This window comes from Eleutherodactylus coqui, chromosome 6, assembly GCF_035609145.1.
Source record: "Eleutherodactylus coqui strain aEleCoq1 chromosome 6, aEleCoq1.hap1, whole genome shotgun sequence".
NCBI classification, from domain to species: domain Eukaryota; kingdom Metazoa; phylum Chordata; class Amphibia; order Anura; family Eleutherodactylidae; genus Eleutherodactylus; species Eleutherodactylus coqui.
The window spans coordinates 158,182,885-158,327,063 of NC_089842.1; the positions used below are offsets into that span (position 1 = coordinate 158,182,885).

The 144,179-nt window shown below is 45.0% G+C and overlaps 2 protein-coding genes and 1 pseudogene across 2 annotated transcripts; 2 read left to right on the forward strand and 1 right to left on the reverse strand.

Moving 5' to 3' along the window:
• Positions 1-43,243: 43,243 nt before the first annotated feature.
• On the reverse strand, positions 43,244-81,911 carry LOC136632836 (cholesterol 24-hydroxylase-like). Its single transcript, XM_066608061.1, has 15 exons — positions 81,775-81,911; positions 76,805-76,882; positions 59,808-59,889; positions 58,327-58,397; positions 55,507-55,593; positions 52,980-53,118; positions 49,690-49,800; positions 48,932-49,088; positions 48,670-48,732; positions 48,477-48,549; positions 48,306-48,390; positions 45,352-45,462; positions 44,672-44,760; positions 44,520-44,586; positions 43,244-43,402 (listed from the first exon to the last, which is right to left on the reverse strand). Exons 1-15 carry the CDS (start codon positions 81,909-81,911, stop codon positions 43,244-43,246), a joined length of 1,509 nt encoding a protein of 502 aa, XP_066464158.1.
• Positions 81,912-83,472: 1,561 nt separating this feature from the next.
• LOC136571782 (serine/threonine-protein kinase 33-like) lies at positions 83,473-86,921 on the forward strand (annotated as a pseudogene).
• Positions 86,922-104,801: 17,880 nt separating this feature from the next.
• On the forward strand, positions 104,802-107,155 carry ARF6 (ADP ribosylation factor 6). Its single transcript, XM_066608062.1, has one exon. It carries the CDS (start codon positions 105,623-105,625, stop codon positions 106,148-106,150), a length of 528 nt encoding a protein of 175 aa, XP_066464159.1. The 5' UTR covers positions 104,802-105,622; the 3' UTR covers positions 106,151-107,155.
• The last annotated feature ends 37,024 nt before the right edge of the window (positions 107,156-144,179 follow it).

Here is a 144,179-nt window from a genome sequence, read left to right on the forward strand (position 1 = left end):
GGGCCATCCATCCGGTCCAGGCTCGGGCGGGCCCTCTGGCGGGGGCCATCCATCCGGTCCACGCGCGGCTCTGGCGGGGGCTATCCGGTCCAGGCGCGGCTCGGGTGGGCCCTCTGGCGGGAGCCATCCGGTCCAGGCGCGGCTCAGGCGGGCCCTCTGGCGGGGGCCATCCATCCACTCCAGGCACGGCTCAGGCGGGCCCTCTGGCGGGGGCCATCCATCCGGTCCAGGCACGGCTCAGGCGGGCCCTCTGGCGGGGGCCATCCATCCGGTCCAGGCGCGGCTCGAGCGGGCCCTCTGGTGGGGGCCATCAATCCTGTCCAGGCGCCTCAGGCGGGCCCTCTGGCGGGGGCTATCCGCTCCAGGCGCGGCTCTGGCGGGGGCCATCTATCCGGTCCAGGCGCGGCTCGGGCGGGTCCTCTGGCGGGGGCCATCCGCTCCAGGCGCGGCTCTGGCGGGGGCCATCTATCCGGTCCAGGCGCGGCTCGGGCGGGCCCTCTGGCGGGGGCCGTCCGTACGGTCCAGGCGCGGCTCGGGCGGGCCCTCTGGCGGGGGCCGTCCGTCCGGTCCAGGCGCGGCTCGGGCGGGCCCACTGGCGGGGGCCATCCGTCCGGTCCAGGCGCGGCTCGGGCGGGCCCACTGGCGGGGGCTATCCGGTCCAGGCGCGGCTCGGGTGGGCCCTCTGGCGGGGGCCATCCGGTCCAGGCGTGGCTCGGGCGGGCCCTCTGGCGGGGGCCATCCGTCCGGTCCAGGCGCGGCTCGGGCGGGCCCTCTGGCGGGGGCCATCCTGTCCAGGCGCCTCTCGGGCGGGCCCTCTGGCGGGGGCCATCCATCTGGTTCAGGCGCGGCTCGGGTGGGCCCTCTGGCGGGGGCCATCCATCCTGTCCAGGCGCGGCTCGGGCGGGCCCTCATCCATCCTGTCCAGGCGCGGCTCGGGCGGGCCCTCATCCATCCTGTCCAGGCGCGGCTCGGGCGGGCCCTCATCCATCCGGTCCAGGCGCGGCTCGGGCGGGCCCTCATCCATCCGGTCCAGGCGCGGCTCGGGCGGGCCCTCATCCATCCGGTCCAGGCGCGGCTCGGGCGGGCCCTCATCCATCCGGTCCAGGCGCGGCTCGGGCGGGCCCTCATCCATCCGGTCCAGGCGCGGCTCGGGCGGGCCCTCATCCATCCGGTCCAGGCGCGGCTCGGGCGGGCCCTCATCCATCCGGTCCAGGCGCGGCTCGGGCGGGCCCTCATCCATCCGATCCAGGCGCGGCTCGGGCGGGCCCTCATCCATCCGGTCCAGGCGCGGCTCGGGCGGGCCCTCATGCATCCGGTCCAGGCGCGGCTCGGGCGGGCCCTCTGATTTTGTGCTCTAAATAAGCACTACGTGGTGCACCAGTAAATTTATAATAATTAACATTGTGATTTGTTTTGTATAGCTAGTGTGAGCTTTTTTACACGGCTGCAGCTTGGGTGGTGCTTGAATTTTTGGTGTTACAGATGTATCGCTATAAATACAGTTTTCTGAGACTTTCGCCCAAGACACAGAGGGAGCAGGACATGTCCTACAGAGCTCCTGCCAACACAGCCTCCCAGAACCATCGGGACCCTCTGGTGCCTCACAAAAGCAGCTGTGGGGGACGAACATCTCCCCCGCTTGCTAGGCAGAAGCCCCCCACATCTTAAAGACACCCGGGAAGCCACCGGGAAACCCCACAACACGACCAGCGGAACCGACAAACCGGGACACAGGCAGGGGGAGAAGGAGGACGTGGAGCCCACAGCACACCGGGACCTTACCTAATCGGAGACCCCTGGTAAGACCTGCCGGACTGCCGACCTCTGCCCGAGACGCGCCGGGGATTCCCGAGGTGCTGCGGCCTAGGAGACGCCCGAAACCGCGGCCTAGATTTCCGGCCGCGAAGGCCGCGATAACCCCCGGTTGGAGAGGACCCCGAGAGACTGCAGAAGGGGCCCAGAAGACCCGCTGGGAGCCACGAGCCCACCGGGAGATAGCTGGAAAGCGGAGGCCAAACAGCGGCGGGAACCGCGATCCAGCCCCCCAGCCACGACAGCCTCCACACAGCGCAGCACGAGGGGAGCGACCCCCGCAAGACATCCAGACGACCCGAGGGGCCTCTCCGGAGCGTCGCTACCCCCCGCGGAGCGGCCGGAACGCCGCGGCCTAGCAGCCCTAGAAGCCGCGGCCTAGATTCCTGGCCGCGACACCCGCGGCAAGCCCCGCCCACCATAACAGCCGCCGGAGCGGCTCTTAGGAGACCGGCTTCTCCAGCAGAAGCGCGCCGCTGCCCAGCGGCACCCAAATCACTGCCCCCCGCGGAGAGGAGGCTGTCGGCGGGCTGCGACCCAATAAGGCCCAGGGGCTGCGGCCTGAGGCCCTGGCGGCGGTGCTGGTGAGACCCGCAGCGTGATCCTGTGAGTAAGGGGAAGGGCATAGAAATCCCCCCAGAGGACTGGAAAGCCCCCACCCACAAGTCACCCCAGAAAGAGGCCACAGGGAAAGCAGCAGGGGGAAAGAAACAGACACCCCACACAAAAGCCCCCATAATCACACAAAGGAACAGTAAACAAACCCCACCCGGCCACAGCCCTGGGCAGGGCCCCAACAAAACAACAAAAATATAAACAAAGGGGGAGGGGAAGGGGGAGAGAGGAAAGAGAAACAGAAGGATAACACAGCTAAAAACAAAGTACCATAAGGAAGAGAGAGGGAAGAAAAGGGGAAGGAAACGAATTGGAGGAGAAAACACCCACAAAACATAAACCCTCAACCCCTTTGGAATAGAGTGGAGGTGAGAAAAGGGGGTAGAAGCAAACATAACAGGAACAACAACTACCAGTAAAACCCAATAAAACCCCACAAGCAAAAATGCAAGAATAATTACTAAACGAGAAGCCACTTGCGCACTAAAAAAACAGCAACAAAGCAAAAGAGATCTTGGATACAGGGAAAAAGCAGCTCCTTGTACACAGTCTGCATACTCACCAGAACTGAAAACTAAAATATGGACAAATATCTAAACGAACGTAACTCAAACACCTCAACACGAGCAACGCGCCAGATAGATATACAAAACAAATACAGGAGGAAAGCAGAAAAGCAGACCGATCAAAAGTACAAAAGAAAAAGAGAGCAAGAACATACAACAACCCATACCCTCCCTAAAAAATACCCCACCCCGAGCCACAATAACCCCGAAACCCCACCTCCGCAAACCACTGACTCATCGATGGACAACAGCGCAGAAATGACGCAGGCCACAATGGTGGCGCAAGAGGTCTCAAAAATACTACTACCACTATTTGACAACAGACTAGAGACACTGCACAAATCCATAAACTCAGCTCTATCGCAAATCACAGACAACACCCAAAGACTGACAGAGCTAGAAGCAAAGACCCAAAATACAGATCACTTCATAGCAACCTTAGAAGCCTCATTACAAAGAAGCCGATTAGAAACCAAAGCACTCCGGGAAAAAATAGACGACCTAGAGAACAGACACCGACCTAATAATCTACGCTTTGTGGGAATTCCGGAATCTATAACCAACGCCCAACTTTTAACATATCTAACCACAGACCTGCCACAAGCCCTTCAACTCAACATGCCAAATGACCCCTTAACAATTGAAAGGGCCCACAGAATTGGCCCACCAGGAGACGGACGCAACAACAGAACCCGACCTCGCCCAGTGATAGCCAAGTACATGCACTGGGCAATGAAAGAAAGTATTTTACAGACTTACAGACGACGAGAAGAACTAATAATCCAAGGAACAAAAATCCTTATATTCCAGGACTTCTCAGCTGCAGTTTCTCAAAAACGCAAACTATTCACTCCAATCTGTCAAGCCCTGCATGAGCAAAACACACGTTTCCAATTGCTATACCCTGCAAAACTTCGGATCCAAGAAGGCAACAGATCCCTGATATTTAACACTCCGGAAGACGCAAGAAGACCCCTACGACTGGAAGAAGAAGATGGACAAGGGTGAGACAGAAAGAAAGAGGGAACTAGATCCCTGATCCCCAACACGACCCTGATCCAAATAACGCGGATGTGGCAGCACTAATGCAAAAGAAAAGACTACATTCATGTTTTATGTTTGTGGTTTTATTTCATGTTTTTCACTATGACCCATTTGATTTCTAGGAAAAAACCTAACAAGGAGATCAGAGGACCCCACCGACACGGCACGACCACCATTCAGTTGCACCCACGGCTCGCTGGGACCGGGGGACGCGACAACAACAAAAAGGCAAACATAGCGGTAAATATAACCAAAACACACACATCAACATGCCTATAGACTCAGAGACAACAGAATACCACACACCCAAAACACTACAAATTCTATCTTGGAATGTAGATGGACTTAACACACCTATTAAACGAAAAAAAGTACTAACACACTTGAAGCGACACAAGCCAGACATTGTGTTTCTGCAGGAAACACACTGGAAAAAAGAGGGGAAAGGTGAGCTGAGAGCACCGTGGATAGAAACATGTTACACAGCCTCACATGCATCAGCATCTCGAGAAGTAGCCATCCTAATCAGGAAAAACATACCATACACGACGAAGCAAACCATAGCAGACCCACAAGGGAGATACCTGGTGCTGAGGGTCAGCATAGACTCACAAACATACTGCTTGGTGAATATATACGCCCCCAACACAGGCCAACCAAAATTCTATGCTACATTAACAGAACAACTACAACCTTATCTAAATGACCACATAATCCTGGGGGGAGACTTTAATGGCATACAAGACGACTCACTAGACAGAACAGGACCTTCCACTCAACCAACCCCAACCACACATGCGCTAATCACATTAATAGACCAACTCCACATGTGCGACCCGTGGCGACTCTCAAACCCAACTAGCAGAGAATATACATGTTGCTCCAATGCCCATCACTCGTTCTCTCGAATAGACTTCTTCTTAATATCGAATAAAATACTTGATTGCCACCAGCAATCTATAATTCAGCCGATATCCCTAAGCGACCACGCACCGATTGCAACAACACTACAAATGGTCCCTTCTCGGAAGCTATCACGGTTATGGCGTTTCCCTTCATATCTACGGGAATCGGAAGACTTCGGAGAGTACATAAAATTACACTGGAACAATTACGCAGATGATAACAGAGAACACATAGACAACATAACACTTTTCTGGCAAGCCTCAAAGGCAGTGATGAGAGGCCACATATTAAGGTACGTATCCCACAAAAGGAAAAAATTTCAAACTGAATTTGAGGCCTTACATAGCTCCCACTTGGCAGCACAAAAAGAACACATAGACTCTCAAGATGATAACTCATATCAAATATTTCTCACAGCAAAACACCTGCTGAACGAATTCGTACACACACATGCACACTGGCAAACACAATTAACAAAAAACAAATTTTATAGGTGGGGCAGTAAGACGGGGCGATTGTTAGCAAATCTAGCTAAACAAAGACAGCCACACAAACCAATACAAACCCTAAGGCACACTAACGACAACACCTTTACGACAAAACAGGAAGAGATAACCCAAATATTGTACGAATATTTTGAAAATCTATACCGGGCAGAGCCAGCCAACATACAAGACATTCACAATTTTTTTTAGAAACAATGAGTCTGCCAAGACTTACAGAGCAACAAAAAACAGTACTGAACGCCGACATACGAGAGGAGGAGGTCCGGGGAGTAATCGCGACAGCAGCGGGGGGAAAACGCCGGGACGGGGCAGTTTCACGACAGAATATTACAAAATACTAACAACGGACATAGTACCAGTGCTGACCCAATTATACAATGCAATATACACGGAAGATACCCAAATGGAGGACTTTGGCACTTCCAGAACAATCTTACTCCCCAAACAAAATAAAGACCCGACAGACCCACGATCATACAGACCGATCGCACTACTAAATTGTGACTATAAATTTTTATCCAAAATACTAGCCGACAGACTTCAAACCATTTTACCGTCCATACTAGACACATTGCAAAAAGGCTTCACGCAAGGACGTAGTGCCCTAAAAAACATCAGACCCGCCATAGCAGCGACCGTGGTAGCGCAAAACCCTGAGAATCCCATAACAATGCTTCTCAGCTTAGACGCTGAGAAAGCATTTGACAAAATGGCCTGGCCTTTCCTAAACATACTACTGAAAAAAGAGACTTCGGACAGACCTTTACAAACTATATTAACACAACACAAACAAACGCCACCACAATCCTCACAGTAAGCATGAAAGGTTGCACATAAGTGCAAAAAAGAATATCAGCGCTGCTTACAGGGGACTGTAATAGCACAAAGAATCCACCGAATGGTAATAACAAAAAGAAGATTCTTTATTGGGACGCACAGGTCCTAAGCGCAACGCGTTTCGTCTAACAAGACTTTATCAAGCACAAAAACATAGTATAGAATACACACAGTAACATCACCTTATATATATATGTAACTATGAAGAGTAATGGAAAATGAAAATGAAAGTACCTGCCCATACTGCTACGTGGCGGCCGCCATGATGGAGAGGTCACCTGACAATGTGAGGGGTCACGTGGTTGCGACGTGATGACGAGGTGGAGTGTCATCGGGGAGGGGGCGGGGTTATCGTATTACGCTGCCCAATGGTATCTATAACATAAATTACTGATGTCCCAACATGGGTGTATCTATAATATGGACAGATCAGGTATGTCCCTCAGTGGTTATATGTCCGTACGCGGTAGCGGTAATAACGCTGACCGGAACGGTCGTGACATAGGAGTCACGTGTGGAAGATGGAGGCGCGGCCGGTTGATTAAGTGACGTCATGGTCACATGTATGGGGCGGGGGCGTAAGTAGTGGAACGCGCCGTCCCATAATGAAGATGGGTGACGTGGTCGTCACATGTTTGGGATGGGGGCGGGGCCAAAGGGCACAACCCGTCCCGGGATCCCTGTTCTAGAGGCTCAACAGATAGGAATAATGCACGGGCTTCATTACATATAGCGGGGTATATTGTTTGCGCATTAATATGTGAACCCAGATGTGATTGGATTAGAATGAGAGGGTACCCTGCCGTTTATATCGATATCATGGTGCTTTACCTATTTTTGAATTGCTTATTATAATGCATGAATAGGGGATTTTTTGGGAATAATTATATAAATATAAATATAAACAGGGCTTGTAGAACATAATTGTGGTAGTAAAGGCTGCAATAAGCAATATAAGTCTAACATAAACGCCTTATAGTAAATGGTTTATGAGCTATTTTGGTAAAGGAATTAATAAATAAACTTATATATTTATAAAACGAGGTGATGTACTGTGGTATGTGTATTACATATCAAAGAATATATATATATATATATATATATATATATATATACACATACTCATATACATACGTATACATGAGAAATGCTCGTGCAAATGGTGACCGAGCTATAGCCCTTTAGCTCAGTCACACAATATGCGTGGATATCACGTGTGCTAAAATAGTGCATCATATGTGTATAATACATGTATAAGAGTCCACGGGTGTGGTAATGCATAGGACAATAATAATAATAATAAAAATAATCCATATAATCATAATGATAATAAAGATATTATAAGTGTATGTGTGAAACCTACCTATGCATAAATAATGTACTATAAACCACCATAATTCTATACAAGAGGTACATCGATGACCTCTTAATAATCTGGGACGGCAATCAAGATGAACTTTTAGTGTTCCTCAAGGACCTCAAGGTCAATGAGTATAATTTCGTGTTTACTCACAATATAGATAATACCCGTATAGTCTACGTGGATCTAGAATTAGAGGCAGACGGTAACACGGTAGCTACACGCACCCATTTCAAAAAAGTCGATACCAACAGCTATCTGAACTTCAACAGTTGCCATCTCAAAAAATGGAAAATGAATATACCCTATGGCCAGTTCTCACGCATTCGGAGAAACTGTACGAGAGATATGGATTTTGTAAAGCAAGCCAAGGTTGTTAAAAATAGATTCATTTCCAAAGGATACCCTAAGAACATTATTGACGCTGCATATAAGAAGACTATGCAGGGCAAAGTAACCATAGGACACCCTACAAAAAAACCTGATGATCCTATGCTGAAATCATCCTTCATCAGGGGACCCTCTCATTCTAATCCAATCACATCTGGGTTCACATAATAATGCGCAAACAATATACCCCGCTATATGTAATGAAGCCCGTGCATTATTCCTATCTGTTGAGCCTCTAGAACAGGGATCCCGGGACGGGTTGTGCCCTTTGGCCCCGCCCCCATCCCAAACATGTGACGACCACATCACCCATCTTCATTATGGGACGGCGCGTTCCACTAGTTACGCCCCCCGCCCCATACATGTGACCATGACATCACTTAATCAACCGGCCGCGCCTCCATCTTCCACACGTGACTCCTATGTCACGACCGTTCCGGTCAGCGTTATTACCGCTACCGCATACGGACATATAACCACTGAGGGACATACCTGATCTGTCTATATTATAGATACACCCATGTTGGGACATCAGTAATTTATGTTATAGATACCATTGGGCAGCGTAATACGATAACCCCGCCCCCTCCCCGATGACACTCCACCTCGTCATCACGTCGCAACCACGTGACCCCTCACGTTGTCAGGTGACCTCTCTATCATGGCGGCCGCCACGTAGCAGTATGGGCAGGTACTTTCATTTTCATTTTCCATTACTCTTCATAGTTACATATATATATAAGGTGATGTTACTGTGTGTATTCTATACTATGTTTTTGTGCTTGATAAAGTCTTGTTAGACGAAACGCGTTGCACTTAGGACCTGTGCATCCCAATAAAGAATCCTCTTTTTGTTATTACCATTCGGTGGATTCTTTGTGCTATTACAGTCCCCTGTAAGCAGCGCTGATATTCTTTTTTGCACTTATGTGCAACCTTTCATGCTTATCCACAGTGGCTACTATTAGACAATAGTACCCACCATTATCAGCAGCTCTCCGGACCTAGCCCCCCTGGATTGGCGCAATAGATCCCTACCACCTATTTATATATATATATATACAGGAGTATATATAAATTACTACAGGCCCACTTGGATTTGGAGGTGAAAGTGAGGCTATCTCAGACCTCACTTGTCACCGGGTAAGTAACATTCATTTACCGGTTCACCTACCCTTCTTTTTGTGCATTGGCTTCCGGCTGGAGCGCCTTCCTAATCTTCATTTTCTACAATCCTCACAGTCAACGGCCTTAACACCTCCCACATTGACTTATTTAGAGGAGCACGACAGGGCTGCTCTTTATCGCCATTATTCTTTAACATATCAATTGATCCGCTACTTAGATTCCTAACGCACACAACGCTCTTTACAGGGGCGTGCTATGGAGAAATAAAGATAAAGGCAGAAGCATTTGCCGATGACCTCTTACTCATAGTTAACAACCCCAGGGAAACACTAACACCCCTACTACTGGAAATAGAGAAAATAGGCAAACTCTCAGGCTACACCCTGAATTTGGATAAAACAGAAGCACTGCTACTTAGAGGGCCAGCTAAACCCACATGGGCAAACCAATACCCATTCAAATGGGAAAAACATTCCATACAATACCTGGGAATTCAAATCACAAAAAACCCTTCTGCACTCTACAATACAAACATTGAACCATATGTCAAATAACTAGAAACGACCCTAAATGTATGGAAGAACTTCACTGTCTCCGTTTTGGGGAGAATTAACCTCTTAAAAATGGTAGAATTCCCACGATTGCTATATATCCTGCACTCACTCCCCATATTCTTAAAATTGAAAGACATAAAGAAGGATCAATTATCTATATAGAAACTTTATCTGGGGGGGGGACGACCACGCATTGCCCTTAAAACCCTACACAAGCACAAAGACAACGGCGGCGCTAATCTACCAAATATACGGGACTACAACCTAGCGGCACAAGCGCGAATTATCCACGACTGGATTTACGCTAAGTCACACTTCACAAATGCACCACTCGAACAAATAATGGCTAAGCCAACACAACTACAAAACATACTTCACCACTAGAGATGAGCGAGCACCAAAATGCTCGGGTGCTTGTTACTCGGGACGAACTTTTCGCGATGCTCGAGGGTTCGTTTCGAGTAACGAACCCCATTGAAGTCAATGGGCGACCCGAGCATTTTTGTATATCGCCGATGCTCGCTAAGGTTTTCGTTTGTGAAAATCGGGGCAATTCAAGAAAGTGATGGGAACGACACAGCAACAGATAGGGCAGGCGAGGGGCTACATGTTCGGCTGCATCTCAAGTTCCCAGGTCCCACTATTAAGCCACAATAGCGGCAAGAGTGCCCCCCCCCCGCACTGTCAGCATAAAGATCGTTCTCCTCTGCCATAGCTGTAACAGCTGCGGCAGAAAAGAACGATGTTTGCCCATTGAATTCAATGGAGCCAGCAATACAGCAGGTTCCACTGAAAGCAATGGGCTGCCGGCGATCGCGGGATGAATTGTCGGGAAGGGCTTAAATATATAAGCCCTTCCCTGCAATTCATCCAGAAATGTGTTACAATAAAAATATATACCGGCGTATAAGGCGATGGGGCGTATAAGACGACCCCCCAACTGTCACCTTATACGCCGGGAATACAGCGGAGCAAAGAATAAAAATCATTACTCAGTTCACCGGCATTCTGCGGTGCTCCTGCAGGCTGTCGCTCCCTCCTGGTCCCCGGCAGAGCATTGCTTTCTCTACGAAGGGCTTTAAATCCCCGCCTCCAGAAACACACGTGCCTTCAGCCAATCACAGCCAATGACAATGATGTCATTGAATGGCTGTGATTGGCTGAAGGCACGTGTGTTTCTGGAGGTGGGGATTTCAACCACTGCGTCCAGAAAGCAATGCTCTGCCGGGGACCAGGAGGGAGCGACAGCCTGCAGGAGCACCGCAGAACGCCCGGTGAAGTGAGTAATGATTTTTATTCTTTGCTCCGCTGTATTCCCGGCGGGTAAGGTGACAGTTGGGGGGTCGTCTTATACGCCCCGTCGCCTTATACGCCGGTATATATTTTTATTGTAACACATTTCTGGATGAATTGCAGGGAAGGGCTTATATATTTAAGCCCTTCCCGACAATTCATCCCGCGATCGCCGGCAGCCCAGTGCTTTCAGTGGAACCTGCTGTATTGCTGGCTCCATTGAATTCAATGGGCAAACATCGTTCTTCTCTGCCACAGCTGTTACAGCTGTGGCAGAGAAGAATGATTTGTCTTCTATATGTTCTCAATGGGGTCGGCGCTGCTGCCGCCGGCCCCATTGAGCGCATATAGAGAAGAGAACAGAAATCGCAGATCGCACATAGGTGCGATCTGCGATTTCTATGGCCTAAGAAGGACCGATGGGGTTCTTGAAACCTAACATCACTCCTAACACTCTCCCTATAGCAGCTCCGGCATCAACAACACTTTCCCTGAACTATGTCAGAATGCATCTGTGGCGAGCCGCGGGAGGGGCAGATTTTAATACTCGGGTGACACCTAATCTCGCCAGCCACTCACTGCAGGGGGGTGGTATAGGGCTTGAACGTCGCAGGGGGAAGTTGTAATGCCTTCCCTGTCTTTCTATTGGCCAGAAAAGCGCGCAAATTTCTCAGGGAAGAAAATGAAAGTAACCCGAACATCGCGTGGTACTCGTCACGAGTAACGAGCATCTCGAACACCCTAATACTCGAACGAGTATCAAGCTCGGACGAGTATGCTCGCTCATCTCTATTCACCACCCATACTCAGAATTGCCAAGAAAAATCAAACACAACCCCTTGATACTAGCAGCATGGAAAGCATGGAGCAAACTACGTAGAGACAGTCAAACGTCACCACACATATCCCCACACTTGTCATTTATAAACAACCCTAACTTCCAGGACGGAAAACCCCACAACATTTTTTTTTGAATGGAAGGCACATGGGCTGGACTCAATAGATAAATTACTGCACAAAAGGGAAAGAAGAATTCTAACCCATGCAGGAATAAAACAAAAAATACCCCGAGCTCCCTATTCCACTATTCTCATACCTGCAGGCCAGACACTATATCACAGGACTCATACCACAGTTCCAAGAACATGACTGGACACAGACAGGAGACACTTGGATCTCCAAGAAAACAGGAACACGGGGAATGATATCTAAACTATACAGAGCAATAAGGAACATGAGGGAGGAAGAGGACATTGACCCAGAGGCCGAGAAATGGTCTCTGGACAACCCAGACCTCACATCCACACTAATTAAGGAATCTCTAGTGTCAGCTCATAAATACCTGCCATCGGCCAGGTTTCTGGAAATGAGGCTACAGATAGTCCACAGATCATACCTCACCCCAATCAAGGGATTTTACATGGGAATCTATGATACCCCAAACTGCTTCAAATGCCAGGAACCAAACACTAACCTATACCACAGCTTGTGGACATGTCCTCTGATAAAAAACTTCTGGTCCCAAATACGCGAATACACTATAACACACCTGACAAACTTCTGCCCACAAGAACCAGCCTGGGCAATATTTGGGTACCTAGACCCCAAGACATACCACTGTGCCAGAGGAGTAAGAAAGTTACTACACTTTATAGCAGCAGCAGGATTAAAAGCAATCTTACAGACCTGGGTGCAACCAACAGGTCCCCCATTCAGATTGTTCCTGGAAAAACTTGCATTCTTGCTTCAAATGGACTGGGCGGAAACATCATTATTCAAGGAGAAAATGGTACAAGCTTTCTTCGAAACATGGAGAAGTTTCATCCAATTAATGCCACAGAGAGTAAAAGAAAAACTAAAAAATTGCTTTCATCACACCTATTGGTTCCAGGAGCAAGCGGCAGTGGGGGATACACCAATATAGGGTAAATCACTGGTCGTGCCGTGGCCGTGCGGGGCCTCCATACTTTCTGAAGATCTCCAGCAGGAAGTTCAACAGACTAAGTATGTAAATATCAAAATGGGTCAAGAGTTTGGTTTAATGCAAATGTTCCCCTCCCCGTCCCTTCCTGCCTAACTGACACCCCCCCCCCTCCTTCCTTTTTTTTTTTTTTTCCCTTCTCCCCCCCTACCCCCGCCCCACTTCCCCTCCCCCCTCATTCCCCTCTCTAACCCTCCCAGTTATATATAAATGTTATGCAAAAGTGAATCAGGATGACTTACATACTCATGGCGCTAAGGGTGCGGGCAGATGAGCGTAGGCGTATTTACGTTCGCACGAGCGCAACGTATAATCGCCCGAGAGAACGTTTTTTACCGATCACGACCAGAGCTAGAAAGCGTATTTTCGTTTGTTCCTACTTTTCAAACGGTCTTTTCGGCCATCGAATATGCGTTGGCGCATATTTCGGTCGCATATGTTCCGTTTTTTTTCGGGTTGCCGTTTTTACGCGCCGTAAAATCGCCCATGTGAACGAATACATTCGAAACCATTGCCTCAGATGGTCACGTATATACGTTTGGTCGCAAAAACGCGCCGTTTATGCGCTCGTCTACCCGCACCCTAAAGCAGCAAATAACACTGCAATGTCAAGGTCTGTCCTGATTTAATCAATAAAAACAGTTTTTTTTTTAAAAATACAGTTTTCTGTGAAAATGGTAAAACTTGTTTTGTTTTTATTGCGCGTTCATGTAGCAAAAATCTTTATTTCAGCGGCTCAGCGTCTATTATATTATATATCTGCAATGTGGCTTGGAGCGAGGGGGTTCATATTGTATTTCGAGTGCTGATTGTTGTGCACCAGGACTGTCTTTTTTTAATCCCAGTCCGCTCCTGATTAGGGTACATTTCACATGGGGCAAAAATGCTACAGATATTTTGTGCAGACTTTCCACATGGAGAATTCGCAGCATTTACAATATAAGCCATATGGATGAGATTTAATAAATCCCAACTACATCTATGAGTATGTCTAAAAGAAAAGCTGTCTTAGTTGCCCCTGGCAACCAATCACAGTGCAGCTTTTGTTTTGTATTCTGTCCTGGTAAAATGAAAGCTGTGCTGTGATTGGTTGCTAGGGGCAACTAAGACTTTATCTTGTAGACAGTTTCTTAAATCTGCCACATAGTATGGGAAAAAATTGCGTGCAGGATATTTAAAATTGTAGCATGATGACTCTTTGCTGCAGATTTCACTGTTTACAAGCAAAAGGGTGAAATTTGCGACAAATACCAAACTTCAAGACAAAATCCACAACCTCAAACTCTGGTGTAAATGACTGATTACGTAAACATTTTCCATGAATTGATCACTTACGCTTCACGGTGGTCCCTCCCGCTGGTGGTAATACCCATAATGGTGCTGCTCCTTCAGTCCCCCAATCACAGCACACTTGGCCCTTGGATATGTCTGCGTTGTGGCTCTTCTGACTGCTGGATATATTTCCTTGTATCCTCTGAAGGACTTGCTGTTGCCTTTTCTTTCTTCATCTCTCTGGCACTATTCCTCCTCTTCTAGCTTTTCTGGCTGCTACTGCCAAAATCCAACCCAGTCAGGTTCCCTTCTTGTCAATGTCAGCAGCAGTTCTCATCAATGCTTCAAGATGGCGCCTGACTCACCAACTGTCACTTGTGTCCTTCAAGCATTATGATGTCAGGCTCTGCCCACTCTAAGCCCCGCCCACTCTAGGCTCCGCCCACTTCAGCCCTGCGCTGTTCAGAGGCCTATCATTATTATGTCTTGTCCCAGAAGCACTGAATAATAGGGCCCATATCACCCGCTTACCATAGTGATAAAGAATAAAAACCTGCATTCTATTGATATCCAAAGACTCTCGATAGTCCGTCCCCTCACAGTGTTTTTAATCATTTTTTAATAGGATCAGTAATAATCATCATTGCTTTTCCACCCGGTTTGTTCTCCACCTCCGGCCGCGTTCACGCTTGTTGCCTAAACTTGCTGACCTGCACTCCTGTGTGGTTTTCAGTTGTAGTTAATGGCTGCACGATTTTTTAGGTAAGCTGCTATATTGTTTAGCTTTAAAGGCTGTTTTTTAGGTAAACGGTAGTTTATCCACAAAAGTACCCGGTAATTATTTGCACCCCCCGCTGAACAGCGCGGCATGCGGATTTTAGCTGCAATTATCCAATGTGAATAATGTAACTGAGATGCGATGATCAATATGTAGCTGCAGTTATCTGTGCAAAACTGCAAGATGGAACTCCTATTGTTCCTTCTATATCCAAGCTGTAGGTTTTTTTTATTGGTACTATTTTGGGGCGGATACAGCTCTTTTGATCCCTTTTTTTTTTTTTTTTTTTTATTGTTTTTGAGTCAAAATTAATAAAATAAGCATTTTGGCTCTTTTTTTTTTGTTCTCCCTGCAGGTTAAACATTGCTCAATGTATTATACTGGTGGATACGCATGCAGTGATATCAAACATGTGGTTTAAGTCTTAGTCCTTAAGGGGTTAAAACAATAATTAAGACTTATTTTTCAAATCTGACATCTGTCACTTAATACGCTGATAACTTTTGAATGCTTTTACTTGTTAGTGGTAAATGTTCAACAATAAATTTTGCCTTTTATTAATAAAAATCTATATTTACTGAAAATTTAGAAAAATTTGCAATTTTCACATTTTGTTTTTATTTCCTTGTAAGGGCTTATTCACATGAACGATATTGTGTAAGTTTTGTGTCATCTACTCTTTTGAATGGGTTCATTTACACAAGTGATTTGCGGTTTTGTATTTTTTTTCTTCAGAGCCCGTTTTATCTCTAGGCGTTCAGAATGCCTCCCTCATTCTATTCAATGCAATGGGACCTTAAAATACATCATATGGCAATTGCAGGCAGCTTTTAGAAATGTCCCTTATGTGGACATAAATCGCTGTTTAGGCACATGGCCGGCTTAGAAGGGAAGGAGCTCTATTTTGCTGGAATTATTTTTTGCCCCTACGGTGTGTTGTGAATTGTTTTCAGATTTAAAATAACGTGTTACCCAATTTATCCCGAGCACGGAAATGCCTGTTAGATGGATATAAACTGCTGTTTGGGCACATGGTCAGGCTAACCAAATGGCTAGCAGGCCCAGAGTCCATATTCAAGTACCCAGGTGCCATAGCAACCCATTGGGACCCTGTGATCACATCAGAGGGGTCCGATGTGTGACAGAGGAAGGGCACTCCCTCTATCAGGCCTTTCATATGCTGTGATTGTTGACCGTGGCATGTGAAGTCTAAACAGCGGGGTTTGGAGGTCTCTCCAGTCCTCGCTGTTTGAGCAAGTTCCAGGCTATTATCCAACAGCAGAGCACCCGCTCCCTCTGGCAGCTTCTAATGCAGCGCTGTAAAAAGGCAATTGCATCACAATAAATCCCCTTAACAGGCGCTGGAAAAAGGTGTATGGGTGGTCGTTATGGGGTATTCCGGGACTTTTACTACTAATGACCTATTGTCAGGATAGATCACTAGTTGCTTGGTGGGGCTCTGCTGCTTGGGATCACCACTGGTCATCTGATCCTGTGGCCCTCTGTTAGTGCAGTGAGGCCAGTTGTCTGCATTGGTGGTCAGGGCTGCAACTAGAACAGACAGCTTCACTCCTATTGAAATCAATAGGAGTAACTTAGTAACATAGTATGGTAGGCTGAAAAAAGACAAAAGTTCATCCAGTTCAGCTTTTTTTTAAACCCCTCCCCCCCCCCCCCCCCACCATGTTGATCCAGAGGAAGGCAGAAGCCTTTTACTAGACTTTAGGCTCTGACTGCAATGAGGAGCTGGAAGGTGTAATAGAAGACATTGTTCCTATTTATTTCAATAGGAGTTACACTGTCTATTACACTTCCAGCCCTGATCTCTGATGTGAATATTCACCCCTGGTGCACTGACACTGGGCCAGAGGATCAGCTGATCAGCAGGGAGCCCCACCAAGCAACTATTCATGATCCATCCTCAAGGATAGGTCATCAGCAGTAAGTCCCAGAATACAGCTTTAGGGTGCGTTCACAAGAGCGTATATCGGCTCGGTTTTCATGCCGAGCCGATATACGTCCTCCTCATCTGCAGGGGGGGAAGCCTGAAAGAGCCAGAAGCAGGAACTGAGGCTCCCGCCCCCTCTCTGCCTCCTCTCTGCCCCTCTGCACTATTTTCAATGAGAGGAGGCGGGACGGGGGTGGGGCTAAGGTCCGTGAATTAGCCCTGCCCCCGCCCCACCTCTCTTCATTGCAAATAGTGCAGAGGGGTGGAGAGGAGGCAGAGAGGGGGCGGGAGCTCAGTTCCTGCTCCTGGGCTCTTCCAGCCTCCCCCCCCCCCTGCACATGAGCACAACGTATATCGGCTCGGCGTGAAAACCGAGCCGATATACGTTCGTGTGAATGCACCCTTAACATTGCCCTTCAAATAAACCCTTCAAATTACCCTAAAAAGCAGTGTGGCAGCGTTCAGCAACAGAAGCACAACAAAAAAAGCATTTAATAAAAAGCACATGTTTTTAAACAAAAAAATGCATATATTGCTAAAAACTGTGGGCAAAAAAAATAAATAAAATGTATGTATTTTTTTATGCTTATTTTTTTCAGAAATGCATAAGAACGCACAAAAAAGTGAAATATGGATGTAGCCTTATGTGTATTTCAGTGGTTTAAACCCTTTTTAGTGCTGGGTTTAGACTATTAGAATACACATTTACCATATAGTAGAAATTATCTTAGTGCTATACTTTTGCCTTGTAATTCTGCATTTTGAAGGGTGTTTACAAGGCAATTTTTATTCATCTGTCCTCCAGGATAGGTTATCAATAGCTGATCGGTTTCAATCTGCTGCTTGGAATCCCAAACAATCTACTGTTCAGACAGCCACTGTCGTTGGCAAAATACACAGGGTACAGAGCAGAAGCAGATACTGCCGACCCATGTGTAGTGGCCGACGCAGGTAAATGCAGGCACATCTCCCATTAAAATCAATGAGAGTTGTGAATGCAATTACCAGCACTGGCCACTGCACAAGGGTCGGAGTTGCATGCTTTCATTCTGTACCTTGTGTGTTTTGCTGGCAGCAGTGGGCACCCACACAGCTTCTCGGCTGAGGTCCGCCACTCAGGACTCTCACCAATCAGCTATTGGTGTCTTATCCTGAGGTTAGACAATAAAAATTGTCTTGGAGAACCCTTTTCAATGTGTTCATTGCTGATTCTCATGACACTGATATAACTCACATACTTGCAACTACATTGAATTCTTAAATGTGAATTAGAATACAATTGACCAGCTCTGATAATGTAGCACTCAGTTTATATGATACAGTATACAGGGGTAAGAAAGGATGAAGGACAGAAGACAAAAACTAAATGTTACAAGCGAATAACTGATTTTACACCAAATCTCCAGTGAATTTTGTCTTTCAATATGGTTCATTTTATACATGCGTAATAATAAATATGGTTTTGTTTGCGGAATGGTGTGAAGAGTCTGTTTGTCAATACATACTACTTTCACAAGTGTTCTTGTGCCGCTGTCAGGCTCTGGCGTGCGTCTCCTCTTCAGCCCCAGTCTTTAGTCTTCTGCCAGCCCTTCCTTGATTGAATGTTGAAATCCCCGCCTCCAAGAAGCACTTTTTGTGATTGGCTGAGCTAGCACTCGAGGACTAATCGCAGGCATTCATTCATTGAATAGCTGTGATTGGTTCATTGAGCACTGACTCACAGCCAATGCTTCCTGGAGGTAGGGATTTCAACTACAAATCCAGGAAGGTCTGACAGAAGACTGGGGCTGAAGAGCAGATGAGTGCTGGAGCATGACAGCAGGTGAGAGGTGATGTATTCTTCTTTTTTTATTTTTATGCACATAGGCCTTTGACAGCAGGATTTTCTACTGTGATGTAAAGCAAAGGAAGGGAGCATAGGGAAACGGGGGCTACAAAAAATTGTGGCTGTATAGAGCATGCTGTGATTTTGTAGTCTTGCAATGTCACAGGCTGCAAAACATCACTTGTGTGGAAAAACCCACATGCATGGGCTCTACATACGTGTGATTTGTTGCACTGCCACAAAATAGCCTGTAGGGAAGCAGCGTTGGGGTGCCTACCTACTAGCGATATATTTTTTTTTTGCGATGCGAGAATGAGCACCTCGCAGAGAAAACTCTGTGATATCGCTTAGTGCTTTCAACAGGGCTGGTGGCAGCAGCGCCAGCCCCAGTGAAAACATAGGGATTACATCGCGGACTTCTTGTGTTGTGATTAGATGAATGGTCTTGCCACCTGAGGCCCTAAAAGTGATTCCACCCTTGGCCGAGGCTACTTGTATGTAGTAGACCTCTTTTTCCGTTTGTGTAGAGCTTGATCGCCACTAGACTTGCCTATATTTTGCCCAGTTAACAGACTTTTAAGAGACGGCACGTTATTGGAACGCAAGAAGCTAGATGTTGTATAGAGGAATTGCCCGCCACCTGAGTCTCTCTGACCAGGCTTTTAGGAGATGTTGAGACCAGTGAATACAAGAGGACACACACAAGGCAACCGGGCTCAGGATGCCCTTGACATCCAGCAGCGAGGATTATCTGTTCATCACACAAGCAGCTTCAACTGTTTCCCTGTCTTCCATCCAGAGCCAGGAGGCACCAACGTTAAAGACCCTTGTGTCTTTCGGAACTATATCCAGGCACTTGACTGAAGGACATTTGGTCTCATGCTGTCCATTATGCATACTGCCTTTGACACCCATCTACCTTCCCCTCCGTTTGCAGTGGTGTCATAAATAGCGAAATTGCATTGCCATGGAGTGTACCGGTTTGTCTTCAGGGACTAATTCAGGTTTAGTTTGGGCACTGTCGATGGACGTGTTCAAGTCCCGTTTTATGTGGCCCACTGGCTGTGCATTAAACTTTTAAAGGGGGTTATCCAGGTAGCAACCACCTGGATAGATCAGAATTGGAGCAGAAACCACTGCTCCAACCCCAGTGTATACAGCCTGGCACTGCCAGGATAACCCCTTTACAGGAATTCTACACACCCTGCCTGTAGCTCCGGTCCGGCAATGCAGAGTCTGACAACTAACTTTTTGCGTTGAGATGAGAGGTTAGCGGTAAGACTCTGCTACGTCAGCCATGATGATTGGAAAGCCTGTAGGAATGCTGCCTGGTCAGAGGCCAATGGAGGGGGTTGTGTTTTTTTTTTATTATTTATTTACATTTTATACAGCATACCAACTGTTTTGGAAATGGGGTTATAGAAAAGGGAGCAGTAACTTTCCAGAGAGAAGCCCAGGATTCTTCTTCACTGGCACTGTAAATTACTTACAGATACAGCGGCCAAGTCCAGACCTTTTGTTGGGGAGACAGCAGGGCACACAATGGTGAGTCAAGATGGCTCTGTCTCCTCCTGGATCATTGAGATGTGACCTGACTCGACTGACGCAGGGGTAAAAGTTAGCAGCCGTGCTATTAGATATGATAACTTAACTGTTCATGTGACACCTGTGCCTGTTTCACGAAATGAATTACCAATACCAAGCAAGAGAGTCCATAGCCAAAGTGTAGTTTAAACCAGAGGCACACGGTTTTTACTCAACATTTCCAACTTAGATTTTTCAAGAATACACTGCAATGGTCTTAGGTACAATACTTCTGGCCCATTTTTCCCCTTACAGTCTCCGACACACTTGAGCTAGAAAAGACACTCGTTCCCCAAGATTTAATCGCCATCAGTCTTAGTCATCTGATGGGAATTTCTGTGGAGAGCGTCCCGGACATGGAGGGGAAAACACGGAGTCCTTCACTACTTATTGAGCCCTTTCCTTGCTGACCTAGCGGCATTTATTGGGCAGTCACTCACGCCAGACTTGTCCTCTGACTTGCAGCAGCGGAATCAGTCCTGTCCCTCCACTCAGTAGTTAAGCAGGCGAGTGAGTAACATTCACTGCCGACTTCTTCAGAAACTGATTCTGACTTCAGGTCCCTTGAGGGGTTGCATTCCATGGCTAAATGAGACGGGCTCAGGCAGAAGCGTCAGAGCCTCAGCCTCCCTTACAAACGTCCTCCTTCACCAACTACATTCTTCTCTCTCTCCCTCTACACCAACTAACCCCACCCCCAACCTATCTCTCCACCAACCACACCACGCAGAACAGTTTAGGGAGACCAACATGAAATCATGATCTCAGGACTATCCAAAGAGGTTACCACATACACAAAAAAAGACCAACAACAATATGGACACACAGACAATCCACACGGGGTAGACAAACACGTACTAGAGGTACCCTAACTTTGGGCCACTATACAGGTACATAAAGACTGTCTCACTGTGTTTTACAGGCTGCTTTACACTGGCTATTCACAGGCGCAATCCCACTACTGATCAGCACGGGGGTTTGACCTGCTCCGTTTCCGACCTGGGCCGTTTCACCACTCCTTAGGACAACCTGGTGGCTCCGAGTTCCCCCAGAGTCACCATATTGATACCGAACTTAGTGTGGACACCCAATCAACATAGCACAGAGCAGACCAGAACTCCTGGACTCAAGTGATCTACCAGCCTTCCAAGTAGTTGGGATTGCAGATGTGCCCCACAAAGCGTAGCAATTGCCTGACACTACTTTCTCTTACTGGAAGCTACAAATGTCTGACCTTAGCGGCAGCACCATAAATTGGCCTCATTATAGATGACGACATCTCTGATGCCTGCATGCACTCAGCTGCCCCATTAATTTCAATAAGGGTGACTACCCACTAGCGTTTGCGAATTTGCAGTGGTTTTTTTTCCAGGTGTCTATGGGGCTAATGTTAAAAACGCATCACGGCAAAATCACAATTTACCGCAAAATCGTGAATTTGCGCTATGCGATTTTAACATTAACAAGTCCCATAGACCCCTGGAGAAAAAAAAAACGCTGCGAATTTCGCAGTGAAAAAGAACTGTAGTGGGTAGTCACCCTAAGACTGGAGCTAGCTCCAGCAGTCCTAATGAAATGAATGTGTATAAGGGCACTTTTAGATGATTTGTTCATGCGCAGATATGCTTTGAAGCGGCAAGCATATTTTGACATCTGCTCGTCTAAAATTGCCCCTAGTCTGTATACCTTTAATTCTCTGCTGTGTAGGAAAGCAGAACATACTGCGTTTTTTCTATACATTCAAGCACTGCAAGAAAACGAACGATGCAATATGCATAGTATGCTTTGTTTTCCTAGTGGTGAACAATGGGGGCATACGGTACGGTGTAGCATACAGTTGCATATATTGGAGGCACCCATCAGAGCTACAGATTGAAGGCATTTTCAACATTTTATATATATATATATATATATATATATATATATATATATATATATACATATATATATATATGTATATATATATAACACATGCTTCCGATGTAACATAAACTGAGCCCAAGATCAGACAACTACAGAATGTCTGAAAAAAAAGTTAACCATGAGTTAGGTCTTTCTCCTTCTCCACGAGATGAGTGATGCAGGGTTAGTGCGGTGTGCAGTATGACCTCAGGAACAGAAATGACTACATGTGCCATGTGCACTCAGCGCGGACTACATTGTCTACAGCCCTGATCTGTGCACACAGACATGCAAAAAGTGAAGATAAGCAACAGCACCAAATATCAGATGCACTATAATAAGTGTGGAGAATCCTTAAATACTCGCCGTGCTCGCCTCCTGGATCCTGGACACACAAGGACCCACAAATGGGTAAATAGTAGATACTTCTTATAGATGACAGCACCGGCTCACGGGATAAAGTTGCGGTAGACGATCACTTAAATATCCATCACTTTATTGTACAAAGAAAAAGCCCAGTATGTACAACAGCATTGGCGACGTTTCGACAGCACCGCTGTCTTTGTCAAGCTCATATTGCAACAGTAAAATGCTTCCTTAAACAGTGAAACTCCCTGCCCGTAAAATTAACACACAATACAAATCACCTGATTCCTAGGTGGTGCGTCTCCACAGCGGCCTCCCACCGACTACCTGCATTTTCAGTCACTACGTGGAACAGGAAGTATGTCACACTTAGCCTCACAACAGGGTGGAAGTGACGTCTCGCGCATGCGCAGATCATTCGACACACTCAGCCTCATACCAAGGCGAAAGTGGCGTCGCGCGCTACACAGCGCTTGCGCAGAACATTCACATTCACAACACCGTGCCAGAAGAAAACCCGAGGTACATAAAACCGGAAATACGTCACTCTCGGCTTCATAACAGGGCGGAAGTGAAATCACGCACTGCACATCGTCTACACAGAACAATCCCATCAACAGCATCACGCCAGAGGGAAACCCGAGATGTGTAGAACCGGAAATACATCACACTCGGCCTCAATGCGCTGTAAATATGAAAAATCGCAAATATGAAAAATCGCAAAATGCATAATCAAAATCCACAGTAAATGACACAAATGGAAGAAATGAGCAGGTGCAGATGGAAAGCCATGTTGGAGCCGCCACACCAAGGACAACTAAAAACATAAAGAGAAAGAAAAAAACTGTTAAAAACATGGCAGCAGAACAATCAGTGCAATAACAATAATCATAAATACGGAAGAAAATAATATTCAAGATTAAGGCCCTTGGGTTGGAGCGTGTCTAGTTCGAATATCCATTTGAGTTCCAACAGCTTAAGTTTTTTATCTCTGTCCCCACCGCGAATATTTGGTGGTACCCAATCTATGACCCTATAGCGGAGTTGGGCGATGGTGTGGCCAGCATCATAAAAGTGCTTTGCTACTGGAAGGTGCTGTCGAAACATCGCCAATGCTGTTGTACATACTGGGCTTTTTCTTTGTACAATAAAGTGATGGATATTTAAGTGATCGTCTACTGCAACTTTATCCCGTGAGCCGATGCTGTCATCTATAAGAAGTGTGCACACAGACATCACCACCAACAGTGCCCTCATTGTCATCAGCCTGGAACATCCCTATATTCAGTAACACTGCATTCATCCTGATGAGTGCATACACTGTAAGGGAAATTCCACCTTACCTACAGCATATTATTTAACTGCAATTCTAGGACTCACCTGTACAGCTTATATTTTCATGCCCTGAGGACAAACATGATTCCCCCAAATTCTATTGTTATGTTCTTTAGTGGAATGGGGATAATTTTTCAGCTGAGTGCAATGTGAGTTTTGCAGATACTAGCTCTACAGACTGAAGTCAACCTAAATGTGGTCATAAACATAGAGGCATAGCTATAGAGGTCACAATTGTGACCAGGCCCATAAGCCAGGGGGCCCCGCTTAACATAGTCACTGAGATGTTGGGCCTCTGCCAGTCCATACACCCCAAAACTCCAAAGAAAGCAATGAAGCAGCCAAGAAAAAAGTACTATAGTTTGCCACTGACACTGCTGCCTGATGCCACTACATTGCCTGACTTATCCCCCTCTCTGACAGCTAGAGACTAGGGGCCGGGTTTGGGCCGTGCCCTCTATGCAGCAGCCCGGTGTCATCAAGCAACAGCATCAAAGTATGTTTTTTGTGACTCTGTATACTGTGTGAAAAACCTGCAGAGCCTTGTGTGACTCTGCAGGTTTTGCACACAGCATGTTCCACTTTGTACATTGTCTTTACACATGTGGGTTTGGTAAAATACCTCTGCAGCGCCACCTATTGGATGGCAGCATTCCTTGAAATCAATATGACTTTCTAACAAGTCTAACAATGATTGGGAATAAGACGCCAGAGAACCATGCACCGACAGCTGTTTCGGGGTGGATGGCCCTCATCAGTGTGCAGTAGGTTACTGGCTTAGCTCGTGAACAGAGGCGTTTGATCCTGTTCATGATTCCAAAAGAAGAGGGGGCTCCTGTGGAGACAGAGACCCAAGGCACACGCTGAGGAGCTGGTGGGATAGAGATGGCACTCGTACCAGACTTCTTCCCAGAGGGACGCATGCAACCTTGGCCAAGGTACCACTAGGCTTCTTCCAGGCAATGCTGGGACAGCGGTTACCTGTATAGATGTGTAGTGGACTGAAGAAATTGTCACTCGCGACCCCACCAGTCCTTCACACCGTTGTTTTTCCGGCAGTAGAAATAATACAGTCTACACACGATGAAAATTGAATAGCTCAATCACTGGGAACAGACAGAGACTGGAACTTTACTTCTACAGATATAACTTTCACACACCAGTGCAGGAATAACAGCTGAGCTAGGTCAGGGAGGAGAACTCAGGATGATACCGGACCTATAGTCCTAGTTAGCTACATAACACCACTCCTGGGCAGACACTCACACTCCGAGACACAGGATGATACCAGGCCTACAGGCTTGGTTAACTGTAAAGCTCCTGGACAGACACTATGGAGGTGGAAAGAACACTCCGCTGACACTCAATTGTAGGATAAACTTTGCAAGGCAGGCTCCTTTCTTCCACTCACTCAAGGTAGGGGTCCTGGGATGAAAACCTCTCCTCAACTTCTATCTCTTCACCACATGAGGGTTGAAGGTACCCCCATGTGGCCTGAATGCTCAATCCGCTCTCAACCATTGAGTGGCTTTTGCTTACACAGCCCAACATTCGCTTGGTTTTTAGTGATTCCGGCAAGTGAATTTATCATCCAGTGCCCTCTTGGCAGCCACTTGTATACTGGACAACTATTACTCGAATTCGGGTAATAATCACCCTGTGTAAAAGTGCCTTAACTCTGTGGCAAACTACTCCACCCAGTTTATCAGACCATTCAATCCTTAACTATACATGTGTCACTTTACTCCATTATTTATTCTGGTTTTCTCTGTGTCAGACTACCCCCTCCTCAAGAATGTAACTTAGAGGCCCCTGTTTCATATGGGTGGCTTTACAAGGGACCGCTATCAGCCAAAAAATCACTCAAATGAGCGATTTTCTGCAATAGACCCGAAAGGGCACTGATTGAGAAATCTCCCAGGAATTGCCAGTCATTTTCAGTTCTCTAGAACAATGTGACTAGTGAGTGACTTTTTGTGCAGATTAAAGAGGCAGTCTTTCATCTTTAAGCGACTGCCTGTTCACACTGAATCAGTGAGGGGAGGCATGGGGGCAGAAGACCTCTCCACCACATTTTGTCTCCATTCCCTGAATGATTATCACCCGTGTGTGAAAGAATGGGTGCAATAGCCATTGGGACCACTGTCAGTGCCGTGTAAAGTAAGCCTTGCTTGTTTTAATTTCAGCTTTGTCCTCTGAACTGAACAATGGAAGATCTTGGTATATGCTGGACAAGGTCAATTGATCCCATTGACTTTAGTAGGATCTGTATGGCTTTGGGGATGTGATCCTGCCTTTTCCTGAATGAAATAATGCAGCATGCTGCCCTATTTCATCTGAATTTTATGTGCAGAAGCTCCGAGCAAAGCTTCTAGCGCAGATATTTGCATGGCCTAACAGGTAGCAGAGTAAAGGACTAATATCTTGGTTCATGAAGTTTTGACACGGAGCTAAGCTGCACTAGCCTCTCCTCACCCACAGCATGCAAAGTCACTCTGTGACTTGGAGCTTGGCTCTGAGTCAAACTTCATCAACCTGATGACAGGATCCCTTTAAGGGCGGCCACCCACTGGCGATTTTTTTTCCCTGCGAAATTCGCAGCATTTTTTTCTCTGCAGGGGTCTATGGGACTTGTAATGTTAAAATCGCGATCGCGCAAAATCGCGATTTCGCGGTAAATTGCGATTTTGCGCGATCGCGATTTTAACATTACAAGTCCCATAGACCCCTGCAGAGAAAAAAATGCTGCGAATTTCACAGGGAAAAAAATCGCCAGTGGGTGGGCGCCCTAAAGAAGAAGCACAATTAGTAATCACTGTGGATGGTGGAAAAGGCAGTGGCAAATTTAACAGACGCTATACTAAGGAAAGGAGAAAAGAACACTTGAGACAGAATGGAGACTAAGATTATTTTAAGATTTTCTTACCAAGAACTGTCTCCTAGCTGAAGGTGGTTATAGCATAGCCATGCCGTGGGCCCTGACGACTTTTGCCCCGGCCCCACCATCAGACCTTAATGTGTTTGTTTCTGTTCTGTGAATACTAGAGATGAGCGAGCATACTCGTCCGAGTTTGATGCTCGTTCGAGTATTAGGTTGCTCGAGATGCTCATTATTCGAGACGAGCACTATGCGGTGCTCGTCTCGATTAAACGAGCACTGACCATTGAATTCAATGGAGCCGGCAATACAGCCGGCTCCATTGAAAGCAATGGGCTGCCGGCTAGCGCGGGATGAATTTTCGGGAAGGGCTTAAAAATATAAGCCCTTACCTGAAAATCATCCTAAAATATGTAAAAAAGGGAAAAAAAAAAAAAAACTCTCCTTGTCCCGGCAGAACGATGTTAGCCCATTGAATTCAATGGAGCCGGCAATACAGCCGGTTCCATTGAAAGCAATGGGCTGCCAGCGATCGCACAATGAATTCTCGGGAAGGGCTTAAATATATAAGCCCTTCCCTGCAATTCATCTAGAAATGTGTAAAAATAAAAAATATATATATACTCACCTGGTCCCGGCAGACGGAGTTCAGCTGCGGCCAGCTGGCAGTTCTCCTGAACTGCTCTGAACAGCTGTGAGTAGTATTCAGCAGCTGGGGATTTAAAATCCCCGCCTGCTGAATGAGCTGCCTCTAATTGGTCACAGCCTGACCAATCAGAGGCAGATCTCACTAACACCCATTCATGAATTCATGAATGGGTGAGTGAATGCTGCCTCTGATTGGCTCAGGGCAGCTCTCAGCTGAATGACAGCAGTTCAGCACCACAGTGCAGGGGACAGCAGGAGAAGACGCAGCTGTGCCCCGGCAGCTGAAGGGAGGTGAGTATCTGTTTTTTTTTGTTTTTTAAATCACTTTTAATTCATTTCCAGGGAATGGCTTATATGTAAAGCCCTTCCCTGAAAAAGAATTCAGGTGTGCCAGCAGACCATTGTCTTCAATGAAGTCGCCGGCAGCAGCAGCGGCTCCATTGAAGAGAATGCCTGCATTTTTATTCTTTTTTTACACTAAAATCTTTCTTTTTCAGGTAAGGGCTTATATTTTTAAGCCCTACCCGAAAATTCATCCCGCGCTCGCCGGCAGCCCATTGCTTTCAATGGAGCTGGCTGTATTGCCGGCTCCATTGAATTCAATGGTCTAACACCGTTCTTCTCTGCCACAGCTGTTACAGCTGTGGCAGAGGAGAACGATCTTAATGCTGACATAATTTTTTTTTTATTTTTAACACATTTTAGGATGATTTTCAGGTAAGGGCTTATATTTTTAAGCCCTTCCCGAAAATTCATCCCGCGCCTGCTGGCAGCCCATTGCTTTCAATGGAGCTGGCTGTATTGCCGGCTCCATTGAATTCAATGGGCTAACATCGTTCTTCTCTGCCACAGCCGTTACAGCTGTGGCAGAGGAGAACGATCGTTATGCTGACGGGGGGGTCTCACTCTTGCCACTATTGTGGCTTAATAGTGAGTCCTCGGAGCCCGAAATGCAGCCCTGCATGTTACTCCTCGCCTGCCCTATCCATTTCTGTGTTTTTTACATGACTTTGGTGATTTGCTAAGATTTTCACAAATGAAAACCTTAGCGGAGCACCAGTCATATACAAAAATGCTCGAGTCGCCCATTGACTTCAATGGGGTTTGTTACTCGAAACGAACTCTCGAGCATCACTGAAAGTTCGACTTGAGTAACGAGCACCCGAGCATTTTAGTGCTCGCTCATCTCTAGTGAATACCAATGACATTCACAAATATAACAGGTTATTTTTTTGCCATCCTTCTATAGGTAATATATGTCTAGATTGTTATAAAAATGCTCGATATTTCTAGGGATTTTAATTGTAATGAAGACCTTACCGTTTTGAGGAATCTTGGCAGTGAGGCAGCTATTACATAATTTATAGAACACCCTCAAACCAGGTGGATTTACCGTATTTTTCGTTCTATTAGACATGCCGGTCTATAGGACGCACACCCGTTTTAGAGCGGGAAAATAGGCGGCAAAAATTTAAACTCACCCAGGGACAGCGCAGGGTTAGTGCCGGGTGACGGAGCAGAGGGAGCAGCAGAGATCTGAAAAACCAGTGCTCCATATCACAGCGGTGCTTGTGTGCAGCAGGAGGAAGGAAGGAAGCCATTTGGTGGGGGCGGGGGAGCAGCAATAGTACCCGCCGGCGCTCACGACCAATCAGAGGTAAGTATGGGCGGCAGTGGGGAGGAGACTGGTCGCACATTTGTTTATGCGATCATGATTTTAACACGCAATTACGCTAACTAAATCGCGATCGCGCTAACAATTTTTGGCACATTCGCTCTATGAGACGCATCAACTCCCCCCCCCTCCCCGCTTTGGAGAGGGAAAAGTGCGTCTTATAAAGCGAAAAATACGGTAATATCTGGCAGTACTGCATTGTAAGAAAATACACAGAAGGTTCAGTATTTATTATACCTAGTTTTATTTTCCCTGTTTATTCCAGAGAATGGTACAAGAGGAATTTTAAGATCACATTTCTTATGGGACAAGTCACTTTACAGAGAGCATTGAAGAAGTTAAAGAAAACTGGATGGAAATAGACTAAATTGGGGGAAAAAAAGAGATTTTAATTTAAAAAAAATAAAAAATGTACAAAAATTCTGAAATCTGTTTGTTGTTATTATCTTGCTTGTTTGAAGAGTATTTTTATGTAGTGGTGCAGATTGCTACATTACAGCACACAGGCACGTTGTCTGCAGCGGTATGGTACCTCCTTGATGCACTGTATGTTCCACTAGAAAGAATGCAACTGGGCGTGGAGGGAGGGGCTGCGTGGTACATAATGATCAAGGCGGCAAATACAGCAGTCTTCGCACCTCACTCATATCTAGTCTAGCTTAGCTCTGTGCTTGTGAAGCAGCTGTTCAGGTGGGAGGGGTATAAGTCGTCCCACCAACACACAGGACTTCTCCATTAAAGGGGTGGTCTCGCGAAACCAAGTGGGGGTATACACTTCCGTATGGCCATATTAATGCACTTTGTAATATACATCGTGCATTAAATATGAGCCATACAGAAGTTATTCCACTTACCTGCTCCGTTGCTAGCGTCCTCGTCTCCATGGTTCCGTCTAAATTCGCTGGCAGCTTCCTTTTTTAGACGCGCATGCGCAGTCCGGTCTTCTCCTTTCAGCACGAGCCGCTTCAGTGTGCTCCCCGCTACAGCTCTTCTGCGCATGCGCAGATGAGCTGTCACTGCTCGGGAGCGCGCTGGAGCGGCCATTCTGTACCTTCCTCTGTTAGAGGAAGGTGCAGAAACTGGAGCTGCCGTCCGGAGAAGCCGCCCAGCTGTCCTGCCGTCCAGCTGTCCTGCCGTCCAGGTAAGTGATGGGCCGGGGGGGGCTGTCGTCGCTGCGCCGGGGGGGGGGGGCTGTCGTCGCTGTCGCTGTGATGCGCCGGGGGGGGGCTGCCGCTGCGATGGGGGGGCTGTCGCTAGGCCGGGGGGGGCTGTCGCTGCGATGGGGGGTCTGTCGCTAGGCTGGGGGGGCTGTCGCTGCGATGGGGGGGCTGTCGCTAGGCCGGGGGGGGCTGTCGCTGCGATGGGGGGTCTGTCGCTAGGACGGGGGGGGGCTGTCGCTGCGATGGGGGGGCTGTCGCTAGGCCGGGGGGGGCTGTCGCTGCGATGGGGGGGCTGTCGCTAGGCCGGGGGGAACTAGCGCTGGGCCAGGGGGGTAAGTGATGGGTCGGGGGTGATGTTCACTGACAGGTGAAGGCCCCGGAGCCCAGCGCTGGGCTCCGGGGCCTTCACCTGGGCTGAGGGTCTAGCGCTGGGGAGCCGGGGGCTAACGCCGGTTACCTGCTGCCTGGCGGTGGGTGACTGGTCGGCGGCTGCGGGGCGTCTGGTCGGCGGCGGCGGCTGCGGGGTGTCCGGTTGCCATGGAGACACAGCTGGCAGCGTCTCGGGAGCGCGCACGTCGGGCTGCAGCGAGCGACGGGGAAAGAGCCGGCGGCCATCTTGGGGAAACTTTTATAAGTTGCTGAAACGCTGGAACGGTAAGTACAAACCAGCTAGGAAAGTCATTTACAGGGGGGCTTAGTAATGTATGTTTAATTAGGGGGATTGGGCAAAAAAAAAAAATCACTGCTTCCTCGAGACATCTCCTTTAAGGCCTCCCTCACACAGGCGTTTTTGTGCAGTGTTTAGCTCTGCTTTTTCAGCACAGCGCTAAACACTGTACAACGCTCCCATTCATTTCAATGGGGCTGCTCACACAAGGCTGAAAATGCAGCATTGCTTTGACAGCGTTGCATGTTCTATTTTTGGCAGTTTTCAGCCCTGTGTTGCCCATTGAGAAGAATGGGCAGCGGTTTCAGCGCTGCCAAAAACGCGGCACAACTTGGTAAAAAAAAAATCTATACTCTCCTTACAGGTGATAACGCTGTCCCCAGCAGCTCTCTCTCGGGACTTGTCAGCTGGCAGGGGAACATTTTCTCTGGTGACGGGGATTTGAAATCCCTGATTCCAACGAGAGATTGCTCTGATTGGCTGAACGCCGCTGATTGACAGCCCACTCAGCCAATGATAGCCAGCACTGGATGCGTCCAATCAGAGCCATTCATTCATTAACCCCTTAACGACTGCCCCATCGGGAAACTACGTCCTCAGAAAGTGGGCTTTAATCCTAGAGGACGTAGTTTTATGCATCCTCTTTGGATTAATGCCCACTGGCCTGAGGACGTGACAGCTCCATGCTGTCGGTGCCCGCAGGTAGCCGACAGCATGGAGCTGTCATCCCAGGATGCGGGCAGTCCCCCCGGCATTGCGATCGGCGCTAGCCAATGGATAGCGCCGATCGCAAAAAAGTAAATAAAACTGTCAAAAAAGTTAGTTATTCAGCTGCCCTGCTGGATCGGCTCCACCAGGGCAGCTGAAATTACTTACCCGGCTTGTCGGCGGTGTCCCACGGAGATCTCATCCTCCCGGACCCGCCGGCGGCCTTCTGCGCATGCACGCCAGATGATGACGTCACGCGCATGCGCAGAAGCCCGGGAGCCCCCGGCAAATTTAAAATCTCCTAGCTCCCGGCTCCTGAAGGTAGCCGGGAGCCAGGAGGTGTTACCGGGGACCGCTGTGAGCGGTCCCCAGGCCCGCGATCGCCGCTATCGATTAGATAGTGGCGATCGCGAAAAAGTTGAAAAAGTAAAAAAAAAGTAAATTTCACCTCCCCTCATGGATCGGATCCATGAGGGGAGGTGAAAATACTCACTCCCGGTCCTCTGCGATATCCCGATGTCCCGGGACCCGAAATCCCCGTCTGCGCATGCGCGCCCGATGATTGACATCGGGCGCGTGCACAGAGGGGCTCGAGCCCCGGGAAATTCAAAATCCCTCTGCTCCTGGCTGCCATGTGTAGCCAAGAGCAGAGGGATGTCACCAGGGACATGATCACTGTCATCCAATGGATGACAGTGATCATGTAAAGTAAAAAAAAAAAGTGCAAAAAGTTAAAAAATAAAAATAAAAAAGGGGTAAAAAGTAAAAAAAAAAGTAAAAAAAAACCTTTAAAAAACTTTTAAAAAGTTTAAAAAACTTGCGTTTCATCTCCCCCCACGGATCATATCCGTGAGGGAGGATGAAATGACGTACCTAAGGCCCATGGATTTATCTGCGGACCTTACCCCAGCTTCTGCGCACGCGCCCGTCGCCAATATGGCAGGTGCATGCGCAAAAGCTAATTTAAGTGGTAATTTAAAATCTCCCTGCTCCTGGCTACAAAACTTAGCCAAGAGCCTGGAGATTTCACGGGGTGCCGCGGTGAGCGGTTCCTGATCACGTGTTCGCCGTTATCCAATGGATAATGGCGATCACGTAAAAGTAAAAAAAAGGTGAAGGTTCATCTCCCCTCACCGATGCGATCGGTGAGAGGAGATGAAACTTTTTACCGGAGGCCTCCGTATTTGCACCCCGACGCAATCTTCTTCCGTGAACGTTCCCGGATTCTGCGCATGCGACCGCCGGCAAAACACCGGACACATGCGCAGGAGACGGGGAGCACAGGAAATTTTAAATCTCGTTGCTTCCAGCGACCAATGGTCGCCGAGAGCCTGGAGCAGTGACGGGTGGCCTCGTTGGGCGGTCCCCGGTCACGTGAAAAAAAGGTAGCGATCTAACATAGGTCGGTCTCACAAGACCAGATAGGAATTACGGATTCCGCATGCTTCTGATCTGCGGTAATACGCAGATCAATCGCATTGGATTACACAATTCCGCTCACATTAGTGGGTTGGAATTGTGTAATCCACTCGCAGAAAAGAGAACGCAGCAGGTTCTATTTTACCGTGGATATCCGCAACATAGAGCCCATTGTGCTCCATGGTCGCAGATATACCCGCAGCCCATACACAACTACCTTGTATACGGGCTGCGGGTACCAGCGTCATCGCTAAGCGACGGTGCGGAAAATACAAACAAAAAAAAAAATACTGCGCATGACCGCCTGTGTGAGTAGGCAGTTATGCACAGTACATTACGTGGCCGTACGCAGGGTCACAGCCGGGCTCACAGCTGGGATCCACTGCGGGCCTCGGCAAGCGGATTCCACCTACAGCCATGTGAGCCCGGCGTTATTCAGACCGCTACCTGTAATACGCAATTTACAAGAAGCCCCGGGAACGCTCGCCTTCCTGCAGTTCCAGGAGCAGCTAGTTGAGCGCCTTCTGTGTGAGACCGCCGCATCTCATTAAGCTTACGGAGACTCACTGTCCGCCACTTTTTACACCCCATACCCGCCACTGAGGTCACGAAATACCCCCAAAAAGCATGAGAGGAGGGGGGATACCCGGGTTTATAGCCCCATGTACCCATCCCAACCAGCCTTCGTAATTACCCCTGTCTTTGGAAATATTACACAGTTCACATTATTACTTTTATCTAAGATTTGGGGAACGCCGACAAGGGCGCGGAGGGGTAGGGGTGTGTGTGTGGGGGGGGATATTTTTTTAAGGTGTCAATTTTTATTCTGTAAAAGTGGGCAATGGGGCCTGGGATGTATTCAGTTGTGCCCTGCAATCCAACGGGTGTTCCCTCCATTACAGGCCTTGCCATGTTTCCTGTAAGTAGATTAGGGCCACAATGGGTATGTTTCTGAACACAGGACAATTGGGGGTATCCATTTTGGGGTGAACGTCTTCATTCCTATGTACACTGTACAAAAAAAACAGTTTTTAAATTGACAAAATTGCCAAAAAAATGAAAATCGTAATTTTTTCCTTCTGCTTTGCTTAGATTTATTCAAATACTGTGGGGTCAAAATACGCAATACACTCCTAGATGAATTCGTTAAGGGGTCTAGTTTTTAAAATGGGGTCATTTGTGGGGTTTTTTTATCGTTTTGGTCGCTCAATGGCTCTATAAGTGGGCAATGGGGCCTGGAATTTATTCCATTGCACCCTGAAATCCAATGGGTGCTCCTTCTATTATAGGCCTAGCCATGTGTCCTTTAAGTAGATTAGGGCCACAAGGGGTATGGTTCTGAACACGGGACAAACGGGGTTATCTATTTTGTGGTGAAAGTCTTCATTCCTATGTGTGCTGTACAAAAAAACAGTTTTTAAATTGATACAACTGCCAAAAAAATGAAAATTGTAATTTTTTTCCTACTGCTTTGCTTAGATTTATTCAAAAATTGTAGTGTAAAAATACACAGTACACCCCTAGATAAATTCGTTAGGGGGTCTAGTTTTCAAAATGGGGTCATTTGTGGGGGTTCTCTGTCGTTTTGGCCGCTCAAGGGCTCTACAAGTAGGCAATGGGGCCTAAATCACCTTCATGCTAAATTTCTGTTCTGAAAGCCACCGACTACTCCTTTCATTTTGAGCCCCATTGTGCATCCAGACAAAAGAATTGGGCCACAATGGGTATGTTTCTGAACACGGGACAAACAGGGGTATCTATTTTGGGGTGCAAGTCTTCATTCATGTGTGTGCTGTACAAAAAAAGCTGTTTTTAAAATGACAGAATTGCCAAAAAAACGAAAATCACAACTTTTCCTTTTGCTTTGCTTCAATTCTTTCAAAAATTGTGGGGTCAAAATGGGCAGTACACCCCTAGATAAATTCGTTAAGGGGTCTAGTTTTCAAAATGGGGTCATTTGTGGGGGTTCTCTTTGGTTTTGGCCACTCAAGAGCTCTACAAATGTACTATGGGGTCTAAAACGCCTTCAAGCAAAATTTATGTTCTGAAAGACACCGACTACTCCTTTCATTTTGGGCCCCGTTGTGCATCCAAACATAAGATTAGGGCCACAATGGGTATGTCTCTGAACACGGGAGAAACGGGGGTATCCATTTTGCGGAGCAAGGCTTCATTCATGTGTGTGCTGTACAAAAAAAGCTATTTTTAAAATGACAGAATTGACAAAAAAACGAAAATCACAATTTTTTCCTTTTGCTTTGCTTGAATTTATTCAAAAACTGTGGGGTCAAAATGGGCAGTACAGCCCTAGATAAATTCGTTAAGGGGTCTAGTTTTCAAAATGGGGTCACTTGTGGGGGTTCTCTTTGATTTGGGCCGCTCAAGAGCTCTACAAGTGTGCTATGGGGCCTAAAACGCCTTCAAGGAAAATGTATGTTCTGAAAGACACCGACTACTCCTTTCGTTTTGGGCCCCGTTGTGCATCTAGACATAAGATTAGGGCCACAATGGGTATGTCTCTGAACACGGGAGAAACAGGGGTATCCATTTTGGCATGCAAGGCTTCATTCATGTGTGTGCTGTACAAAAAAAGCTGTTTTTAAAATGACAGAATTGACAAAAAAATGAAAATCACAATTTTTTCCTTTTGCTTCGCTTGAATTCATTCAAAAACTGTGGGGTCAAAATGGGCAGTACACCCCTAGATAAATTCGTTAAGGGGTCTAGTTTTCAAAATGGGGTCACTTGTGGGGGCTCTCTTTGGTTTTGGCTGCTCAAGAGCTCTAGAAAAGTGCTATGGGGCCTAAAACGCCTTCAAGCTAAATTTATGTTCTGAAAGACACCGACTACTCCTTTCATTTTGGGCCCCGTTGTGCATCCAGACATAAGATTAGGGCCACAATGGGTATGTTTCTGAACACGGGAGAAACGGGGGTATCCATTTTGGTGTGTAAATCCTCATTTTCATGTTAACTATAGGAAAAAAATATGTCTTTAAAATGACATATTTGCAAAAATATGAAATTTTATTTTTTCTCCTCTAAATTAAATTAATTCCTGAAAAAAACTGGTGGGGTCAAAATACTCATGACACCCCTCAGTGAATACATTAAGAGGTGTAGTTTTTAAAATGGGGTCACTTGGGGGGGTATCTATTATTCTGACACTTATGAGCCTTTGCAAACTTGGTTTGGTGCAGGAAAACAAAGTGTTCCTCAAAATGCTGAAAAGTAATGTTAAATTTGTACATCCTCTAAATGGTTAAAAAAAACACAAAAGTTTTTCAAGTGTGCATTCAGAATAAAGTAAACAGATGGAAATATGTATCTTATCAAAAATTTGTACAGTATGTTTGGACATATTTGAGCTATTACGGTTGAAAATGTGAAAAAATGACAATTTTTTCAAAATTTTTCCAATATTGGTACTTTTAATAAATATACACAAATTATATCGGTCTCTTTTTACAACCTAAATTAAGTACAACATGTGGCGAAAAAACAATGTCAGAATCACTTGGATATATAAAGCCTTTACGGAGTTATGCTACGTTGAACGACGCATGTCAGATTTCCAAAATTTGGCTCTGTCACTAAGACGCAAACAGGCTTCGTCACTAAGGGGTTAAAAGGCCACACCAGCGTAAATAAACTCACGGAGGCAGTAGTCTATTCTTAAAGTAAAGACCTTTCACAGTGTAGACTATTTTTACATTAAAACTAGATTTTATTTCCAAATATTAAAATACCGCCATGTGTGGGCACACCAACAAAAACAAACAACATATAAATAAAGCCCTTTATAGGGGACTAAATCAAGACCAGGTTACCCCTTTAATAAGGAAACAATGGGGGAACCTACCAGTAGTACTATTTGTTGTTGCGTTATAAACCAGATATGATTGTTAACGCAGTCCCACTGGTTGTAAAAAGATTTGGATGAGTATAAATCACACTTTTACTATTACTCAATGAGGCCTGATGGTGCCTGCATCATTTATAGCTTTCAGTTAGTGTGTTGATGCACTTGTCTCATGAGGATTAGTATCTGTACTTCATTTACGTTCGAACTTTTATTGAGTTATGAAGGTAAGTATATGTATATCTTATTCGGCTTTATGAAACTTCAAGGTAGGTACATGTGCATCCTATTCGGTTTTGTGAAACTTCGACACGTTTCCTCGCCAATTAGGCGGATCATCAGGAAGTGAAATTTATTACCTTGTATTGGAGTTAGAATGAGAAATCTAAATCAAGGTTTCATTTCTTGTATTATCACCAGTATGTTTGAATCATCTCACTCAATCAACCTTTTATGCTATTGAATTGTGCATCACAATATACTGAGTGTCATGTTGTCTTAATGACCAAGGGAGCTATAATTAAGATCTATCTGAACCTTAGGCTGCATTCCTACGAACGTATATCGGCTCGGTTTTCACGCCGAGCCGATATACGTTGTCCTCATGTGCAGGGGGGGGTGGAAGAGCCAGGAGCAGGAACTGAGCTCCCGACCCCGCCCCGCCTCTCCCCATTGCAAATAGTGCAGAGGGGCGGAGAGGAGGCAGAGAGGGGGCGGGAGCTCAGTTCCTGCTCCTGGCTCTTCCATCCTCCCCCCCCCCCTGCACATGAGGACAACGTATATCGGCTCGGCGTGAAAACCGAGCCGATATACATTCGTCTGAATGCAGCCTTAATATGGGGTTTACACTGGTTAACCACCACCTTGATTGCCTGTATGGCTAATCAATCCCTATAATGATCCTGCATAGACTGCTATGAGATCATGTTGTTTAACTGATCAAACTCAGTCAATTGACTGCCTGTGTGGCTAATTAGTCTCTATAATGATTGTGCATGGAATGCTATGAGATCATATTATTTAGCTGATAAATCTCCAGGTTAGTTGTGCTTGAGCTGATACCAGGTGTAACGACCAGATTTATACTAATAGTGGCCTGGTCCTAAAAGCCTTCAGGGTTCTGAGCTCTGCTTGTTTGCAATTATAGTGTGTACTAACTTATGGTTAGAGTGTGCTCAACGGCCCAGCAAGTAAGGTTATAAGCCTGCTATTTAAAGAGCAGGTTAGAAGTAAAGGTAACTCCTGTGTCTGATAGTCTCACACCAGGAATCCTCCACTATGGATAGTTTATGTGTCTGATAGTCTTAGACCAGGAATCCCCCACTAAGTAGTTCACACTGATACAGCAAGCACTCAAATCAATCTGTTATGGGAACGTACCCCATCTCAAGCATTCAATTGGAATTACAATGATATCAATCATACATTATGGGATCGTACCCCATCTCAAGCATTCAAGCAAGGTTTAGTCTAGATCACATAGAGAGACAGAAGCTACTGACCTCAGTGGTAGTACTCCAGCATAAATACATTTTTCCATCCCATGTATCCATCTTATATGCGTCAATCTGACATTTTATAAAACTTGTAATTTTCCATAACCAGAGCATTCCAGATATGCTATCTTAGCCTTGCTGAAGTGGTACAAGAAATCCAGACTGAGCGAACGTGCTCGTTTAGGACAATTACCGGATCGAGCATCGCTTTTTTCGAGTAACTGCCTACTCGGCGAAAAGATTCAGGCGGGGGAGCTCTCTCTCTCCCCCTGACTCCCCACCGCACCCCCTCCCCCCCAAAAAAAAAAAAAAAAGATTCATAAAAGTTATGCAATACATTGTATGAACCCAAAAAAAATCCCTTATATGGGTATGTCGACTGAAAAATTAAAATGTTATGGCTCCTGGAATGTGATGAATGATGAAAAAAAGCCTTAAAAATTTGTGGGTCATTAAGGCGCAAAAAGGTTTCATCACTAAGGGGTTAAGAAGGGGTTCTAATCTGTAACCATGGAATGCATAGTATGCATAGAAGCCGTAGAAATAAAATTATAGGAAATTTTAATTAACACCTATTGTAAAGTGACTTCATTTGATTTTGAAGACATGCATAGGCCTTAAGTGGGTGTTGTACATTTACAGTGACACACATGAAACTCTCAGGAGAACCACCCAATATTCACATGCAGGATAAAGAGATGGAGCATATGTTGCAGTAAACAATAACAGTCTTTACTTGACAGATGAATTAGCAGTCCAGTCGCTCTAACTTGGCACACTTGAACTTGGCTGACAGTATCAGAATGTTGTAACACAGATTCAAATACTTTGGCAATGCTGGCTCTACTACTTGGCAACACCACTGTCTTTGCTTCTCAGCCCTTATGCAATCGTCTCAGTCTCGTTATATATTCACAGGCTCTAATTTAGCAGGTCTGGCGTACCTCTGTGGACACTCAACTCGGCTCTCAGTCAGGGACACACACATTCTCTATGGTGTAAGGCTTTCTCTCTGAGGCCTCATTCAGACGAGCACGTGTTTTGCGCGTGTTTTACGCTTTTAACCCTTTGCAATCCAATTTTGGATTGAGGGTTCCCTAGGGGGCTTTCTCTTTCTGGCATTATACAATGGCGCAGTCTGCTGACTAGAGCCAGTACTGTGGTATTAGACATGCTGGAGAGGCCCCCGACAACAGAGTGGCCAGTAATATACAGTAAGAATACCCTGCCGGACGTCTTCCGACATCGGAGCTGTACAGCATTCAATCAGAATGTCTTCAGATGTCAGACAGTGGATTGGAAAGGGTTAAAAGAACCAATGGGTTCCTATAGAAGTGTTCATATGCACAGAATTTAAAGCTCAAAACAGCACGCACCTAAAAAAGATAGGACATAGCAGCGCGTTTTGCAGGAGTTTTCAATGACTTCTATAGGAGAAGGAGTTAATGGCAACTCCTGTGCACAGAACAGATTCCCCACTGCTTACAGCAGGCATTTAAAAGGTGCTTCTGGCCAGAACTTCTGCTGTTAACTCATTTCGCCCCCACAGGGATGAGGGGACTCCTGGAGGGTTCTGTTAATCCCCGCAGGGAGTCCCCTTATCACAGTGGTGTCACAATGTTCAGTGATGAGGAGACTGCAGCGGGGACAAAAGAATCCACTGTCACAGTTGCCACAGCTGCGGCAGAGGAGCGTGATACCATCCCATTGCTTTCAATTGGGATGGCGCTACTGCTGTGACAGTTATTGCTGTGGATTCCCCAGCTATTGAAGGAATCCCCTGTGATAGCTGTGGCACAGGAGCACGATGCCATCACATTGCTTTCAATGGGGCGGGCGCTGCTGCTGCCCCATTGAAAGCAATGGAATGAAGGCAACACCTGCAGCAATGATTGTCCTCCAGAAAGTGCTTCCTTTCATTGGCTGAGCGCTGTGACCAATCAGAGGCAGCGCTCAGCTGTCATTCAATGAATGGCTGAGCGCTGCCTCTGATTGGTCACAGCATTCAGCCAATCAGAGGCAGCACTTTCTGGAGTTGGGGATTTTTCAATCCCTGGCCACCAGGATACAGAAGACTACTGCCGGGGATGGGGAGAAGAGATGGACAGCGCTTCTAGGAGAGTTAATGGGTTTTTTTTACAACTAGGGATGATTTTCAGGGAAGGGCTTATATTTCAAGCCCTTCCCCGAAATCATTGTTGCAGTGGTTGTGTTCATCCCATTGCTTTCAATAGGGGGGCAGCAGGCCCCATTAAAAGCAATGGGATGGCATTGTGCTCCTCTGCCACAGCTGTGACAGCTGTAGCAGGGGATTCTTTTGTTCCGACTGCAGTCCCATCATCACTGAACACAGTTACAGTGCTCTCACAGTGTTCAGTGATGAGGGGACCTTCGTGGAGCAGCTGCTCCAGTGAACGGGCAAAGTTTCATGTGCAAGCAGCGGTTTTTTTTCACACACATAAGCACGCAAAAAAAACACACTCATGTGAATGAGGCCTGACTCAGCAATCCAGCAGGTCAAAAACCGAACCAAACTTTGGCTCTGATAAGAGATTATCTTGCAGCTGACATGTTCTGACTGCAACCAACCTCTCAGCAGGCCTTCAGGGTTTCTCTCATGGCTCACAACTTGGGCACACACAACTATGCACCGAATGCTCATGCTTTCTAGTGCACTTCACCACCGCAGCACCACAACAACAGCTTGCCTTTTATACCAAAACAGGCACAATCCTGTGGGACAAAACATGTCCTACTAATCATCCATTAGATGCGCGGTGACGTGCCGATGTACAGCTTCCAATGGTCACCGTGCCTGAGAAAGAGACCGGTCCTACAATGTCCACATGGGCCACAAAAGAGACTGTTAAACAAATCAGTTTTATAATACACAATGGCAATGCACAATAATCAGGGTCGGACTAGGATTAAAAAACAGGGCTGGCACATAAACCATATTGCAGAATAATAGTGGGGCGTAATGCAAGGTAACAAGAAATTGTGCTTTTGGCCGGATTCACAAGTCTGTATTTACACATGCATTTCCGCATAAAAATGTTGTGTGCGCGATATGCAGATAATAGAACCCATTGACTTTAATGGATTTATTCACATACGCGTATTTGTCCTGCGTATTTCGGTCCTGCAAAAAAAATATGCCGCATGCTCAATTTTTCTGAGGAAAGAACACATATTGAACTAATTACACTAGTTGGCAATTTCAATGGCTGAGAGCATTGGTGTGTGTTTTTTTGCGCATGCAAATATGCACGATTTGCACACGCAAAAAGTACAGTAAAAAACACACATGCATGCTCAAATACGCAATGCCCATTCCGCAAATGCACGTGTAAATATGCATACAACTGTGTGAAGCCGGCCTAAGACCAGTCTCAGATGAGTGTATTGTCTGTAATATGGACGAGTGTCTCAACATGAGGACCAAAAATCACAGCATCATGTGAATCAGTACACCTGCAGATAAACCAGGACATTAATCCACATTACAGGGGCATAAATGTGCCAATAGAAAGCTTGTCTGAAACTGATTTACTCAATAGGAGCTGAAAAGGAGGCCAGGAGCAAGAGCATTATTATCTGTTGTTAACTATTGGTTTAATCCAATAGATCGGGGCTTCTCAAACAGTTTCTATGAGCGTCTCAGCAACTAATTTTTGGTGATGACAGGACCTCACTAGTAAACAAATACTACCAAGTAGTGCCAGTATGTAGTGCCTATATTACTTCCACCAGTGCCAAACATTTGTCACCTTGCAGTGCACATATCACTAGCCCAGTGCAGTACAAAATATCACCACAGCAGCACCAAATACCACATTGCAGTATAAAATATCAGCCCAACAGCGCAAAATATCACCTCAGCAGCGCCACAACTACCACAGAGCAGCATAAAATATTGTCCCAATAGTGCAAAATGAGTACCACAGTGCAGCACAAAATATCAGCCAAACATCGCAAAATTCCACAGACCAGCACAAAATATCATCTCAACAGCGTCAGATAAGTACCAGAGTGCGGCCCAAAATATGGTCCAACAGCACCAAACAAGTATCACAAGGGAGCTGAAAGTATTGCCTCAAAAACGCCAGATAAATACCACAGCACAGCACAAATTATCCTTCCAGCTGCACCAAACATCACAAAATAGCTCAAATGGCAGCATTTTACACCCAACTTCCCCACTGGCAGCAGCACTTTAACCTCTAACCATCCATCCTCCACTGACACTGGCACTGTTCGCCTTACCTCTCCCCCCAGACTTGCATGTGATGTTGGGTGTGCAAGGAGAGCTCTATAGGCTCTTACGTCTGTAGATAGCTGTTCAACTACATGGTGAAGGACCTATGATGGTCATGCAGCACAAGTCCTTCATCCATTCTAGGCTCGGAAACTGTGAGTGCAGTTTGATCTTTGGCAGTGACAGCCGACACACTAGATTGACCAGCCCACATATACAATGCTTATATTCAGTATTTCTATAGACATAATAACCTGTACAACATAAACAATTTGCTGATTGCGTTTTGACACATATAAAAAAAACCACAAACACATTCATCCATGTGGTCCAACTAGTTGTGTAGACTCAGAAGGGAAACCCAAAATATCTACCCAAATTCATTCATTTGGTCCAAAATTACTGGGTTTATGTGGGAATATGGTGCAAATATGTCTGACTGCATCGATCTTAATTTTTTTGTTCCTTTGATTATTTTGCAGATTTGTGCTCCGCTCGAGATTTCAGTCTGCAGATCACACCATCCATAGGACGCAGACTCCCAGTATCCAAGATCCTGAAGCTCTGTCCTTCCACCAGCTCAAATTCAAATCTCTGCAGAAGCTTGGCCATGATGACCTTTGCTTCCATCTGTACAGAGGAAACACAGATATTACATGGGACAGGCTGTAACATTTGTACATCAGTAGATTACAAGAGATATTTCTTCCCTTTGGTGGCTGCCTTCTTTTAAGGTCCCAATCTAGATCAGGGGTACACAACCTGCAGCCTGGAGGCCATGAGGCCCACAAAGCCATTCTTTATGCCACCCAACTATGCAGACAGAGAAATGCTTGTCTTTGTAGCATCTGTGGACAGGCCATAAATATCTCAGTTGGTAATATCCCTTTAAGTATTTCTGTGGTCCTTGGGAGTGGTTCGAAATGACAATTCGGCCCTCGGACCAAAAAAGGTTGTGCACCTCTGATCTAGATCCTGCTCCATTTGTGGTACTTAGGATCTTGTCCTCACATGGTGAATGTTGGTGCTCTACTGTGAGCACCATATAGATTTTTACATGTATTGTATAAGGAACTTGGGTGCTCGATGGAGTAATGTGATCCCCACATTGGCAGGGATCAGTTCACGCTCATTTATCCTAATGTAAGACTAATCTAAGTCTCTGAGCCAAAAATATGCACCATTGGTGTAGGTTCAGGTACCACCTTATAATCATTACTAGAGATGAGCGAGTATACTCGCTAAAGGCAATTGCTCGAGCAAGCATTGCCTTTAGCAAGTACCTGCCCGCTCGCGACGAAAGGTTCGGCTGGCGGCGGGCAGGGAGCTGTGGGGGAGAGCGGGGCGGAACGGAGAGGAGATCTCTCTCTCCCCCTCCCCCCCCCCCCCCCCCGCTCCCTCCTGCTGACAGCCGCTACTCACCGCTCCCCCGCGCCGGCACCCGAACCTTTAGTCTCGAGCGGGCAGGTACTCGATAAAGGCAATGCTCGCTCGAGCAATTGCCTTTACCGAGTATACTCGCTCATCTCTAATCACTACAAAGGAATACACAGGCCCCAGAAATATTATTTTGTCCTTTATACTGGGCAGTGTGGTGGCTTAGTAGTTACCACTGTTGCTTTCCAACAGGGACTGATGGGAGTGATAACTGCTGTGGACGTTCATAAGCAACAAGAAATAATAAATAAATATACTAAAATAGCCTCTACCCTTTAATGTCTTTAATCAGTTATTATCATGCACCTACCTGAGCAAATACTTGACCGATACATGACCGTGGTCCGAGGGAAAATGGAAAGTAAGCATAGCCAGGCCTGTATGTGTAAAGCAAATAATTATATTCACTGTATAATGCACTGGGCAATATGTATTATATTACAGTATGAATACCACACTTACTTGGGAGCATCAGGATGAAATCTGTCTGGGTTGAAAACCAAGGGATCTGGGTAGAATTTCTCCATCCGACCCATGATGTAAGAATTAAACTAGGGAGAAGAAATCCCAGACAATCTGAGAAGCTATAATAGTTAGTATGATGTCACCACCTACCACCACCTTATTGTCCTTTTTCTTGAGTTTAGTTATAAAAAAGACCTATCACTGTAATTGGAAATGAATTTGCCCAGAGAAAATATCTGAGCTACAGTATCTCCACAATTTGTATTTACAATCTACTTAATTAGCACTTAATGAGCTGATTTCTAGTTAGCTCCCTAGACTTCCTGCAGTATTTATACCATAGGACCTTATTCTTGACTTGCCTGAGAGTCTGGGAGTGTCTATGCATTTACTCCTAGGTTTTAGCCTAGGAGCTGACAAGCCAAGTCCACTTTGCTATAACTTGCTTGGTCAGTCAAAGCCTGCTAAGCTCTGGTATACCGCCATCCCCGTCTGTTTGTCTGTGCTGCCAAGCTCTCTCGTGATTGCCAGTCAGATTGCGGCTTTAATGATCAATCAATAACACATATGGTAGGTGTCATTATAACTATGAAGAATTTCAATTAAATTTATTACATTCTGTGCAAAATTTTGTCTCTCCATAATTACAACATAGATCACCACAGTCTATCGCTTACCATGAGAGTTGTTCTAGGAGGAATCTTCACCCCTTCGATGACCATTTCCTCTGCTAGGGTTCTTGATGTCCCAGGAGCTGTTGGGTACAATCGTAAGGTTTCTTTTAAGACCTGGTAGGAAAAAGAAAATTCTTTTGTGTGTTCCACAATTCAACAGAAACAAATAATCCTTGCCAGCTAGAACTCCTGACAACAGTTACTTACTGGACAAAATTCCAGCATGATCTTTTGATCTTAGGCAACTTTAAGGTCCAATAGCTGTGGTGGCTCATACAGTACATTTCCTTCAATCTCCTTTGCTCCATGCTATGTAACGGGGAGCAACTTTCTACTACAGGGTGTCCCAATATGTATACACACTTTAACATGAAAAGAATCTTCATAAAAGCTTTATTAATAGATTTATATAAATATCAACGGATAGCTGTAAGTCAGGTTTGACTTCTGCAATCACATTAAGTGCTCAAAGTGGTCATCATTAACATCCAGACATTTCTGATTTTGGTGAACTATTGTACGAACACCACTGGTGCCTGAAAATCCACCATACCTCTACCATTTTACTTGACTCTCCACATGGAGGCTTTAGCAATCGTGTGACTACTGACATCTTTAGAGACAAGATATGACTACATATTGCCGCCATGTACTGCACTCAATTCAGACTTTGAAAAAGTGCATAGAAAAATACTATTGAAATGTGTATACATTTTTTGGAACATCCTGTATAAACCATTATTTTGATTCTCAAGCTTGTGTAAGAAAGGGGGTCTTATGTTTAGGCAGTTCTGAATCTAGAGGATCATCTTCTCTAAAATCCAGCCTTTGGACAGTTTGTAATAATGTAGGACTTCTTGAAATAAAATCATGATGCCAGGCAGCATAACTTAACTAGTCCTGGCTCAAGGGCTAAGCATCCAGCTAGCCTACATATTTCTACAAAAGATGAAGGGTTTTACAGTACCATTATGCCTTGCTGTATGTAGTCCAATACCTTAAACGCCTATGCCGATTATTGCGCTATGATAAATCCTAATGGTTATGTATTGTGGCATCCATTTGTAACAGAAGCCATGCCACATTGCCTTATCCAATACACAAAACGGATAGCACCAGTAACCAATGGACCCTTGTGGTTCCACTGTGGTGTTTGTTATTTTGATGTCAAGAATACTGCAAGATTTAAGTAATTTGCATTGAGTATGGTTGTTAATAAGTGAAAATTTCTTAATTTGAAATGCATGCTTGTTGGTCTTTGTACACTAGGAAGATAGATGGTATTATTCTATGTGGGGCAGCAAAGGTCCAAAGTGTCATTATACACTCTTTGTCAGAAAAAATCTAGCACCTAGAAGGAATTGTCATTTTACAGCAAAACTTAGCTTGCAGTTACATCTCAGGCAGATATACAAATGATTAGAGTTGTGGCGTGATTAAATGAACGGTCTTCCCACCTGAAGCCTTAAAAGTGGTCCCCCCCCCCCCCTTGACCTATAGAAAGGCTCTCAAAGTCTACTTGTGTGTAGTGACCTCTTTTTCCACTTGTGTAAAACTTGTTGACCCCTAGATATGCCTCTACAATGCAATTTCAAAGAGATTTCGCCCCAGTTAACAGACTTTGAGAGGAAACACATAATTGGAATGCAAGAAGCTGGATGGTCATATCAACGAATTGCCCGCCTCCTGGGCCGTTCTGACCAGAATGTTAGTAGGTGTTGGAACTAGTGGATAGATGAAGCTACGCACACAAGGTGACCGGCTCAGGACTTTCTTGACAAACCAGAAGTTAAGAGAATCACCTGACATGCACAAACAGCTCCAACTGTGCCATTGTCTGCCATCCAGAGACAGGTGGTACCATCGTTACAGGCCTTGGTGTCTGTTGGAACCATTTACAGTCACTTGGCTGAAGGACATTCTGTCTCATGCACCCATTATGTGTACTGTCTTTGACACCCACTGTTGCCTCAGTTTTCAGTGGTGTGGTGAATGATACAACTGGACTGCTACCGAGTGAACGACGAATCAAGGATTAGTTTTGGCACTAACAATGGTTGTGTTCATGTCTGGAAACCTAGAGTTGAGTACCTCAATCTTGCGTTTGTTGTGAAGCTGCACACTGCCCCACTGCTGGTGTGATGGTCTAAGGGGGCCATTGCATATCACAGTTAGTCACCCCTAGTAGTGGTACGAGGCACAATGACAGCTCAGCGATATGTTCAGGATATCTTGCAGCCATATGTGTTCTTCTCATGGCGGCTTCCAAGAGGCATTTTGCATTAGGATAATGCTCGGCCGCACACAGCCAGGGTAGTACAGGAATGGCTCCTCCAGATTACCACACTTATGTTGCCTGTCCAGACGCCAGATGTATTGCCAATAGTATTTGGGAAGCCATCTTCATAAGCCCTACAAGTTTGCAAAATCTAGAGGTTCAGTTACAGCAAATGTGAACAGGGTACTAGAGCCTCCATGCCTGCCCGTATCACATCTTGTATACAAGCTAGAGGCGGTACAACAGGGTACTAGAGCCTCCATGCCTGCCCGTATCACATCTTGTATACAAGCTAGAGGCGGTACAACAGGGTACTAGAGCCTCCATGCCTGCCCGTATCACATCTTGTATACAAGCTAGAGGCGGTACAACAGGGTACTAGAGCCTCCATGCCTGCCCGTATCACATCTTGTATACAAGCTAGAGGCGGTACAACAGGGTACTAGAGCCTCCATGCCTGCCCGTATCACATCTTGTATACAAGCTAGAGGCGGTACAACAGGGTACTAGAGCCTCCCTTCAAGTGTTCAGTTCTCCACAATAAATTATCCTTTTGATCTGATATTGCAATCACTTATTTATATCAATGTCACAATCACACAGAGAAAGTTCCATTGGATTCCGACAACTCCTTCTAGGTGCTTGATCTTTTTTTGACAATTATTGTATTTCTCAGTACCTGAGAAAGATATTTCAGTTTTCCAAGATCTTCATGTTCAATGTTTCTTTTAGAGCCAATAATGTCATCCACTTCAGATTGAACCCTGAGGAATCAAGAATATTATCAGAGGAGCTACTAATATGATGGTAAAACTACAAACTACTCAACTGATAAATGGAGTTGATTTACCTTGTCAGGATCTCTGGGTTTCGTGCTAATTCCATCAGAGTAAAAGCTAGCTGGTTAGCTGTTGTTTCTTGACCTGAAACCATTTGCAAATCAATCTTTTTGTAATAGATAGTTGTGATTAATAAACATAACAGAAAATAGACGCAAGATAAATTAATCTCACAAAATATTAATCTTATTCAGAATTACTGACCTGCAAGGAAGAACGTGACAAAGTTATCTATTAAATCCTCCAGACTGCAGCCATCTTCCAACTCTGAAAGGACGAATTGAAGGAGATTATTAGACACTAGAATGTATTTATGTCTCTATCTCTAACCACAGCCAGTTTTGTAATTCCCTGCCAGGAGTGTCATAAACTATCAATCACTGCAGTAAATGGATTATACTGTACATAAACCCAAGACAGTCAAAAACACCTTCATTTCTACACAATCACCATTCTTTGTACATACTTGCCCCTTTAATAATCTGTGTAAGGATATCCACAGGAGTGTCTTCTCCATCCTGAATTGCCTTCATTCTTCGCTCAATACATTCTTGGCCAGTTTTCCTGAGGAATTTGATATTCCTTTTGACATCTTTGATAAAGGCCTGTTTTCCTGGAGTATACTATAAAAAGAAACACCAATGGTTTTATCCTATAACCAAGCAGACAACATGCAAAACTGAATATCAGCTGGAGTAGAATCATCACATGTATTACTGTATATTGTCATGGATTATAACACCAAAAGGAGACATTTCCCATGTTATGCAATGTATTAACTCCGCTACAGCCCTTTTTTTGTTTTTTCTTTTTTATTATTTCCTCCCCACCTTCAAAAAGTCATAACTTTTAAATTTTTCTGATGACTTAGGTAAATGAGGGCTTGTGTTTGCAGGGTAAGTTGTATTTTCCAAAGTGCTTTGAGCACTGGAATAGGAAACAAAATTTCACAGCTGCACGTTGTTTGTATGAATCGGCCATCACAAAATAGGCGAAAAACTATACTTGTTGGAAAAAAAATCACTGTAGCCGAACACAGCTTTCCCCAACACCATCGGCTGGCATACCTCCTCAGAAGACTTCCACAGACATTCATATAGCAATTAAAGTCTGTACTATTAATGCCCCACCCACCAGAAGAAGATTTCTGTTTTTTCTAGGTACCTCCATGTATGTTGATTTTTTTCTCTGACCCTTGTGGCAGTAATACAGGCAAATACATACCTGGGTTAAGGGATTTCGTGTTTCAGTCATTCCTCTCATAACAGTTGAAATGGCTCTGGGAAATGGCGTGTGATCATCATGAAGAGAATTCAGCTCCATCCCAAAGGCAACCTGGAATAGATCCCGGTATATGCATATAATAACAAATTTGGGCTGCCTGTCCACGGGTGAGATGTCATAGCGAGATCCGCCACGATAAATTGCCAGCGGAGCTCGCATGATACGCTTTCCGTAGGATAACTATGGAAAGCGCAGCCCAACATCCACAAGCGGAGAATCATAGTGATCCTCCGCTTGTGTGATTAAAATCGCGCCATGTTGCGTTTCTTTGCGGTGAGCCTATCAATTAGAGGGGCAGAATATCTGACAAGATCATGCCCAACTTCCTGCTCCTATTCCCCTAGCACCCATTCCTTCCCCTCCTTTCTTCCCTCCCATGTGAAGCCTATTGGGCAAAACTGGTAATCAAATTTTCCTTTCATGTTCTTTCAGATGATTCTAAGTTCTTGTCGCAGGCAGAGATTAGTGATGATAGATATGGAGTTGCACGTGTTAATCCTCTATTTTATCTCCAGCTTTGGCATGCATTTCGGACTTAGTTTTGGTCCTTAAAAATTGTAGTTGCCCACTTTAAGCTTGAGAAACTGATTAGAAGCCGGGAGCTTTTGAAAACCCTTAATACAGTTATAAATAAATAAAAAATAAATCTTGTCATTATAGCGCCAACTTATTCTGCAGCGCTTTCAGGTACTTTATTTATTAATTACTCCCCACCAAGATCGGTACTCATTTTACTGACCTCAGTAGGATGGAAGGCTGAGTCAACCTTGAAAATGCTCTGCCACACATAATTCAGTCTTTCCCTTTCTAATTGTGTGGCAATGAGATCTTATCCTGGAATTGTATTGGGTAAAGAGGACAAAAACTAAGAGTCAGGCTGAGGTCTCATCGCCACACAATTAGAGGGAAAGACTGAATTACCTGTGGCAAAACATTTTTGAGGTCACAGACACAACATGAAGCAGAAGAGAGTTTTCATGCTGAATGAAAACTTCAAGTCACAGCATCACATAAGAATTTGGGAGTATAAATTTATCGCCAATTTTAATACCTTCATGAATGGAATGAACCTCGGAGAGGCGTTCTTGCATCAGTGGAGAATATGAAAGGTCTGAAGGAGATCAAGAGGTGTGTCCTTGAGGAGAGCACACAGGGGGTGTGCGAAGACACCTGTGGGGCGAGGGGGGGGGGCGAGGAATGGCATTGTCTCTCCCCAAGGAGAGCACCCAGAAGGGATGCTTCCATCCAATAGGTGGCGCTGCAGTGGTATTGTTCCATCTTCCTTGTTTGTAGGTCTGAAGGAGAGATCTCACAGTCCTTGTCGCTGGACTAATAACTTTTTACTGTTATGGTCATCCCTTCCTGCTATTTATCTAAATGCTATTAATCCCAACATGTCTGTGCCCTCTTACCCTCTGTCTCTGAAATTTATCTAGTGCAAATTAAGTTCACCATGTTTGTGCTCATGTGATCATGTGTATTTATTAAATATGTCTTTAGTTTTGTTCCATTATGCCTGAGGAAGGACCCCGAGAGGTCTGAAAGCTCACTATAACATCATGTCTTTTTGTTAGCCATTAAAAGGTATCATATCTACAAGATTACTTGATTTCTCTTACTGTGGAACAATCACATCTTGGATTTAATCAATAGTTTAGTCTAGGAAATAGAGATTAGCGAGCATGCTTGGATAAGGCAGTTACTCGAGCGAGCATCGCTCTTCTCAAGTAACTGCATTCTTGTCCGAGCGTGCTCGCTAGTGATGAGCGAGTATACTCGCTAAGGGCAATTCCTCGAGCGAGCATTGCCCTATAGCGAGTACCTGCCCACTTGAGACAAAAGGTTCGGGTGCCGGCGGCGGGCAGGGAGCGGCAGGGGAGAGCGGGGAGGAACGGAGGGGAGATCTCTCTCTCCCCCCCACCCCCCCTGCTGACTGCCGCTACTCACCGCTCCCCCGCGCCGGCACCCGAACCTTTTGTCTCGAGCGGGCAGGTACTCGCTAAGGGCAATGCTCGCTCGAGCAATTGCCCTTAGCGAGAATACTCGCTCATCTCTAGTGCTCGCTCATCTCTACTAGGGAACATATAATAAGATTTTTTTTCAGCTTTCTACTTTTTTGTGCCAGGAAAATAATTATTATTGCTTGGAAATCCCCTGATGTCCCTTTGGTCGCACACTGGATCCAACTTGTAAATAAATATGTTCCACTATACAAAATTTTATACCTCAATAGAGAGTGTTTACACAAATTTGAAAAAGTTTAGTATCGTTTGGTTTAGCGTTTTGGTTCCCATGACCATCTCGGAGTTTGATATTTTGATAGTAATCATATGGGATGCCAGGGTTGATGCTGGATATCTGTATGAATGACGGGTGTGTGTGACTGTATGTTGGTCAGTCGTCTCCTCTGTCATAGGTTCTATTAATGTTATCAGACTTTTTGGGACTGTGTCCTATTTATTAGCCTGTGACTTTATTTCAATATTATACCATATCTTTTATACGATCTCGTTATTTCTGATCTGATTTGCACTGTATAATCAACTACCTGTTTCTGATTTTATATATATGCAACATTACTGTGACAACTGAGCAACATGACTTGTTTGTTTTATGGTTATGCGTACCTTTATTGCAAATGAAAAAATGAAAAAAAAATAAAGCCTTTAAAAAGAAAAGGATCATGTCCAACTTACTGAGCTTTCTTCCTAATTTAATGTGTACTTTCTTCATCTATCTTTATTAATATTTGGCTTGCTATATTAGGTTATTGACTCTCCATTACTGTGTTCTGCTTTTGTGTGTGGCTACATGACCACATATGGCCTCTACTGGCATACAATCCAAATACCTATAAGATGAAGGGACTGAGTGACTATCTTATGTGTATGGGGGCCTCCCGACTCTCGCCTTACAAATGATGTTGTGGAGAAGAAGAATAAGGTATACTGAATTTCAACACCTGATCCGTTTGTTCTCTCTAGAGATGACCCACCACTAGAACTATCTGGAGGCAGCTTACTCCCCTCAGTCCATTGAAAAACACATGACTGTTCAGCCAAACCAATAATTAATGTGGGTGGGAGACTTCAGTGTAATGGTTGTTGCAAAGTGAGTGTTGTATGTAATTATTGTATGGAATTGTATGTTGTAAGAAATTAACAGATACATAATTTTTTTATCAGTTTACAAATTTTGAAGAAAATAATCTCCAGATCATTTAGAGTTACCTTGGCAATGACATCCAGTGTTACTCTACTCAACATATCATGCATCCCAACCTGACATTTTCCATCTGCCTTATCTTCCAGCATGTCCACCAGCTCCTCTGCTTTTTGATTGAAAGTACCCATTAATCCTATCAGGTAGCTGGAAAGGAAAGTAATACAATTGAATTCTGATACTGAAACTTTATAAACCAAGTCTTTCAATTTTTTAAAAGGGTCTGACTGGTTTAAAGAACCATTTGTTCAATACTCTATTAGGGAATTCTGAGTCAATAATAGCCATTCATTCACTCATGTATTAGCAAGAGTGAAGAATGGCTGCAAAGAGTCTTCCACTCTGGAGGACACAGCGCATCAATCACTTACATGAACAGCCTTGCTGATTTCAATGATAACTGTGTAATGCTTCCTTTCCCCTGTGGTGGCACTGCACAAAAGTCAAACACTTGATGCGGATTCCCACAGAAGCACTACACCGATGCCTCTACCTCGTGCCAGTCACTGCTCTGGTGGCCCGTACACTTTAGAATACAATTTAAAAATATTACTCTAAACCATAATGCTCTCCACATTGCTGCATTGCCATATATTTCCTCTCTCATCTCTGTCAATCATCCTGTATTCTATATTCTGCTCTCACACTAAAATCGCTCGCATTCTGAACCTCCCACTCCCGTCTTCAAGAGTTTTCTGAAGCTGTACCAGTTCTCTGGAATGTGCTACCCCAGACAATTAGGTTAATCACCAATATCTATTTTTTTAAACGTGTCCTAAAAACACATCGTTCTAGACAAGCCTATCACATTCCCTAATCTAACTCTTATTTGTTTACTGCTCCTCTACATACTTAATCCAATAGTAACCTACCTATACTCCATGCACCATACATATGTATGTACACAGATACCAGCTGGTGATTGTCTCATGTACTTATGTATACTACTGTACTTAATAAAATATGGCTGGTCCGTTGTACAGAACAAGCACTCGGAGCAACTTCAAATGAGGCATGATCATAAGTGATAGACGAGCTAGGGCAAATATTTCAAAAGGTGCTAATCTTGTGGGGTTTCCTTGTGCAATTTTGAGAGCATATCAAGAATACTGTCACCGAGGAAAAAGACCATCTGTGAACAACTGCCAGCAGCCACTGAACGACTATCGACGTGGGAAGAACGGTTAAAGGATCTGGGAATGTTTAGTTTGCAAAAAAGAACGCTGAGAGAAGACTTAATAGTGGTCTACAAATATCTGAAGGGTTGTCACACTGCAGAGGGATCAGCCCTATTCTCATTTGTACAAGGAAAGACTAGAAGCAATGGGATGAAACTAAAAGGGAGGAGACACAGATTAGGTATTAGAAAAAACTTTCTGACAGTGAGGGTGATCAATGAGTGGAACAGGTTACCACGGGAGGTGGTGAGTTGTCCTTCAATGGAAGTCTTCAAACAAAGGCTGGACAAATATCTGTCTGGGATGATTTAGTAAATCCTGCACTGAGCAGGGGGTTGGACCCGATGACCCTGGAGGTCCCTTCCAACTCTACCATTCTATGATCAAATCTGTGTGAAAGCACAGGAGCGATATCGTTAAGATGCTTAGGTGCTTAAGTGTCCAACAGTCATCCAGTGTAAAATTATCCTTACATGTACTGAAAAAAGAATGTGGTCACCAATACAGGAAATCATTGTCCACTGGGCAGAAGAAGAAATTGAATGGAGGACACATAGCAGTGCAAGGTATTTTATGGCTATTAGATTACAGAAATGTTGCTTTTTCTTGTGGAGTTAACCTTTTATAATGAATGCAATGGCAAACTATACTGCCACAGCACATTCCTTGTAATGTAAAAACACCTATTAAGTGCCTCAATTATTGAAATAGGTCACCAAGATGTATACAAAGTTTGTGTAGTGACACAATATTTATTCTTTCCATACTATGGCCCAATCTACACGGGCAGGTTTAATTTGCAGATCCCGCAAATCAAGCCACCCATAGGGAGCATAGGCATCCGCAAATTAATTTAAGCATGCAGATTTGTTTTGCGGACCTTTTAATCCGGAAAGCAAAGTGCAAGATGTTCCATTTTTCTGCGGATTCCGAAGGGACGGCTTTCATTGAAGTCAATGGAAGGCATACGATCCATGGGGACACACGCAGCTGACACTGCGGACATGCCGCGGATCCTGCGGGAAAGCAGGAAATAAAAAAAAACAAAAAAAAACTGTACTGTCCATGTCCGACAGCGAGCCATGAGGACCATGCACAGTACAGCGAACCCGGAAGTGGAGTAATCCGCACGGACACCGCTGCTGTGGAAAACAAGTAAATAGGACTCACTTGCTGTGGGCAGGGCTGGATTCCATGTGGAATTCCCTGCACGGAATCCGACCTGCCCGTGGATATTGGGCCTTTGGATAACTGAAAAGCTATATTCTGGGTGGGTGGGGTGGATTTTTTGAAAGAGCATGGTGTAGCAACAGTTTAGACACAATTTATACTTTAGGTGTCAAAGAGAGGTTCTTACGTTCTGCTGAATGCTGGATCCATAATCCTCCTCTGTTTGTGCCAGTGGTCATAATCTCGATCTGTCAGTAAACCTTGCCCCAAAAATCTGTAAAAAGGATAAAAAACAGTAACAGAAAACCTGTAAAACAAAGTACTAGATACTAAGAAATTTCAAAAACGATTGATAAAGTGAATTACATAATCTGCAAGATTCTCATGGACTGGACAATACACTGGTAGGACTTTTGCAAGAGGTCAATATGCCATGGGCACGCTATTGATTGTACTAGTGCCCACTAAGTCCCTGGACTGTACAGCATTCCACTGACTCACCAGGGACTACGTCCTGTGCCACTGGGTCGCAGAGAGAGAGAGAGATAGTTTTGTTACAATTATCGGGAAAGGTTATCAAAAACTAACCAGTAACTCTTGTCAGTCATCAGGGACATGGTACAGTTTAGTATAAGATATGGTAATAATTCTAATGTTTTGAGCTCATTAATCTTATAAACATAGGAAGCGTCAATCAGAAAATTGCCTGAAAATGATAAACTTTGTACTATAGTTCTCTTTAAAGTTTTGCTCCTATCTTCTAATGCTAACCTGACAGTCCCCACTGCTCTAATGTTTACAGGTAGGTGCCATGACATGTTGTCCATAATATCATGTCCATTTGATTCATAATTAAACTTTATACCCATTAACTTTATAATCAACCAATATCTTTGGTCTCACCGGCTATAGTTCAATTCAGAGAGAATGTCCTTTAGTAATCAACCCAATCACTTTCTTATCTACGAGGGCTCACGGTATCATAGGTTTCAAATTCACTTTGAAGCAGTTTTTACTGCATTATAAAAATCCCACAGGCTACCACTAAAATTTTACTTTTATTAGATAAACCTTAAAAATGCTTACATGCCTCCAAAAAATTAAGACAATACAAAAAAAGAAAGAAAACGCCATTAGTCCAATGCAAATTAACCTGCATGGCGAAGATATGGTGCAAAGATAGACAGGAATACCAGGGCAGATAAACACCTAACCCTATTCTCACCCTATAATAGCAACTTAAGCAGGACCACCATCCTGAAAAGGACGATCCTGCAAGAACCTCCTGATAATCCCCTATAGCACCCCAATGGTATAATGTCAATAAAAGTAGTATAAGCAGGAGGTCAAATAGTAATTGTTATCTTATAGTACATCCATATAAAAAAAACCACACACACAATAACACTTGCTATATTTGGCTGAAAAATAAAGTCATGACAGAGGCGTACATCTGATAATAGGAACAATTAGAAAGCTATGATTTTACAAAGCCAATCATAAGGGAAGAGTGGAAACTATAAATCTCTATCTGTTCTACAATACTATATATACAGTAGTAGGAATGCTTTGACTTCCAGCGCCTTTCTGGAACCCTGGATTGTGGATGAAAGACTTACTTGATACGCCAATCAGGACAACAGGTGCCGATGCGTTTCCCCTTCCAGGGTTATCCCACCATGCACCAGGTGAGTTGATACTCATTTTATATACTAGCTGCCTAGTTGCCAGAAATTCATTTTCTTTTGGTCCCTTCCACTTGGCGCACTCCTGATATATTTGTTTCTTCATTTGATATACAGTAGTAGGAGGTTCTACACTGGTATCTAATGGACTACACTATGATCACTCTCCTTACTTAGACAATGACTTGAGATCAATTACATTGCCAGTTACTTCCTATGTGCACATAGAGTTGGATATACTTTCGGCAGTTACTCAGCTTTTGACCCAGTTCTGCGAAGTCCCGTACTAGGTGGTATGAGCTGTTACAAGAAACACTCTCCCAAGTGAATGTCAAAACCGGCGACTCTCGGGGCCTCTGTGCTCGCACTACCGATCCTACCACCCAGGTTGCAGGAGTGCGGCGCAGGGAAGACCCGGTACTAGTGATCTCCCCTGATCGCCGTAACTCTGGTCCCCGCTGGGTTGCTAGGGACGCAGCGGATGGCGCCCCACGCCGCGTCCCCATTTCCATGCCTACTGGGCGTGCTTCCTTGGCATCCCTCTGTTCAGCAAGGCTAGGAGCGGTGTTCCCAGCGTCTCCCTGATTGTGCCCTGCTGCTGTCAGGCTCCCCGCCCCAATCAGCTGCTGGGGTGGGAGTTTTGACAGCATTTAAATGTGTCTGTTTCCAGTGTTAGTTTGGTCTTCCAGCTGCACCCACGTATTGCTTGACTCCTGTTGTGACCCTGACTTTCTGCTTTCTGGACTTTACTTCATTTTTGGCTGACCCCTTTGTACCGCGTACCCTCCTATCGTCGACCCGGATAGTCTGACCATTCTACTGTTTGTCTCCAGTGTCTGTTTGTCGTTCCTGTGTCCCGCTTCCCTAGTTCACTGTAGGGACCGCCACCCAGTTGTCGCCCTGGGGGTTAGCCCAGGGGGGAAAGTAGGCAGAGACAGGGGTTGCGGGTTTTCTCAGGGACTTCCATTTTCCCGGACCCTGTCCTGACAGTGAAATTAAGCTGCGGCATTACTCATTTCAGTTCTCACAGTCTCTTCTTCATGAGTTGGCTTGGTCATTGAATTACACGGTTCGCTGTAGCCATGAGCCTTTTATATCCCCACATCACAAACCAGTGGTGATGCAGAGACACATAGCTTACTGAGTGATTACATCTGTGAACCAGATGCTAACTCACTCAGATTCCTGTCCACCTATAGCAATACCCTGCTATTACTGCTTTTACAAATGGAAACCACATTACAAAAAACAATCATACATATATACGTTGCCACACAGTGGAGAGGAACCTGATATGCAGATTTCCTTTTAGCGCTTGTTACCTTGCTCCAAACACTGTTTCAATACGTTTATAGAAAGGATCTTTGGGATATTTTGGTGACATCAGAAATTCCTGTGCAAAAAAAACAAAATAAAAAAATGAGACCATAACTGTAAGCTATGTTTCACAGAGGCTTAGTAAAGCGCTAAAATCTAATTTGCAGAAAAACCACTACAGAAGAATAACCTAAAACAACCATTTTATTGATAAATAATTAAAACCATGGCATGTAAAGGGACAAACACATAGTACAAAGGTGAACAAACCCTAAAGATGTGAAAAGGGGATAACAAGGCCCTGATGGATGGTAACGCCCAATAAAGGGGGGATTGTAAGCTGCATAGACCCCCCACATAAATATCACCAGGCTAGCTAGTACCTCGTTGTGGTACCAGCCCTCCGAAATAGAGGACCAAGGAGCCAAAGATGTAGAAAATGCTAAATGTTCAATTGTGCAATTATTATTATTCTAATGTTCTTTTTTATTTCTGCTTACTTTAAAATTGTACACTTTGGTTACTCTATCTACGGCATCGTATCCTGAATCCTGCACTGCTACACCTCCACCCGCGACATTAGAATGGAAAAATCAAGTGATCTGAGAGACTTCAAACAAGGCCTGGTCATCAGTGCCAGTCTCGTTGGGGACAGTAAGTCATAAAACTGCTAACCCTCTGGCATTTTTCATGCAACAGAGTCGAGAATATACTGAGAATGTTATGATTAAGGAAAAATATCCAGCAATAGGGGATTCTGTGGACATAAACTACTCGTCATGAAAAGGGGTCAGAGGAGGATGTCAAGAATTGTTCTGACAAACATGTCGTGCACAGTTAAGCAGATTGCAGTTGAATGCAAAGCTGATGCTCCAACTACAGTGTCCGAATGCACAACTTGTCGTTTCTTAACACAGATGGGCTATAACAGCAGAAAACCAATTGTATTGCCTTTGCTGTGTAATACAAGCACAAAGGGAACTCTCCAGTGAGCAACACAAAAGTTGGATTACTGAGCAGTGGAAAAACATGGCCTAGTCAGATGAGTCCATATTTCTGCTGTATATATGCATATTTCTGTTGCCTCATGCTGATGAAAGGGTCAGAATTTAGCACAAGCAGCATACATCGATAAATCCTGTCAACAGTTGAGGCTGGTAGAGGTGGAGTAAGGATGTGGGAATGTTTTCTTGGCACACCCTTCGCCTATAAAACCTGTAGAAGGACACTAAGAAGACTTGCTGTGGTTCTGAAGGAAAAAGGAGGCCCAACACACTGGGAGTCTCTAATAAAGTGTCCATTCAGTGTATATACAAGGTCAAAGTGGGGTAGAAACTGTGCACTTATGAACATTCATTGGTTTGCTGATATATACAGTATTAGACAGATCAATAAACAGCTGGCAGCACAATGCAGTGATTTGTAATTTCTTTCAGGAGAATACAGAAAGAAAGAGAATTCTGACTACAGACGTTTGGTTACTTGCCTTCACTCCGTCTGGGCTGATAACAAGGACCAATACATCGTGTAATGCATTAATACGTATTATTGGACCGTACTTCTCCACCCTAGAAAATAATGTTAATATGAATGATGTGAACTCATGTGAATTGCCAAATATTAGCAGCAAACTGTAGATTCACGACCACCCTCTTCTCATCCGGGGAAAGTTTATGGCTGGCTTCAAATTTCCACTGCAGCAATACATGCTGGCCATTCCAACAGACGGCTGACCATGTTATAGGTAAAGAAGCCACGTTTGACAGAGCAAGAGTCACTGCTTGTTTGTGGCTATAAATTCTGGCTAATAGGCTGAGGTGAGGGATTGCCTCAGGGTAAAGTCTCACGTAAAAGCTGCTGCACAGCTGGGTTGCAGCAGCAATACAGCTTGCAACCCCTCCGGTGATACAGGTCCATGTAATTTACTAATGAGTTAAGTGTTCCCTATCTGTAGATTCTTAATGGCCACAGTTTGCCTGACAACCCAGCTGTGCTGTGACCGCCACCTTATTAAAAGCATCTTGATCAATTATGTGTCGATCGACAAACCTTCCCCCTTCCTAATCCAAAATTTCTACTGTGATTTGGGCAGGACAATATAAACTGGCGTTGTCATTTGAGCTATTCAAGGGAATGTGCCATAACATTATGATTGGTGGGGCTCTAACCTCCAGCACCCCTGCTGATCATGAGAATCAAGGGATCTTGGTCCCTTCAGTTTATTCCAGCACAGTGGAATTCCAAGTCACCAGCTGTGCAGGAAACTGGTGATGACGTCAGCAGCTCGTTCACTCAGGCGAACAAGAATCGTCACGTATAAAAGGGGCATAAATCTATGGCCCTATTATGTCCATCATTGATATATAAGAAAAAAAACTTTGGTACGGTGTTAGCCAGTAGAGCAAAGTGTGATTGTTCCCAGCAAGAGAAATCAAGTAATCGCTGCGGAATAAGTTGGCGCTATACAAATAAAGATTATTATTATTATTATTATAGATATGATACCTTTTAATGGCTAACAAAAATACATGATGTTAATGCAAGCATTCGGGCTTTTATTCTCAGTCCTTCATCAAGGCATAATGAAATGGATCAGAAGAGACATGCATATTTATACACACATACTTATGACAAGGCACAGACATAGATGTGGCTAATTTGCACTTAAAAGAATAGGGGAAAGTTGGCCTGGTGAAACCTGTAAAAAGAATTTATGTGTTTACCAGTGAGAAGACAATCCCAGATCTCGTGTAGAACTCTGGGCCCATAGGAGAAATACCGTCACAGATAAAGAATTTAAAAATTGAAATTTTATTAGGAATTATTTTAAAAATCAAGGCCAACCAAAGATGCAGGCGCATAGGAGAAATACAAATCACACCAGCCTTGTTGCGGTATCAAATGAATTCTAATGTATTCAAAGTTGTATGTAGTTTATATATCGTAAATGACATCACAGGAAAAGTATATATCTCCAAAATTACTAAGAATACATAAGAGACTACCACTTGAATGATTAACATAAGTTATACCTTTAGGGTGCGTTCACAAGAGCGTATATCGGCTCGGTTTTCACGCCGAGCCGATATACGTCCTCCTCATCTGCAGGGGGGGAGCCTGGAAGAGCCAGAAGCAGGAACTGAGGCTCCCGCCCCCTCTCTGCCTCCTCTCCGCCCCTCTGCACTATTTTCAATGAGAGGAGGCAGAACGGGGGCGGGGCTAAGGTCCGCGAATTAGCCCCGCCTCCGCCCCACCTCTCTTCAATGCAAATAGTGCAGAGGGGTGGAGAGGAGGCAGAGAGGGGGCGGGAGCTCAGTTCCTGCTCCTGGGCTCTTCCAGCCTCCCCTCCTGCACACGAGGACAACGTATATCGGCTCGGCGTGAAAACCGAGCCGATATACGTTCGTGTGAATGCACCCTTAGGGTGTAACTATAACATAAAATGAAAATGTTATGAATTCAGTGAAAAGAAATGCAAGGGAGGCGGTCTGAGAGACTTATCTTCTGTCTGTCTTTATCCCGTACCATTCATTGGTATATAGAAAAGGGTTTGTTTAACCCCTTCACTACTTATACTAGCAGCATGCTATAGCTTCCTAGTCTACAATCTAATAGCAAAAACAATTAACTGATACATTAAGCTACAATTTTCTTAACAAAACTCCCCAACACTAATTAAGGGACCATAAAACCTTCACTACCTTATCAGTGACTTCTTAAAGATGTTTGTATTTCTGTGCTAGGATTCACTAACTCAGGGACCATAAATCCTTCACTCCCTTCTCAGTGACTATTCTTTTAAGTGCAAATTACTCACATCCATGTCTGTGCCTTGTCATAAGTATGTGTGTATAAATATGCATGTCTCTCCAGATCTATTTCATTATGCCTTGATGAAGGACTGAGAGTAAAAGTCAGAAAGCTTGCATTAACATCATGTATTTTTGTTAGTCATTAAAAGGTATCATATCTACAAGATTACTTGATTTTTCTTACTGGGAACAATCACTCTTTGATATATTTAATATGATGTCAGGTCTTACTATTAATTTGGGTAAATCTGTTATTCTTGCCTTAGACCCTCAAAAACTCAGTTTTTCAAAAAGACGATTAACTTCCTGAATTGGGAAAAAGATCTTAATAAAAGTTTAAGTTTTGAGGCTTTAAAACTGCCCATAGGTCCACATCCTGTGCCTCCCACTGAGAGCAATACCAGAAACTTCTGACTAGACGGTAATACTTGCTTCTAAGATTGTCTCAAATGTGGAGAGGGATCTTGCCCATCCGTCCACTTTATCACGTACTCTGGCTTTAGATGTTGCACGTTAAGGAATCAAAATGTAGTTCTGAATCCTGGACAAAATTTTCTTATCTTCTCTTACTTGTACATACACTTTCTAACATTGTAAAGCCTGCTAAGGAGATTAAACATACATCAAAGTTCCAGCTATATGGCTTCTCCATAATGGAAAAATGATGTATGCTTGTGAGGTTCCATCCCTCCTCCTTGACTCCTCCCTATTTTTCTACCCTTCCTTTTCCCTACCCTCCTGTAAAGTTCTTAATTGCATACGATGTGTACGGATGTACATTATTTAATACATGCATGGATCTGCTTTGTATACTTTGGAAATGCCAATAAAAATCTATTGTTTAAAAAAAAAATGATTCTGATGCCACATCTCTGTTATATACTTCAAAACTCCCTGGTCTAGATTCCATCACAATATTTTTATAGACTTCATAGGAGCTGATTGTGGAATAAGAAATCTGATAGAATTAAATAGGAGACCCTTCAGAGGGCCAAACGGTCTGGAGGGCTAGCAATTGCAAACGTTTAGATATATTTTTTGCATCACAATTACAACAGCTGAAAGGTTGGGAAGAAACAAATGGGGTGGGTTTGAATGGCAGAGTAGTTTCTAAAATGACAGGCTGTACTACCCCTATAATTGTATACGAGAGAGAGAGATGAAAGGAGGAAAAAAACAATTTTATCCAACTATCACTTTAATGATTAAGGTATTGAATGAATTTAAGCAGATTTTACAACTAGATTGATTTACTAATTACAACCCGCTTTGGAGCAATCACAAATTGCCAGAGTTTTTTTTTTTTGGTTGGAGGGGATTTCACTGTGGGAGAACAGAGAGGTAATGTTTTTGGACCATGCGCCTTATGGGGGTCTTTTTCTAGGTTTTGAACAATTTAGAGAGCTTTGTGATGCTCCCCATAGTTACTTCTTTCAGTTTCTTCAATTACAACATGCATTTGCCGCTCAGGCATGGTCAGTGTCTGTGCTTACAGTTCAACACCCTTTGGTGAGTTTACTTGTGTGTTCTGGAGTTGCAAAGAGTGTAATAACTTAAGGCTCATTTGAGCGACTTTTGAGTGATCATCGTTGTATCATTTACAGCGCAAGATCATTGCTCAAGATGAGCGATCATCTTGCGCTGCCAGCGGAAGATGCAAAAGACAAGCGGGGCGTCCCCGCTTGTCTTCTGCATCCAGCTGTTCCCCGCTGGGCGCCCGGCTGTTATACAGTTATACGGTTCCCCGCTTGTCTTCTGCATCCAGATGTTTTCTGCACAGAGCGCCCGGCTTTTATACAGCCGAGCACTTCGTGCTGGGTATGGAGAACAGAGCTGGACCGCTCTGTTCTTCATACTCAGCCTGTGATCAGGGAGTGGGATACAGCTGAAATAATAGTATCAGCTGTATCCTGCTGTGAATCCCTGATAATGCTCATCGTCGGCTTTCAGCACACTGGAAGACAACGATGAATGACGGGATAACGAAAACTGCACGATGTAAGTGCAGTTACACACAACGATTATCGGTCAAAAGATGGCTTTTGAGCGAATTTTGAGCGATAAAGGTTGTGTCTAAATGGGCCTTTATTTATATAGACAGTTGCTTACTCATTACTTACACCAATTCCAAGTAAAGGCAAAAGGAAAATAACAATCTAGGTAAAAGTAGTAAAGCTATATGGGCAGCAGGGGTGCTTATAATCCTGATGATATCCTTATCTGAAGTTTAATGGGTATCACAAATATATCTAGTACATAGAAATTATCATACACCTGTAAAGTTGTAAACTCCGACTGTCCCAAGTGTAGTATAGATGATGCAGATTTGAAGCACATGATCTGGAATTGTGTAAAATTATGTAAATATTAGAGTGGGGTGTTGAAAACAATTAAAAAAGTATCTTGTTGACATTGCTTTTGACCCCAGATTTTGTATGTTGGGTATTGTTGGGCATACTCTTCTGGGGATTCAGAGAACTCTATATCAAGCATAGAAATTAATTACTGCCCGTGGGATGCAGCTGACATCCACCCCTTCCCTAAGGCCTCATGTCCACTAGCAAAATTGGATTGCGGATTCCGCTGTGTATTTCCGCTGCGGAATCCGCATTCAATTTTGCCCATAGGGAATCATTGGCCATCCGCGGTCAATTAAATTGAATTTTGCACCCATGGATGGCATTTTAATAGATTTGCGGTTTTCACGCGCGGGAGAAAAAACGCGGCATGTTCCATTTTACTACAGATTCCGTGCGGATCAGCCACATTGCTATTACATTGCTAGCAATGGGTGCAGATATACGCATGAAAAAAAAAAACATTTAAAGCAAATCCGCGAGGAACCTGCTGCGGAAATCCGCAGCAGATTCTGCGCGGATTGTATTTTTCTAGTAAACATGAGGCCTAAGAGTGGGAGATTTTGGTGTAAGGATAAAGGAGGTTATATCTTTGGAGAGGGGAATATTACAAAAAAAGAGATTGTTTGACTAAGTTTGAGTGAATTTATGGATCATAGTCTGGGATATAAAATCTGTAGTCAATAGAGAGTTAATCTAGTAATGTTGATGGAATGTAGAGGAGTTGGGGGTAAGAGGTGAGAGGGCAGAGGAGAATTAGTCTGGTGTTTTTTTTTCTGTATATATTTAGGTTTTGTTGGGGAAGCGTTTGAGGGGAGGATGTGATAAGGCCCTTTTACACACAAAGATGATCACTCAATAGATGGCTTTTGAGCGATCATTTTGCATAAAGTACTACTTGGTACTAATGCCTATTAGTAACAATTAGTAGCGTTTGAGCCGCTGGGAGCTAAATTTAGAGAACAGCGGTGGTCTGTTCTCTGAATACATTCCCGTTGTTTTGCTACGGGGCTGAGACAATGTAATCAGCGCTCCCGGGGCAGAACACAGCGTGCAGTCCATCCTATCAGCTCTTCTGCCGAACTATATATTTTATGCCGAACTGAAAATCATCATTCGGCAGAAAAGTGAAAGATGGGCACACTTACATGCAACGATTATCGCTCAAAAGATGGCTTTTGAGCTCATTTTGAGCGATAATCGTTGTGTGTAAAAGGCCCTATATATTTATGTAGAGTTATGTTTAAATATATTGTTTGGCTGGGGAAAATATATGTATACTATGTATATCTATTTATAAATATATAAGAATTAGGCCGCTTTCACACGGGTGACAAAATCGTACGATTTTCTTGCGATGTGACAGTGCTATAAATTGCATGTATGTGAAGCCCATGTTTTCCAATGGGTTCCTTTACAATTGCAATGTTTTGTAAACTGCTGAATATATAGCAACGATTTGCAAGGTTGGGTAGCCTGTTTCCCTATGGAGCCTTCCTTTCTGTTACATGGCATCGCATGAAAATACGTTTTTTGTGCAGTGCGATGCAACTTTTACAGTAAGAAGTCCTACTGTATGTCCCTAAAAGAAGCCCTATCTGCCTTTAAAAACAAAATCACATTGAATGGCTGTTATTGGATCATCGAGCTCTGCAGTGATTGGCTGAGACGTGGTGCTCGAAAACCAAGCAGAGCCAGTGCTTCCTGGAGGCGGGGTTTTTAAAACCCCTGACTAGGAAGCGCTAACTGAAGACTGCAGACAAGTGTCGGGGACCCACGGAGAAGGAGTGTGGTGGAGCTGACAGCGCCTGTAAGGTGATATATATTTTTTTCTAATGCAGCCAGGGTTTATTTTCGGGGTAACATAGTGTAGTAGACATGATAATTAGTATAAAATGTCTATTGATTTGTATAAACCAAATGTATTATGTTATTGTAATGACTTTTAGCTCTGTGGAGTGTAATGGCCACACAATTTCATGTGCCATCCAACACTGTGCCTCTATCCCTAGAAGGCACTGTAGAACAAGCTAACCAGTTAAATTCTGGCAGCCTTCCCCTCATGATGTTAGGGGAAGATGGTTCCCCGAGCGTTGCCCCTGGCTACGGACTCCATCCATGGGCAGATCCATCCCCCGCTAGTGCCAATGTAGCCCGTAGCCTCCTGGGGGAGTTCCAAGGAGTACAGAGAGATATCCGAAGTGCGCAGGATCGCCTTGAACACTTCATTAACGCAAGTGGAGACCAGCGGGCTCGGATGCCAGGGCCCGCACGTTTAGCCCACAGCCAACAGCCTCCCAAGTCCGCGGGAGTCCGGCTTCCAGCTGATGCTCCTGTGTTGTACGTTTCTTTTACTCCCACTCAGGCGTCTACCCTTAACACCAGTCTCCCTGACCCGGAGAGACAGCCGATGCCTTTTTACCGGAGACTGGTGCAAATTCAGAAGAATTTTAGTGCTACCTGGAAGGACCTCCAGGCCCTTACTGAAGTTAAAGCAGGAGACACCTATTGGCCAGTGATTGAAAAGCACCTGGACCCACTGAAGGTGGAGAGCGACGTTACATATGAATCCGGTATTCAGTTCTGTGAACAGATCAAGGTGTGGGCCCAGGATCGTCTTGCAGATCAAGCGACCACCATCCAAGACGTCACCCAGGAAAAGGGGGAATCTGTGGAGAAGTACCACACTCGCCTGATTCAGTTGTTTAATGACCTAGGCTTCTCCACGCAAACCAAAGCGCATGCCCAAATGCTTTCATCTGCCTTTGTGTCAGGACTTCGTGAACCCATACGGAAAGGCCTCATCACATCTCGTCCGGAATACAAGACATTGTCCATGGATACGCTGTTACTGGTAGCAAAGGGGCTAGAAGGGAAAGGACACACACTTGCAATGCTGGCAGAGGACCCATCCCTGCAGAGATTTCGGGTGCCACAGCCTGGACAACCAGATCTGCGTACATGCTACAATTGTGGTCGCCCTGGACACCTCCGCCGTGACTGCCGCGCTCCAAGAAGGCGACGTTCCGGCCAAAGTACCAGAGAGCAACTTCCTCCCCCACCTCCTCCAGCCACTGACCTTCTACAATAGGACAGTGGCAAGCCTGCGTCCATTATGGCCATGTCTCAGCGGGATACCAACATTGATCTGCCGGGTCCACAAGCCCAGGTTACCCTCTCCGTTGCAGGCCGTCCCACTACCTTCCTCCTGGACACAGGTGCAGCCAGAAGTGTGATTAAGGAAGCGGATTTCCCTTTCAAGACCCTGCTGGACAATGTCGAAATCTTGACCATGGGCATAGAAGGACGTCCTACCTCTCACCCCCTTTCAAAACCCCTACAGATTGGCTCTCTCCCTAATGTGTTAGCACGGTTTGTGATCCACAAGACATCTCCGCTAAACCTGCTGGGAGCAGACCTGCTATCCAAGCTACAAGCCACCATCACCTATACCGAGGATGGAGGAATAAAGGTGTCATCGCCTTTGTCGGAAGAAGATACGATGATTCTGGCATCAGAACCTTTACTCCTTGCAGTCAGCACGGAAAACCCTAATACAGTGCCGGCCGATGTCCTCCAGCGAATTCCAGATAAACTGTGGTCCAAAGGCCCGGAAGACATCGGTAAACTCCGAGTGCCACCTGTGGTAGTTAAACTGAAACCTGGAGCCAGCCTACCACGTCGGCCGCAGTATCCACTCAAGATTGCTGTCTCACAGGCTATCGCAGGGCAAGTGAAGGCACTCTTGGAAAATGGGGCACTCATACCCTGTGAATCTCCCTGCAACACCCCGTTGTTTCCAGTAAAGAAGAAGACACCCAAGGGGATGCCGGTGAAATACCGTATGGTGCAGGACCTCCGAGCAGTGAACGAGGCCACCATTTTGGACACACCCCTTGTGCCTAATCCACATACCCTGTTGGCGGGGGTACCGCCCACCGCCACATACTTCACAGTCGTGGATCTTGCAAATGCCTTCTTCAGCATCCCGTTGGACTCGTCCTGCCAATTTCTCTTTGCCTTCACCCATGATGGCCGGCAATATACATGGACCGTGATGCCTCAGGGGGCCCAGAATTCTCCAAGTCAGTTCGCGAAAGCCATTGCGTCTATCCTCGCACCATGGCAATCTTAACACACTACGGTGGTTCTCCTACAATATGTTGATGACCTCTTGCTGTGCGCCAATGATCTCCCCACAGCGGAGGCGGCGTCGGAAAGCCTGCTTTACTTCCTGGCCGACCAAGGTTGCAAAGCATCTCTATCCAAGCTCCAGTGGTGCTCCACTTCGGTGGTTTTCCTTGGTCACTGCATCACGCAGGGGGCCAGGCACCTTACCCACGAACGGATACTGGCAGTCCAGAGGATACAAGTGCCAAACTCCGCGCGGGCGTTACAGGCTTTCCTTGGCCTAATCTCCTACTGCAGATCATGGATCCCAGAAGCCTCTCTACTGATGCAACCTCTGTACGATGCTTTAAAGACGGATCCATTTCTTCTAGGACCGGAGGCGCTTGAAAGTTTCTATCTTTTGAAGACAGCCATCTCTACAGCCCCTGCATTGGGCCTGCCGGACTATAACAAGGACTTCCACCTTTTCGTCAGCGAACGGCAGGGACATGCGACGGGTGTCCTTGCCCAATCTCACGGCCCCAGAATGAGGCCAGTTGGCTACTACTCTGCACAGCTAGACACAGTAGCCCGAGGAGGGCCCTCCTGCCTAAGGGCCGTTTTTGCTGCTCAGGTCCTGTTGGACAAAACCTCGGACCTTGTTTTGGGACACTCTTTGATTGTTCAAGCTCCTCATGACATTACGGCCATCCTCAATCAAACGCAACCCAAACATCTTTCGGCAGCAAGACACCTCAGACTGCAATGTTCGCTCCTCCTGCCGGATAATGTGACTCTACGCCGATGCCATATACTCAACCCCTCCACTCTCCTCCCACTTCCTGAGGGGGGTGTAGAGTCAGAAGAGGAAAAAGAAACAAATGATCCGGGGGTGTCCGAACATGATTGCTTTGAGCTCATGAAACAACAAACCTCACACCTACCTACTGTCCTAGATACCCCACTGCAGAATCCCGAACTTACAATTTTTATTGACGGTTCCAGGTACGCGGACAGCAAGGGAAGGTTTCACACGGGGTATGCAATCACTACGGAAGACACCATCCTCCAAGCTCAGAGACTGCCTTCAACGATGTCTGCACAAGAAGCAGAACTGCAAGCCCTGATTTCAGCCTGTAAATTGGCCAAAGGGAAGAGTGCAAATATCTACACGGACTCCAGGTATGCTCTTGGAGTGGCACACGACTTTGGACTAATATGGAAAACCAGGGGATTCCTGACGACAGCTGGTACTCCAGTGAAACATCATGAGGCTATCGGAGAACTGATGGATGCGCTACTTCTACCTACCCAAGTGGCTGTGCTGAAAGTCAAGGCTCACGGAAAGTTAAATTCACCAGAAGCTAGAGGAAACTATCTAGCTGACAAGGCAGCTAAAGAAGCAGCAGCAGGTCCAGACGAAGGAAGTGAGACTCGAGTGGAGGATCAGCCAATGGAAATGGTCGCTCGGACGGGACCAGAAGTGCCTACCACCCCAGATGTAAGAAGTCTTTCAGAAGCACAGGCGAGAGTTACGCCAGAAGAGCTGAAAATCTGGGAAGATAAGGGGGCTACCAAAGACAGAAGAGGGCTGTATCAAATCTCAAGGAAACCCTGTCTTCCAAGATCTCTGTACCTGGCAGTGGTACAATGGGCTCATGGACCCACGCACTTATCCAAAATGCTGATGAACGCCCTCATTCAGAAGTACTACGTGGCCCCTGGAATCTCGGTTCTGACTGACAAATACTGTAAGTCGTGCGTTACTTGTGCGGAATGTAACCCAGGACGTATGGAGAGGGTTCCTGCAAAACACCTGGCCAGACCCATGTATCCCTTTCAACGGATCCAGATTGACCACATCCAAATGCCAAAGAGCGGGCGATACGAATACGCCCTAGTAGTAGTAGATGTCTTCTCCGGCTGGCCAGAAGCATACGCAGTGAGCAATATGACTGCAAAGACTACTGCTAAGAAACTACTCTCAGAACTCGTCTGCAGGTTCGGAATCCCAGAGGTCATCGAAAGTGACCAAGGCCCAGCGTTCACTGCCAACGTCACCAAAGAAATTTGTCAGGCCCTTGGTAGCAGTCTGCTGTTCCACACACCTTACCACCCCCAGAGTAGTGGAAAGGTAGAGAGACTTAATGGCACACTAAAGAGCAAAATGCTCAAAATGACGCAGGAAACAGGGCTAGCCTGGACAGACTGTCTCCCAATAGCCCTGTTCAGTGTGAGATATACACCCAGGGGGGATCACGCACTATCCCCCTATGAGATCCTGTTTGGGTCAGCCCCAAGGTTAGGTTGTTACTACCCCCAACAGTTACAACTGCAATCTGATGTGTTGACTAAGTATGTGACTTCCCTTGCCAAAGAACTAACCAGGGTCCATGCACAGGTGTTCTCTTCCATTCCAGATCCAGAGGCGGACACCGGGACCCATACCTTGAAGCCTGGGGATTGGGTGTATGTCAAGAAGTTCCTCAGGAAGCACTCCCTCGAGCCTCGATTTGATGGTCCCTACCAGGTGCTTCTGACTACTGCCACAGCTGTGAAACTAGCCGGAAGACCCACCTGGATCCACGCTTCCCACTGTAAGAAAGTTCCAGATCTGGGAGACCAGGTCTAGTCATGCTGTGGACATTATTCTGTTTGGGACTCGTCAGAGTGGGAGGTGGGTCTCGAGCAGTAATCACGAGAGAGGAGGGTGGCAACTGGAATCCTTGGTCGGAGGAATATGAGGGTACTGTTACCTTTTGGTATAACTCATCCAGCACTCAGGTGGCCACATATTCCTTCGACTATTGTACTGTGGTCCCGTGTCTAAAAACAAAACCCCACCATGGGCCGGATTTAGCCCGATCCAGTTGGTTATATGACTTGTACACCCGGGGAATTCAATATATTTGTGTTACTGATAACGTCTGGGGAGAAGACTGTCGCTATTGGGGATCAGTGGGATGGAACACAGGAACAGACTGGTCCTACAAACCGCGAAGTGCCGTAAATAAAAAAGATAAGAGCGGGAAATCCCTAATTAGTCATATGACCCTCCTTAAAAATAATAAGGATAGTGGGAACTGGAAGGCTGAACTCATCATGTTGCTTGGCTTTAATATGGTTCTTACACTAACCATAGAAAATCCAAGCCCGGGAGACGAGGGGACTTATTGTTTGGGGACATACCGGTACGGGAGGACAGATCCCTTAGGGAAGTTTAAAATAAGGGATATGGTAGACGCTCCCGAATGGAGGCCTTCACCTAACCCCGTGCCTATATTAAACCCCCTGCGCCCCAAAATAAAGACCTTGACGAACATGATGGCCATAGCCGACCCTACCTTTGAAGACGTCATGACAGTAGAGACTGGCTACTCTGACCAGAATCTCTGGTTAGAGTGGATGAGGTACAACGCCAACAAGAGCAACAAGTCTAACTGTTACGTGTGCGGTAGTGCCCGGCCGCACTTGGGGACGGTCCCACTGAATCTCCCTGTAGATGTTGAAAAGTGTTTCCTTAGTCTCTTCACGAACGTTTCCACCAATCACACTGCTTGTGAGAAGTGGAAAAAGGAATACCCCATAATCACTCAAGTGCCTCGCCCCGGGGAGAGTATTACAATCTACCCCGGAAACTACACCTGCTATGCAAACCGACAAGGGGGGAGATTTTTGGGGAACTTCACCAACGGGTATTGCTCCTCCTACAGTACACTGGGAGGGGAATGGACGCAGAATCAGGTCCAGTCCTTAGGAGACGTTTACTGGCTTTGTGGAGACATGAGGTTGAGGACCCGTCTGGAAGGTAATTGGACAGGGGAGTGTGCCTTAGCAAAAGCCCTTATGCCCCTCCACATCCTGTCAGATAACGTTGAGGATAATGAGGTTACCCCCAATAGTTATCATAGAGTGAGACGAGAGGCTCCTGGCGGTAGTTTCGATTTACACGTGTACATTGACGCCATAGGACAGCCAAGGGGGGTACCTGACGAGTATAAAGCTAGAGACCAAGTTAAAGCTGGATTCGAGTCCATTTTCCCAATCATTACGGTAAATAAAAACGTTGACTGGATTAATTATATTTATTACAATCAGCAGCGATTTATAAATTACACCAGAGATGCCTTACAGGGACTAGCTGACCAATTAGGACCTGCCTCGACTATGACTTTTCAAAATAGAATGGCTTTAGACATGATTTTAGCTGAGAAGGGGGGTGTCTGTAAGATGATAGGGGAGACTTGTTGTACCTACATCCCAGACAATACAGGACCCACGGGTAAAGTCACAGTTGCCATTAAAAAGTTGACCGCACTATCGGAAGAATTAAAAAGAAACTCAGGGATAACTGACCCTTGGGACCAGTACTTTTCATGGATGAGTGGGTGGCAGAGAATTCTGGTGCAGATAGGCATTGCTGTTCTATGTGTACTGATTATCTTTTCTATTCTAGCCTGCTGTGTTGTCCCCTGTGTCAAAAAGACCTGTGAAACTGCTGTTGAAAAAGCCGCTCCCACAATGAGTTTACTGGATGCATCCCCAGATGGAGTGGACAAGTCCTACACCCCCTTGAAGACTCTAAATCCAACCTACAACGCGCTCCAGTTATAGGGTCAGACCACCCTCCTTGGAATTACGAGTCGGTGACTACGGGGGACCCAGGCCAGCTGTGGTCCAGTCGCAAGGGCTGTGAAGAACCCGTGGTTGGCTTAGAGAGCTTACCTTGGTATGCTCGATGGGCCTGCCTAGATTTGGGACCCCAAGGAGGGTCACTCGCAGGGGATTTTGGAATTACTAGGGAAAGTTAGAGAATAGACATTTCAAGGGGGGATTGTAGTAGACATGATAATTAGTATAAAATGTCTATTGATTTGTATAAACCAAATGTATTATGTTATTGTAATGACTTTTAGCTCTGTGGAGTGTAATGGCCACACAATTTCATCATGGTAGTTGCCGGACAATGGCATGGAGAAAGATGTGTGGTATAATGTTAGCTGAATATATATATAAGTTACACAAGCAGCCTCTAAGAGTTAAAGGTCCTAGTGTTATACATATATATATATATACCTGTATTCAATATTGAGTGTTTTCCCAGTCCCTCCCCATCCCCCACACAGGACCTTCTCCAACAAAGGGATATCTACTTTCACTTTCAGATTTGGACACATGTTAAAGACAAAGGCTTCTACTTGAGAAAGAGTTGGGGAGAGGGGGAGGCGGGGAATTCTATATAACCCAGCGAATAAGAATATATATATGTTACTGATGTAATCTGTTAAACGCCCATAAAGGGCAGGTGTTATACTTTTTCAATAAAAGGCCCTGTCTGGATGTTCCTCCCAGAAGAGCCATTTTTAACATGAGATTCATACCTTGTGTTTGACTTGGTCAGTGTGCGCATACTGCTTCCACACAATTAGGAAAGCTGCAGAATACCCTGAAGCCTGCTGGAGAAAACCCTATTCCAGCTCAATAGTAACATAGTATGTAAGGCCGAATGAAGACAATGTCCATCTAGTTCAGCATGTTTAGGGCTTATATTTCAAGCCCTACTCCCCCCTCCAACAGAAAATCCTGGCAAAAGAGCGCTACAAATTCGCAACACAAAATTGCGATATCGCTGTCGCCCATGTGAAAGAGGCCTTAAGGGTCAATTCTACAAAATTAAAATTTCAATAAAAATGAAATGATTGAAGAAAAACTTGTAAACAAGAAATAGTGTTGCAGTGTATCAAGAAATGGAACTTAGGGCTCGTTCCTATGGCCGTATGAGTACAACGCTGCGAGAAGAGATGGGAGAGATCGCGTAGGGGCTGCGAATGGCAATACGCATGCCCAAGACTATGACATCATGGACATGCACAGTGTGCCTTTTTTTTCCCTCAAAACTCCTGGTTTCGGACCAACCGCTGCCCTGTCGCAGGCATTGCGAGAGGGCAGTGTTGCAAAACGCAGCCCTTCAAGGGCTCCATATGAAATGCAGAGAAATAGAGTATGCTGCAATTTATTTCTCCTGCATTTTATACGAGTGTCCCCTCGCAGTTCCAACATAGGTGTGAATGGAAGAATGCAAGTCCATAGACTTTCATTGCCTCTAGAGATGAGCGAGCATACTCGCTAAGGCAAACTACTCGAGTGAGTAGTGCCTTATGCGAGTACCTGCCCGCTCGTCTCTAAAGATTCGGGTACCGGCGGGGGGCAGGGAGAGCGGGGAGGAATGGGGGGGAGATCTCTCTCTCACTCTCTCCCCCCTGCTCCTCCCTGCTCACTACCGCAACTCACCGCTCTCCCCGGCCGGAACCCGAATCTTTAGAGACGAGCAGGCAGGTACTCGCATAAGGCACTACTCGCTCAAGTAGTTTGCCTTAACGAGTACGCTCGCTTATCTCTAATTGCCTCCATTCACCGCATGTTATGCACGGGAAACACGCGTGCATAACGAGCGGTGACAAAACGCCTGTGTGAATGAGCCCCTACTGGTACTTCATAAAAAACTTTGAACCTTTTTTTTTTCAGTGATGTGCATAATGTGTACTTGTCTTTTGTAGTTTGTTTGTAATTAAATCCCTAAATCTGCTCCTTCTTTCTGAATAATCCTGTAGTTTGAGACATCAAAACAAACTTGGGACCATTTAATACTAGTATTTTTCTTTTCATCTATCTGTTCTGTCGAGGGAGCAGCAAAACTCAAAGAAAACGTTTAAGTTTTTCTGCCCATGGAAATGTATTAAAACTGAAGGCCTTCAGTATCAATCAGTTTCTCAATTTTCCATCTTCATTCCGTTTTTGAGAATGGAGCAAAAACGCAAACTGCTGCACTTTTGTTTCCCGTTCAAAAAATGGATCAATTTTTTACATTGTAGTCAATGGGAGATTTAAAACAATGGAAAGAAAGTTTCCATCCATTTTTCCTTTCAGTTTTTTTTGAAGGATCCATTTGATGGATCTGTCAAAAAATGGAAGGGATGCTTTCGGTTTCAAATGCTTTCAATTGAGAGGAAAAGACAGACTTACCTGTGACAAAACATTTTTGTGGTCATAAACATAGCATAGGGCGGATGAGAATTATCATACTGAAGGGCAACTTCAAGTCACAGCGTCATAGAAGAATTTGGGAGTATACGTTTATGGCCATGTTTGATGCCCTCAAGAATGGAATGAACCTCAGCCTGCATAAGTGCAGAACATAAAATGTCTGAAGGAGTGGTGTCCTCTTCCCAATCATTGTTTTTTTTTTAAACTTCATAAAAATTCAAAAATTAATTTGTAAGAATATTGCCATCCAATAGGTGGTGCTGCAGAGGTAGTGCTTCCATCTCTTTCTATGTGCAGATTTTAAAAGCGATAAAACTGTCACATTCCTCAGCTCAGTGGACTGATTAAGTATTTATCTCTTTTCTCCGATTGTCTGGTGTTATTTTAAGTGTCAAATTTCTGTGTGAACATTTATTTATATTTATCATACTGAAGGGCAACTTCAAATCACAGCGTCACAGAAGAATTTGGGAGTATAGGTTTATGGCCATGTTTGATGCCCTCAAGAATGGAATGAACCTCAGCCCAGGTTTCTTGCATAAGTGGAAAATATAAAAGATCTGAAGGAGGTCAAGATGGGTGTCCTCTTCCCAATCATTGTTTTTGGGGTTTTTTTTCATAAAAATTCAGAAATTGATTGTAAGAATGTTGCCATCCAAAAGTTGGTGCTGCAGAGGTAGTGTTTCCATCTCCTATGTGCAGATTTTAAAGGAGAGATAACAGGCTTCACATTCCTTAGCTCAGTGGACTGATTAAGTATTTATCTCTTTACTCAGATTGACTTCTGTCATTTTAAGTCTCAAACTTCTGTGTGTGAACATTTATTTAGATCAAGAGGGGTGTCCCCCCTCCCCTCTGCATTTGTATGTTATATTTGTGCCCCATCTAAACCAGTTTCATTAGCCTGATTAACGTTCGATAGAAGAACCCGAAAGCTTGCTGTAACATCATGTATTTTTATTAACCATTAAAAGGTATCATATCTACAAGATTACTTGGTTTCTCTTACTGAGAATAATCACACTTTGCTCTACTGGCTAACATGGTACCAAACCTTTTTTTAATATTACAAATTAGGAATAATAATACAAATAATATAATAGCCATTTAACATTTGCCAATAATGAATTGTCACCAGTAATTGTCTGGTCACATCTTACCATTCTATGAAGGTATCATATATGACCATATTATTCTTCATTTGCTTAATTATTGTGGGTGAGTGTCCAAAAAGAAAACTGCAAAATAAAATTTTTACTGTAAATAATATCAGTATTTATTCTTTGTGCTGTTACTTAGGGTTCATTAGGACATGACAACAGATATAATTACATGTGCAGATCTTGTGGCAATCTTGTAAAATAAAGGCCTTGAAATCTGTGCACATTAATACACTATTACATGGCTGTGAGTACCATTTATGTTTTGCCAGTAATTGTCAGCTGAAGCTGAATGCATTTTTGAAAATGTACATGAGTTTTTGCATTTTACATCACAAAATGATTAAAACTGATTTAAAAAAATGCTAAATGTGTTTTCAAAAACTCATGCATTTTTTCATAAATTTTTCAAATGCATTTTTTGCAAATAAAAGCACTACTGTGTAATTGCAATCTAACACTTTTACTAACATTATTTGCAGCCGCTGGGTAGTACTACAACAACTAGTATGACAAGGTTTAGGGATACTTCACATGAGCACATCTGTCAGGTCCGGCGGCTCTGGGGGTCCTGGTGCTCACACTACTGGTCCTATTGCCCGGGCTGTGGGGGTACAGCGACCTCCCCTGGCTGCCATAATCCTGGGAGTGTGTGCCTATTTAGCAAGGTAGCTGGAGACGCGGCAGGTTACCGCCCCGCACCGCGTCCCCATTTCCATGACACCTGGGCGCGCTTGTTCTGCCCCCGCTGCTTGAGGTCTGGGTCTCTGTTCTGAACTTGCTGCCTGATGTCTGGGTCTCTGCTCTGGACTCACTGCTGGATGTATATATTTATTTTCAGCCCCACTTCAGCACTATTCACCAATCAGGTTGCCTGCTGGATGGCTGAGTCTCTGCCTGTCCTTAGCCAGCGCTGGGGGCTGTTCTCCCAGCGTCCTGAGATTGGGTCCTCTTGCTGTCAGGCTGCCTACCCGAATCAGCTGCTGGGGCGGGAGTTCTGACAGCATTTAAACGTCTCAGTTTCTATCAGACCTTGCTAGCGTATGTTTGGTCTCCAGCTACACCTGCATTCCCTTGTATTGAGCTCTTGCTTTGACTTGCCTGCTCTGGACCGGACGTTGCCTTCGCCTGACCCCTAGTACCGCGTTCTCTCCGTTGCTGACCCGGATTGTCTGACCTGCCTTTGTGTTTGTTTGTTTCCTATATTTGTCTGTGAATCTGACTCCTGCCCCGCATCCCTAGTAAGTCTAGGGACTGTCGTCCAGGTGTCGCCCTAGCCTAGGGGGGCAAGTAGGTAGGGACAGGGGTTGCGGGAAGTTTTCAGGGACTCCCAGTCTCCCGGACCCCAGTTCCCTGACACATCTGTATTTGCGTGCACCTCAGTGCTGCTTTTTTGTGGAATGAGCAATGCTTTTTTAGTGTGTTTATGCGTATTTTACTGTACTTTTTCTGCCCCCAGTGCATGTTCATTTGGGCATGGCAAACAAGACACACCACTTGAAATGGCGAATTAGTTCCAGATGTGTTCTTTTTCCAGCGGTAATACACAGCATATTACGCATGTGCCTGCATATTGCATGTGCACCTCTCATTGACTTCTATAGAGGCCTCTGGTCATAAATACGCAGAAAACTAGAGCATGCAGCGTCGTTTGTTTTTTTTTAGGCAACCAAAATGCGGATGCAAACTACAGAAATGTGAACAAAACCATTCAGATCAATTGGTACTATTCTCTGCGTATTGTGCGCGTAAATTCTGCATGCGCAAATACGCAAATCCACAACACCCATCACATAAACACGCAGCAAAAATGTGCAAGCACATATGCTTACGCCCGTGTAAAGCTGACCTGGGGGTCCTTTTTACACAAACAGAAAAACTTGCCTGTAAGGAGCCCATTTCAGCAATTGTAGTGAGGTGTTTGAGGAATGATCGTTCATGTGATTGTTCATCTAACGCCCTCCTATGATGCAGTTTACATTGTTGTTAGAGCACATCCCATGTTTACACAAGGGGATGTGCTGCTGATAAACCATAATTGTTATGTGAGCATAAAAGATGTGATCAGTGATAAACAACAGTTTGGTTGTTTGATCGCAGGGCATTATCACACTGGGTAATGAGTACGAACAAACATTCTGGTGATGATTGCCATGTGTAAAAGGCCCTTTAAAGCGGCTATATCACAACTTTTTAAATTTGCTAAAACCAGATAAAGAAACATTTAACATTTTTCTAATCTGTTTGTATTTACTGATTGTACATTGTTTTTTTGTACTCTGTTGTCTGTACATGACTTTGGGCTCATCTTGCCTGAGCTGCATTTAACAGCATTTAGAAGATAGGCCTTCCTTTGCATAGGTTCATTTTCCCTTAGTTCCAGATCATTTGCATTTTCTGTTCAACACAATGTCTTGTGAACTTCCTTTCTCTGATTATTTGAAAATTTAACTCCGTTTTTTCCTCCTTCCCTTTTTCCTTGCTGTACCTACCCGATAATTCATAAGTAAAGAATTAATACAGAAGATGTCATAAAGCCTATCACACATTGGACAGGAGGAGACCCACTGACTTGTATGGGAGACTGTTGTAGACATGTTCCATGAGCTTGGATAAAGGCTATTTTTTAGCTGAAACACATTGTTACATGGAATCTTTTAAGCTGTCTGCTTATTTGCAATGTTTTTAGGCTGTGCACCTTCACATGATTTTGAATAAACATGAATTAGATTTTTTCACCAGCCTATGTTGAGCAGACCATCTATTTTCACATGTTCTGTGACATGTGCAGGTTATTTTGCAGAGAGGAGGGGTTGAGAGTCAGAGCTGATCACCTATTGTGAATGGTGGATCCTCTACATATAACTGTTAGGCTGGCTTCACATGGTCAGATTCCAATTACGGAATCTGCGATCAGAATCTGCACAGAGGATTCGCAGCAAAACGTCGGTATTGAAAGGCATGAACTTTATATTTTTCCTTCACACTCGCGGATACGAATTGTGTATTCCTTGAGTGGAGTAAAATTTCACAGCATGCTCTATTTTGCCCAGATTCCACGCGGACAGCTTCCATTGAATTAACATTGCGTATGGGCTGCGGATACCCATGTCATCGCTAAGCGACGGCGCGGAAAATACAATACATTAAAAAAACAAAAACTGTACTGTGCATGACTGGGAGAGCCGCTCCACCTCCAGTCACTGAGCGATGATCGCTCTTGCAAAAAGCACATGAACAATCATCGCATCAGTGTGAAGAATGCAGGATTTTAAGTTTGTTTTACATAATACAGATTGTGACCGAAAATTAAGAAAAAAAACACCAAAATTTCTTAAAAAAACATGTTTAACACAAAAATGTGATTTACGTCATGCATGTTCGTGGTATTTATGGAGGTGGATCGCAGGTCAATACAATGCAGGTACAACAGGTCCGAAAAGCCACCCCGCTCATCAGAGCTAATAACCCTTTAACACCTTTTTGGCCCCCCGAGAAAAGATCGCGGTTTGCCGTGCGGTTGTCATGGCAGCCGGGGGCCTTTGCAGGGTTGCCTGTGGCATAGCTTGATAGAATGTCTGTCAGATCGCGATATGATGTAATTCTATGACATTACATCATACTGCAGGAGCGATAAAAGCATCGCTAGTTCTTGTCCCCTCTGGGAGCTAAAATAAATGTAAAAATAAAAGGTAATAAAAGTTGAAAAAAACAACTTTTTGCCATATTTATAATAAAGGAATCTAACTTATAAAACAAAAATACATTTTTGGTATCACTGCATCCAATCTATCAAAGTAATGCATCATTTGCCCACATGGTGAACATTGTCAGAAAAAAAGAAAAACAACGCTACAATTGCACTTTTTTGGTCATCCTGTCTCAAGGAAAAAATGCAAAAAAAAAGAGCCCTCGCACAACTATGTTGACATTAAAAAAAAAGTTATGGCTGTCAGAAGATGGCGGCAGAGAATAATAAAAAAAAATTAAATATCTTTCAAAGAAATAAAAACAGTACAGCAAAAAAAACGATATAAAGTTGGTATTGTAGTAATCGTACTGACCCATAGAATAAAGTTATCATGTTATTTTTGTTGCAGCGCATACGCTGTACAAACAAGATGAACCCAAAAGTGACGGAACTTCGTTGTCTTTCCATTTCTCGCCACTAAGAATTTCATAAAAGTTTTTCAGTATATTATATGGTACATTAAATAGTGTCCTTGAAAAATACAACTCGTCCCGCAAAAAACAAGCATAAATAAAAGTTATGATTTTTTTAAAGGGGAGGGAAAAAAGCGAAATTGGGCGGAAAAAAGGCTGCGTCCTTCAGGGGTTAAACACCATTATGTGTAATGAGACCCCTTAAGGCTGCCTGTCCATGGGGGGATTTGAATTGCGTTCCCCATGGCGATAATCCGGCCGCGGGGAACGCAGTGAAAGCTCTCCATAGCGTTGCTATGGAAAGCGCTTCCCCCCTGTCCACGAGTGGATAATCATTGCGATTCTCCGCTCACGAGCGGCAATTCGCAGCACACTTCGAATTTACCATGATCCTCCGCGGTCAGCCTACCTGTCAGATAGGCTGACAACGGAGATCCATCTCCCGGCTCCTGCTCCCGGGCGGCGGATCTCCGCCGCGGGATCCGGCAACGCCCGTGGACAGGCAGCTTACTACACATACAACTGCTAGGACATCTGCTTTAAAGGTTTCCATTGTTTTTAAATAAAGTATAATAATTGTATAATGTTGTTGAAAAGTTTTGACACTTTTTAAAAAAATGTTAATATATTATTGTTATACTATTGTTTCAGTAACCCACCAAGATCTCTGCATGCTGACAGTGAATGGGAACATTCTTGTTTATATTCAGAAGCTGAAACTACATATAGACCTAATACTTATCCCAGCTGAGTTTGACTACAACTACTAGATATTATTTTTCTGTATATCTCTTGTAACTCCTTACCTGTTTCTGGGTGGACCAGGGATGTGGTCATACTTAATATGGATGTAGTGGACATATCCACAATAAAGAATAAAACCAATGATAACCAGGGTCAGGAGCAGAATAATAGCCCCGATAATAAAACTCCACAGCCCCATGTCTTCTTGTACCGAGCCGCTTATCACAGAAACACAGCGAGTGCTTGTGACATTTATTGTAACACAAGCCAAGCTGGGAACTGCAGGCTGCACAATATACTCGTACTGTCCCTCCCTTAGAAGGACTAGGGAGTGTTTTTCACAAGCTGAGGTCCTATACATAATGGAAAGCACTCAGGAAATAGCATTTAGCAATCTTTCCTAGACAGAATGAGGCAGGGAGTCCATAGGATTTGGAAAGCTTCCTTAAAGAGGTGGTCCACGACTATTATTATTGATGACCTATCCCTAGGATGTCATCAATAGTTGACCGGTGAGTTCCCTGACGATTCAATGATCACTGGGTCTACTGTCAGCATGGGCAGTTTTGGAAGCATATAGCGCTATCTATATTGCAGCAGCCCAGCTGGTACTGCAGGCATAGCTCCCATTTGATTCAGTGAGAGCTGCGCTTGCAGTACCAAACCAGGCCGCTGCAATATTGACAGCATTATCTGCTTCCAGCACTGTTCAAACAGAGAACGGGCCTGGCAATCAGCTGATTGGCGGGGATTCCGAGCAGCAGATCTGTGCTGATCAATTTTGGTGATACATGCTTAAAATAGGTCATCAATACTAAAAGTCTCAAAAGTCCCAGGCAACCCCTTTAATGGCAACATTGCAACTGTAAGAGGGTCAGTTTTAGGTGTTGCCCTTGACTCTACTTGCCAGGTCCCACTCAAGAATGGCATAGTAACTAATGTGGACACTAGCAGTTAGCTCAAGAATACTTTATTCCATAGGATGGGCAATAGCTTTATGGTTAGAGTCTAGAATAAGCAAAGAGCTTGGCAGTTACAGTAATTGTACAGTGCTTAGTAGTTACTGTGTCTCAATGAGGACATTTAACTTGGTGTTTGCAGGTATCAATAAATAGTCTTTTTGAAGGGCACTTAAAGGGGTTATCTCAGAATGTAACTTTTTTTTTTCAAAAGCCCGGTAACCTCATAGCTTATGTAAAATAACCCAAACATGGCTTCAGACACTCACTAGCTGCTTTCCTGGTGTTTTGTGGTTCCGGTCATCCATAACTGTGCGTCTCTTCTAAGTAAAAAGTGGGCGGTCCTCCAGGGTTGCCCATGAAACTGCTGTTTTCTTGTGAGATACTACATTTCGCATAACAGCTTGCTTCTCCTGACAGCTTCCTGCACTCTCCTGTGTGCTGCCGACATTAGCTATTCATCCAAACTACATGGGGAGATTTATGAAACTGTCTATAAGAACAACTGCGATTTTTGCCCATAGCAACCAATCACAGAATCACTTTCATTTGCTATTCCGCTCTAGAAGAAACTGCGCTCTGAATAGTCGCTATGGGATTTCTTTTGGACATTTTCATGAATTTGTTCAATTGTGTAATAATCAAATTTTCCAATGTTTCACAAATAACATTACCTTACCACCCTGTGAAAAGAGTTCAGCTTTGCTGAACAAATGTGTGACAGATAAATGGGGGAACAGAGTGCATGAAATAGAGTGAGTGTGCAAGAGAGGATGGAGTGCATGAAAGAATGACTGCGTGATGGATGGGAGGACTGAGTGTGATAGGGTGAGTGCCTGACATGCATAAGTTGAACAGTTATGTGACAGCTGAATAGGGGGACTGTGTTCTAGATAGGGTGTGAGGTGCTGTCATGCAGCTGTTCAGGTTTGCTGAATAGCTTTGTGACAGCTGGTGGGGTCTAAGTGCGTGAAAGAAAGTGAGGGTATGTTCACCCAGCAAAATCCAAAATGCATTTTTCAGCATGAATTCTGCCTCTAAAAACTATGGCACCACTATGGCTGAAGATTCCTGCAGTGCCTATGTGGATATAAGTCCACAAAGCCACATGTAGAGTTACCCCTTTTCAATGGGCAAATCTGTGCAAGAAATACCTGATGCAGATTCTACATACTGTAGAATCTGTTTCAGGGGTTCTGGGATCGCTTCCTTTCTAGATAGACTGGTGCAAGTCTTGTGTGTGTTTCTCTATCTTCTGGCTCTGTTGGGAGTAGTATTAGGTGAGACATGCTTAGCCTCACTGTGGGTAATTTGTCAAGGCTATTTAGCCTGGTCTGGGGCTTGTCCTGAGTGCTGTTTATTTCCAGTCTTCAACTGGTGGTGGAGAAAGCCAGTGCTTGGAGCTGGTTCCCCTGTTTACCTGAGTCTACGCAAAGGTAAGTACAGCAGTTTATATCTCTTACATCTTGTTTGCTGTGGTATCCTCCTATCCCACATAGGGTCAGATAGTGGCCTAGATATGTGGTCAGGTTCACTTTTCTCAGGGTGGGTTACCTGCGTGTAGGCAGTTTCCTTTCCTGGGTAGGTTCTTTAAGGACAGCCTTTCCATTGTTGCAGTTGTCTTTATTGTTTACCACTATTGAGTGTGCAATTGCAGTATTTCAGGTTACGGATCCAGCGCGTCTGGTTTAGACGCAACAGAACTCTTGTCAAGAAGCATACTTTCATTTTTTCTGTTGTAGATGGGATGCAAATTTGGCACATAATTGGTGCAGATTTCAAGTCAAATGCGCTGCAAAATTCCACTGTGTGAATATGCTCTAAGTTCATGGTACAGCAATCAAGTAAAAAGCAAGATATGTATGCATACTAGCCTATACATTTTTTTAGTGAAGTGGTGAAAATGTAAATGGTGCCAACTGAACTCTGAGAAGTCTGGTGTACAAATATGTACACAAGTCCATGCATGTTTACATTATGCTATATGTTTTACACCTGTCTAGCTCAACATTTCTACCATATATTTAGTTAAGTAAGACCAAATGTACACTTAGCGTGTGTGTATCTTGTGCCCATACTAATTCTAATCCGTGGTATAAACAAGTAAAGATATGCAATTTATTTTTTTCCCATGGACCATAACAGTGTTCATCGCCCAATAGGCTATAATGGGTCCATGCACTGTCCATGTGAATTCAAATACCCAAATACGCTATTGTGTCGGAGGCCTAAGATGGGTGAATCATTTTTCTAGTCCACTACAAAAACTAAAACGGACAGGATGGAAATGCTATAACAACACCCTTTACAAAAATCACAACCAGGACAGGTCCATTTTTTAGTTACAAGTTGATAAGAACTGATGGAAACTGATTACGACTTTTGCTTAGTAAGAATATATTTTTTTTAAAATGATTTGCTATTGGTGGAAGTTTGTACCATCCCGCGCCCCGTACTTGCACTTTTCTCCCTTTCTGATGGCTAGAAAATTTTAACAAGAGTTCAGTCACAGCAAAAGAAAATGGGTGTCTAACCTGCCTCCCGCTCTGTCCCCGGTGGGCTGATGATGCTGAGCTCAAAAGGATGAGATGCTGGAAGGAAGATGGTAGCACCATAGACTCGAATCAACAACCCAGAAAATAAAGTGCCGCACACACGAATAGACGATGAAGCCGCCATCCAGCAAATCTACACACTTGATAAGAAGTTAGGACAAGGAAGTTTTGGTGTCATCATTGAAGCCACTCACCGGGAGACCGGCAAGAAGTTGGTGATTAAAAAGGTCAATAAATAAAAGGCCAGGAGCTCTGATGTCAAACTGCAAGAACGGAACATTTCTATCTTGAAAAGAGTAAACCACGATCACATCATCCACACGGAGGAAGTGTTTGAGACGCTCAAGAGGATGTAACTGATCATGGAGCTCTGTGAAGGCAAAGAGCTCCTGGAGATCTTGCATCCGAGGAAGCAGTTGCCGGAGAGTGAAACAAGACAAGTCATTGACAGTTTAGCTTCACCATTGCTTAACTGCATAAGAAAGACATCGTCCAACGGGATCTGATATTAGAAAACATTTTAGTGCAGAACAGAAACACCGCAGAAGGAGAAGAGATGATGCTGAACATTAAGGTGACAGATTTTGCTTTGCTGTACAAAAAGTTGTAGTTGGCAGTGACAACATGTTGCAGTCCACATGTGGGACCCCAATCTATATGGCTCCATAAGCTATCGACGCACACAACTATAGTCAGCTGTGCGACATCTGGAGTATCGGGGTCATCATGTACATGCTGTTGTCCGCGGGTCCGCCATTTAAGGGTTGCTCAGAAGAGAAACATTTTGAACTCATAAAGTGAAGGGAATTAAAGTTTTCATCTTCAGTGTGGCAGTTGGTGAGCGAGGAGGCCAAAAATGTCCACCAGAAACTTCTGAGAGGGGATTTTGTGGACCGGATCAGAGGAAGCAGTTGTCGGAGAGTGAAACAAGACATGTCATTCACAGTGTAGCTTTCGCCATCGCCTATCCGCATAAGAAAAACATCATACATCAGGATGTGAAATTTGAAAAAAGTTTAGTGTAGAGCAGAGACAAGAAGAGATGATGCTGAACATTAAGGTGACAAATTTTGCTTTGCTGCACTGAAAGGTGTAGTTGGCAGTGAGAACATGTTGCAGTCCATGTGTGGGACCCCAATCCATATGGCTCCAAATGTTATCGACAAACACGACAACAGTCAGCAGTGCAACATCAGGAGTATCGGGGTTATCATGTACATGCTGTTGTCCGCGGGTCCGACATTTAGGGGTTGCTCAGAAGAGAAACATTTTGAACTCATAAAGCGAAGGGAATTACAGTTTTTGTCTTCAGTGTGGCAGTTGGTGAGCGAGCTTGCCAAAAAGGTCCACCAGAAACTTCTGGGAGGGGATCCCGTGGACCGGATAACCACCGATGAGCTGCTCAATAATCCCTGGATCAGAGGTGACACCAGCAGTATATAGAAGCCATCCAATGTGCTGGAAATGATGAAGACCTGGAGGATTAGTCTGGACAACGAGGACCATCTGGAAGGAGATTCAAATGGCATCTGTGGGGCTGCCATAGTGGAAAAGGCCAAGGACCGGAGTAGCCCAGCTGGCAGCAATGGAACATTTGAGACAGACAACTGCAGCAGCAAACCGCCCACGCCAACCAAACCAATCTTAAAGAAAAAAATTCTGTTGGCTTCTCTGCCAAACGAAACAGTCCTATAGAAAACACTAGCCTCAAGCCTTCTAATGCAACAGCAGAAAGAACAAACATCTCCAAATTCAAAGCCAAGATGGGTCCAATACAGTCAGGACCATTCTCTGTCAAAGTTCATAAGAGTAATAACTCAATGATGTATCCATCTCTATGTCTTCTCACCTCCAATGTTCAGAGTGTCAGAGGGAAGATACAGATCTGGCAGAAGGATATGTCTTTGAGTTATATGGAAGCTGCCGTATGGTACATGGAGACTGTCAGAAGTTTGTACAAGAACGGGGGCATAACCAAGACCGGGAGCAGGATGGACACGTGAAGAGGAGCTCCGTGCTCTGTGTGTAACCTCTCCACAGCAATACCCAATTAACCAAACCTAATCCACTTATTTAAATATGCTCCTTTCTGTACTCAACTAATGTACATGAAATTGAGGTACCTAAAATGGCACTTAAATTCCTAAAGTAAAATACTCCAACAAACAAATGTCATATAGGAGATAATAATAATAATTTTTATTTATATAGCGCCAACATACTCCGCAGCGCTTACAATACAGGGGAAATAAAACAAGACAACGGTTACATGAAGTAATCGATTGATGGAAACTGTAGGGGTGAGGGTCCTGCTCCAACGAGCTTACATACTACAGATAATGGGGTTATACAGAAGGTAAAGGGGCTGGAGATGTGCATGGTATAGCGAGGTGGAGAGTGAGGGATGCTATATACACACAGACAATGGTCAGGCTGTATAGTGGCAGAATCAGGATGACTGCAGGTGCCGGCTGATTACAGCTAGCATGGATTGCAGTTTGTGGGACAGGGAGCATGTTATCAGGCGGAGTACAGAGAGGTTTGGTTTAAGGGATATGGTATGCCTCCCTGAAGAGGTGCGTTTTTAGAGCACGCCTGAACTTTAGCGTGCCAGTGATTGCCCGGATATTTTTTTGGTAGCGAGTGCCAGAGGACAGGTGCTGCTCTTGAGAATCCTTGGAGACAGGAATGAGAGGTTCGAATTAAAGGGGCACTCAGTCTGATTTCATTAGCAGAGCGGGCTGGGTGGTGAATTGAGATGAGGGAAGCAATGTAGGGCGGGGCGGTGCTGTGGAGAGCTTTATGGATGAAGGTAGTGAGTTTAAATTGTATTCTGTATTTGACGGGCAACCAGTGCAGTGACTGGCACAGGGCAGAGGCGTCCGAGTAGCGGCTGGACAGGAAGAGAAGCCTGGCTGCCGCATTCAGGATCGATTGGAGAGGGTAGAATCTGGTGCAGGGAAGATCGATCAGCAACGAGTTGCAGTAATTGAGTCAAGAGTGGATAAGGGCAACATTGAGCATTTTTAGCGTGTCCATGGTGAGAAAAGGGCGTATTCTAGCGATGTTCTTGAGATGCAGCTGACATGTTCGGACGAGAGAGCATGCCCGCTGCCTGGGAGTTATGGTGGTGCCACACACTGAGATGGAGATGTCAGTATGAGGTCGGTTAGTAGAGAGTAGAAACAGGAGAAGGTCAGTTTTTGAGAGGTTCAGTTTTAGGTAGAGAGAGGACATAGTGTTAGAGACAGCAGACAGACAGTCAGTGGTGTTCTGGAGGAATGCTGCTGTGATGTCCCAGGAGAAGGTGTATAGCTGGGTATCATCAGCAAAGAGATGGTACTGGAAACCAAATCTCCTGATGGTCTGTCCAATGAGGGCTGTGTAGATGGAGAAGAGGAGGGGGCCAAAGACTGAGCCCTGGGGGACCCCAACAGCAAGGGGAAGAGGAGGGGAGGTAGAGCCAGCAAAGCAGACACTGAAGTAGTGGTCGAATAGGTAGGAGGAGAACCAGGAGAGAGCAGTGTCCTTTAGTCCAATGGAGCGAAGCATACTGAGGGGAAGTTTGTGGTCAACAGTGTCGAATGCTGCAGAGAGGTCGATGAGGATCAGTAGGGAGTAGTCGCCCCTCGATTTGACTGCCAGGAAGTCATTTGACGCTTTAGTCAGGGAAGTTTCTGTCGAGTGTAGGGGGCGGAAGCCGGACTGTAGAGGGTCAAGAAAAGAGTTATCTTAGAGATAGCTTATAAGGCGAGAGTAAACCAGGCGTTCTAGTAGTTTGGAGATAAAGGGCAGGTTTGGGATGGGTCAATAGTTGGCAGCATCAGTCGAGTCAAGAGTTGGTTTCTTTAGCAGCGGTGATATGAGAGCATGTTTGAATGAGTATAGAAAAATGCCAGAGGTCAGAGAAAGATTGAATATAGTGGTGAGGTGAGAGACCACTGGGGAGAGGGAGCGCAGGAGGTGTGAGGGAAGAGGGTCGCTAGTGCAGGTGGTGGGGCGAGCGGAGGAGAACAGTCTGGAGACTTCTTCCTCTGTTGTTGGTCTAAGTACAGAGAGTGAACAGGAGCTAGATGCAGTACTGACGAGACTAGGGTCAGAGCTAGTCTGGGATTGGAAGGTTATTTCCTGCCGGATGTCGTCAATTTTCTTTTTGAAGTAAGCAGCCAGCTCTTCAGCACTGAGATCTGTCACGGGGGGCTGCAGTTTTGCGCTGAGAAGAGAGTGGAAAGTGTCAACGAGTCTTTTAGGGTTATGGGATAGTTATGAGACGAGAGAAGTGAAGTAGACTTGTTTGGCGTAGTGGAGGGGAAGGTTGTATGTTCTGCGCATGAATTTAAAGTGGAGAAAGTCTGCAGGCTTTTGAGACTTTCTCCACAGCCATTCAGCACACCTAGAGAACCGCCGAATGAATTGCGTTTGAGGCGTAAGCCAGGGTTGACGTGGTCTATATCGGATGGCTTGGGTTACAGGGGGCGCCGCTTCATTCAGAGCATGTTTGAGTGTGGTGTTGTAATGTGCGGCAGCCAGGTTGGGGCAGGAGAGGAGAGTGATAAGGGACAGAGAAGAATAGAGGAGATATATACAACTGCCTAACTAGTAACTACATGACCAGTAAAAAAGTTCATAAGTTAAACTGGGAAAAAGATCTGAAAGAGGTGTTCTCTGAGGAAACGTGGGGAGCGGGATTTAAACTTGCACCACAAGCTGCTAAAGGAGCAGGAATTATCGAAGTTTACTATAAAATCACAACTCGTTGGTATTTGACCCCTGTTGCCCTCAAAAAAGAGGTTTGAGTGATGACAGCCTATGTTAGAGAGGCTGCGGCTACAGAGGCTCACTCATTCATATATTTTGGGAATACCCATGTTTGAATGAATAATGGAAAGAAATTTTTTCCATGATACAAAACATCTCCGACTTTACTGTCACTAGATGCCCTGAAAATGCAATTTTACTCCTGAATCTGGAAGATATTCCTAAACCACATAGAAAAATGATAGGCCATATTTACATGACGGCATCCTATTTAATAGCTAGAAACTGGTAAAGCTTTAATAGATAAAATAGGAAAGGATTTCTGCACATTGTTCTCATCACATGCCACTATGCAGAAACTAACTGTTTAAAAAAATACCACAGAATGTGGAACACCTGGCTGTCAAAATATTCAACGTGATTAAATAGAGAGCAAGTTATTGTAGTGTTTGTTTGTAGGTTATTTTATTTTATCTCTCCGTCATGAAATTTTCTAGTAAAGCTACAAACACACAACTAAGAGAAAGTTAATGGTGTGGATGCTAACACAAGGTATTTTCTCGCAACAATTGGGTAAATGCTAACATATATATCGCAACTTATTACTTCTGCACTATATTGTGAATGTGTCTACTTTCTGGAGTTGTCATCCATAAAATAAAATAAAAAAATGTTTAAAAGAAGTTTGTACAAGGACTTTGGTCAGCTTCTTGAGATTTACTACATGGCAACACTATTACCTTATAGGGGAAATAAAGGGGGACGCTATTAGATTGTGGGAGTCACAAAGGGGGAACTATTAAATTCTGGGGGCCAAAAAGGGAACACTGTTAGATTGAGGGAGCCATAAACGAGCAATATCACCTTATAAGGGCCACAAAGGGAGCACGATTACATTATGAGGGCCACAAAGGGGGGCACTATTATATTGTTGGGGTACAAACAGGACACTATTACATTATGGTGGCCACAAAGGGGAACTATTATATTATGGGACAACAAAAGGGTTACTAGTAATTTATGGGACCACAAAGGGGCACTATTAGCCTATTTGAGCCACAAAGGGGGCACTATTACATTATGAGGGCAACAAAGGGGGGACTTTTACAGTGTGGGGGCATAAAGGAGACATTTTTATTTTGTTAGCTCAATGGGGAAAATATTACTGTGTGAGGGCATTATTACTTTGTAGGGCACTAAATCTACTGTGTGAGACACAAAGGGAGGCACTATTCGTGTTTAGGTGCACGAAAAAAGAAGTAGAGATAGCAGCAGGATAGGAAACTTGTGTGCAGAGACAAGTCATGGCAGGCATAAATCCTCACAGCGATCTAAGCCCAGATAGAAAAGAAAAGGAAGACATCACCTGTGACAAATGGAGGTAATTGTACTGTAATGACTATCACTGTGTAGAGCTGGTATATGACTATTATATAGTGATTACATTATTTAGAGGCATATATACTATGCAATCATTTCCTTTGTTATAAAGGTTATCTTATACTCTATTTAAGAAGTTGTTCTCCTTGCAATCTCCCCTGGCACATACAATATCCCAGTTTTATAGGCTGCTGAAAGCAGATTCCTGTGATTCTGACTCTGGTTTTAAGCTGGTGTGGGAGGCTGACTTGGGGGCTACAATGTTCCCCAGTGATTTGCAGAAGGCATGCGTATTTACTCATAAGTTGTTTATTGCATGCACCGCCCAAGAAAAAAGCTATAAACTTCTCTCGAGGTGGTACAGGTGCCCAGTCCGCTTGCACTACATATTCCCCTCGGTGTTGGACCGGTGTTGGCGCTGTGGGACCGTAAGAGGCACTATAAAGCATGTGTGGTGGAGTTGCGATAGGTTAAAGCCCTTCTAAGATAAGTGTTTTTAATATACAACACAATGTGTTGGAAGACAATTCAAAATACCCCACAAATAGCACTACTCTCTATTCTACTAGGCTCGATTGGGTCACAGAAAAGTGGTTTGCTTAGGTTCTGCCTGGCCACTGCAAAAGCAGTGATTCCATGGCATTGGCGCACCGATCATATGCCATAGATGAGTGAATGGCAGCAGGAAATGGCACAACTGTCCCGCATGGAGGAACTTTGTGCTGAATGGAATAAGACATCGGATAAATTTATAACACTGTGGGAGCCATGGTGTTGCAGCCGTTCTGAAGTCTTCACCTTGCTTTCAGGTCGGACCAGGGTTTAGCAGTGTCTCTACCTTTCCTGGAGCTGAGGGGTGTGGTGAATGGATGAGTGATGTCAGTCCTCACCTGTTGCTGAGTGGCTCGGCTCCTATATAAGCTATGCTAGAATTGACCTCAGTGCTGGTCAATTTTCAGTTGTCACCTGGACTGCTGCTGAGGAGCTCAGCCTGCAACTGGAGCTCCTCCCCTTTGCTGCTGCAGCTAAGTATCTTTCGTTTATGGTATACTGTTCCCTTGTCTTTGTATCAGGGCTCCCTGGCAGGGAATAGTTAGTGGCCCAGGCACGCGTTGTGAGTCCGCACCTTTCGGAGCGATCGGCCCGCCGAGTAGGCAGGGCCCCCATCCCGGGTTAGGGGTTTGCAGGGAAAGTCTTTCCCTTAGTTTTGTATTTATGTTGCACAGTTGTGCCCATTCTTTTGTTTATGAATATTGCACGTCCAGTAAGGACACAACACATGGGTGGAATTTATGTCCTCTACGGAGTTTGAGACTCTGTTTACATAAACCCTGATTTCTCAGAAACTAGGAAGCTTGTGGTGACATTACGCTTAGATCTGAAATGTTTGATGGACAAACATTGGAGGGGGGGTTGAGAGTGGGTAACATTTGACTAAGGCCGCTTGCAGAATTCTCACAGCGGGACCCGACCCTAGCGTCTGCAGAGAGCAGCACGTCAATCACCTGCTCCCGCGGCCCCGGCTGTTTGATGTGCCGGCTGCCGGGCAGCCAGCGCATGCGCAGAGCGAAGCCGGGAGCCGGTGAGTGACGTTTTTGTGCGGGGCTCTGCCCCGCACAGAAACAGAGCATGCCACGATTTGTTTGTGGCCGTGTGCATAGGATTGCGTTTGTTAATGCAATCCCAGGGCAGCTTCCAGGGGTAGAAATTCCGTGGGAAGTCTCGCCGCGGAATTTCCGCCCGTCTGCAGGCGGCCTTAAGGCTTATGCCCCTCATCTTTTAAGACTCCATAACAGCTCTAGCTGCTAGTGGTGCATGAATGGGTCCCCCCAGTAAAACCATAGAGGACATTTTTTACTGATTTTACAAATTGTTCTGCATGTTACACAGTTCAATTGGAGCACTATTTATGTGTGGGGTTTCAAGATTTTAACATGGTATTCAACAGTTTGCACTTTCTATATAGGTTTGTAAATAGAGATGAGCGAGCGTACTCGGAAAAGCACTACTCGCTCGAGTAATTTGCTTTATCCGAGTATCGCTGTGCTCGTCCCTGAAGATTCGGGTGCCGGCACGGAGCAGGGAGCTGCAGGGGAGAGCGGGGAGGAACGGAGGGGAGATCTTTCTCTCCCTCTCTCCCGCCCGCTCTCCCCTGCTCCCCGCTGCGACTCACCTGTCAGCCGCAGCGGCACCCGAATCTTCAGGGACGAGCACAGCGATACTCGGATAAAGCAAATTACTCGAGCGAGTAGTGCTTTTCCGAGTACGCTCGCTCATCTCTATTTGTAAACAAAGGAATAGGTGCTTCCTAAATATTGCAGCATGTCTCCTCCTTGTCACTGCCTTATGCCCAAGGAGATCCTGGCTTTGCTAAATGATCTTTCAAAACATCAAGGCAAAGATGGGGACGGTATTTCAGATAACACTGATTCTGCATATGGTGCAGGAAAGAGCACTGAAAAGTGTTTAGATGAATTGGTGAGTGTGACGACGAGGATCCTGATAACCCTCCAACTGTGCGTGGTCACAGAAAAGGTATTAATAGGAAAACTATTCTGTCATTCAGATGTCTTTATTTCACTGTTGCAATAACAGCTTTCGTTCCATAACAAACTCCCCTTTTGCTTCCCTCCAGGTGTCATCTCACCAAAAAGTCATCCAAGTTGCAAATAAACACCATCTTAAGTTTAAAAAGCTGGTGTCCAGGCTGTTTGCATTGAAGGTGTGACCTTTGCATTCCAGGCGATCCCCAGTTAATTCCCCCATATTATATATATATATATATATATATATAATATGTGTAATTATCCTTAAACTAGTGATCCACTAAAACAATTACAATACTCCAAATATATATGATTGGAAGCATTAATACTAGAACAGTTCATTATATAAGTACAGTCCCAGAACCAAGGTGAGTAAAAGGATAAACTGTAAGGTCAAGTCATCCCTGCTATTTAAGTTTGAACTTCCTAATATAACCTGAAGAATGGTAAAGTATCACAAACAAGAATGCTATTACCCATCATCATTCTATAGATCATACAGTGACTACATGACTGACCAGAAGCCGCCAGTCACAAAATAAACAATGACACTTTGACTCACACATGACGTCATCTCTAATTAGCATTGTCTTTTTTTTTTTCTCCATCCAGTCCAGACCGACACCACAACTTCTCCTGGACACAATTTGTCTTTTCTGATGTTGTCACAGAGGGGCTTTGGTTCTTTGCCTTTTCATATCTGTTATTCATATTTTAAGGTAAACTTTTAATAGTACCACACGATTTTCCCTAAATACTGTATAACAATATAACTCCTAGGGCCCCTGAGTAATGAATATCAATGCTGCACTGTTCCCCTGTAATGAACAATGATCCGTACAGTCCCCTTGTAGTAATAAAGTCATACTCTCCCCTGTATTAATATATAGCTATACTGTCGCCATATAATAAATAGTCATAATGTCTCCTGTAGTAATAAATAGCCATACTTTTTTCCTGTAGTAATAAATATTTGTACCATCCCACTGTAGTAATAAATAGCCATAATATCTCCTGTAGTAACAGCCATAATGTCCTCTGTAGTAATAAATAGCAATAATGCCCCCTGTAGTAATAAATAGCCAAATTTGTCCCCAACAGTAATAAATATCCATACCATCTCCTATAGTAATAAATAGCCATAATGCCCCCTGTAGCAATAAATAGCCATACTGTCCCCTGCAGTAATAAATAGCCACACCGTTCCCCTGTAATAGTAATAGCCATAATGTCCCCTTTAATAAAACTGTCCCCTGTTGTCATACTGTCGCTTGTTGTAGTAATAATGTCCCTTCAGCAAAATAATGAAGTCACTCACCTTCCCCACAGTCTCACGTCGCCTTCAATCCACCACCTGGCCTCTCCAGGCTGACTTTATGTGGAACAACACAGGCGACACAATGATATTATCGTTCCGCCTGTGTCACATAATAGGTGGTGATGCGTCTTAAAAATGCAGATACAATTAACTTAAAATTCTTCTGTACAGGATCAGTGGACCACACCAGCGGCTCACTGAGCCAAAATAGGCAGCAGCTGGAAATTGCCCCCCTTCCAGTAGCAGGAAGGGGCCTGCACCTCAGGCAAAGCGATTAAAGGAGATGTCCCGCGCCGAAACGGGTTTTTTTTTTTTTAAACCCCCCCCCCCGTTCGGCGCGAGACAACCCCGATGCAGGGGTTAAAAAAACCACCCGCACAGCGCTTACCTGAATCCCGGCGGTCCGGTGACTTCAATACTTACCGCTGAAGATGGCCGCCGGGATCCTCTATCTTCGTGGACCGCAGCTCTTCTGTGCGGTCCACTGCCGATTCCAGCCTCCTGATTGGCTGGAATCGGCACGTGACGGGGCGGAGCTACACGGAGCCCCATAGAGAACAGCAGAAGACCCGGACTGCGCAAGCGCGGCTAATTTGGCCATCGGAGGCCAAAAATTAGTCGGCACCATGGAGACCAGGACGCCAGCAACGGAACAGGTAAGTATAAAACTTTTTATAACTTCTGTATGGCTCATAATTAATGCACAATGTATATTACAAAGTGCATTATTATGGCCATACAGAAGTGTATAACCCCACTTGCTGCCTCGGGACATCTCCTTTAATTTGGGAATGTGAAGGCTGAGGAAGAGGTTCACTATCGTCACCACTTTCATGGCCAATCCATCTGTTTGGTAGTCACCTATTGAGCTTGTTTCTGTCTTCATTTTGAAAATGATAGGTGGGATAGGTGGGTGGAGTGCCCTTCCTGTTAGAAGATGAAACCTGGGATTTCCTGTTCCAGCTGCGGCAGAAGCCATATCTCTAACGTCCAGGTATGAAATCCCCGGGATTGTTTCCTAATGGACAAAGAAGGGACCGCACACTTTCCTACAGGTTATAGCACAAAACACATTCACCTTGAGGGAGTCACGTATACGCTCCAAGTGGACACGTGGGTTTTCCCTCCCCTAGATTTTGACATTACGTATGTTAACGGTGCCTGAAATGTAGAAGGCGGCTTCATCACTAGGTTCTAAAGATGCCATGAAACCATTGGTTTCAGTTAGGGTTTGCATACTCTAGCAGAAAAAAAGTCGCCTCGCTTAGTTGTCTGGTTTCAGAGTCTGTAACAATTACAATTGGTAGGGATAACATTGCAAATGTTTGTGCAGAATCTTCCACACAGTCAGTGGGATATCAAATTCTCTGCTTGCTCGGATAGTGATGGAAAATTTACAGCATGTTCTATTTTCATGCAAGCCTTTCATGAGATTAGAACATGCAGATGTGCGGTCTTCCATACATTGCCAGCACACGGATGGAGTGTCCGCATGCTGTATGATGCAAGTGCACTTGAGAATGTTGGAAGTTACTCGTCTCACTCATATGAATGCCTCCTAAGGCCACTCTCACACAAGTGTTTTACAGCGTTGAGAGCAGAACTTTACAGCATTTTTGTCAGCGTTTGCCTGCGTTTGTACTGCCTGTTTTTAGCCGCAACAACGCAGGCAAAGCAGGCTTATGACGCCATTTTTTTCTCCCTCTTGATAGCATAGTAAGCAATAATAAAAATGCTGTAAAACACTGTACACGTCATTCTACAGCATTTTTAACGCACCCCATTAATTTCAATGGGCGATGCAAGGTGTCAAAAATGTGCTGAACGCCTGAAAATAGAACTTTCAGCTTTTGTTTTAGCGGGTGTTTTAAATGCTGCGCTATAACGCTTGTCAGAGAAGCCCCATTGAATTGAATGGAGGCTTAGTGAACCTTTTTTTAGCGGGCGTTAAAAAACACCCACAAAACCCTATAACAAAACACCTGTGTGGGAGAGGCCTAACTGACAGTTTGGCGACGTCTCTTCATATAGCGCGGGTGTGAGTTGTTAATTACAGCTGACAACTGCGGGCAATAGCCGCTATCGGCCGTTCGCGGCTATTAACCCTTTAAATTCCGCTGTCAATTCTGAATGCCCCCCACGGTGAGATCAGGGGAGCCGTGGAGGTGTCATGGCAGCCGGGGGCCTTCTGAAAGGCCCTAGGGCTACCTTATCAGACTGCCTATCAAGCCATCCCCATGAGATGGCTTGATAGACTGCCTGTCAAATGGCAGTATGTATGACGTAATGCTATAGCATTATGTCATACTGCAGGAGCAATCAAAGCATCGCATATTGTATTCCCCCAGGTGGACTTTAAAGTAAAGGAAGAAAGAAAATCAATAAAGTTTTATTAATTGTAGGGAGAAAAAAAGTTATAAAAGTTTAAATCACCCTCCTTTTGCCATATCTATTATTCAAAAATCTAAATCATAAAATAAAAATACATATTTGGTATCGCCGCGTCCGTAAAAGTTCGATCTATCAAAGTAGTGCATTATTTTTCCTGCACGGTGAGCGTCGTCCGAAAAAAAAATAGGAACGCCAGAAATGCATTTTTTCAGATACCCTGTCTCCCAGAAAAAAGCACAACAAAAAGTGATCAAAAAGTCGTATGTATTCCGAATTGGTACTAACAGAAACTACAGGACGTCCCACAAAAAATGAGCCCTCGCTCCACTACGTCGACGGAAAACTAAAAAGGTTATTGCGCGCTCAAAATGATTGAAAAAAAATTAAATGTCTTTGAAAAAAAAATAGTACAGTAAAAAAAAAAACCTATACAAGTTTGGTATCATAGTAATCGTACTAATCCATAGAATAAAGTTATCAGGTCATTTTTTGCTGCAGTTTGTGCGCCGTAGAAACAAGACACACTGAAAGATGGCGGAATGTCGGGTTTTTTTTCATTTTACTCCACTTAGAATTTTTTAAAAGTTTTTCAGTACATTATATGGTACATTAAATAGCACCATTGAAAAATACAACTCATCCCGCAAAAGCCTTCATACAGCAACATCGATGGATAAATAAAGGAATTACGATTTTTTTTGAAGGGGGGAGAAAAAAACGAAAATGGAAAAAGAAAAAGGGTCCGCGTCATTAAGGGGTTAAAGGAACGAATAGTGATGCAGATTGTGCCATTTGTTCCACTGAAAATATGGAAACTGAATGGAGGAAAATGGAAAGATTTCCGTTTTTAAAAATCCAATTGAAAACTGAACAGAGAGACAGCCAAAATGTGGATTAAACACTAGTGTGAATACACACTAAAAAGGAGTGCTCACACCGCGTTTTCATGCTGCGTGATTCAATTCAGGGGTTTCATGACAGCTGTAGAAAACAGTGCTGTGATGGAACCCCCGAGCAGAGCCATTCACTTGAACTGTGAAATGGGCACCAATTAACAAGGTTTCCGTTCACTTCTGTGTTATTTGGCGTATAGAATAGACTATGTTATTCTGCTACAGGTTTAAGGGATGGCACTACCCGCTCTCAATTAGCGACGTCTCTTAGCACGTGACTCGCAATATGATCACGAGAATGGCACATTTGAAGGACAGGAAGTAAATTACAACTAACTTGGTGACAAGATGGAAGATGATTAAGAAACATAATAAAATAACTCCTTTTAGGTGGCGTAGTCAGTAGGTTAGACACCACCAATGCGGGAGAAATGAAGAACAGAGAGTCAGCTCGGTTGGGGTGGAAGCACAAGCAGGAGCAGGTTCGGAGATGAGAGTAGCTAATGCTGAGAGGCTCAGAATAGAGAGACGACCATCAGAGGCTTGATGGTAATCGTGCTAATCTGTAATTATGATAATGATTATGCTAATGAATACCAGTACATATCAAATCTTTTGTTACAACTTATTACACTCTTCTGAATAGTGTGCGCAGATGGTGTTCCTGGGATTTGTTGGAGTCACAGTCCCAAGTGCTCCTACTACCTGTCAGAACCAGCAACTCTCAGGGGCCGCTGTGCCCACACCACCGGTCCTGCCACCCGGGTTACAGGAGTGCGGCGTAGGGGAGCCCCGGTTCTAGTGCTCTCCCCTGGCCGCTGTACATCTGGTCGCCGCCGGGTTGCTAGGGAGGCAGCAGGTGCTTCTCTATTGCCTTGACTACCAAGCATGCTTCCTTGGTAACTGTCTGTTCAGCTAGGCTGGGGGCGTGTCCCCAGCACCTCCTTGATGGGCCCTGCTCTGTCAGGCTCCCCACCCCAATCAGCTGCTTGGGCGGGAGCTCTGACAGCATTTAAATGTGTGTTTTCCTTCCAGCCCTTGCCAGTGTTAGTTTGGTTCTGCTTCTGGACTTTGACTTTGTTTTTGCCTTCCCCTCTGTACTGCGTACCTTCCTGTTGCCGACCCGGATTGTCTGACCATTCTACCGTTTGTTTGTCTCCAGTGTCTGTTTGTCTTTTCCGTGTCCCGCTTCCCTAGTGACGGTAGGGACCACCACCCAGTTGTCGCCCTGGGGGTTAGCCCAGCGGGGCAAGTAGGCAGGGACAGGGGTTGTGGGATTTCTCAGGGACCCCCATATCCCGGACACTGTCCTGACACTACCACTGAGATTACTTTGGCCTTCACTTTCGGCATCCTCCCTAGTTCTTCTTTCAGGCCCTGGTACTTCTCCAGCTTCTCATACTCCTTAACCTGATGCTGCTGTCACTTGGTACCGCTAGATCTATCACCACTGCTGTCTTCGTCCATTACCACAATGTCTGGTTGGTTGGCCAGTACCTGTTTGTCTGTCTGTATCTGAAGTCCCACAGGATCTTAGCCCTGTTATTCTCCACAACTTTCTGCAGAGTCTCCCATCTGGATTTGGGATGGATTAGCCCATACGCTGTGCAGATGTTCTTGTACACCAGGGCTGTCAAACTCATTTTCACTGATGGCCACATCAGCATTATGGTTTCCTTCTAAAGACTCATTCACACGGGTGTATTTGCGCTCCGTATTATGCGCATATTTTTTATACGCATAGTACATCTTAAACACCATTTATATGTGTTGGGGTATTCAGACATACCTGTTTTATGTGTGCATTTTATTTGGGATTGTGTAAATACGCAGTGAACACATGATACATGCGTATTTATATATGAAGGCCGGAGCAATCTATGGGACCTTCTTGCTTTTTTTTCGTAAGTGATAAGAGCAGTGAATGTATGTGCAAAGAAACCCCGCAAGGTCTAAATACACAGATGCCAATATAAGACGTGCTGCGACTTTTCTGTCTCGTGGCATCGAAAATCAGAAAAATCATCCATGAAATTAGACTCCTTATAAATAATGGGTTCTATTTTCGTGTGTCTCGCAATGCACAAAACCTGCGCAAGAATATCGTCCGTGTAAATACAAACTCACATGGCTATGGAGCTCTAAGCACCATGATAGTGTTTCTTCCCTTCCACCTCTTTCGCATTGAACTTCTTACCTTGGAGGGTGGCTAAGGTAGGGCTGTCAGAGCTGTGCCACCACCTGTGAGCTGAACAGAGAGGTATGTGCCGAAGCTCAGAATCCAAGATGGCACCTGCTTCCTCTGCCAAGCGCTGGTTGAGACCACGGGGCAAATGGAGAGTCAGTCTGGACCTTGTCACGGGTTACATAAAATGACGTGGTGGGCCAAATTTGCCCCATGGGCCTTGAGTTTGATACGTGTTGTACACAATGCCCACTACTTGGTTGTGCCGTTCAGTGCATGCTGTTCCTGCTTGCATCTTGCCACTATGTGTTGGACTGTCTCTGTAGCCTCCCTGCACAGTCTGCATCTTATATCCCGTGGTAGGTCAATGCGACCGCGTCATGTAAAAGGTTAAACGGCTGAGATTGGAGGTTTCTCCAGACAACAGATCCCTTGTTCCTCCCGCCACAAGGCACCCATGCCACCCTTACTCGGATGCATGGTAAAAAGGCATAGGCATTGAAATAAGGCCCCTTAGTGACCACCGCAAAAAGGTGTATTGGCAGTCGTAAAGGGGTCAAACATCTGCAGCTTATCCATAGCCATTGTCTCTTTATACATTGCTTTATTATTGAGATTGGCACTTTTACTCTGCATAATTATTAATTCTGTATGTATATGAACCAGTATATCTATATATAAAGTTCTTTTATATACCTTAGTGTACTAGAACATGTTTGTAAAAAAATGTATATATGAAACCATATTGCAAAATTGCACTTTATTTCTTTACTTCTTCCCACAAATTGCAATTTGTACTGCTACCAATAGATGGCAGTCTCTTGTAACACAAAACTGCATTCCGCAACTGTTCTCAAATCTGAATGTTCCTGTTTGCAGAGCTCCACCCCCCAACGGCTTTTAAATGTGTGTATTTCCGAAGCAGCCAGTGGGGTTAAACTGCCTCCCCTAAGTCTTCAGCACTTAGTCAGTGGGTTGAACTTGAAATCTGTATGAGATTTAGAAAACATAGCCAGCTCAAGCAAGCATACAGGGGAGATATGGAAACAGACTAGTCTACTATTGTAGTTATTCCTCATACAATATGCCTAGACAGGTAGGATGCAGCCCATGGGCCGACAGCACAGCATACCCAAGCACTTATGCGGTAGTAGTGCATGTTTATGCAGAGACCCCCTTTATAAATCATCTTTATACATCATTTTTCGGTTGTTTTTTTTTACAATTTTGGCTCTTATTTTCTTTTAAAAAAGTGAAATATGGGCTTTTGAATATTGTAGCACATCTCTAAGCCTCTGCTCGCATCTTCGCCGGAAGCTCCATCAGGATCTCGCAAGACCCAATGTCCACGTGTGGATTATATTTACAAAATCTGCGCGTGGCCCCAGCATGGGAGATCCGTGTGTCTTGCTGCCCGTAAGGATGCATTAGCATCCGTAGGGCAGCTGAAAGCATGCAGATGGGATTTCTTCCCGGTGTGCGGGTTGCATGCACGGTAAGAAATCGTGGCATGCTCCATTTTTCTGCGGATCTGCCGCATGGACGGCTCCCATTGAAGCCTATGGAAGCCGTCTGTATCCGTGGCACAGCCGCAGCAGTTTCTATGCTGTGCCGCGGATACGCGGGAGAGCAAGAGATTTAATAAAATAAGCTGTGCATGCGCACGTCACGCTGCTGGCATGCCGAGCACATCCGCTGGCCAGAAGAAAGAAGATCCGGCCTGCACAGAGGAGAGCCCCACAGCGTCCGAAGAGGTTAGAAAAATGTATTTTCCCTCCCCATGGCTGCGGGCACACACGGATTCCACTGCGGGATTCAGTAGTGGAATCCGTGCATGCAAGTGGACTCGAGGCCTTAGGGGGCCCATCAGGCCTCTCTACTCCATATAGGGAGCCCAGTGCTATGAATAAAGCATTATAGTTGGGGGCCCTGTTACAGGTTTTGCATTGGGACCCAGGAGCTTCAAGTTAGGCCTCTGCGTTAAGGGGTTACGAGAAGTTGGGGGGCCCCAAGATAAACTTTTGCATGCGGGCCCATGAGCCTATAGCTACACCCCTGTTCATGATGCTGAGGTTTCCTAACTAAATAATTTACACTGGTGATGCTTGCAGTAAAGTCGGATTTCTCCCCTTATGCCTCTGTGATAATCACGGACGCATAAACTTGTTTCTTTTTACGTAATTCACACTGCAATCTCCCCAAATTTCATCTGTGTATCTTTGTCAAAATAGCTGCATCTAACCCGTCCACTTAGAATGATGAGAAAGCTGCTAAATTATGTATTCTAACTGCTGATTGGCCTTTCTCATAAACTCACACCCAAAATGTGATTGGTCACCAAAGCACCAGCTTTTAGGGCCCATTCACACGGGCGTATGCCAGCTGCGCCCGAGAATCTTGCATCATCGAACAGCACATGAACACACGTCTGTGTTTTGCCGCATACCCATGGGCAGAGGACATGGCAGTTCTGATTCTGGACTGTGATATGAACCAGAATAGGACATGCTGCCATTTATTTACACGAGCCATAGGTCTGCGGGTACAAACACCCATCTAAATAGTCTAATTGGCGATAGGGAATTACAAAGGCCGCACAAGGATGGTAAATGCGCCTGCGTGAATGGGCCCTCAGACGCAGGAAAAACCACTCAGTCGCACCTAAGATTTCCAGCAGACCTCTCAACATCATAGGTGTATATTGGGAGGGTATCTCTCCGATGGATATTGGGTATACCCAATGCATATACCTCAAACTGATGCCACTGTAGAGATATAAGTGGTATAAGTTGCCCATAGGCTTCCATGTAAGAAAAACGTACACAGTGCGGTATATTTTTTTACTGTATGCCTCTGTATAAAAGAGCGCAGTTAACAGCGCTATTCTTTGCATACGAAATGAATGGCCTTTCTTGTGTTTTCTTTTGCGTGCGTAAATACACAGCGCTTCCGCACAAATACAAAATTGCAAGAAATACGTAGAGAATGGGCACAAAATGCTGCGCAAATACACGCATGTGACACGGCCCACGTCACTGCAGATGTGCTGTGGGTTTTACCGTTGCAGAAACCCCCGTGCGAAGGTACTCTAAGGGCTCAGGCCCCGACCGTGATTTTGACACGTACTACACACGGCCGCGTGACACGCGGTGAATGGAGTCGGTGAAAGTACATGGACTTTCATTGATCCGTTCACATTAGCGTGTAGATATGTGCGTGAAAAAGATGGCAGCATGCTCTGTCACTGCACATCATGAACCCTATACTTTTGCGTATGGGAGGCGATACCTACACAACTCTTCTATGAGAGAACGCAAGGGAATATAAGAGACAAGTTCGAATGCGCACGACCGCATGTGTGAGATACGCTGACATGTGTGGGGCACTCGCCGCCATAGACGGGGACAGCCGGCTGACAGGTAAAACGCGGCATGACCCACGCAGCGATGGACGCACACGGTCGTGTGACTAAGCCCTAAGAGATGTATATTAACCGAATCCTCCGTTATATCAGTGATTTCTATAGAATGTGTACTCAGACTGCCCACGCCGGGCGCTGCATGTAGCCTACGTGGCTGAGGCATTTTATTTCGTTTCTCTCCATTTCCTGTACAGTTGAATACACTCTATTATAAACTGTTAGCTGCCATTTGCACATGGAGAGGCTGACTCATTTTCTGTGAAGGACCTGTTGCTCACAAATCCCCCGTTCTTTCAATCACTACTTTATGACTCATATCTAGCTCCACTTCCAGAAACGTTTATATATCTATGACTGACATTTGCTGCTTTTCTGATCTATTAGCATTGGTGGGCTTTGTGATACTAGTTCACTGCGCGTTGTAACCGCTCCCCCACTATCAGGGCTCATACGGCCACAAGTCGAATTGCGTCACTGAGGTAACTAGACTTCCCGCCCAAAACTCAGCCGACGTCATCCACGCGCGTTATTTTGAATCCTAACGTAGACGGGACCCTCTCACGTGACCTCCTCCTTTGAAGCCTGGGCGCGTCGCCTACTGAATGCGCATGCGCTATATGTAGCTTGACTAGTTAGCTGCGCAGGCGCCAGCGGGCGGAGCCGGCACCGGCTCACTAGTGACTCGGAAGCGGCCCCTCCTTGTCAGTGGCGGCCGCCGGGATTAAGGCCCCTCCTTCTAGCTACCCGTCCGTCCTCCTCTCCAGTCCAAGCACCGGAAGCTAGTGACTGGCGATATCCGGCCGGACTGAGAGAACTGTGGGACCGGCCTGCTCGTCCAGGGCACCTTCTCATGTGGTAACTGCTGCCCGAAGCAGTGCTCTACGGCTGTCCTAAGTTGCGGCGTTGCCTCTACCCACGCTTCACAGACTGTCCGGTCAGGGAACGCTAGAGGACTCTGGGGCTGAGGCGGCTCGGAGGGATAGCGTGACTTTCCATAAGCTCCCCACCTGACAGAGGGTCAGCCAGCAGCTCACGGGGATCCACCACAAGCCTGGGTGACTCCCCTCACACCCTGTGGAGCTGAGACCCTCACCAGAGCATCCACCACCCTGCAGGACAGCAGCTGTGACTGGTAACTGCCCCCTCTACTAGTGCCCAGCACAAGGGCACCAGCAGCCTGGACTCTGCATCTGTGCCAGGGGGCATTTAGCAACTTTTAGGATTTCCGGAAAGGAGACTGATTGATACATCCACACATTACTCCTGCTACTGATCGTGGCCACCCAGTAACCCAAAGGCAACTCACTTGGCACCCTGGAGTATCTGCCTGTGGTAATGGACATTTCGGGTTACCGAATCTAGTATTTTAGGAGTAGAAGGACCTAGTGCCTTGCAATCCGTTCTCACTGCTTGGATACAACCTTCTGGACAATCCTCCGATCCTGTGTTGCTATTGGATACAGCCAGTTCTTTCTTGCCATTACGCCGTGTTTAATGCTCCACCATGGGCAAGGTGCTTTCCAAGATCTTCGGCAACAAAGAGATGCGGATTCTGATGCTGGGACTGGATGCGGCTGGTAAAACCACCATCCTGTACAAACTGAAGCTCGGCCAGTCCGTCACCACCATCCCCACTGTGGGGTTTAACGTGGAGACTGTAACTTATAAGAATGTCAAATTCAACGTGTGGGATGTCGGGGGTCAGGACAAGATCCGACCTCTATGGAGGCACTATTACACCGGGACACAAGGGCTCATCTTCGTGGTGGACTGCGCTGACCGGGACCGCATTGACGAGGCTAGACAGGAACTTCATCGTATTATAAATGATAGGGAAATGAGGGACGCCATCATCCTAATATTTGCCAATAAGCAAGACCTTCCGGATGCCATGAAACCACACGAGATTCAGGAGAAACTTGGCCTGACCCGGATCAGGGATAGGAATTGGTATGTGCAGCCGTCCTGTGCTACTAGTGGGGACGGCCTCTACGAAGGACTCACATGGTTAACTTCCAACTATAAATCCTAATGACTCTTAGAAGATCTCTTACGGTTTTACGATATATTGCTTCGAGTATATTGGAAGAAAGTGACGTCCCAGGATTATACTGATCTAACGATCATCCCGTTAAATTACACAGAATGGGCTGGAATATGTTATCTATAAATATATACTTTTTTTGTTCTCTCTTCTTGCTCTGCTTTTAGGTTTCCGACCTACCAAATTTTTCAGATACAAAGTTTTAAGCATGACTTCAAAATCAAGCTGCAAGTTGTGGGAAATTCCTTCTGTTGGGACCCAAAGTTAAGGGTTTTGAGGGTTAAATGCTAAATTCTCTGCTTCCTTTTTTTCCTTTCCCTGTTTTTTTTTGTTGTAGTTTCTGCATTCATACAGGGTATGTCGCTAGGTCTCTTTCCATTTAGTAAACTTTACAAATTTATCCTTTAAAAAAATCACCCGGCAGTTTTGTCTTTTCTACCAAGACTGTTTTTAATAAGAATTCTGCTACATAGCGTTTAACAAATTACTTCAAAATATTTTTTTTATCATATACGTATATATTTAATGCTTACATGATTATTAGACCTTGAAATCAGTTGCTAATTATTGGTGCAAAAAACATATTTAGTGTTACATCTGTGGTGATGGAATACAGATGTTGGTGATGAGAATGGCAGGTCGCATGCATGAGTAAGCTGAATGCAAAAAAGAAGAAAATTTTCTCCCTATTGATTTTTTTTTTTCTAAGCAAAACGTAACAGGAAGACCGTGGCGTTGACAAGTATCGACTTACAATATCTCCCATGTACTTCAAAAGAAAAAATATTTGAGTTTTGTATATAGAGCTCCATTCACATGTAGCAATACTTTCAAATTATGCAAAGCACAAGTTTGTAATTCAATGCAAATTGCAAAGCTTTCTTGGACGCTTAGTAATCGGCCTCCTGCCTGATTTCTGTGTTATAAGGTACTTTACTCCAAAGCGTCTGAATCTATATGCATTTATTAATAAATACACATATTATTTCTCTATCTTCTTAGTGTACAGTACACTTCTTTCCAGGTCTGTCTCAAGTATGGTGTGCACAAGCACAGGTGTCTTGGAAGTCCTGAAAGTGGACACTTCCTGTATGATGGCAAGTAAAAATGAGTCTTGAGAAATACAGAAAAAGGGAAGATTTTATGGCTGATCTAGAATGTTCCTGTTGAGTTCAGGCCTGATACTCTTGATTCTGTACTATTTGTACTAGTTGGGTGCTATATTTAGCAATGCTGACCTGTTACTTTGTTGCAGGTATCCTTATCATAGATTCCTTCAACCCTGCTACTTACAATGTGATCCTGCCACGTTTCAGTGTGCTCTGTTACGCTAGTCATTGACTGTTTTTAGATCAGTTTATATTTTAATGAACTTTTTTCTTTTCTTGATGGTAGTACTCACTAATTTGAAGTATGAGAAAGCTGAATGTCAGTTATTGGTAATGCTGTAATTCTATGGGTGAGTGCGATATTGGTCCGGAAAAATCAGACTATCGAACTTGCTTACGTACTTTGCACATGGTTTTTAAACCGCGTGCAATGCATTTTGCGTGCAAATCGCTGGATATGCATCAGATGTATTTGCACGTTTAACACGTGAAAAATCACAAAAGGGACTCAACAATAGGCCGCCTTCATATGGACGGGACGTATTCCGCTGCGGGAAACCGCATGCGGAAGCCGACCCTGTGCCTGGCTTGTGACGCCCGCGTACCTGTCTGCAGTCTTAGTGCTGTGGATGTCCCGGCCGGCGCACATGTGCAGTACAGAAGGGCCGCGGGTCGGAAGACTTCCATTGGCTTCAATGGAAGCCGTCCGCATGGAATCCGCCTGAAAAGGGAGCATGCTGCAACTGATTTCTGCTTGTAGGCAGGAAAAATCGCTTTTCCATAGCATGCTACGGAAGGTATTTGCTGTGGACGCACGCTCCGGATTCCGCAATGCAAATCCAGCCATTTAAACTGGTCACAAAGTGTCTCTTGTTGGGCCCCCAGTGATTACTTGTAATCAGTGGGGATACCTGGCAGTAGGTGTTTTAATTTCCCAACAGCGCCTTCACGGGGTAAATGAAGCATTGCGCAGTGTCCATTCACATCAATTGTTTTTCTATGTAATACAAGACTGGTCATCTCGAGAGATGTTCTTTGTAACCATATTTACTGACCAAGAGAGAAGGATCCTAAATACAGCACCCCACCCCCTATTATTCAGTTTATAGGGTATATAAAAACGGGGTTTCCTAAACTGGACAACTTTTTGAAGTCATGTGTAAATAAGGCTGGATCATAACAGCCATTAAAAAGGGAACTACCAAGTGAGGACAAACCATGGTGCTGAATGAGTATGCATGTATTTTAGGTGAACTATTATAGGAGCGTCATTGGCCAATACATTTTTGGGGCAGTAGACTGAGGTGGGCACTAGTGCTTGAAAATATAAGGCTAGCTATAACTATGTTCTTGTCGTGCATAAGGAGCAGTACTTCCATTGAGTTTCTTAATGCACAGTTAAAACTTGCTTGCTCATGAGTTTGCAGTATTGTGGAACTTGCCAAGAGCAGGTGTCTAACTTCTCTGTGTATCCCAGTAATTAGGATTATCCTCCTGCTTTGTCTTATTGATCGGTCTTGTGCCTTCTGATACTGTACAGCACAGTTTGTATATAAATGTATTGACCCCCACAGTGAAAAGATTGAGATTTGTACATGTATGTAGGAGGGTGAGACCTACCCCACCCCCCATCTACGCTTTGTCACGTGCTGTCGTTCTTCTACCTCACTTCTGCCTTCTGAGGCTGAGAGCTGCTGTTAGGGCTGAGCTGTCACACCCTTCCAATGTCAGTTTCAGAGCGGCCTCTGTAGTTTCCTGCTGAACTAGATGACTAATGAGATGAGCTGCACTGCCGGTCGCGTTACAGGCTGCATTTTGTTTTACTTGAACCTTTCTTATTCCAGAAAGGAAGAGGACCGTTTTTTGGGGGCAAACAATATTCTGCATCTCCAGGTTTAATTTGCGCTACTTTAACTGTATTTTTGAGTACCTATTGCTGTTAGTACATGTTTAGTTCTCATTTCAAATACGCTATTGAATTTGTTAAAGGAAGTCTGTCAGCTTGCATATGCTGTTCAAAGTGCAGGCCGTACGCTATAGTGCAGGAGGAGCTGAGCAGACTGCTATATAGTTTTATGTGAAGTGATTCACTGTGTATTTTATTCATTTATATCTGAGCTAAACAGTCCAGTGGGCAGTCCTATCAGTGATTGGCTGCTATCTGTGTGGCTGTGCTTACTGGGAAGGATGTCAATCACTGATAGGGACCGCCCATTGGACTCTTTAACTCAGAGTGAGCAAAGGTTTAAATTAATAAAATACAAGTTCTACTGAATCTTTCCCCATAAAACGAGATCCTGAACTGCTCAGCTCCTTCTCCTCTATTACCCAATGCCCGCAGTCTGGACAGCATTTTTGACTTGTATAGGGGAGAGTGCACAGGACTTTGAAAAGTCGTGTTTCCTTTTTTTTTTTTTTTTTTTTTTGCACAGACTTCAGAGGGGAACACCATGGGAGTGGGTTAGTATAAAAAAAAGTATATATTCACCTGGCTCCCTGTTGCATCCCATTAAAGGGAACTTGTCCCCCCACAGTCTTTTGTATGTCTGTCTTAATTCATAGTTGCGATTTGAATCCCAAGGGATTGAATGGATAGTTGAGTCAAATGATTGTGTTGGCAGTCCCCATCTGGCAGTACAGCCCGTGACTCTAGCTGGGAGATGCTTGCATACTTCAGGTTTCTGCACTGTGCATAGTGCAAATGTGTGTTAATTCATTGATCCGCACTAAACGTCTTCTTCCACAGTCATTTTGGGGCCAGTTGAGCTGTGTTCAATCACCTAACTCTACAACGGGTGGCATGCTGACTGAGGCAGTGCACATACTTGGTATGTCTGTCTAAAGACTGAGGTCTGCTTGTAGACGGGTATAAAGCGATACTACATAGATGTGCATTTAGGATAGCGTGAAATGGAGAGCTGTTGCTCTGGCAATTTTGTTGTCTTTTCAAATGATTCTGTGATGAGATTACGCCTCGAGTCAGTTTATGTAACTATTGGCTAAACTCAAATGAGCACATGGAGATATTAGTTAAAGATGTAGTCATCCTATATATTTGTATAGGGTCACTTTTGTTGTGGCCATATCCAAGGGTATTTTAGTGTGGTCATGTCTTTAATAAAAGAGGGAATGGTGGGGTCTCTTCCGAATAGCTGGGAGAATCCAGGTGACTAATTCAGACAGTCGCTTGAATATTATTTTTTTTTTAACATAGGTTCAGGTAGCTGCTGTAAGTAAAGCCCCATGTACACGGGACGAATGTTGAGCAAACTATGCCAAACACTCGTCCCCGCATGTACTTGCTCCCGTGCTGTTACACAGGAGCGAGTATCGCTGGCTCTGTAACAGAGCGGCCAACGGAAGATTTCACGCCTCGTTCTCCCCCCACCCCTCTCCATTCACTTAACACAGCAGCCATTCAGTACTGAACGGCTGCTGTTTACACTGAACGATCATCATTCAGCTCTTCTTTCATCGTTTATGCAGCCTAAATGACGAAACATGAGCTAAACGATGATCATTCAGTGTAAACAGCAGCTGTTCAGTATTGAAAGGCCGCTGTGTTAAGTGAATGGAGAGGGGAGGGGGAGAGCGAGGAGTAAAATCTCCAGCCGCCCTGCTGCGAGCAAACTATGCTCGCTCCTGTGCAATAGCACCAGAGTGAGTACATGCATCGTTTGCCTGACATTCGTCCTGTGTAAATGGGGCTTTACTCTCTGTAAGGGCATGTTTACACAGACTATTTATTTTCTTTTCCTTTGGGAAAAATGAGGTTGCATCTCATTCCATTCTTGCCAAAATAAAGCTTGGGTTGAATCCTATTTTATTGGGCAATGTGATTTATCAAAAACTCTGTCAGGTACTTCTTGCTCTAATTGCTTAATTATAGGGCGGGGAGCTGCAACATGCTATATAGTGGAAACTGGGGAGCGGAATTTGTGCCCTCATACGTTATAGGTAGGGTGGCAATTATGTTTGACTACAACCTTTTAGAATGACAGGTGCAGCGCTATATGTACCTACCTACCCTAAAGTATTTTCAGAAAGATTAGGAAGCAGTACTATCTGTCCCTACATAATTTTCAGAAAGACAAGGAGACAGTAGCATGTATGCCTATATAATTTACAGAAATCTATGAAGGTAATACTACTTGTGCCTACATAGAGAAGTATTAGCTGTAGCTACAGCATATTAAAAAGCCTAGGAGGCACTACTATTTGTGTCAGCATTAATTTTAGGAAGGCAGTACTGCTTTCTAGCCCTTCTAAAAATCCTGTAGTTCATATAGTACTCTCTGTAACTGCTTTCTGACATGGAACTGCGCTTTGTAACTTACATTTTTTTCAGGAAGACTAGAAGACAGTCCTACAGTAAGTGCCCTAATTGCGAACGTTCTAGATACGAACAAGCCTGTTCTGCAGCTATGACGTTACTTCATGCATTACATCATACTGTACAGCAATCGGACAGGCAGCCCTGGGGCCTTTCAGAAGGTCCCCGGCTGCCGTGACAACCGCACAGCATCCCGCGTTCTTATCGTTATCAATAGAAAAGAATAAAAAGTCCCCTTTATTTATAAATAAGGCTGTCTTCCGGTAATGGGGTACAGATACAGAATGTCCCCCAATTATGAACAGGTTCCGTTAGAGGAAGCTATTCTCAAGTGCATTTGTTCGTATGGCCGAGCAACTGCTTGTATGGAGGGGAATCTCAAGTGGATCCCACTCCATACAGTGTCCTGGGGTGGGGGTAAAAACAGGGTGAACTAGATGGACATTGTCTTCATTCAGCCTAACCTACTATGTTACATTCTGGATCTGTACCTCCTCACAGGAAGACAGCCTTATTTAAAAATAAGAGGACTTTTTATTCTTTTCTACTGATAACTATCAGTGACTGCTGTTCGGCTGCTTACTGGGGCCATTGTCGCTGCAGTCAGCTCAGAATGCACTTACCATAGTGCAGCAGTCAGGGTTGGTACTACAGCTCAACTCCCATTGAATTTAACAGGAGCTGTGCCTGCAATAGCAACCGAACGTCTGCGCTATGGCCAGCGCATTATGCTTCCTGCACTGATGGCAGTCATCTAAGGGGCAGTTACCCCCCTGATCATCTATTGCTAACCCGTCTGTCGTCAATAGGAAAAAATTAAAAAGAAAGCCTAGACAGCCCCTTTTAACAAGGAGCCAGTATCATAGTATTGCCTGTTGATATAGGCACAGATATCTACCTACATCAGTTTTAGGCCAATTTCACATGGGTGAGGGCGATATCGCACTTTCCACCATGTGAAAGCCCCTTGGATGTGAGGCGGTTTCATTTGAAAACAGCCTCGTATCACTGGGGAAACCCTTCATCTTGCTGCGTTCAATGGGGTGGCAGCAGCGCTAGCCCCATTGAAAGCAACGGGAAAACTCTGCGATCATCTGTGACAGCGGTGGGAATTCCTTCATCCATGTGGAGAATCCCTTAACCACCGCTGTGTCTGAAGGAATTTTTTTTTCCGTGCGGATGCAGGAATCCCCTGCTGCTGTCGTCACAGAGGATTGTGGAGTTTTTCCATTGCTTTCGCTGCTGCTGCTGGCCCCATTGAGTGCAATGGGCAATATGGCAGGAAGATAGAATGTGCTGCGATGTGTTTCTCTCATAGCATCTCATCACCGTGCCATGCAGGAAACATCGCTCGTGCATGACTCCATTCAAGTAAATGGGGTTCATATTTGTGCATCTTGCAAGTCATAAACCTCACGCAATTCTGTCGCCTGTGTGAAACAGGCCTTATGGAGGGAGGCTACTCACTAATGTCTCCATGATTATTTAGACAAAAAATGCTGTCATCACGTCATCCATGATGAATGCTGCCACTTTTTTTTTTTTTTTATAGGCAAGAATGGGTTAAGGACAACTCCCCAAAATGTCAAGCGTGCAACAGCCACTTCCTATATTTTAGTAACCACAAGTTGGTTTTTTTTTTGTATTTTCTCTTCTTAGTTTCTGACTGAATGAAGTTATGTCGCAATGTTAATTTCTCATGTATTCAGATACTGTCCTGATACTGCTGTGTATATACTGTAAGTGGGGTGGAAGAACCAATACATTGCATAGCAGTCTTAGAACTGTATATCTCTGTTTGTGTTAATACGAATACTTGGTGTTCTATAGTCTATTACCACATTTATTTACTCGCCTTAGGGCTCCTTCACATGACTGTGTTACAATGTATTCTGTGCGTGGAGTACACTGTTGCAATCTGTCATAGACTCTCAAGCTGCTGTTGACACACATTGCACAAAATACATACGCAATATAAAGACTGTAGTATGTACTATCTTGCCACCTATTACATGCACATACACACCAAGATGCTGCAGGCCACCTATTGCCATGCACTAAGTACGAAATGTCATTGCGTACTTGCTGCGTGCTATGCAACCGTCGCACGCAGCGAAATATGATCTTGTGCAGCCGGGTTTTCTAAATTCCCCTCAGCGGCTGTTGCATTTTTTTGACTAGTAAAACAGCTTTTAATAACAGTCGCTTTAGAGCATCTGCTCTACCATTTCTCGCACATATATTCTCCTGATGGCGTCTACATGACACTTTCTGGCATTTCAAGACCCCTACAGCGTTATCGTTGGATTTTCTTGCTTTTTAAACCGTTCAATATCACTAGACAGGACCACTGTTGATCACGCCGGTCCCTTAAAGGGGTTGTCTCGCGGCAGCAAGTGGGGTTATACACTTCTGTATGGCCATATTAATGCACTTTGTAATATACATCGTGCATTAAATATGAGCCATACAGAAGTTATTCACTTACCTGCTCCGTTGCTAGCGTCCCCGTTGCCATGGTTCCGTCTAACTTCGGTGTCTTCTTGCTTTTTTAGACGCGCTTGCGCAGATGCATCTTCTCCCTTCGGCTGGTCTTGGAAGCATCGGCGTTTTGGCTCCGCCCCCTTGTACGCATCATCGCTATTACTGCTAATGCAACTTAAGCCTGATTCACAGGGGCGATGCCTGTTACCCCCCCCCCCCCCCCCCCCCCCCGCCCCCTACCGCTGCATCACGGACGAAAACCGTATCAATGAACACTAGCCGCAGTCGAGTCTCGCGATGTAATTAGCGTTTTCTCGTCCATTCATGCGGGCATATTGCGTGAAAAATACGATGTAGCGCGGAATTCCATTGGTAGGCAGAAATCCTCGTAATGACTTCTCATGCTTAAATAGAGCTGGCTATTTTTCTTACCAGACAGACACAGGTAAACTCCCTCTCCCCTCCCTTTTTTTTTCCCAGCAATTTTTGTCAAAAGATAGGTCAAGACCTAACTTTTGGTGCAGAAAAATCTCTGACCGACAACCATTGCCGATTTGCGTTTTAACGGTGCTATTTTTTTTTCTTCCCTCTTCATGCGCCTGAAAATTCCCCGTATGATTGAATGCATTGGAATCCAATGCTTCACATGGGTGCGATTTTCGGACGACGTTTTCTCAGCTAAATAGCTGCGTAAAATGGCCCATGCGAATGATACGTTAATCTAGGTAACAAGTAGTGGATTAGTTGGAAGGTACTGGCTTACACATTGACACAGAATTCATAATAGCTGCCCTAAAGCTTATCAGTGGATAAGGCCTAGCCCCACTTTATTTCCTTTTCAGGTGACTTATTTTTGTAAGACTGCCACGGTTCTTCATCAGGGTTCCAGAGCTCATAGAGAAATCGGGCATTGCAAGTTTTAAAGTAAGGCCTTTGTGTTGGCATTTGATCTTCATATAAACTAACCCAAGCCGGAAGACAAGGTCCCTTCTCCCAGTCCCCATGCTTGGTAGCGGTGACCATCTTCCTGTGAGTAATTGGTTATGCTGATCTCAAAAATATGGAGAATCCAGTATTGTCTTCTCTGTGTTCTCTGTGATCTATGGGGTTTGTTGGTGGGCAGTAGCCCAAACATTGCTTTCCTTTAGAGGCATAAGTTGAATATGTTCTAGTAGGAGTCTTTAGAAGGGCATGAAAACAACCGTGGGGCTCAACTCCACGAAGAAACCCTAGGAACGGGACATTAAGAACTCGTGGATATTATGGCCTTCGCTCTAGCTGCATGCATGCATGGGGGGGGGGGGGACCCTGAAGCTTTTTACCTCTTCTTCCACAATCTACAATAACCCCTAACCATCTTTGACATTGAACGCCCCTTTAAGACTGGAGGTGAACCCTTCGAGTGCTGGGCCCCATAGCAACTGTTTTGCCTTCTACCTTGCTAGTTATATAATAAATGGCAAACTCGGGCTACATTTATATTTCCCTAACTAAACTCCTCCATATGTCATAGCCTTGAATGACCCCACATTTGCACCTTCATGCATACATCTAATAAACAGTCTTATAGACAACACGACTCCAGTATTTTTCCATCTTGTCTACACACTGAAATTCTTGCAACTCATGTCTCTCCCCTTGGTTTCCAACAGCAAACAAATCCTGACCCTTCCTGTAAAACGAGTCTTGTTAGGCACACGTCAAAGCTTGGAAGCGATAAATGAATCACTGGGATGTGTGTGTAATGTCCGCTGTGCAGTGCAGAAGGGGAATGAATGAATGAATGAACAGAGGAAGTATAGTGCAGCTGATGCTGCAATCACACAGATACTTATCATGTAAATGAGGGGTGTAATTATCTGTCCATGTAGAGCAGGTAAACTTAATTAGTGGTTCCATGAAAATGTGGATATTAAAGGGGTTGTGAACTATTGATGACTTATCCTTAGGATAGGTCATCAAATATTAGATTGTTGGCGGTCTGTCGCCATGGACCTCCGCTGATCAGCTGTTCACTGCACTCCTATACTGAGCAGATTTCTGTTCTTACTGCAGTGGCCAGGCTTGGTATTGCAGGCAAAGTTTCCATTGAAATGACTTGAAATCTTGCCAGCAGTATAAAGATCCGGTCAGCCGGAACACGAGCAGTTGGTTGTCTGTTGGCTGATTGCTGCCCTGAGAAATGATCTGATGAATAAACTATCATTGCCCTGTATAATAGGGGCTTCAGAGACAACTACCCAAAATTGCATTTAACTCCTTCCTGGCGTGTGCTCTACAATACAGTGGGCCAATAGTTCCCACATTGTACATGTACGGCGCTGATTACTGTGGGCTCAGCTTCTGAGCCCACATTGTACAAAGCAGAATTGATACTGTAAGTTACAGCTACGGTCCTGCTGCAACCACCGAAATTCAGCATAGCTCTGATCCCAGTGATTTAACCATTAGCCGCTGGGGTTTAGAGAGGAAGGGGGCTCACCATATTTGTACTTCCACGATCCGATCAGGGGGTGCTGATGGTAACCATTGTAACCGAAGGTCAAATCATGACCCTTAGGTCTACCTTGTACAGTGGCTTGTGAGGATCAATGTCATCACAGACCGTAATAGACATTACTGTCAGTGATGAATGTAAGAGAGGTAACACACTGTGCAGCATAACCTCCCTTCATGCAGTGCTTTTTCTTGACGTTTGTTCGCTTTCTGATCAACTGCCAGGCTTTTAACCTTATTATAGTCATTGGGGTCCGTTTGAAGCTGTTCGGCCAGGGAATTCCCTACTTCTGCTCCCCGAAACCGGAATCTGCAAGTGCAGATGTGAAACCACCCTAACATCACTTTTTAAAATTGGGGAACTTATGGGGGTTTCTAATATTTGGGACTCTCAAAGTCACTTCAGAACTGAATTTAAAAAATAAAATCGATTTTAGTAATCTCACCACTATTAGGAAACTTGCTGCTATCATAACACACTTTCTGACATCCAAAATAAAGAAAAGGATGTTTTCAAAATGGTATGAACATAAAGTAAATGTTGTTTATTAGCCATTTTGCGTGGTATGATTATCCGTCTAAGGGCGGCCTCACGTTCTTGGATGCACAGAAACGCTCGTGTAGGCGTAATACGCAATGACAGTACGCCCATGTGAACAAGGACTGAAAGAGCAGATTAGCCAGTGAACAAGCCAGTCCTTTTGTTGGCTGATTATTGGCGCATTTAGATAGCGTGATAGTCAGGCGAATTGTTGGGCCATGTCAAAGATCTTTGACTTGCTATGGCCTCCTGTACAAGTAAGGGCTTACACACATGGGCGAGCATCTCGCCTGAGTTTTGTGCGTTGCAAGACGTACAAAACTTGCATGAATAGGAACTCCATTCTTTTGAATGGACTTATTCACATGAGCGATTGATTTTTTGCAGCGATGCTGTAAGGAAACAAATCGCAGCACTTTTTCTCTCGCCCATTGTTTTCAATGTTTCCCATTGAAATCACAGAGAAACACTTGCGATCCTCTGCTCGTGAACACGTGCCTGAGGATGGCAATTGCAAGTGCGTTATCGGGCCGAGTTTCTCACCCGTGTGAATTCAGCCTTACAGGTCAGGATTATCACCCAGGTTTTCCAGAGATGCCGAATGGTAGGTAGACATGCATAGACCTCGTATAATATCTTGCAGGGGTCTAAATTATGGACCCATAGGTACTCAGCGGGTCATATGGTGCCTCTATGAGGTACTGTGTTCTTACAGATTGAATCCATGAAAAAAACGTTCTCTGTGTGGCTCCATATAAAATCAGAGGTAATCAAAAGCACAGTACAGGTCCCTAGAAGGCTATAGGTGCCATACTACAAGGATCAGTAATATAGCCATGTCCATGAATGCTTATATTTCCTCTTTGCTATTGTTTTGTTGTGAAGTTGTTTAGTCTTTACACTTGTTCTTGCATTCTATTCCTGATCCTGGAAGCTGCGGATGAACAATGCTATAGATTTAATGAATCTGTGATGCAGATCATAAAGGTGTGTGAGGGCAGATAGACAATTCAATAAAAGTCCCATATGCATTTAGGCCCTTTTACACGGGCTGTCAGTCTTTTGGATGACTGTATGAGCGCTGACATAACCGCTAAGGTCGTTGGGGCTCGTACAGATAGAAAGCACTCGCAGGGTTCTTGTCCGCTTCTCGCTCAACACTTCCTACTCCTATGGGAACAACAAGCTAGCAGGCTAGCGAGGTTTTTAAAGCTGACTGAAAAGTAAGCTTAAACAATTGCGAACGACAAGTGAGCGATTCTTCTTTTTTTTTTTTCCGCTTTCACACTGAGCGATTATCGCTCACTTTTGCTGGCTTGAACAAATTTTGAGCTGTTCAGCCGACAACTATCTCCCTTGACCTCCCAAATACATGAATATTCGGTTCAGCCGAGCGTTCATGCGTTTTATATGGGGAGAGGCAGATATCTGGCTGTGACTTACCTTCAGAGGGAACAAAAAGATCAACTGCTGAAACTCAGCGTATCCGTTCCTTAATTTTCCCTCTATATACCGTATATGTATGTGTGAGTGGGTCCGGCCCCTCCAAAGTCAGCAACTTTGGACAATTAAAGTCAAAGGGCCTGTTTACACAACAAAAAACACGGGCTTTTTGTGTCTAAAAAAAAAAGTTTATTTGTTCCTGTTAGCTTATTGTAAAATATAATGGAAAATAACTTTAATTTCAAAAAAGTTTACTTTTGTGGTCAGGACATCGATAATTAAAAATATATGATTTTGAATTTCGAATGAAAAAAGAAATTACTTACAATCGTCAGCCATTGTCATTCTACAATGCAGAGTATGTCCATACAGTTCAAAATTAATAAAAATGTCTGGTTCTTTTCAATTGACGATTGTGTACTTGGTCACTTTCACGTACCAGCCCCCAGATGTAGTCGCCCATCAGATTCTCAACAAAACTGTTCCAAGCTGCTTTCTGTACTTCTGTGAACATGTCAGGAAATGACAGACATTCTATGATCCTCTTGAGTTGTGGTCCCACAAAGATGCCAACTATTACTTCGGCCTCAGTCAGCTTCGGCAAGCAGTTTAGTAGATGTTTCATCGCTGTAGATACTTTATCTAGAGCTGTGACCAACTGTTTCATAAGCTCAAGTTTTATGTGAAGAGGTGGCATCAGAATCATCTTAGGATCTACTAGGGGTTCCCACTCAATGTTGCTTCATCCGACAGTGAAGTCAATACGTTCAGGCCAGTCTCATCGATGGTAGTGTTAAGTTTTTGCTCTGCCATCCCAAAGACAAAGATGGCAAGGGAACCTTGTGAAAACACCTTGAAGACCCGTTAGGAAAGCAACCATCTTGAAGTCTTCAATTACCTGCCAACCATAGTGATCGTACTTCAGAACTTGCAATAGGAATTTGACACTACTGTACTCCTCCTTGAGATGCGCAGAATGAGCCACTGGAAGGGATTAATGGAAAGAACCAGACATTTTCATTCATTTTAAACTGCATGGACATACTCTGCATTGTGTAATGATTTGGGCTCATGATTGTAAGTAATTTCTTTTTTCACTGTGTATGTCCTTGAAACATTCGAAATTCAAAATCATATAATTTTATTTATCGATATCCTGACCACAAAAGCAAATTTTTTTTTTCAAAATTAGTTATTTTCCATTATATTTTACAATAAGCTAACAGGAATAAATAAACTTTTCTTAGACACAAAATTCATGTTTTTTGGGTTTTTTGTTGTTGCCTAGGGTAATCGTTGTGTGTAAACAGGTCTTTTGACTTTAATTGCCCAAATTTGCTGATTTTGGAGGGGCCGGACTCGCCACACACACATGCACACACAGTGCTGTTGTACCTTGACGCCACCAGAAACTAGGAGTTTGACAGGGCTTGCATGGAGCAACACCCTGGTCGCGCCCCTAGCTCCCGATTGGCTGAATTCTTAAAGGTCCTAGCAGCATCTGTATAGATTTTTGCCTGGGCTGGAGGATTAGGGTTAGTTTTCCTGTTAGGCTTACATTATTAGTTCTAAATGCTTCCATGTTACAGCTAATAATGTAAGCCCAACGGGAAAAGTAACCCTAACCATCGCGCCCAGCCAAAAATCTATACAGTGTGATTTCCTTGCCTAACATGGCTACGCCGCTGCCGGCAACACTGTCATGCCCCCGTGCAGTAGCGCCGCTCACCGAGGCAGACGGACGCAGCGGGCAACAGTGACCGTGCCTGCGCAGAAGCGCGGAGGGAACCAGCAAGAGCCATCCAGCCATGCTGCTACCAGGGCCCTGTAAAGCGGCACTGTACCGGCTCGGCAGCAGAAGGACTCACAGCGACGATGCCAGCGTCGATGGGAGCAGGCAGAGGGCCGGGGGTGAGTGACAGCTGTGGGGCGGGCAGGGAAATTATGGCATAGGGGCCTCAGGAGCGGCGCCTCCACAGTTGGGCAGCGCCTAGCAGTGGGAGAAGTAGTAGTGGAGCGAGGCAGGCCACCAGGCGAACAAGGAACAATACACTTGCCGGAGGTTTGCTGAGTCCAGCTGTATGTCTCCGGCAGCTAATCCAGAGCTGTGGGCGTTCCCTCTACCTCTGGCAGCCGAGCCCATGTCTCCACCCATAACTGTGGTGGCATCAAGATACAATAGTACCCACACACATATATATATAGGGGGCCTCTCAGTTTTTCCCCAATAGATGTCAGGAAATTAAGGAATGGGTTCGCTGAGTTTCAACAGCTGATCCTTCTGAAAGTAAGTCGCAGCCAGATATCTGCCTCTCCCCATATAAAACGCATGAACACTCGGCTGAACCGAACATTCATGTTTTTTGGGGTGGTCAAGGGAGAGAGTTATCGGCTGAACAGCTATTGAAGGTGTTCGGACACCTTAATACTTCTGCTTATTCTCCCAGCAATGCTGCATCTGTGGCCAGGGCCGTAGCTCGCACACCGCCTTTCTGCTAAACACTTTATAACTCAAATCCTGTCTATTGAAAGAATGCATTATTTCACTAACATAGGCCTCGAAGAATGTGGTGACTTCCTATAAAGAAATACCAGCATTCTGTTATCCAGCTAAGTAAGTAAACATTACCTTTAAAAGGGAGGAAAATGAGCTCTGGGGAGACATATAACATCCAGTCAACAGCACTGAGCGATACATCATTTGTAAGAACCGTAGGGTGGAGTTCTAGTTTTTAGGATGCTTGAAGCGTGCAGTTAGTTTGAACAGTCTTTGCATATATTGTAAAATGCATAGATTCCTTATGAGTGTTGTTTTCTTTAGTATTACTATCATACATATAGGTCTATGGTATTCATACCGTGTTTCCCCGAAAATAGGTCCTACCCTGATAGTAAGACCTATTGGGTTTTGGGGGGAAGCTTGAAATATAAGGCCTCCCCTGAAAATATGACCTATTTCGGATGCCACCCCCCCTTAAAAAAAAAAAAAATCAATACTCATCTGCTCCGCAGCGTCCCGATGGTCTCCGGCGGCGCGGTATCCTCCTCCGTCTCAAAGATGCCTTCTGCTGGTGACAGGGCTTTAAATCCCCTGCCTCCAGCAGAAGCGAGCGCTGTGTTGGCTAAAAGAGCGCTGGCAGCCAATCACAACCATTCAGTGAATGACCTCACTGAATGGCTGTGATTGGCTCATCGAGCGCCGGTTGTGATTGGTTGCCAGCGCTCCATTAGCCAATCACAGCGCTCGCTTCTGCTGGAGGTGGGGGATTCAAAGCCCTGTCGCCAGCAGAAGGCATCTGAAAATAAGACACTGTGCCCTTTTTAGGGCAAAAAAAAAAATAACAGTGTCTTATTTTCAAGGAAGCACGGTAGTAGAAGCCATGACTTAAAGGGGTATTTCCATCTCAGCTTTTTATAGCTGAGATGGGAAACTCCTGCTATAGTGACCTACCCCTTGGTTAGTAACTATGAAAACAGCCAAGTGCTTTGGCGCAGGGCTGTTTGTGTAGCTCCCATTGAATTGAAAGGGAGCTATGGAAACAGTGTAGCACATTGTGCTACACTGTTTCCGTGGCTCTCATTCATTTCAATAAGAGCTACACAAACAGCACTGCGCCAAAGCATTTGGCTGTTTACGACAGGCATTTGGGAACAGAGCTACGTGTTTTTCCATCTCGGTCATTAAAAGCTAAGATGGGAATACCCCTTTAAGTGTGCAATTTATTGTAACATCATGGGACAGCCAATGAATCTCTATTCCTCTTTTATAGAAAGTTGTGTATATAAAGGGGGAAGCAGAAAAAAAAGATGACGGGCTCATAGCAGTGTTAGGCCTATTTCACACAAGCGTATTTTTCTCTAGTACTCCATCTATACTTTTTTATCTGTAGTATGAAGCTAATGTCTATAAGTCTATTTACATGGGCGTATAAAATGCAGCAAATTTTAAAAATGCACTACATACTAGTTTAATCTGTTTTGTGCATGGAAAGTGGCAATTAAAATCTATGAAGAGTGATAAAAATACAGATACTTCAGTATTTGCTAACATTGGTATTATTTTCCATTGGGCAAAAACAGAGCGCTACTAAAACCAATCAATGCAAATACAGCTGAAATACTCATGCATCCTTACATCACACATCCTAGTTGCAGATCGGCATTACAAATGTTTATACATACGCTTGTGTGAAATGGGCATTAGGGCTTTATGTCTGTTATCTTCAGTGAGCAGAAAAACTGCCCTAAATTGAATTTTTTCAGTTTGCTTCCATCCCCTTATGTTTCCATTGTTTAACCGAAACAAAATAGCTCAGTCTGCATGCTATTCCATTACCAAAACAGAAGCAAACTGAAAGCATTCGGTATTTTGGAAACCCACTGAAATCAGTGGGGGGGAGCTTTTAATTCCATTTTAACCCTTTGCAATCCAATTTTGGATTCAGGGTTTCCTAGGGGGCTTTCTCTTTCTGCCATTATACAATGGCGCTGTCTGCTGGCTAGAGCCAGTACTACGGTATAGGACATGCTGGAGAGGCCCCCGCCAACAGAACGGCCAGTAATCTACACAAAGAATACCCGGCTAGACGTCTTCCGACATCGGAGCTGTACAGCCTTCAATCAGAATGTCTTCAGACAGTGGATTGGAAAGGGTTAATTCAGTTCTGCTCCAAAATGTGAACAGAGACGGAAAGCCCTAATGCAGATGTGAACGAGGCCTTAGGCAGGCTTTGGATATTTATGGCACAAAGGTTAAGAAAGAGACAACTCCTATGCTGTTTGCAGCAGTTGTCATTTGGGTCATTCCATGCCAAGTGGACCAGTGGTCCCCACTCGGCCATCTCCGATTTTGCTGAAAATTTATAAGGATGTACATGTATGTTTGAAACGAGGTTCTGTAAAGTTCTAGGGCCAGATATCAAATACCTGGGACACTGTTGCCCTTTCACTGGAGGTCCCAATGAGCGCACGGCTTCAGCTACGAGGATTTTGCAAACTTAAGCCATACTTTGGTTAAATATATCTCAAAACCAAAAACCATTGGTAATTTGTGCTTTGACCAGTACACCAAACAGCTACATGGCTTTGCACTGCTGCAATATCACGGTCAAAGCATATGTATTTGTGAAGATATTCACACCCACATATGATGAAAAATGTTAAATGATCAAATCTGACCTATTTTTAAGGTCAAATATCTAAAAAAGGGTACCCCTCAAATCTATTTATTCTGATATCAGTGGAAAGAGCAAATTTTTCTCTACAAGGATCATCATTTTATTTTTTGGAGTCTTTCAGTTTAAGAAAAGAAAAATGCCACTGAACATGGCGTTTTTAAACATACGCAATGAATGATAAATGCACTATTCAAACCCTTGCGTTGGTCCATGGTGGTTATACCACTACCAATTCCCTAAGAATTGGTATTATAATCCTATTAAGAATTGTAATAATGCCAAATCTTTTGAGAATTGGCAGCCCCATCGCCTAGGGGCCACGCCCGATAGCCGTGCAAGGCCAGCCACGGGCGGTCTCTTTATCACAGGTTCCGAAGCCTGAGGGTGGGTGTCTTAGCCTAGGATCCCAAGCCTAATATTGGGTCTCTTTTGTTGGTTCCCAAGCCATAATGTTCAGTCTAAGTGGTCTGGAACTGTTGCTGAATTTGCCCTCAGGAAAGGATCAGGAAAGGGGAATCCTTATGGCAGAATAGCTCAGTCTTCGGACAGCACCGACCAGACTGTTATGAGGTCTGTTTGGTTTCTGCTCAGCTGCCCCGCTTTTGGTCAGAAGAAAAAATGTTGCATGCAGTGTTTGGTGTACTGGTCAAAAAATTGATGAAATACGGGTAGTTCAAGAAGAACGGTTCAAAGATGGACATACAATTGCTGGAACACGAGAAAATCACCAGTTTGTGCCAATTGATGACAAAAAGATTCGCATTTCAAGGGTGTCAAATGACACATCATCTTTCATTGCCCATGTAGATCGATCTGTCAGATCAGAAATGCCTTTTGTGCCAATTGTAAACCTCCAGCCAGGGCAATACATTGCCTGCATTTACGATAACAACTGGTGGATTGGAAATATTTCTGAAATTTCAGTCGACGACCATGATGCATTAATAAATTTCATGCATCCTCATGGACCAGCTAGCTTCTTTCACTGGCCTGTGAGAAATGATACCTGCTGGATTCCTGAGCAGTCAATCATTGCAATACTGCCAGCACCAGCTGCAACAGCAATGGGACGACAATACAGCTTCTTGGAGCCAATTATGTTGCAAATTCAGCAACAGTTCCAGACCACTTAGACTGAACATTATGGCTTGGGAACCAACAAAAGAGACCCAATATTAGGCTTGGGATCCTAGGCTAAGACACCCACCCTCAGGCTTCGGAACCTGTGATAAAGAGACCGCCCGTGGCTGGCCTTGCACGGCTATCGGGCGTGGCCCCTAGGCGATGGGGCTGCCAATTCTCAAAAGATTTGGCATTATTACAATTCTTAATAGGATTATAATACCAATTCTTAGGGAATTGGTAGTGGTATAACCACCATGGACCAACGCAAGGGTTTGAATAGTGCATTTATCATTCATTGCGTATGTTTAAAAACGCCATGTTCAGTGGCATTTTTCTTTTCTTAAACTGAAAGACTCCAAAAAATAAAATGATGATCCTTGTAGAGAAAAATTTGCTCTTTCCACTGATATCAAAATAAACAGATTTCAGGGGTACCCTTTTTTAGATATTTGACCTTAAAAATAGGTCAGATTTGATCATTTAACATTTTTCATCATATGTGGGTGTGAATATCTTCACAAATACATATGCTTTGACCGTGATATTGCAGCAGTGCAAAGCCATGTAGCTGTTTGGTGTACAGAGCAAAGCACCGGTTACAAGTGGTTTTTGGTCTTGAGCTATACTTGGCCAAAGTTTGGTGTAAATGTCATGCGGCGTGATTTTCAAGCTACTTTGACACAAAATTGTGGCCGATATATTCTTTTGTGATAGCCGGTACTAATTTTTTTGTGTTCACCAGCAAAAGTTGAGCTAGTATGTCCAATTTCAGCATCATAGCCAGTATATTTCTATAATGCCTATGTGCCAAAGTTTGCAAAATCCTTGTAGCTGAAGCCGCGAGCTCAGTGGGACCTCCAGTGTAAAGGCGACAGTGCCACAGGTATTTAAGATCTGGAGCTAAAACTTCACAGAACCTCGTTTCAAACATATACATATATCTGAGTAAATTTTCAGCAAAATCGGAGACGGTCGAGTGGGGACGATTTTGAAAATTGGTCCAATTGATGTGGAATGACCCATTTCCCTTTTCCCACACAGCAGGTCTCTCCCCCATGAAATGTAGAAGTTCTGTGTCAAAAACCATAATATCTCTCAGCTTGAAGCCCATACTAAAAACAAATAGGGAAATTAAAGGGGGGTTACAGGGCTAACATATCAATGACCTATCCTCAGGATAGGTCATCAATATAAGATCGTTGGGAGGCCACAGCCTGGGACTTCTGCCCATCCGCTGGGGCAAGTATCACAGTCTCTTCAGTGCATAGCACCGTACATTTCACAGCGGCTTTGCCTGGTAAAGCAGCTCAGTCTCATTCACTTAAATGAGACTAAGCTGCACACAGGCTTTATGATAAATGAATGTGACATCACTGGCCAAAAAAAGAGGCCATGGTGGGGGTCCCAAGTGGCAGATCCCCACAAATCTGATATTGACAACTAGTGGTAAGTGATTATTGAAATAATCAAGTCAGGAGTGACCGGCCTGATTTTAAAAAATAATTGTGAATCTGGTCTCCCCATTCCAACCTGGTTGGGATCCTAGGCTCAAATTCTCATTAAGGTTAGATTCAAACCTAGAACTCCAGCACCACAAGGTAGCAGCGCTAAGCCAACATACCTGTTCTTTCTGTGTAAGGCCTCGTTCACACTGGCGACGTGCAAATTGCCGAGAGAAAATCGCAGCGATATTGCAACTCTGGTCCGTGCGATATCGCTGCGGTTTCTCGCGGTGATACTGCGACATTGTAGCATTACAAAGTTGCATGAGTTTGTAGCACCACATGCGAGGATTTTTGGGGAGGCTTGAAATATAAGCCCTATCCTAAAAATAAACTGTAGCTGAAGATGTAAAAAATAGTATACATCACCTAGAAGCGCTGTCTGTGGCTCCGCTGCAGCTTCTTCCAGGGTCCCCGGCACTGGTTGTCGTCTTCTCTTCTTGCGCCTCCTGGAAGCGCTGGTTTTGATTGGCTGACACTTAGCCAATCACAGCCAGCACTCGATGAATGGCTGTGATTGGTTCATCAAGTGCTGGCAGTGATTGGCTAAGCATCAGCCAATCACCGCCAGTGCTTCCAGGAGGTGGAGATTTTTCAATCCCTGGCCAGAAGATGATGAAAGAAACTGGACCCGGGGAGAAGACACGGCTGGGCTGACCGCTTCTAGGTGATGTACACTGTTTTTTTTATTTTTTTCCCTGCAGCTAGGGCCTAGGTTATAGCTTTGACAATAGGATTTCTTACTGTCCAAGTTGCATCGCACCACACAAAAAATCCTGTTTCCGTGCGATGCAACAGAGAGGAAGGCTCCATAGGGAAACATGGGCTACAAAGCCTCACGAGCCAAGTGCATATCGCCGGACCCGCTTTGTGTCGGGTTGTTGCATGCTACAAAACATCGAACATGTGATGTAACCCATAGCAAAGCATGGGCTTCACATACATGTGATTTGTAACATTGTAGTAACGCGAAAAAATCGTCGCGTGAAGGAGGCCTAAAGCAGAGAGACAATATTATGGCAACACAATTGACAACCTATCCTGAGAATAAGTAGTGCGCAGAAGTCAGAAGATAAGGATTTGGCAGTTGGATTTCAACTACCCAGAACTATTGTTCTCGGGAGATTAGCCGCCTCCAGAGGTGTCCAGGATCAGCTTTTTCCGCTGTGTACATTCAAAACACATTCATGCTCTGCCAAACTGAGATGGTGATGGTGTTCGGTGAAATAACTGTTCACCAAACAAGTTTTTGACCAATGGCTATCTCATGTGTATGGGTAGTTTAAAGGACTAAAGAATTCGGAAGGTATAAAAGCACCTTTAGTGAATAATTAGTCTCTTAAAGGCAAGTTGTCAGCTACTTTGAGCCCTAAAAGCTAAGCTTATGGGCTCCAAGTAGCTGACATTGAGTTTGCAGATGTAAGTTTTATACTTGTCTTCCCCACCGTTCCCTCTGTGTCATCTATCAAACGTGACACTAAGCGCTTCCGTCGGGTTATACCGTGTGCGCCTATGTAGTCTGAGAAATGCATTGCAGCCACGGGTTTGAAAGCTGGCAGCAGGGGAACGGCGGGGAAGGCAAGTATAAAATATATTTCCCTGGGACCCGGCCTATCAGCTACGGTACTTTGAGCCCATAAACTCAATCTGACAGCGTATCTTTATACTGTTTACTTTACTATAATGGAATTTCCCTTTTAATTCCCTTTTAGGTCACGGCAGACTGCTACAAAATACATGCAGTATGATGGCTGATATACGTATATCTATGAAATACCTCCAGTATATGGTGGTCATGTTGACATACTACAAATTAAGGGTGGAAGATGACTTGTGTTGCTTGATTACTACTGATGAAACGATTGTGAAAGTACTGTGAGCCGGCCAAGCTCTACCTGCCCGCAGCACTGATGAGCAGTCATGAGTTACGATGGGTGTGTACTACCAAGGGACTGGAGCTGAACAATCAAGACTTTCAATATAATAACACCATTCTATCTAACACACCTAGACATGCCCTGTGGTGTGCCAACGCTTGGCTCTCTGGGAAGCAAAGAAGAGGCTAATCCCAGCTCTACAGAGCACAGATTACAGGACAAGGGCATGACTCAGTGTAATTTATTAGCACGCCTTTGTTAAACTGCAGTGTACAAAGGGCGTGATTACAGGACTAGTCACTGTAGCTTCAGCAGATTTAGAGGAATGTGACCAGTTACCCATTAACTTTAAAGTTAATATTGATTTATGTTTTGGAGACAGATGTTGTATCATTGAACCCTAGCAGTGCATACGCTTGTACATTCATTCATTTTACTATTAGGATATAGTACTCCTGTAGCTGTAGTGCAGTTTGCAGGACATTGCCCCCTAAAATATTGGGAAATACAACTGATTAAATGTACATTTTTTTATGCAAAAAAATCACATCAGTGTGCACATCCTTGCTACCTTGAATAGCAATGGACATCATTGTGGACAGTGTTTTTGATACATGACAATACTGAAGTAATATAGCGCTGGTACTGGTGTACCTTGATGCCACCGGAAGCTAGTGGTTTGACAGGAGGAATGCTCCCGATTGGTGGATTTCTCAAGGCTCCTAGCAGCAGCGTGGGCATGGATTTTTGCCTTGCCTGGAGGTTTAGGGTTACGGTTTGTTTTCGTGTTAGGCTTACATTATATGTAAGCCTAACGGGAAAATAAACCTAACCCTCCAGGGCATGCAAAATTCAATGCAGACGCTGATGCTACAAGTTGTGCCTCTCCTGCTGCGTCTGCCCCGGGTCACCTCCTGCTGCTGCTGCCAGTGGCTCCCGTCCTGGCGCTGGCAGTGCTTCTACCGCCGCCGCAGCCTCTTCTCATGCCGCCGGCGGCGCTGCCTCTTGCAGCCTCTCCGCTGTGCTTCTGCCATTTCAGAACAGCAACACCTGCTGTCATCCTCTGTCTCTGGTCCCAGCGTCAGCGCTGTGCTCCTGGTGTCGGCTCTGCCTCTGGTCCCAGCTTCGGCGCTGTGCTGCTGCCATCGGCTCTGCCGTCGTCTCTGCTCCCATCGTCAGCGCTGTGCTCCTTCCTCTGTCTGTAACTTTTAGCCCCCAGCAATGGCACTGTGCTCCTAGGGGATTCAACACGCCCCCAGCCAATCAGCAGCTGGGGGCGTTAGTATATATTTTTGACCTTCTGGTGGCGATATAATACACCACTACCTATAGCACTGGATAGAAGGTGTTGTCATTGACTGTAAAGCCCTATTTACACGGGACGATACTCGCTCAAGATTCAGTCAAACGATGTCTTTTGTGCGATAATCATTGCATGTAAATGCTACCATCGTTTGCTTTTCCGCCGAAGGATGATTTTATGTTGTTTAAAATCCATCCTTCAGCTGGGCAGCTGATAGCAGGGACCGCACGCTGTGATTCTCCAGGGGATAACATTGTTTTCAGCTGCAGTCCCCTGGCAGAACAAAGGGGGTTTATGCAGATAATAGACCACCTGCTGTTATCTGCATACAGTCAAGGGAGCCTCATTTACATGCAAATGAAGCTAATAAGCTACTAATGGGCAATAGTGTCCATTATCAGCTTAGACAAAATGATCACTTAAACTGTCATGCTCCCTATCTTTTGAACAAATTTTGAGCGATCATCTTTGCGTGTAAATGGGGCTTAAGTTAAGTTCTGCCCTATTGCTCCCCCCAATAGGACATCTGAAAAGGGATAGAAAAGTCAACCCCTTTAAGTGACTTTTGATTATTCTCCTTTAAAGGAAACCTGTCACCTGCCTAAAGCCCTATAATCTAATTTATGGCTCTGCTGGGCGGTGACAGGGTGGCCAAACGGCTCCATCACTGGAAGGAATCAAACTGCCCCGGACAGACCCCATTGTCCATAATGGGGTCTGTCCACTTTCCGCCCAGCTGACCGGCTTTTGGACAGAAGAAAAAGTGTTTTTTTCTTCCGGTATTTTGAGCTAGATCTGTGACGGAATGTCCGGCCGGAGGTTCCCACGCAGATGTGAAACCGGCCAAAAGATGTGCAATTTTACAGCCACCTCTGTTTATTTTTAACACCAAAGGCCGACTTTGTTTAGTAACACTTCCTCCCGCAGGGTGTTGACACTTACCTGACTTCTGTGATTTTGCTTGCAAAAATTAAGGGTGACTTAAAAGGTATGCAAAAGTCTGTATATTATTATATTAATGCGATTTGCGAGTTTTTATACAATCCATTGTTCCCTGTTATCAGCCCTGCTGAGGAGCTGGTTATGTAAATATGCATGCACAAAGATTCATTGCTTAATTCATATTCAGAAGCTAGTCCGAATTTTACTTTCAGCATTTATTCATAAGGGACCCCTCTATCAGCTGTGCTATATTCTACATGTATAAATACTTTAGTGTGTGGTTTGGGGTAAATGAATGGGTCAGCTGGTTATACAGGCCATCAGGTCACCCACTCAGGTTTCCAACAGTGGGTCAATGACCAACAGTCATCTGCAGAGGAAAAAGTCCCAATTGTCCATCAGCTGTTACTCTGCATTTTATGTAGTGGGGGACAATCTGGTGCACATGGTGTTCTGTGACAGGTTTATAAAGCTGAACAAATAACATGTACATTATTGTACAGTAGCAATACTGAGTCTTCTCCCTAGAGACACATATGATCTGGGTGTCTCCTTCCAAGGATGGAAAAGTACATGTCTATAATTAGGCATCAAACACCTTAATGAAACAGATTTATTAACTATTTTATCTGCATCAGAAATGCAATTGGTAGCCAGACTGTACCTTATTGTCATGGTGTGCCACCGCTGCCCATTTCGCTTACCTGTTGTTGGGGCCAAGGTCAGGTGCCACTGTCAGCCACATGCTGCATGCCACACTCCTCTGGTGTCTGCCCTTAGGGCTCGCGCATGCTCCCACTTCTTCTTTTAAAGGACCGTTGAACACTCCCTTAACCTATCCTTCAATTACCAATCACCCTTGCCTATATTAGGTATCTTTCCCCTATAAAAGATGCCTAAGCAATTGGTTCCATAGCTTTTATGACAAAGCCCCAGTTAATGGTGTATTCCAGTTTTGACCTCTACATGTTCCCTGACCTGTCTGACTTCTGTGCTCCTGACCTTGGCTACATTTTTGGACTTCGAAGAACATCGAGGACAAACTGACATTCTGCAGGAAGGAGAGAGATTGGATGGCAGAGGACTGGGGTAAAGTTATTTTCTCTGATGAAGCCCCCTTCAGACTGAGACACCTGAAAGAATGATTGCCTGGAGAAGAACAGGTGAGTGCTACCATGAGTCCTGTACCATGCCAACAGTAAAGCATCCTGAGACCATTCATGTGTAGGGTTGGTCTTCATCCAAGGGAATGGGCTCACTTACAATTTTGCATAAGAACAGTGTCAAGAATGAAGAATGATATCTAAACATCCTCCAAGAGCAATTTCTCCCCACCATCCAAGAGCAATTTGATGAGCAATGCTTTTACCATCATGATGGAGCACCATCTCAAAAGGCAAAAATGATAACTAAGTGGCTCAGTGAACAAGACATTGAAATTTTGAATCTATGGCCAGGAAACTCCCCGATCTGAATCCCATTGAGAACTTGTGTTCAATCCTCAAAAAGCGGATGGACAAATAAAAACACAGAAATTGCGATAAACTCCAAGCATTGATTAGGCAAGAATGGGTTGCCATAAGTCAAGATTTGGCTCAGAAGCGGATATCCAGAGTGTCAGGGCATACTGCAGAAGTCTTGAAAAAAAGGGTCAACACTGTAAATATTGAGTTTTTGCCTAAACTTTATGTATTTGTTAATAAAAATTTTTAAATGTATAATAATGATTATAATTGAACTTCAGTATACAATAGAAACATCCAAGTTAAAGATCTGAAAAAACATTGAAGCAGAAAACTTTGTAAAAAACAAAACTTTTGGTCTCAAGACTTTTGGCCATGACAGTAGATAAATGCTGGCAGATCCCATTGATTTTCCGGCATCCTCAGAAAATCTAATGCATATGGGAGCCTCCCGACTCTTCTATGACACCAAATTTAGAGTACATGCACGGAGGCTTTTTCGTTCCTTTTTATGACCGAACCACAAGTTCCCATTCATTTGAGTGGGTGTATTCACACGGGATCTTTTTTACTCACATTGACAGTCAGAGTAAAAAAAAATGCAGAATGTTCTATTCTAGTCTGATCTTCGGATGAGAATAGCGCATCGGACAGCACACAAACGGGATGTTCGTCAGAATCTTGGGCGCAACTTTTTAAATGCTTGTTTGCAAGTAGCCTTAACCCTTTCCAATCCAATTTGTATCCTGGTTTTCCTAGGGGGCTTACTCTTTTTCTGCCGTTACACAACGGCGCTATATGCTGGCTAGAGCCAGTACTGCATGAGGTGACACATTGGATAGGCTTCGACAGCAGAGAGGCTGGCAATATACAGTAAGAAAACCCTGACGGACATCTTCCAACATCGGAGCTGTACAGCCTCAAATCATAATGTCTTCAGACGTCAGACAGTGGATTGGAAAGGGTTAAAGGAAAACAAGGATCTGGCATGTTTGATATCAACTTACTCAATCCCCTGTTATGTGAGGAGATAAGCTACAGTCAGAAGTGTCTTGCAGGTGCTTGTCTACCCTCGCCTCTATTGAATAAGCATGCCAATGCAACTAAGCAAGCATGTTGATGAGGAGGTCATGGTATTCTGTAGTTTAGCTGCACCTGTGCTGTTAGAAATATGACCTGACAGCTTAGCTCTAACCATGTGACCGACACCTGAGCTCCCACAATGCACTGCTCTTTTTGTAAAAGAAAACTTGCAGAAATCTGAATTAAACTTAATAAATGAAATGAGAAAGGAACATTGTGCAACTGCAATTCGATGCAATGTAAAATACAGCAAAGTACTAAGGGCTTATTCATTCGGGCATATAGGGGCTGCGTATTACACGCATATTTTTCACGTGTGTAATATGCAATCCACAGTTAAATATGCATGTAACGTGGGGATTTACTGCGTATTTGAAAATCCTCCTAGCCTCTAATGGGCGTATTACGTGCCCCCATATGCCTGTGAGAGTGAACCTTTACAAGGTTATTAAAGATCTTATACAGATTGTATATGAGGAGTTTTCAGCTTTGTTCTTTAAACAATAGAATAAAAAATTTCCCCTTTACTTTCCTTTGTTGTTTTTTTCCTTTCTCATATGTGCATGAGGTGCCTGAGGATAAAGACAGAATGAAAGTCAAGTTACTTCTATAGATTTCTCATCTCGAGCGGAGGCTCTGAGCGGTGTAATCTACTGTAATTAAACCATGTAACCTCTCTGCCTTATTTGTACAGTACAGTCCTCCTGCCCGCCCCACGCTCGGGAGCTTTGATATCAGGCTGCCGTGCGTCAGTGAAGGACTTTCTCCTTGAACTTATTAGGTTTGTGCATGGAAGTTATTATACAGGAATTTATCTATCATAAACCTGTGGGGTTCTGCACTGCACTTATACACGTTTCCAACCTGGACATGTCCAATTCTAGCAAGAATTTGCATTTCTCTGTTAAAAAAAATTGAGCAATTGATCAGTAATCTCTTAAGTGCTGCGCTGCCCCTTAATGGATAAGGCAATATATAGAACCTCTTTGACCCTAGGCTGGGGCGAGCATACTACCTGGGCAAGCACGGAATCTGATGTCAAATTGGCATACCACCACCTTCAAGGGATCTTCCATAAGGGAAGGTTGCCATTAAAAGCTTTTGTATCATTGTATAAGATATCTGGTTGCTGTCAGCAAATGGAAACTTTCAAGACAGGAGAGGTAAGGGCATGGGTGTAACTATAGGGGGTGCAGTCGCACCCGGGCCCAGGAGCCATAGGGGGCCCATAAAGTTTCTCTTCCCCATATTGCAAACCAATACTATCAATAAAGATTTAGCTTGGGTTCACACAGGACTGGATGCCACGGAAATTCCGTGCAGAATTTCTGTGCGGCAATTCCGCCCGCGGCTTTTTAACCCCACCATGTGGACGAGACTTTACAAAAATCTCATCCACATGGAACGGCCAATCCGTCGCGCCAAAGCCATCAGAACCGGCAATGTAGCACGGAATTTAAAGCCACAGCATGTCTTTTTTTTTTTTTTTTTACGCTGCCGCCTCTCTCCTCTCTATGGGGAGAGATGGCCGCAGCGGAGATGCAAGTGGCAAAACCACTTCAAAACCCGCGGCAGCCTTATAGTTGGGGGCCCAGTTCTAGATTTTGTACCGGGGCCCAGCAGCCTCAAGTTAGGGTTCTTTGCCGGCCCTCTGATCAACTGGTTCTGGATGCTGTTGTTGGCAGTCCAATATCGCTGCAGCAATGTTCTAATCAGGTAATGCACACCGCACACTGCTCTCTGACTGGTCACTACTAATCACATGAGCAACTCTGGCCAATCAAAGAGCAGGTACAATGCCATGGTAGTCTAACACTACCAATGCATTATGGGGATTAAGTAGTCTAAAGACTGCATCAGCCATCTTGGACAACTGAAAACGGATCATGGAACCAGCGGATTGGAGTGACAATAGAAAAGAATATATGCGGGTTATATACCCCACCCCCTCCAGTCTTGAGACAGAATTTTGTCCCTAACCCAAATGGCTGGCTTAACTTTCAGTGGTTTATAAGTCATCACAATCATGTCCAACTGACAAAGGTGCAGGGCTCATTACAAAAAACGATCTCTGAGGGTGCGTTCACACATCACAGTCAAATCACAATTTTTTGCAAAATTGTGGTAATAATGTGCAGTTTTCCCAAAGCAGAAACTGCGATTTAACCGTGACATGTGAATACACCCTAATACACTGCAACAAGCCATTTAACTGTGTCATCAACGTCAGACCACCAGCAGGTACAGGCTGCACTACATTGCTAAAATATTATATTCTGCTGACAAGTTTGTAGAGCGGCCAATGGAAATTTCCTGCAGCAGGTTAAATTGTAATACTCCCTCTGCAATAGTATTGCATTAACATTATATTACGGCACCGCTCTTTTTGTGTCATTCCCTAATGTAGGTTAAGTCCACACTTGGAGGATTTTCCTGCAAAAGCTGAAAAAAGTGTGGAGGGTTTTATACAGCAGTGTAAAGTTTTATACATTTCTCAATTATAATCTTTTGAAGGGAATGGAAATATGTTTTTAACCTAAATCCTTCTTTCGTTGCTCAAAATTATTTTTAAATCTGGTCTCTGAATATGTGCTCAAAAATGTATTTACTGCACCCATGAAGATGGAAATGGAACGGGTTCAAATACCGCAAAATTTCACTGCCAATGTTTTTACAACTTCTTTTAGCAGAAAAGTTAAAACCTAACTCCACTCAAATCAGGTGGTGGGCCATGCATGGAGGCTTAAAGGATTTGTCCCATCAGGACAAGCGCTACCCAAATATCCCATTAGGTTATATGAACATTAGAGATGAGCGAGCACCAAAATGCTCGGGTGCTCATTACTCGAGACGAATTTTTCGTGATGCTCGAGGGTTCGTTTCGAGTAACGAACCCCATTGAAGTCAATGGGCGACTCGATCATTTTTGTATATCGCCGATGCTCGCTAAGGTTTTCATTTGTGAAAATCGGGGCAATTCAAGAAAGTGATGGGAACGACACAGAAACGGATAGGGCAGGCGAGGGGCTACATGTTGGGCTGCATCTCAAGTTCACAGGTCCCACTATTAAGCCACAATAGCAGCAAGAGTGGGCCCCCCCCCCAACAACTTTACCATCTGAAAAGCCCTCATTAGCAATGCATACCTTAGCTAAGCACCACACTACCTCCAACAAAGCACAATCACTGCCTGCATGACACTCTGCTGCCACTTCTCCTGAGTTACATGCTGCCAAATCCCCCCCCCCCACGACCCAGTGTCCACAGCGCACACCAAACTGTCCCTGCCCAGCCTTCAGCTGCCCTCATGCCACGCCACCCTCATCTCTATTTATAAGTGCATCTGCCACAGGAAAAGCAGGCACACACTGCAGAGGGTTGGCACGGCTAGGCAGCAACCTTCTTTAAAAGGGGCGGGGCGATAGCCCACAATGCTGTACAGAAGCAATGGGAAATCCAATCCTGTGCCACCTCCATCTGGAGCTGCACACGTGGGCATAGCAATGGGGAACCTATGTGCCACACACTATTCATTCTGTCAAGGTGTCTGCATGCCCCAGTCAGACCCCGGTTTTTTATATATAGTCACAGGCAGGTACAACGCCGCAATGGGAATTCTGTGTGCACCCACAGCATGGGTGGCTCCCTGGAACCCACCGGCGGTACATAAAAATATCCCATTGCATTGCCCAACACAGCTGAGGTAGTAATGTCATGTGTAATGCAGGTGGGCTTCGGCCCACACTGCATGCCCCAGTCAGACTGGGGTTCTTTAGAAGTGGACACATGTAGTTACAACTCCCTGTGGACCCACAGCATGGGTGGGTGCCAGGAAGCCACCGGCGGTACATAAATATATCCCATTGCATTGCCCAACATAACTGAGGTAGTAATGTCATGTTTAATGCAGGTGGGCTTCGGCCCACACTGCATGCCCCAGTCAGACTGGGGTTCTTTAGAAGTGGACACATGTAGTTACAACTCCCTGTGGACCCACAGCATGGGTGGGTGCCAGGAAGCCACTGGCGGTACATAAATATATCCCATTGCATTGCCCAACACAGCTGAGGTAGTAATGTCATGTTTAATGCAGGTGGGCTTCGGCCCACACTGCATGCCCCAGTCAGACTGGGATTCTTTAGAAGTGGACACATGTAGTTACAACTCCCTGTGGACCCACAGCATGGGTGGGTGCCAGGAAGCCACCGGCGGTACATAAATATATCCCATTGCATTGCCCAACATAACTGAGGTAGTAATGCCATGTTTAATGCAGGTGGGCTTCGGCCCACACTGCATGCCCCAGTCAGACTGGGGTTCTTTAGAAGTGGAAACAGATGCATTTACAACTCCCTGTGGACCCACAGCATGGCTGGGTGCCAGGAAGCCACCGGCGGTACATAAATATATCCCATTGCATTGCCCAACACAGCTGAGGTAGTAATGTCGTGCTTAATGCAGGTGGGCTTCGGCCCACACTGCATGCCCCAGTCAGACCGGGGTTCTTTAGAAGTGGAAACAGATGCATTTACAACTCCCTGTGGACCCACAGCATGGGTGGCTCCCTGGAACCCACCGGCGGTACATAAAAATATCCCATTGCAGTGCCCAACACAGCGGATGAAACGTCAGCTGTAATGCAGGTGGGCTAAAAATTCCTTTGATTACACTGTAGGCGAGGGCCCACAAAAATTGCTGTATCAACAGTACTAATGTACCTCAGAAAAATTGGCTATGGCCAACCAAGAGGGCAGGTGAAACCCATTAATCGCTTTGGTTAATGTGGCTTAATTGGTAATTAGGCCTGGAGGCAGCCCAGTTAAAATAAAAATTGGTGGAGGTGAAAGTTTCAACGCTTTAATGAGCATTGAAACGTCTAAAAATTGTTTAGAAAAATTATATGACTGAGCCTTGTGGGCCTAAGAAAAATTGCCCGTTCGGCGTGATTACGTGAGGTTTCAGGAGGAGGAGCAGGAGGAGGAGGAGGAATATTATACACAGATTGATGAAGCGAAAAGGTCCCCGTTTTTGATGGGGATACAGAACGATGCTTCCATCCGCGGGTGCAGCCTACCTATTGCTTAGGTATCGCTGCTGTCCGCTGGTGGAGAAGAGAAGTCTGGGGAAATCCAGGCTTTGTTCATCTTGATGAGTGTTAGCCTGTCGGCACTGTCGGTTGACAGGCGGGTACGCTTATCTGTGATGATTCCCCCAGCCGCACTAAACACCCTCTCTGACAAGACGCTAGCCGCAGGACAAGCAAGCACCTCCAGGGCATACAGCGCGAGTTCAGGCCACGTGTCCAGCTTCGACACCCAGTAGTTGTAGGGGGCAGAGGCGTCACGGAGGACGGTCGTGCGATCGGCTACGTACTCCCTCACCATCCTTTTACAGTGCTCCCGCCGACTCAGCCGTGACTGGGGAGCGGTGACACAGTCTTGCTGGGGAGCCATAAAGCTGTCAAGGGCCTTAAAGAGTGTTGGCCTGCCTGTGCTGTACATGCTGCCTGATCTCCACGCCTCCCCTGCTACCTGGCCCTCGGAACTGCGCCTTCTGCCACTAGCGCTGTCGTATGGGAATTTTACCATCAGTTTGTCCGCCAGGGTCCTGTGGTATAGCAACACTCTCGAACCCCTTTCCTCTTCGGGTATGAGAGTCGAAAGGTTCTCCTTATACCGTGGGTCGAGCAGTGTGTACACCCAGTAATCCATAGTGGCCAGAATGTGTGTAACGCGAGGGTCATGAGAAAGGCATCCTAACATGAAGTCAGCCATGTGTGCCAGGGTACCTGTACGCAACACATGGCTGTCCTCACTAGGAAGATCACTTTCAGGATCCTCCTCCTCCTCCTCAGGCCATACACGCTGAAAGGATGACAGCCCAGCAGCATGTGTACCCTCACCAGTGGGCCAAGCTGTGTCTTCCCCCTCCTTCTCATCTTCCTCCTCCTCCTCCTCCTCACCGCGCTGAGATATAGACAGGAGAGTGCTCTGACTATCCAGCGACATACTGTCTTCCCCCGGCTCTGTTTCCGAGTGCAAAGTGTCTGCCTTTATGCTTTGCAGGGAACTTCTCAAGAGGCATAAAAGAGGAATGGTGACGCTAATGATTGCAGCATCGCCGCTCACCACCTGGGTAGACTCCTCAAAGTTTCGAAGGACCTGGCAGATGTCTGCCAACCAGGCCCACTCTTCTGAAAATAATTGAGGAGGCTGACTCCCACTGCGCCGCCCATGTTGGAGTTGGTATTCCACTATAGCTCTACGCTGCTCATAGAGCCTGGCCAACATGTGGAGCGTAGAGTTCCACCGTGTGGGCACGTCGCACAGCAGTCGGTGCACTGGCCGATTAAACCGATGTTGCAGGGTGCGCAGGGTGGCAGCGTCCGTGTGGGACTTGCGGAAATGTGCGCAGAGCTGGCGCACCTTTCCCAGCAGGTCTGACAAGCGTGGGTAGCTTTTCAGAAAGCGCTGAACCACCAAATTAAAGACGTGGGCCAGGCATGGCACGTGCGTGAGGCTGCCGAGCTGCAGAGCCGCCACCAGGTTACGGCCGTTGTCACACACGACCATGCCCGGTTGGAGGCTCAGCGGCGCAAGCCAGCGGTCGGTCTGCTCTGTCAGACCCTGCAGCAGTTCGTGGGCCGTGTGCCTCCTATCTCCTAAGCTGAGTAGTTTCAGCACGGCCTGCTGACGCTTGCCCACCGCTGTGCTGCCACAACGCGCGTCACCGACTGTTGCCGACGTGCTGCTGCTGACACATCTTGATTGCGAGACAGAGGTTGCATTGGAGGAGGAGGAGGAGGAGGAGTGTGGTTTAGTGGAGGAAGCATACACCGCCGCAGATACCACCACCGAGCTGTGGCCCGCAATTCTGGGGGTGGGTAGGACGTGAGCGGTCCCAGGCTCTGACTCTGTCCCAGCCTCCACTAAATTCACCCAATGTGCCGTCAGGGAGATATAGTGGCCCTGCCCGCCTGTGCTTGTCCACGTGTCCGTTGTTAAGTGGACCTTGGCAGTAACCGCGTTGGTGAGGGCGCGTACAATGTTGCGGGAGACGTGGTCGCGCAGGGCTGGGACGGCACATCGGGAAAAGTAGTGGCGACTGGGAACTGAGTAGCGCGGGGCCGCCGCCGCCATCATACTTTTGAAGGACTCCGTTTTCACAACCCTATATGGCAGCATCTCCAGGCTGATAAATTTGGCTATGTGCACGTTTAACGCTTGAGCGTGCGGGTGCGTGGCGGCGTACTTGCGCTTGCGCTCAAACACTTGCGCTAGCGACGGCTGGACGCTGCGCTGACAGACATTGCTGGATGGGGCCGAGGACAGCGGAGGTGAGGGTGTGGGTGCAGGTCAGGAGACGATAGTGCCTGTGTCCTCAGAGCGGGGTTGGATCTCAGTGGCAGGTTGGGGCACAGGGGGAGAGGCAGCGGTGCAAACCGGAGGCGGTGAACGGCCTTCTTCCCACCTTGTGGGGTGCTTGGCCATCATATGCCTGCGCATGCTGGTAGTGGTGAGGCTGGTGGTGGTGGCTCCCCGGCTGATCTTGGCGCGACAAAGGTTGCACACCACTGTTCGTCGGTCGTCTGCACTCTCAGTGAAAAACTGCCAGACCTTAGAGCACCTCGGCCTCTGCAGGGTGGCATGGCGCGAGGGGGCGCTTTGGGAAACAGTTGGTGGATTATTCGGTCTGGCCCTGCCTCTACCCCTGGCCACCGCACTGCCTCTTGCAACCTGCCCTGCTGCTGCCCTTGCCTCCCCTTCTGAAGACCTGTCCTCAGTAGGCGTAGCAAACCAGGTGGGGTCAGTCACCTCATCGTCCTCCTGCTGCTCTTCCTCAGAATCCTCGGTGCGCTCCTCCCTCGGACTTAATGCCCTTACTACTACCTCACTGATAGACAACTGTGTCTCATCGTCATCGGCCTCCTCACCCACTGAAAGGTCTTGAGACAGTTGCCGGAAGTCCCCATCCTCATCCCCCGGACCCCGGGAACTTTCCAATGGTTGGGCATCAGTGACGATAAACTCCTCTGGTGGGAGAGGAACCACTGCTGTCCAATCTGAGCAGGGGCCCGAGAACAGTTCCTGGGAGTCTGCCCGCTCCTCAGAATGTCTCATTTTCATGGAGTGAGGAGGCTGGGAGGAAGGAGGATCAGCAGCCAGAGGATTCTGAGTTGCAGCAGTGGACAGCGCAGAACTCTGGGTTGATGATAGGTTGCTGAAAGCACTTTCTGCCATCCACGACAGGACCTGCTCACACTGCTCATTTTCTAATAAAGGTCTACCGCGTGGACCCATTAAATGTGCTATGAATGTGGGGACGCCAGAAACGTGCCTCTCTCCTAATCCCGCAGCAGTCGGCTGCGATACACGTGCATCAGAAGCTCGGCCTGTGCCCACACCCGGACTAGGGCCTCCGCGTCCTCGGCCGCGCCCACGTCCTCTAGGCCTACCCCTACCCCTCAGCATGCTGTATTACCAGGAATGCAGAAACACAACACTGTAATTAAATGTGCCGCTTATTGGCCTGTGGTTTGAGGCTGAGTTCGCTTACGGAACGCCAGGAAATAATTTGGCGCAAGCCTGCTGTAACACTTAGCTGGCTGCGTATTTATTTGGAGCAATTTTACCCCCAGCACACACGGACCCACAACACTGAGCAGAGTGACAGGCAGGCCAAATAGATTTTTTTCAAATCTTTTTTTGCAAAAGGACCACTGCGTATATTCAATCTATAAGATGTCTTCTGGCCCTGCCTACACAATTCTGTCCCTGATGTGTGTGACGGAACTGCAGTGTTGCACTGTTATTAAGTGCAACAGAGCGGTGATTTCAGAGCCAGGAAATAATTTGGCGCAAGCCTACTGTAACACTTAGCTGGCTGCGTATTTATTTGGAGCAATTTTACCCCCAGCAGACACGGACCCACAACACTGAGCAGAGTGACAGGCAGGCCAAATAGATTTTTTTCAAATCTTTTTTTGCAAAAGGACCACTGTGTATATTCAATCTATAAGATGTCTTCTGGCCCTGCCTACACAATTCTGTCCCTGTAGTATTACTGCAGGGCGCAATGCTCTGCACGGCCGATATACCAAAAAAAAAAAAAAGTGCAACACTGCTAACAGCAGCCTCCACACTACTGCACACGATTAGATGTGGCCCTAAGAAAGACCGTTGGGGTTCTTGAAGCCTACACTAACTCCTAACACTCTCCCTGCCTAACCACCACTTCTGTCCCTGTAGTATTACTGCAGGGCGCAATGCTCTGCATGGCCGATATACCAAAAAAAAAAAATGTGCAACACTGCTAACAGCAGCCTCCACAGTACTGCACACGGTTAGATGTGGCCCTAAGAAGGACCGTTGGGGTTCTTGAAGCCTACACTAACTCCTAACACTCTCCCTACAGCAGCACCAGCAGCAGCACTTTCCCTCAGCTAAGTCACAACCCATCTGAGGCGAGCCGCGGGAGGGGCTGATTTTTATACTCGGGTGACACCTGATCTCCCCAGCCACTCACTGCAGGGGGGTGGTATAGGGCTTAAACGTCGCAGGGGGAAGTTGTAATGCCTTCCCTGTCTTTCAATTGGCCAGAAAAGCGCGCTAACGTCTCAGAGAGGAAAGTGAAAGTAACTCGAACATTGCGTGGTACTCGTTACGAGTAACGAGCATCTCAAACACGCTAATACTCGAACGAGTATCAAGCTCGGACGAGTACGTTCGCTCATCTCTAATGAATATTATAGCAGGAAGTTTACCACTTTTGGCAAGAGAATTGAGCCACTGTAAAAAAAAAAAAGAGGCTTCCGCTCTGGATCACTCAGTGTGACTATGTAGTATACGGTCATATTACATATGGGAATGTCCCCTTGCTGATTACCAAGGGTAAAAGTGACCAGACCCATGCTGATCAGATGATTGCTGCTAGGGCTGCATTTACACAAGGGAATGTTCAGATGGGGCAAACCCTTTAAAGGGGTATTATAGCCTAAAACATGATACATTGGTGAATATCTGACCACTGAGACCCTCACCAATCACAAGAGCAGCGAATCCCAGTCCCCTGTCCACCCCAGCCACACGAGTGCTGCTAAGAGGATATAAGGTAGGTAGGGGAGCCAAGGGAATGAAATCCCACATTCTAGTGATCGGTTTGGGGTCCTGTTAGTTGGACCCCTATCAATGTAATATTTATCAAGGTTGAAATACCCCTTAAATTGCCCCTCTGTTAGTAAGAGTAATTAGATGTAATAACCCAAACTATCTACATGACAGCACAAATGTGTCTTGGTTACTGTAATCTATTTTTGGTAACCTGCAATATTGAGAAATGTGATATTCGGTTGTAATAAAACTTGTATCTGCATATACTGTGGTCCCTGTGGTCAGACACATGATTCAGAGTGGATGACTGTGTTACAGATGTAATTACATATTTGATATCGTAGCTGTATCTATATCCTTTTGTGTTACTTGAGGATTAGTGCAGCGTCACCTGTGATGACAGTATATTCTTTGGAAGGCACTACTTTCTACTACAAATTACAGTATAGTGGTCTGTCATGGAGTACAACTGAAGAAGAGTACAATTACACAGTGAATCGTCTCCTTTAAAGAGTTTCTGCACCTAAATTAATTTTTAGACAAAATCTGATTAATAATGCATTTAAGGCAGATTGATTCTCCACAGGTTTCATGTGATTAAATTAGGTTTAAAGTGACCCTTCAGTCAGGAACTAAATTAGAATGTTTTAAGTCAGTACTTACAGGTGATGATTACATGCTATTCAGTTTTCCACAGATCTTGCTCCTTGGCTGTTTTTAGCTTGGCTCTGTTAGGACAGGCTCTGATCTTTGACTATAGTTTAGCTACAGTGCCTAATCTGAAGTAGTCTAGAACACCACCAGTCTAATCATTGGTTCTTCACCAATGATTGTGTAAGGTCAATGTTTCACAGGTATCTAATAGAAGCACAATCAAATGACGTTAGTACCAGTGATCAGTATTATTTTCACTTAATTGTATTCCATGAAAGGCCACAACACTGTAGAGTAATTTGTAGTAGAAAGTAATGCCCTCCAAAGCATGGTTGATCACAGGTGGTATCATGTATGCCTGTAACATGACTGCTCT

Bases quoted from the DNA above. Each gene is read 5' to 3' on its own strand.
- LOC136632836 (XM_066608061.1), bottom strand. From the start codon at position 81,911: ATGGGGCTGTGGAGTTTTATTATCGGGGCTATTATTCTGCTCCTGACC. The intron at 58,398-59,807 runs GCAAGTAACCAA...TTTTTTGCACAG, and splicing joins TCAGCCCAGACGGAGTGAAG to GAATTTCTGATGTCACCAAA. The intron at 49,089-49,689 runs GTATGTATTTGC...TTCTTTTTATAG, and splicing joins CACGAAATCCCTTAACCCAG to TATACTCCAGGAAAACAGGC.
- ARF6 (XM_066608062.1), top strand. From the start codon at position 105,623: ATGGGCAAGGTGCTTTCCAAGATCTTCGGCAACAAAGAGATGCGGATT.